Genomic DNA, 109,823 nt, shown 5'->3' on the forward strand with positions numbered 1-109,823 from the left:
ACAAATAAAAATATATATTAATATCTATAAGCCTCAGTATTTAAAACTGAATTATGTACTTACAGAGTAATTGTCTACCCCCATGTTGATACTGTATAGGAAAAAATGAAGTATTTAGGGAGAAATTCAGAAAATTCAGCAAGATTCCTGATGGAATTATTTATAGAGCAAACTGAAAGAGGCATCAGTGCAGTGCAAAAACGATGAGTCAGGAGAATATCCTTAAGCAGTGTAACTCAGAATAGCAGGTGGCAAGAATACTAACTAGATATGGAAGTAGCTACGAGAAAATACATTTGCGCACAAAAAGAACCAGTATTCTAATAGAAAGAGCTTCAGACTAATATCCGTTTTATCCTGAAAAAAACTGTATTCATTGACATTGGATAAAATACTTCCATATACAGAATATAGTAATTTCTTCCTTCAGCCTTCCCTAGTGAGTCAGATGCTGGTTTTCACAAGCGGTGTCCTACCTGCAGAGCTGTGCTCATAATGACCGTCGTTATCCACCTCGTTGGCTCCTGCCCGCACCTTTCTGACATTTCTTCCAGCGGCTTAATAGCTCTGCAGTGAGGTGCCACTTCTGAAAAGTTTGGGAAAAGAGAGACGACGGCTATTTCCTGCCACTTAACGAGGCGAGACGTTTGGAGCACCCGGACACATTAAAGAACTGGTTATAAACCAGCGGAGCGAGGGCAGGAGCGAGAGGCAGCCCGCAGCCTGGGCCTGGAGGCTCCCGCTCGCCTTTGTGGTGGCTGCTCCCAGTGCCAGCCTCACCCGGCCCCTTCCCCGAGCCGAAACCTGTCCTGGAGCAGGCTGGAAAGCCGCGGCGCCGCCGGGAGGCCGGGAAGGAGGGAGCCGGGCGGCGGGAAGGGAGCGGGAAGGGAGCGGGGCCCGCGCTCACCCTCAGCCCTCAGGAGGAGCCCGAGGCTCGAGGGAACGGACGGCGAGTCCAGCGGCTGCTCCTGGGCAAGAGCAGGCCGAGTTATTTTCTACAGAAGTTACATAAACACACGAGTTTCACAGGACAAAAATGTGAAAGCGAGAGACAGCACTGCTTTCAGTGAAAAATAAATGCTGAGTGTGCTGAAGCTTCTTTTTTAATCAAGTAAGAGGAAATAATACTTCCACCTGAAGAAGAGCTGGGATGTTGAACCATTAAAAGCACTGGTATCCAGCTATGCCCTTTACCCAGGCATGAGTTTAGCTTCTCATACTATCTTCTGAAACTGGTATTTTTACCAAAAATCAGATATTTTAGTAAAAGCTTTTTGTTTTTTAATCACTCTTTAGGGCTTTTTAAAATGGAAAAAACTAATCTAATTTATACATTTAAAAAAAAATCTATACATTTATAGAGCAAATTGTTTGGTTTGCATAGAAATAATTAGACATTTTAGAAATTTAAAAGTTACTCTTCTCCTTTTTCTTCCAGACAAGGCATGGATTCACATCTGATTTCTCTCTCCTGTTGGTCTAACGCACCCAAATTAGAGTAACCCCACTCTGCAAGGGTATGGAAATGTCATGTTACATTACATAGTAAATAAAATATTTCTAATAATGAATTTTTGAGTATTTGTGCAGTATAAATGTGAAAGTCAGCAAATTAAAGAAAAATAACAGATGTATTTGGTATCCTATCTACAGTGTTCCAGAGAGCAGTGACAGGACCCACAAACTGAAACTGTTCTGTAACACACTGGAACCATATGCTCTGACTGAATACATAAATCAGGGACTTAAGATCATCAGGAATCATTTTAAAGTACAATTATAAAATAATAGAGAAGTTTTATGATGAGGATGGGTGATCCTGCTGACATTTGTCAATATGAATTTTGAATTTATGCACACTGAATGAATTTGTTTCAGTACTGGAAAGGGGTAAAGAGTAAGGAGCTGCTTTGTTTTTAAGGGTTATACTTGATCTATAACACTACAGTGTATCTGAATTCATATCTTGGATTATGTTTAATATGTACATGAATTAATTGAATTACTGCTATTCAGATAGAGAAAAAATAGTAGCAGGGAATATAATGGAATAAAGAATGATTCCCAGAGTAAATATATTTAACAGGTGACTAGAGTTCAGTTTCTTTAGGTGTAATACTGTTAGAGATGGGCAGTACATAAAAGAAAGTGTAAATTATTACATAAAAAAATTGTAATTACAAAGAAATAGAAATACTGTATATAGGCTCCTGGGATACCAGCGGGTACCTTTTCTCCCTGATAGCCACTCACTGTGCATGAATCTGGACACCCCCAAACTCTGAATATCACTTGAGAAGCATCAAAGTGGTGGATAAGTGTGGGACAATGAGAAAAATCCAAATCTTAACAGAAAATGCTTCTTTTCGGTATTTTGATATAATATCTTCTTTGTTGTTGTTATACATTTACTTGTGTAAATTATGTGTCTTAATTACAGTTCAAATACTTATACCAGAAACTTAATATATTTCTGCTTATCGCTTACATTTGACAATAGCTGGTATTTGAAGTAAAGTCAAACTCTTTCTGAGACAGAAGGTTCTGAGTAGAATGGACCCTGGACTCTGCACTGTCTCCTGTGTGAGAGCTGCCCTGGCCTAATGCTTGTCTGGTACAAGTCTGATGCAATGGGACATGCTGAGCCCCTGGGACTCTGGCCAAGTGACACTTCTGGTAGAAATTTGTTCTGCAATACCATTTGAGTATTTCATGACTTGACTTTCTCTTTTTTTGAGCCTGGATGTCAGAACACTAATTAAATAGAGCTTGGGCTCAAAGAAAATAGATTTTTCTGAATTGAAAGAGCATTCAGAGCATTCTTCTCCACAGTAATTTCCTTTCCCAAAAGGGATTTTTGAGGGATCCTGTACTACCTGATGAGTTCAAGTTATTTTCCTACTTACTATTATCTCTGCTGTAACAGTTTATGGCATTTGGCTAGTCTTAGCTTTAAATCTCAGAAGCATTTCTCTCCCACATACATACATGGTGCATTTCACATACAGGTGAAGGTGCAGGAGAGAGAAAGAACAGGGCTGAGTCTGGCAGCATATCAAATATTTCCTGGAAGCAGAGTACAGAACCCCACTTAGGCAAGAATAGAAAGATTTTGTGACTAGAACTCCCCTATGATGAAGATAATGGCATAAGCATTTGAATGAATAACTAATTTATGACAAGGCAAAATCTATCATCAAATTAGTGTTTCTCTATGCTCTCCTGACCCATATGCTGTATGTTCTACATCAGCACCATTGTTTGATTTTGTGGGACTGTTACATAGGTATCTTCCCCTCTATGTATTTTTATATGAAAACTGATTGTCGATCTTCACACTCGTATCACCTATCCTGTTCTCTGATGACACAATTAAAAAAAAAAAATCAATATTTTCCTTTAAAGGAGAAAAAGGACTGAAAGTTCACTAAACAGATGGAAAATAACTTTTTTTTTCTTTTGCCATTTCAAGAGCACAAATAAAAATTGATGTCAGCAGTCCACGAGTTGAATGAAGTACAGTGACTCAGCATTTGACTTACACATAGGATTTTTTATTTTCTGTCATACAGAAATCAACTAGGAACCTTCAGTATGTAGGGAAGAAAGTATGGGGAAGAAAGGTTGTGGAACTATGCAACCATACAGATATTCTGGAAACAGAACACCATGTTGACAAGAAATCATTTCAAAGTAGGATTACTTAGGCCCCAGCTTGTTATCTAAGTCTGGAAAGCAAGCAGGTGGGAAACATGCAGGCATTCAGTTGGAGAGCTTAACACCCTTCCCTCCTCTCCACAGGAATGAGTGATCAAAATATTCTAGGACCATAAAGCCATGGACTACAGTTAGTGACTCAAACTTTTCTTCTTATGCATCCCATTATACATATAGTGGATTAATCTTGGTTAGTAGAACATAATCCAGAAAATAGAGATTGAAGGGTTTTTTTTCCTCTACAGATACAGGAGATTTTGTTACAGGCAGGAAGTTTGACTTAGAAGTGGGTCTTTTATTTGTGGATATTGCCTCATTGTGTGAAAGTCACAAAAAGTTTTTACACTGCCTACACTGGATCTGGTATGTACACAGGGTTTGTCCTATCTGTATTGATCTTAAGCACACTGATATAACTTTACTGGCAGGATGTCATGCCACACTTGAAAGAGAATTATTAAAATAAATAAGTGAAGAATGAAAATTTTTTCATTAAGCACAACTGTAAGAAAATTGAAAAAATTCCAACATAAGGATTGCAGAGGTGAGGATATTGTAGATTAAAATAAGTTGGTAAGATCAGTCTCAAAAGCGTTTTATACATTTAAGGTACATGAACCAAAATTTTTACTCCAGTAACTAGTCTTCCTGTCCAAACACTTAAATAAAGTGGCCTTTATAAATGTGCATCTGATAGCACTCACACTAAGTTCAGCAGGAGCTGAGAAAGAGTAGTCACTGTCACTCGAGTGCATAAGTACAAAGTATGATGGACCACCTGGGTAACTGGGCTGAATCCCAAATTTGTGCATGTGGACCTCTGTTCAGGTTCACCAGAATATGCACTCTAGTCCAGTTAACAGTCATCATCTTTAAGTATACAAACCCTATTTTGAGCATCAGTGTCCTTGTTAAACGAATCTAGTTACTTAGTTACAGTCAGCCTCTCCAGATATTGAAGTTTGAATTATTGAAGTATGCATATGAAGTATTGCACAGAAAAGTATGTATTCATACTTTACTGTGCAATAGAGAAAGGACTTTTGTTGCATCTAATGCAAAAAGATTCTTAGGACTTTGATTTCTCTAACTGGACAGTCTTCTGAGAAGTCATTTAAGGAGAACAGGAAAGCAATTTAATGGAATCCCATTATTAATTATTTCATACTTTAACTGCATCCAGATGGTTCATCAGGATTAGAACCTCATTAAGCTGAGTACCATATAAAAATACAAGTATGCACAGTGCCTGCCCCCAGTGTCAGCTCCATTACCCTCTCTGAAAAGAGAATGTCAAGTTGAAAGCCAATCTGCAGATGTGGCTGTGGGTTCACTTCTGTGTTTGCAGAACTGTGGCTTAATGGAGTGTACAGTGCAGATTGCAAAGAGAAGTATGAAAGGAAGGTCAAGTGCAAGAAATAAACAGGTGTATGTGCATGCCTACACTGTATAGCTTCTTCTGTTTTCAGTTACCAAATGTAAAAAACCAAAGAAATGACCAAACTCAGTGTTTTTCCCCAGTTGATATCCAGCTTTTAGATAAATCACTTTTCTCTGTTACAGGTTTAGTTTCCTTAAACACAAAGTAGTCAATAGGAAGAAGCTATGTTTTAAATTAGCTAAAGACATTTGAACTGTAATTTTTCCAAAGCTGAACATTAAAGCTTATTTTAAAAGAAAATTGCATATAGCTTTTGTTCAAGAGAGAAAGATGAAAATCAGTGTGGATTTTCTGCAAGAGATGAAAGCTTCTAATTATATTTGATTTCAGATCTGAAAGCCCATTTCCAGAGAATCATCTTTTGTAATAAGGCTGCAATACTTCTCATTTTATCTTTTGTCCTCAGTTCCTGTATAGTCCTGGCAAGAACGTCATCCATCAATGTACAAATGTTAAATCACCCCAGTCATGAAATATTAACAGAATGCATACAGTTATGACTCCTAAATTGAAGTCTTTCTAGCTGTAATTTGTCATACCTACAATTGTACAATGTTATTAGTAGAGTCAAACTAGGAAACTACGAAATAGATATATTTGAAAAATAGCATTTCTAGTACATGCATTAATATAGGTAAGTCCTGAACCTGATTCAGCTGAGGTCAACAAGAGGTTTTTTTGACATTAGTGAAAGCAAAATAATGGATTCCTAGATGTCTTGGTTCTGAGCAACCGATGAACAACATAAGAGCAGTTCTTAATTCCTTCATGCAAAGGTTTAGGTTTTCTGGAGCAAAGTAGAATGAGCATGCTACTTATTATTTTCCAGATGGCAATAATATATATTGAAATATATATAAAATAGTCTCCTACAGTGTGTACCTGTAAAACAGGTGTGTGATTTTTTTTTAACATATTCCCTGAAACAAGCTGATAGACAATGTTAGGGGAACACATCCCAGAAACAGTCTTTGTGAGGAACATGGGAAATTCTCTTGCCCTAGTTCTTCCAAAATAATAATGGAATTTGCCATCTCAAAAAATGGAGTATAATTTTGAAATAATTATGGAATAAGATTATTAAACACGTACAGTTCAGTCACATATCATCCAGAATTTAAAAACATTTCAAGCTAGCCGTATTTCTTGTACTCAATTATTAGTATTTTCCAATGACACCCGAAGTAGTTTTATTATAATGAGAATAGTTTAATCTCAAATATCTGTTTCCCATGAGCATTGTGTTTCTGCTTGCTGACTTTTTTATCATTTTATATGCTCTGGATGTTGAAGAGGCCCTAAGAACCTGATCTAACTTTGAAGTTACCCCTGCTTTTAGTAGGAGGTTGGACTACAGACCTTTAGAAGTCAGTTCAAGCCTGCATTTTCCTGTACTGCTGACTTTTCTGCAATTTTTCTTTGATTCCAGAAGCAGCTTTTCTAAGGGAAAAACATGATTTTTTGAAGTGTCCTTTCCATTACCCCTATACCACAAAAGCAGATGTCTGGGTTTTTTATGCACTTATCTGATCAGTTGTAGCAGTCCAGACTGCCTGCTGATCTCATTTCATGCTTACTTATCTCTTCTGATCTTCACTGTATGTCTCAGCCTCTGCATTTCTTTTGCTGCACTATATAAACATAGTATAATCTCATGCATTGAAAAAGCAAACCAAAATATATTATTAACTGATCTGCTTTTCTAACTGTTGTTTCTCTCTTAGTGGCTAGGCTCAGTTGCCTTCTTGCAGTTCTGTCAGGCTCTACCAAACTGCTGTTTGCTATTGCCTTTGACTATGTGGGCCAATCTCTCATTTTGAACATAGCCCTAGGAACACTTTCCTAATCAACCTCAAAACCAATACTTTATACTCATCTGCCCTGTGGGCTATGTTCAGTGAAGCTACTGGTGCAGTTTTCCTTAAATCCTCTCATCCTCATTTGACTCCTGCTTCCATCTTTTTATTTCCTTTGCTTCTCTAATTTTTTTTTAATAGATTATTTGGAAGAACTTCCCCCTTTCTCACTTTCTTATTTGGTTCTAAGTGTCTGGCCTTCCCTCTTCTGTCTGCAATTATGTCTGTTGCTGACTTACTCCACAAATACAATTTTAGCTATTATCTGTATGTAAAACCCTGCAAAGCTGCTTCTCCAGTCCAGACTAGACTCCAACTTTCCAAGTGAATAAAAAAGTAATTATGCCTACAGATATCGCTTTTGGAGGTCTAGTCTTTTCTAAAACTTAATACATTCATACATGTAGGACATCTTTCCTATTTATCACTTTCATAACATGTCATTCGAGATAGGCCAAATCAGGGTCATTATCTGAGACTGATTTCCTCTCCTTTAAATTTTCACTGATAGTCACCACTAAGTGTGGTCTTACTCTCTGTGGGATACAGATGTCTTTGCCCATTCAAAGAACCTCAGGTAAGCTGTCGCTTTCACCTGTTAACTGGTGTTCTCAAGCTTTGACAAAGCAATTTCACTGCTCTTATTCCAAATACTACTGCAAGGGTAGCATTCTGACTATGCCATCTTTTTAGTTTCCTCACTGACACCCTTTCACTGTTCCATCAGATGTATCTACCTTGTCTTTGCTTTAGAGGTCTTTCAGGACCTCATAATCACAATTCACTTGGAGTCCATGGCACCAGCTTTGATTATTTCTCTATGAAGTTTTCAAACAAACCTTTATCCATTCTCTCATATTTTGGAGAAGGGGCGAATACAGTGATAAAAATCACTGCCAGGAGGTATGAGAAGGACTCCAAAGAACTCAGGTGACTGATACTATTAAACAAATAGCTGCCTACACCTGGCTTAAAGCTTGAACATTCTTCTGAATGAGGTCAGGGTCGAACAGTTTTGGCAGCACACAAGGCTGGTCAGGAATATACATTCTTCCAGCTCCCTCGTTATCCAGCCTTCAGATCTCACCCTAAAGTTTCCCCTTCTCGTCATGCATACAGGAGAAAAAAATGACTATTTAAACTGATCATGTGTTGAAACCATTGCTAATCAGCTAGACAAATATTGACACTCTTATTTTACTTTTCCATTCATGTGCATTTTTTTTTTGTCTTTTGTCTTATCTTGGATTCTAACCACTCTGTGGGAAGTCTTTGTTTTTGCTCTTTGTTTGTACAATGTCTAGCCAGTGGGATGCTGGTCTGATTAAGCCTCACAGGCGCTCTAGTAACGCGAATTAAAAACAATACCACTTTCTATTCCTGCTACTTCTACAGACACTATTTGGCTGTGGGAAGCTGAATTCTATGGTAGCCTATGTACCAACTGAACAATACCATATCCTAATCAGCGGTCTGCTGCAAAACTGTTAAAGGAATTGCAACAACATCACTGGGGACTTGAAGGGAGAAGCTAATTTAATTTTCATACAACTGAAAAAGTAAATGCAAAGACAAAATCCACAATTATAAAACCCTATATGTGATTGCATTTCATACAATAAACCTGAAATTTTGTGTCAGTTTTCAGTGTCACTTTATCTATTCAGTAAGAAGTTAAAAATACGGGCAAAGTGAAAAATAGACAAAAGGATCCCTTCTTTCACTTTCTGTCACTTCTCCTTTCCATCACTTCATCTTGTTTAACATGTGAATGCCCACTATCAGAATATCATCAGGATTTTAAAGTTGATTAAAGTTTTTGGTAAACAACTTTACTTTAGTGCTTTACACAGACATTGAAAAACAATATTCCTTAGCCTTCTGTAAGAGCTTCTCTTGAGCTTCATCTTTTACTAGGGCCAGTACTATAGTTGTTTATTTTATCCAAAACATTAGCATCTATTGATGTACCTTGTAAATGCTGAAGGTGAAAATAGGTTTTCTTGATGTTCTGCACTTCTAAAGGTGGTTCTAACTCCCTCAATATGAAGACTGGGTTAAATACAAAGTATTACATTTATAATATTTTGAATTACAATATCGCAGATTATTTATGCTGCTGCTAAAAGAGCAGATTAAAGATTGTTATGATGAGACTGAAAATCTTCCTTCCATGAATTTAGAGTTCTCCACTGACATAAAGAGAAAGGAAGGTTTTCCTTTTTTCCCTTTACCTTGATATCAAAAAATAAAATAAAATTCTTCCTCCATTCATCTTTTTATTGACATTACTTTTGTAACAGAAATTCAACTAGATAAATTATTTTGCCTCAAAGATCTTTTTTCTGTCAAACCCGAAGTCATAACTTCTTTAATCATACACTAGGGCAAGTTTGTATTTCCACAGAACTGAGTTTCTGACTATGAACAAAAAGAAATGAAATTTGTCAAGAAAGTTAAGATGCACTGCTGGAATTGTGCAAAAGCTTGCAAAACCAACCATGTTATCAGTGGTTACAGTCAGCTTAAGTTGTGTACTTGTATAGTTTCAACCAAAATAGAATGTTAGTAGCCTTTTACTCCTATATGGCACCCACTTCTGAAGGCACTTCTGTTAATGACTAAGAGGAGGTAGAATACTTCTTTTTTAGATTTTAAGACGTGTGAAGGACAACCTCTACTGTTGTCTTAAGAGAGTCCAACCTGTGCAGGGAAAAAAAAAACCCTGTACGTTTCAGGAGTTCTGACTTGGTAAGAATTACAAAAAGTTTCTCACTCCTTACTCCCTTGTCAGTCAGAAAAGACAATAATCAGTCCTATCCACACCCAAAGAGATAAGAGCAGAAAAATGATCTGTATATCCTGTTTCACTCTGAGTCAAAGGTTATGGTGACATTTAGTCTCAATTTATAAAAGCTTCACTAGAGATAATAATGAAGATGCAAGAATCCTATTACCACTCCCAAAAATGTGGCATCTGTGAAAACACACAAAACCAAATTCCTGAGAATCTTGCTATACCTCAGCATGAGAACGTGCAAGTGTAATTAATTATGCCTGAAGGTAATTCTAGTTAACATCAGACTTGAGATGTAACACTGACCACAACTTCAGATTTAGATGTACTTTTAGAGACATCAGACCTGCTGTTTCTTAGAGCAGGAACAACATTCTACTAACTTTGAATTCATGCACTATGCCATTTAAAATATTTACTTAAATGTGTGTATTTACTTCCTGAAGAAGTAAATACTTCATGAAAGAAACAGTGGTCTTCATACTGCACAGACCGTCTGAAGTCTTATATTTGAAGAAAAAGTAATTAAAAAAAATTATTTGAAACGTCTAAAACAAAACAAACCAAAATATAAAAATCAAATCTGGAAGAAACAGATGAAACAAGCTGCTCATATTAATAAGGCCCAAGGCAGATTCAGATTGAAACATCTTCTTTGAATATATGTGTGTTTTTCTGTCATTTAAAGTAGTGTTGGCACACATTATCTTTTGACACAACCATTCTGAATCTTTATTGTTGTAAAATGAAGTCACCACATTGGGGAGGGGGGCGGGAAAGGAGAGGAATAGCTCTACTAATAGTGCATTCATCTTTAAATTTTTGATCAATGAGAACATTAAATGTCAAAAAAGAAGATTAAAGAGAGGGTGGAAACCCAGACCTTTCTTTCATGTCATCTAGTTTTTCTAACAATTCTAGAAAATACATGCTCAAAGTTCATTTTTAGAAAAGACATCCATTTAAGTCTTGAAAAATTACTGTACTTGTGATTAAATCTAGATGATAAGTTAACATATTTACCTCATTTTATCAGAAAGATTGCCTCAGTATCAAGAATTGCTTGTTCTTGACTGATGCAGTATTTCATTATGGTATGGAAACAACTCATCAAAAATAGATTTGGGGAACGGGTTGGAGTTCAGTTGCAAACAGCTGACACGTTAATGATGGGTTTCCAGTTCAAGAATTGTCCATTCCCCTTGAGGGGACGAACAGTCTTCAGAGGAAAAGCTTGCCACTGTAATGCTTGCTGAGGAATCGTCAAGTGGAGACATGAGTTCAGTCCACCTACTGAATGTGTCAACTTGTGAGGTACCCTGAGGATTCGAACCATCTCGTGCCAGAAACAGTGTCTGATTGATAAGACATTGTGCTAAGTTAAGGTCTTCAGGAACAGAGTTTTTGAAATCTATATTTGAGTCCTGCTCAGATAACAACTGCCTGAGTAGAGTCCAGTCCTGTTCTGCAAACTGTTGATCTTCAAAATCCATCTCTAGAACTGCTGTTTCTGAATCCATCCTCTGCTCAATTGCTTCTCCAACATCCATCTCATATATTGGAGAAAGGGTTTTTGAAGGCCGATGTTCATACATGCAGGTTTGTGCCATTGTGTCATAATCATCTATGTCTCCTGAAATAATTCACAATACTGTACAATGTAAAAATTGTAGATGATCCTCCCCTCAGGGCTGTGTAGAGCAAAATTTAATTCATTCAGGAAGGACAATCCAATCAGGTTAAAAAAGGGGGGATGGAGAGTTATACAAAATTGACAAAATTTGAGGCATTTATTTCCTATATAAAAAACAAAGTATGATTTATAAATTAAGTTAAAGAGCAATCACCACTGGTAATTAACAATAACCTCCATAATTAAGTTTCTGATACAGAAAATGACAATGTAAATATACACTTAATGCACATGAAATTTCTCATTTACTACATAAATTAAATTTAGACCAGGAGGTGCATAGAGGGAGTTAATAGAGAATGATTACTGAATGGTGACTTAAGCTATGTCAGCTTAGAAGAGAATTAAAACCAAAATTGTTTATCCACAGGCTTATTTCTACACTGCACATGCAAGGGCAGCTGCAGGCAAGGGCAAGCAAACTTAAAAAAAATAGTACAACTTTTAATGTCTTCTTGTTCTGTGGTGTGGCTGAACATAGATCATCATCAGTGTTTCATTACTCTTGAATACACAATAGTTGTAATCAACACTATTGTATATTTTTGATGGGATAAACAGACTGAATTATTGATATAAAGAAGACAAAACACAAAACTAGACAAGTATTCATCTAGCTACATGAAACAAGTTAGAACTTTTTTGTATATAAGCATCAGTTCTAAGTATAATATCTCTTCTAGGAAATAAGCTTTTACTGGTAAAATTTAGAATTTTAGACATCTCATTAGCTCTAAAGCAGAGTTCAAACCTACTCCCACTGGTGTATATGGCAAATATTCAGTTATATTCAGTGGGAGAATGATCCAAATTTGTATATAATATATAAATAAATAAATTACAACAATAATGCATATACCTGTTCAGGTAAACAGTTCAGTGCGCTTTAGTTAAGGTTATTACTTTAGTTATTGCACATCCCATTTAGACATACTGTATGTTGTCAAGCAGACAAAACAAATACTAAGATTCCATCAAAAGCTGATGCTGTCAATGCTAGATTGGATCAAAAATAACTGAAATACAGACAACTGCATCCAATCTGTCTTTTAGCATTACATAAATCTCTTGCAGTCAATTTCTCATTGAACAGCAGGGTATCGACAGATATTTCAAACAGACAAGCATTCTCTACCCAAGTGAAATACTTAAAAATATTTAAATATAGTTTCAGCCAAAATTACTTCAGTTCAGGATTCAATCCCAGACAAATTGCAAAGCTTTCCCTATTAATTTGGTTTTGAATGACTGAATGTTTCTATTTCTGTACATTACCTGGAAGTAAATCAGTATTAGCGCATTCAGTAGTTGCTGGTTGACTGTCTCTCACTTGACTTTCCTGAGTCAGCATCTGATTCTTACTGGCTTCTACAGGTTTTGCAGAGCTGCTCTTTTGCACATCAGAATTAGTTTCTCTCTGCTGAAGATCCAGATGACATGGTCTTTCTTGAGATTTTGCATCATTGTCTATGTACTTATTGCATTGGTGAAATTCACCAGCCACCTCATTTTTCATATTTACTTGCTGGTTTTCTCCTGGATGTGGACTACCTGCTGAATATACTTTCTCTGGGCAACTTTGTTCAGTCATTGAAGCACTTTGATTCTCTTTTCCTGGGATTTCAGTACCTTGAAGATGCAGGAGAGAACTTCCACTTTTATCCAACCTATTGTCTCTATCCTTGCGCTGTTTGCCATCCAGGAATCCATCTTCAGTTTCCAATGAGTATTTTGAATATAATGTCTTTCCATGGTGCTCTTGAGAAACACTGTCAAATACTTCTGAAGGAGTAAGAGAATCTATTGAGTGCTGACGTGAAGTGTGAGTTTCTACTTTATCATCAGCTCCCAATTCTTCACATTCATCTACTGAAAGTAAAACAGATCGTTTGAAATTTTTAGTTTTAGAAAACTCCTGACTTGCACTATCATTTTCTGCTGCATCCTCAAAAGCTAAATTATCAATTCCTTGGAACTGTTGAGTAGGAACATTTGATGGGGGAAATTTTTCTGCAACATTCTCTGCTTCAGATCTGTCATCTTCTGTTTCATCAGCAGAAGAAGAAACTTGGTCTGCTTCCTGAGTAAACTGTGCATTACCAAAAGTAGAACTTTTGCATTCTCTAGTAGTGGTCCGTGAACTCTCTTGATGGGACCAAATTTCAGGTCTTTTTCTTGGTATTTCATCGTCACTTGTTGAATTAACACGGAAGAGATCAGAACCCTCTTTTTTCATTTTCACCTCTATTCTTAGGCTGCTGTCATAAATTTTTAATTCCTCAGGTGTACTTGTGTCACTGCTGCTTCTTCCAAGAAAATCATGACATAACATAGTACTGCATTTAGAAATGCCTCTTTCATTGGATCCCTCATCGTCCTGAGAGCCTCCAGCATCATAATCTTCTGATCGTGGTTTTATATCATCAGAGGATGTCGTTGCACTGCCAGTATCTGATTCAGGGCTCTCTTTTGGATCTACAGCACTAGTAGTCCAGTGGTCCACAAAGGGAATCTCTGCATTTTCATGGTTTTCTGGCATTTCCATAGGTTCTATAAGTTCTGTGTAATTAGGTGAATATTTTTCTGTTATTTGTTCTGTGGAACATTCTGAAGCATCGTCTAAATCTGTTGTAACTGATTTATATTCAGTCAAGGCTGATGTATCATACAGTTCATCAACTGTAAGAAATCCTTCCACGTGGATCTGAGGAGATGATGTCTCATCCTCTTTATTGGTTACTTGGGAAAAGCTTGACAAAGTGTTTTCACCATAGTTAAGACCTGTTTCAGAGTTTATTTTATCACTCTGTTCATTACAGGCATTTGTTGCTTTTGAATTTTTCACCAGTTCTCCTAAAACAATAGCCTTTTGATTGGTTTCCTTGGAAAAGTCTGAATATCCATCATTGGAAGACTGTGCATGACAGTGAAATTCAGCTGTATTATCATTTTTCTCTGGATCTTCAGTCTTTCTAATTCCAGTCTGATCTCCACAGATTTGTCTTGTTTCCATGTCGTTTTGTAGAGAAACATTCAGTTTATAAATAGTTTCTTCTGCAATTTGAGGAGAAGAAGATTTGGATTGTATTTCGTATTGCACAGTTTCAGAAGAATCTGGTAATTTTTGTTTATTGGATTGACAAGACTCCAGCATTTTATTGTCACTGCCACTTTTTGTGGCAGGTTTTAAAGATTTATTTGCAGAATAGCATTCATTATTGTCATGAAGTTGACCTGCCACAGCATCAGCCGTGTTTTTCTCAAGTTTCTGTCCTGAACCTCTGTGCTCAGAGGTGTGCACATTCTTCTGGACAACAGGAGAATCACTCCTTGAATGCTTTTGGGCAGAGGACTGAGATTTTAATGCAGCTGTTTTCTGTTTTGGGTCTTTACTATTTGTAATCTCAGCATTTTTTGATGGAACCAGAGTCTTAGTTGCTATTTTTGAAGTGGCTTTTGTTACAGGTGTTTGTGATTGTTTAATACTCTTCTTCTTAGCTGAAGGATGTTTTTCTGGGAGTGTTGTCTGAACCAGGTGCTGTAACACATTTTTTTCTTCATTATGTTTTGGAGATGTTCCTGATTTCAGTGAATTTGGTGATTCCCCCTGAGGTCCTAACAAAGGGTAAAAAAGACTATAAAGGTTGTATGTGCCAGTCACAGTATATTCACCAATTTTATGTTATGTTCAGAAACAAGTTACTCAACTTTTAATGTAACTAAGGGATTTAAGGCTCTTAAAGAATTAAGATTTCAAATAACAAATAATAGAAAAAAATACCATCTTGGCACCTTTAAAGCAGTTCATAGAAAATACATACAGGAATCACTTCAGCCTGTAACTGAAATAGTCATCCCTGGAGTAGAAAGCAGCAGCTCTCTAATAATGCATACAAACACTGCACAGCAGCTTAGCACAGGAAGTGATGAGTACTGTGCTCAACTTATATTGTAGAGGAAATGAACAGAGGCAGAAAATAATTACATTAGTCATAATGTGATTAGAATTCCAGAGTTAATGTCCCTGCTCAGTCAGAAAATACTGCAAGATCTTTCATGACTACAAATTGACAGAACCTGTGTCTTCTATATCACAGTGCATTTAAGATAATATAACTTGAATATTTGAGCTCTGTCCTTAACACTTTGTGTCCTCCTAAAGCAGTGTTTCCTCTCTGTGTTCTACAGTGTAATTTCCTACCCCTGCTATCAGTAGCTGCTGAAATCGAGTATTTGTTTGGGGGGCCAGTATCAGTAGCGCTACTGCAAGGGGGAAGCAGGCAAACACCAAAATAGGGAGGCATAAAGCACTCTGCAGTCCAAATCTTTGAGGCTTATTACAAATGCTCAACCTACAGAATTTCTGTTGAGCTCAGTCATGGAATGCAGAAGTGCAGGGGATCAGCAAATGGAAGACTCTGCAATGCAGATTAAACAAGCAGAAGAAAACACCGACTGGCAGTGAAGACCGTCTTTCAGTATTTTGAAGCGGACACATTAATTTACATATTACAGTTTAGGATTGTCACCAAAAGTGAAATATAGAAAAATACCAGAATTCTCCAGAAGATTTTTCCAAATAGTTGTGCTAAAAACCAAACAAACCACAAAGCTTTGAATAATAGTGGCAGATCATTTAACTGCTGTATGAAACTTTACCTTGGTTCTTGGGAGAATTGGTAGGTGTGTTTTGAGTCTTTTGCTGTGCTGCAGAATTTGTACTCACGTTCCCTTTTTTCTTTAGAACAGCTTGTCCATTTTGCTCATTACACCCTTTTCCTGTTGTTTTTTTTGTCGGACTGCAACAAAATCATTACATCCATTACTTCCAGGCCTAGATATAGCAATGTTTAATTATATTTAAACAAGAAATGCATGTATTTTAATGTATTCACATATATATAAACATTGAAAATGCAACCTAAAAAGTAAACTTTTTGAAAATAAAAATTAAAAATATATATCTATATTTTAAATTTATATACAAACATATATATATATAATGACCTATTTCACAATTTCACTTCAGCTGTCTCCTGTCCAGTTTAATCTAAACTATTCCAGAAATAGTAAGTTTACAACACCTTGTGTGGTCATTAACTGTTCCAGTATGCAGAATTCTGAATGACCTATGACAATTTAAAAATTATTAGCATGCAACAGTCCAACACAAAAGCCAAACCAATTTTATCTTTACAGCAATGTTGGCAGTAGCTAACTCAAATTGTTTTGCAAGTAAAATCCTACAGAAAACCATTCTCAGAGTAAAAGGAACATCTAATGGTAAGTTTAATAGTTCACCTGAAACCGTATTTCCCAAACTCATACACTCATGCACACATGTATAAAGCAGTATATTGCTTTGTAACATACCTGCTCGTTGGGACATTAGCTTCAAGCTCAGTCTTTTTTTTTTTGGTGATGACTCCATTGGATACCTTCACAGATGCCTTTGTTTTTACTACTGTAAAGTATATTCAAAGTTAATTACAGGGGGAATTGCATTGCATGTACGTACTGAAAAAAAATCTCATATATGAAGATCAGTTATTGAGAAGACCATACATGCTAAAGTTGTAAAATTTTTACTGTTTTAGATGGCTATTAATTGACCATAAAGTCAGTTTACATTCATTTAAAGGGGAAGAATGTAACTCTTATCAATTCATAGCAGATTGTCTTAAAGCTTCCATGGCTGGTTTTCAGTATATGACCAGCCTAAGACCAATCAGAAGAGGACTTTAAAGAAAGAATTATAAAAAAATTACCAGTCTGTTTTTTCCCTTCCTCTACCGATTTATCCTCTTTAGGTTCCTCTGTCTGTTCACCTGCAGTCTGGATATCCATGATTGAATTTGCTGACTTGCTGGAAGTTGCTGCCACAGTCACCAAGGAGGGAGATTCCTTCCCTGTGGTTTTTTTCAATGGCTTTGTTTTGTTCTGCATGCTTGAGGTTACTGTCAGTACTTTAGGTCTGGCACCTGCAATTTTTCCTTCATGATTCTTTAGTCCTTTGCTGCTTCCTGAATTTTTTTGCCCACTTGCAGATGATGTCTTTTCTATATCTTGCTTGGTAAGCATGCTTTCAGCCTTCACATTTCCATTATTTTCTATTTTTGTCTTTATAACAGCTCTAGCCTTTGGCAAAGCAGCTTTTTCCCCAGGTTTGGAATCCTTCGTAATCTTGGAAACTAATTTTTTGCCATCTTTCCCCTTTACATCCTCATGCTTTGAAGTCTTATTAACAGTGTTTCTATTGGTGGATGCATGTCCAGATGCTCCTAATCCATCAGATTTCATTTTATCCTGATTAGTGGAAGAATCTCCCCAGCAATTTTTCTTGCTGTGTTCTGCCCAGGAAGTATTCCTTATACCAACAGATGCAGTAGTAATTTTATTTAGCTAGGAAAAAAAAATGGCATCAGAAAAAACCCCAAACAAAACATTTGTAACACTAAACTATCCATAATCTGTAATTTCAGAAACACATCTACTGTTAAAGTAGTACATGAATTTAAACCAACAATATTCAACATTGAAATAATTTTTTATATAGATATATTCATACACACACATATGTTAGCTCAGTTTGCTGGCTTTCGAGAATATTAAAGTACTGCTCTATGTCGAGGAGACAGAAATATCTGAGTTTCACTTTTACTTTGGACAAATTACTCTGTAATATTTATGTATTTATATTATTAGTGTCTGCTTAAGTAAGAAAATTTTGAGTTATATGTGCATATTTTCCAAAAAGGAGTAAAGACTATGCTTTCTTACAAACATAAAGCCAAAAATTATTTTACAACACATCATGTTTTTAACCATATCCACACAGAAATATCAATATTGATTCTCTCAGGTGAAGAAGAACTCAAACATGGAGAATTAAGTGCATAAAAGGGAATCTTTCTGATACCAGTGTCATTGCAATGTATGCAAGACTGTCAAATCATGTGAAACCCATGCTGGTTTTTTACCAATTAATAACATACTTTTGAGTGTGATTTTCAATAGAAGAGTTGTTGAGGGCACGAATAAATATTTTTCAGAGCAGGGAGTGTAACAGATTCAGTGTTGTGGTGGCTTGTAATAATAGCAGAGATTCATTAGCTCAGTAGCAAACCATTTGCTCTGGGAAACAGATGAGTTTCATTATGTAGCAAGAGAGGAATGTGAGGCTCAGAACACAAATTCCTGCCTTTTATTTAAGCTTATCTGTTTGAAAATGTCGCAGAACACAGTCTGAGTCCTAAGATGATTCCAGTAGTCAACATTACTGATTCTGCAGAAACAGTTTACAAGAAAATACAGATTTTTCAAAACCAAGTTCCATTAAGCAATAGGGAAAATAAGTCTAATTGAAAACAATGAAAATAGTTTTGTTCGCAATTATATGAATGTTTTAAATGTTAGGATATAAATGTTTACCTGAGAACTGGTGAACACAGGTTTTTTGCCAAGTCTTCGGTCATCACCCTTGTCAAATGCAGCTGTAAAAGGAACAAGCAGTTTCTTCACTGTTTGGCAGGAAAGAAGGGGAACAGAAATCAAGCCAGCCTACTCAGTTAACATCATGTGAAATCAGAAAGCACTTCTTTGGGTCCCAATTTACTCTAGAAAGGCTAATTTTGGTGACATGGCAAATGTTAAGTGGAAATACATGGTTTTATGTTTGGAACAAAAATTGTGGGATCTGTAATGATATCACATGGCCATAAGCAAGTTACTTAACTCTTCTGTTTCCCCATGTCCACAATAAGACTTTTGTTTATCAAACCTCAATTCATTTAAAGCTAGCAGTGCACTGAGACCTTTGAAAGTGTACAGAATTTCCAAAAGATGCCTTCAAATTTAGAGTACTAATGGCTTTTAAATGTATTGTTAATTATAAGGTATTTATTTCTAATATATAAAGCAAAGGTTAATTACATTAAAGTAAATTATATTAGTTTTCAAAATTGGCAAAGCCGAAATACCTAAATGTACACACTAAGGTCATAGTGCCTCTTTAGACAGCATGCAGCATAATGTCATGAGAATTATCCCTGTGATTGTCATGTGGAGTTTTCAGGCAGTGAATGCCTTTTTTTTTTATCTGATGTGCTCTGGGAGGAAAGCAGTTTTCAACAAAGCTTTTAAATCAATTTCACTTGTAGAATACAAAAGGGATATTTATAGACACTGTACAGACTCAGAATCAATTTGTTTCATTTATATCAGTATTCATATCTCATCTGGAAAAAAGGGTTTTGCAAAAAATATATAAAAAATTTAGGCATTCAGTGCCTCATGTTCTAAGGTACTATACATGGAAATATTTTTTGTATGTATAACACAAACATTCTGCTGAATTCTTACTAAAGATACTAAAAATAATTTTTATATAGGTTTCTAAAAATCACACAAAAGGTAGGCTGAAAATGGCACCCCAGGGATCTAATCCTTTTTCTAGCAGTGACTCTGCATATTAATACATACCAATATATTAAGACAAAATCCTTATAAACTTGTGCCTAAGAAAACATAAGACAGGTTGTAAATGAAAAAAACACAATATCGTCCCTCTTATTTTGGCATTTTTCCTCATCTATTATAGCCTTCTAAATCTATATAGGCTAAATTTCTAGGAGGAAAGCCTCCACCAGAAATCTTTAAGATGAAAGTTGATCTAAGTTATTCTAGACATATTTCACCTGAGGATTAAAATTTGTCTACCAATATTGTATACAATCGCTTTGCCTGTAATTAAAACCAGATAATTCATGCAAACATTTCAGTCTTTTCATATATAAAATGTATGCAACTTCAGTCAGAATTTAACCTAAAAGAAAACCAATTTTTAGCAAGATGGAGTTTGGAAAATTAGACACACCTAGATTTTAAAATATTTTTTTCTATTGAAAGCACTACTGTAAAGTAGCCAAAACATCATTCACAATAGACACGATCATCTTGGAAGTAAACCACCCCAAATCAGAACAACCCACCCTTTTTTCTAAAGCCAACTCCTCCACTTCTGAAGGATTTTATAATCAAGAAGAAATCCTATCCCTGTTTTACAGAGTAGTATGAGATATTATTTGACTACATCCCTAAATCATGCTTAGAAAGACTGTCACTGCATCTTTCAGTAATTGTAGAATAAAATTTTCATCCACCTCTAGGCATAAATATTTTTATAACAATTATATCCTTTCTACTAATGTCTTTAACGAAAAGGATATAAAAATATTCACATCTCCTTCGACTCAAAAGTGATTTGAATTCAGAGAAGTATTTAACATTCTTTTCTTTTACAACACTGTACTGTCAAAGCTAATATTACACCATAACCTGAACTCCATCATCAGTTCCACATCCTCAGAATACTCGTGTACTTCAAAACAAAGGAGCATTCAGAACAAAAACTCCTTTTTGTTGGAAGTGCTGTCTGTTAAAATGTTGAGAGCACACCATGCAGCTCCTTAGGGGCTCTCTGCAGCAGCACACACAAGATCACAATGCCAAGCAGCCGGGGAGCCTGGCTATCTGCATTTGCTCACGGTGCACAGGATGAGCATTATGCAAGAGACGAGCGATATTTATACAGCACGGAGAAAATGATAAAGGACCGAAACAGAATTCATGCAACGGATAATCTGCTTTGTGCAAATTTAATTCATCCACAGCTCTTATCTCCTTAAAAATGAGGCAGATCAGGTTTTTAATCCTACTGCAGTGTTTTCAGTAATTTAGAGAAGCTGTAAATAAGAACAGAATCCATCTACATGATGGTGGGAGTGGGGGTTTCTATCATATATACTCTTAAAAAGAAAAGCAAGGAGGACTCTTCACAGAAAATGACTTACTGATTCCTATGTTTGAAACTAGCTAAGCATGCCATCATGCTTCTATTCTAAAACACCACTTCAAAACACAAAGCAGCACATACTTTGCTTTAATTTGTATCAGGCTCCACAATTCCATCTGCATTGTGTACACTAAACAGATTGCTTAATAAGTCTAATGCCATTTGATGCCAGACATACCTGATTGTATTTTCTGTTGATGGTCTGGCCTCATCAGCTTCCAGCCTTCTGTGTGACGAACAGCATAAAAAGACTGAACCAGGAAGACCCAGAGCTTATCACGCAGCGCCTGGATCTTGCACGTAAAACCCTGTGTTCAAGTAACAAATCAGCAGCTGGCGAGGGGCATATTGTCATAGCAACCAGTCATTATTCCTTTCAGAATCTACTTACTCCCTAAGCTAGATCAATGATGTCATCACTTATATTTTATAACGGTCTAGTAGATGGAGATGCTGTTTTTGAAGGATTATTGCCCACCAAAGTGATTTTTTCTATAGTTTAAAACCTACAAATTACAGCACTAGTAAACACTACATTGCTCTTGTTGCTCTTTTTTCCATTTTATTTTTTTTTAAATGAACCCCATAATAGCTCTTCACTGTCAGCTGTGTCACAACAAGGTCAAATACTCCAGGGAAAAATAAAAATTTGATTAAATTTTCATTGCTTTGACAAAGTAAATCCATAACAGCACCAGATTGCAGTAATTAATGTTTCATTTTTTTTTAAATTCTTTGTCATACTGTTTATGAATTGTTCCCAAAATTAGTCAACCACAGCTTAAATGTCATTATTTAGATTGTGTGAATATACATGGTATGTTACACACATGGAGCCTGACACCTCCACCCAATCCAAAAACCACACACTGGATTAAGTGTCAGTCTTTTAAAGGACAGTTTTAAACAAAAGCAAATGTACCTATGACCTTCATAAAATGTGGGGGAAATATTTATGGAGGAAGAGAACAAGCTCTCTTCCCCTGTAAGTTTTAGGTAATGCAACATTTTGCTCAGTTTTTCTCTTATCACAAATTTAAAGTGATAGTAAAGATCAATAGGGCAGGGTTGCCCATAGGACTTACATTTTCAGTAATACACAGAACTTTTTTGGTTGCCATGATGGGGTTTCCCTTTAAAGTAAACAAATACCTATGTTTTTTGTACTTCCAAAAGGACCTTGGATTTATGCAGACGCTTTCCTGTATGACCCGAGTTGCATGACTGAGCCATCTGAGCTCACACCATATCATCTGATTTGAACCAGGACATGGAACTGTACCAGAAAGTTTTTCTACAAACACTGCACAATGAAGAACCTACCATCTCCTTCACATTTGCGGACTCCAACAACATATCCACTGCTACAAGAAGAAAGCAGCTATTTTCATTATTAATGCTTTTCTCAATTGCATTGAAAATTAGTTCTAGAAGGTCAGGTTTGCTGCTCATTGCCTGTGCCTGAAGAAACAACAAAAGGCAGTCATTTAAAACAAAAGGCGTGTACTTTGTATGCAAAAGCATTACTGAGCAGAGAGGATCTGCTATCAAGCTGTGCAGGGGGTATTCCAAAGCTGAGCATCTTCTTTTGTATCCATTCCACAACCCCACCCCTCTCCAGGCCTCTAGCAAATTATCCTGAGGCTTCACTCATTAACAGAAATTTTAGGGACAAGGACACTGTGATGAATTTACAGCCCCATGCAACCCGGGATCCAAAGGCAAATTGTTTTAAAATTTTCTTCTTAATTTTTTTCACTCCTCTGTACATATTAAAGAACATCTTTCATGGGGGAAATGAACTGGCTTGATGACCTGGTAAGTTCTCACCAGAACCTGCAGCATTGCCACAATTGTGCAACTCACAACACAGATCAGTAGAAGTTTGAGTACACTGCTCATACCCATAAGTTGGTAAACCTGTGCTGTTATTCCAGGGGCCTGAAAGCTTTTTCAAAGCTTGTATCTATGCTTTTTGCAACACAGAAACCATCCCACTAAATCAATTGGAACTTTTGCTTAACTGAAGCACATAACCCGAATGCAGTATTAGCCCTGTGTATCAAAGCAGTTACATGCTTTAAAACAAACGTGGAAAAACACAACCCCCAAAAAACTTAGCGCTGCCTGAGTTTCCATTTTAGTTTTCCACAGAAGTGACTTCAAAGCAAAAGTTGTGACTATTTTGGTAATTCAGCAACCTGAACTTTACGAAACGTGATACAATTCAATTTATTTGGAAGCATTTAAGAACTTGAGGGCAACTTTTACCTGCAACAAAACAGAGAAGCCTTCACTTTGTACTAGGTGCAGGAAGTTTGCAACAATAAAGGTTACACATTCCTCATGTAGCCGTGATGCCAAGGCCACAGCTGCCTCTGTCCATTTCACTCGGGGAAGGCTATTGATCAGCCGGTCACTCTCCATCAAACGGAAAGCAGCATTCTTGTGGTTCTTGCAACAGAAACAGAAATTAGCCTGTTGCCAGGCAATTACCTAAAGAATTGCTGATTGTAAAATAGCATCTGTTCAGTTACTGAGCTTTTACACAGGGATCCTATCATGTCATTATTTCCCTTATTTAAAAAAATTTTGGGGTTTATAATTCTTAATATTATACATGCCTTTGAAACTAAAGCAGAAAAAGAAATCTCTATTAGTTCTGTTTTGCCTGAAGTTAGGGAAGTTTTCAATAGCTTTTATTAAATTTTTTTGACTGCATCACTACATACTGCAGTCCTGAAGAAAATAAGGCAAATGTTAGCTGGAGAAGCTGAATAGAGAAAAAGATCATAGGTCATTGAAAGATGTAATAAACTCTTAAATAAAACTGCTAAGCTGAGGTTTTAGGTGAGTGTAGGTGGCCTAGCATTCAGGATACAGAGAAAACTTCTCTGTAATTATGAATCCTTTTGCTTTATGTAAAGAAGTCAGACAACAAATATTTGTCTTCCCAGATGGAGTTTTAACTGAACTTGCCCTCTTTGTTGTCTAAAGTTTCTCAAAGAAAAGTAACTGTTATGTTTCTAGTTACATTTCAAACATGCAAACAGATTTACTAATATTTATTATCCTGGGCTGTGTCTTTGGTTCTTTCATGCATTGCATCAGCACTGTACCTGAGGGCAACTTCTACTGGCTAACACATCACTTGAAAAGAACTTGGAATTTATGGTTATCCACATTAGAATAGCCTGAAAGCTCTATTCAATGTGACCTAGCAGGACACTGATAAATTATGCAGCAACACTTGAAAAAGCAACAATTCAGATAAATATTTGACACAAAAACCCCTACTGCAAATTCAGATCACAATCACATTTGTCCTATGTGAGTCAGAAAGCAGTGAGTACCTCCTTTGTGCATATTATAGTTAAAATATAAAATCTGACTAGCCATTGTTAAAATATATTTTAAAATTTATTTTACTCATCGCTGGGAAAACTCAGTTTGCTTCTCTGCAGGTAATGTAAATTAAAAATTACATATATGCTTAGGGTTTGATTTTTCTCCCACTGGACTCAATTACAAGCTTTTTGAATTGTCTTGAATTCAACCCCTGCTCACAAGGCAATAAGCATTCACTCCCATTAGACACTTTCAGTGAAATATAAAATGCCTTCATAGACTTCTAATTAAATCAGCATTTTGTAAAAGAGGTTCTAACTGAATTTTACCTCTCTTACTGTACTTTTTTCCTAACCATTTTAAAATGGAGTCCATTTTACTTATCTAAAAACCCAGTAATTTTCTTGCATGAAGTGGAGACATAAGGGATAGGCACACAAAAAGCACCTGGACAGTGCTTTAAATGGCACTTCCATTTTAATGTTTCTGAGTTCATCATTGTGGTTTCCCAGGGATTTTCCCATTAACAATCTCCTTTTCTTTGCATCTTTTTTTTTTCTCTAAAGGGCTGTCACATTAACTAGGTTTTACAATTCCAGCATCAGTAATGAAAGGATCAGCAGAGTTATACTGTTTAACTGGGTGTAAACTGTTAAAAGTTTTACAGCAGAAAACTCTAGCAGCAGAGTAAAAGAACTGTAAATCATACAGGAGCCCCTGCAAAATCAATGTCAGACCTTTTCTTCATCCCTCAAGCAGGCTTAAAGCATTTCTGCAGATTGTGAAAAACTCCCCTGGGAATTCCACAAGTTTTTAGAGTGGATATCTTAAATGCTGAAATGAATGCTCACCAGAACCATTCTCTGGGCACAAGAGGCTTATACTTTATTGTTTAATTTTGTAACTCTAGACACCTTCAAGACTTCAGTCCATAAAATACCAGTGAATCTTGCATCGACACACCAACATTAATTTTAAAAATTAAATTGGGAACTAAAACCCACTTTAGTCCAAATTGTGAAAACCTTCCAGAGAAGCTGGGTACACACCTGGGGCAGTACCAAGTACCACAGTGCCACAACTGTTCTACAAATGCTGGCAAGGTAGCGCATGTATTTCAACACAAACTAACCACTGCATCTTTATATACTAGAATAAGCAGAGGGGAAGGAAGGCCTTAACTTTTATTTTTCAACTTCCCAATAATGTTGCACAAGGGCCTAGAGAAGAACCTAGAACATGTGTCTACATGTGCTCATGGCTACAGTACACACCTGAGGGTAGTCTGGAGGTGGGTGGTGTTTTAACTGTGAGCAGCTGTAGCTCAGAATGAACTGATCTATACCTGGAAATGTCACTTAAAACTTCTCAAATTTTAGACAATGTATGATACACACTGCTATGTGTATATTCTAAGAACACATGCATTGTAGTGGAACTGTTCAGGTTTTATAACTGTAAATATTCTCAAGCTTCTCTTGATCACAGAATCACAGCTGAGCTGGAAGGTACCCTCACAGATCATCGAGTCCAACTCCTGGCCCTGCACAGGACACCCCAGGAGTCACCCCATGTGCTTAAAAGAATTGTCAAAACACTTCTTGAACTCTGTTAGGCTGGTGCTGTGACCATTGCCCTGGGGAGCCTGTTGAGTGCCCAACCACCCTCTGGGGGTAGAACTTTTACCTAATATCCAACCTAAAGGCACATAGGTCTGAAATCTGACATTTTTCAAGCTTTCATCTTAATACACAGTTGCAGCAGCCCCAAGAAGGCTCCACAGTCCTTTCAGCAAGGGGTAGTTCTTGGCCAGAACCATTCAAGAGTGCAACTCTTGAACCAGGGCTATGTTTGACAGTGTGCATGGCCACACTGGAGCTGTTTAGTTTGGGTAACACAGTAACACAGACATGGGGACAAGTACCTCAGAATGAGATATATGAGATGTCACATATTGAGTTGTCTAGAACCAAAATCATGCTGTGAATGTTACCTGAGCTAGTTAGATTACATTTTGTCTGTGACAACCCACATTACAGTTACATACATAGCCATGTTTGGCAGCAGCTCTAAAGATTTATTTTTATTTACAGGCTGAGTACTTGACCACATTTCTGTTAACAGGTCTAGTTCAAATCAGTGGCCTTAAATCAGCTCTAAGCATAGTTTTATACAGAAATACAATTAGAAAATACTTAAATTTAGGCAGGTCTAAATTGGAACAATGAGAGTAAGTACCATAAAAGATGAAAGCTGAGCTTTGGTGGGGACCAGTGTAGTACTGTTATCTGAGAAGTAAAATGTATGAATACTATACTGCTACTTTATTTTTGTAAAGTCAGCCTGCCTGTAAACAAATAGCTTGTGATCCCTGATAGACCACCTGAGATCTGAAAAAAAAAAAGAAGTCAATTTTTTCCAAATTAGAATACAGGTAAAGATGAAAAGGCAATCACAAATGATGTGTGCCATTATGTAACACAGAAATTGATACAGTGATTTCCTGTTCCTCACTATCCAGATACATTATCAGAGAATCCTAGGATGGCCTGGGTTGAAGGGGGCCTTACAAGTCCTCTAATCCCAGCCTCCCTGCTGTAGGCAGGGACACTTTCCAGAAGACCAGGTTTCTCAGAGCCCCATCCAATCTGGCCTTGAACACTTCCCTAATGTTGCACTATGATGTCACTGTTGTGTTTCATAAATGTATTTTCTATAATTATGGTGAACTTGGATGTGATGATTACTAGACTGTGTGTCATGAAGCGTAACAATGACATTTCACATCAAAATGGTTTTAAAAATTATTTTAATTGTAACTTTTGCATAGCATAAATGTACTACAGATTTAAGAATTTTAATCTGTATTTATTAGCTCTTAAATTACATTGCACAGCTAAATAAGGAAAAAAATCATATTGCTCTATTCTTATACAAAGCACACTACTTACCAAAGAGTTAATCAACATAACAAGACAATTGTTCTGAAGTTCAGTAGGTAAATTGGCAAAGCTTTTCTCTGAAAAACATCTTGCAAAATGTTTTCCTACCCATCTGTTGAAAAGAGAGCCATTCTTAAGTAAGGAAGATAAAAAATGTTCTATCTTCACTTGTTAGCACAAGTGATACCTCTAAAGTATTGAAAAAATGTTTAAAATGTAAACATTTCTTATGCCAAAATAATACCTATCTTGCAAAATGAAATAATTTCAACAGAAAGCAGATAAATTTAAAACAATTTTATTTTATTTTACTTACTTCATGCAAGCAGCATATAGGTTTTCCACTCCCAATGAATGAGCAATAGCCAGGCATTCTAGCACAGGTTGTTGTTTGCCAGGAACAGGCTAGAGTTGTGAGAAAATAATCACAATTATTGTACATTTTGATTTACAGAAACCATACAGAAGTACAAAATCTTCAGTTCAAAGATTCAGAAGTAATGTCAGCTGCCATGGTATTTAAGTTTGTTTGCCTTTATGCAGTCGTTTATTTCCACATGTCAGTAACACAGGATTCAGCCTCATGAGCTTAATGCATGAAAATGCTCAACTCTAATCAGATATTTGTTTTTAAGCCAATTTTAATTGAACAGACCTTTTCCTAAATATATGCCCATGAAACAAGATATACAAATACATAGCATTTCCACATGCCCACCAAGAACAGTTACATTTACAATAGCACATATTAAACTATACTCGGTATCATTTAATACATTAAATTAATCATGTGGAATACTGCTTTTCATCAGCTGGGGTTTCCAGTGTCTATAAACAGGTGGATGATATCACAGGCCTTACTCCCACCATCTATCCCAGATTCACACCTGAGAACAGGGACTGTTGACTGCAGCCAACACCTTGATCACGTAGCTCTTACATACACTTACATTGTCACTCTGATTTTGCACTAAGTAGTAGATTTGAAATTCTCAGGCTCTATAGCTCACAAAGCAGCATGAGAAGTGACGTACCTTTTGGAAAAAATTGCAGTAATCTCTTTTCAAAATGTAGATAGCCACTTCTTTTAGTCCATCCAGCCCATACATGTCTGCAATGCCCAACATGCGACTAAAGAGAAGGCAGTAGCGACAGAATCAAAAAATCCTTGTAATATATGCATTTTCCTTACAGGACAATTTACATGCTAACTTCACCTCTTGGTTCAGTCAGAACTTACTGCATAAAGACACATAACCAAGTGTGACACTTGCCAAGGAATAATCTTCAAAACAGAAACATATATTGACTTAATAATAATCTCCCAGCCACTGAGTTCAGCCTGTATAAAAACAAGCCTCAGTCACTAGCTGAGAAACTGCTCAGAAGACTCTCAGTTTATTTTAAGGATAGCAAATGAAAAATATATTTGTGCCAGTGGAGTTACTGAATTTTGTCATTTTTTTTTCCAAAAGATTACATAAAATGTTGTAGATGACATTCTTAAAAAGCAGAGTGAGCAAACTATTAATTATTTTACATAATAATCAATACTATAATTTTATTTTTTGTATCAATTCATTAGCTAAACATTGATATTGAGACATATTATGAATAATTCTATATTTTTTAGGAAACTGCAGCATTTTAATGTTTAGTGGCAGAGTCCATCACCTAATATATAAATGGTTTCAGAGAATAATTCACAAATTTCAGAATTTATTTCACTAATACAGGATTATGTATAAAACTGTGATTAAAAACTGTCCCAGAAGAAAATGCCAACATTTACATTGGTTCCTATATATCATCTTTAATGGATCTAAGACTAACTACTTAACCTTCTCATCATCTTGAGTGATTATTGAAAAATAAATAAAAAATACTAATTTTTATATAGTATCACACATTGTATGTATCATTCTGAAAACTAAAAGTAAGGTACAGGCAAATTGGAAATTGTTTTGGTATAAAACATCATCCTGTTTTTCACTCTCCCCATAAGAGTATTCCAAAACCAGCTGGCACACCTTTTCCAGTAGCTGTCAAATAAATAAGATTTCTTCAACAGCTTTATTTTTGGAGTTTTTCTTTTGACTTTTAACTGAGAAAATATACAACAAGCAAACAAGTACAAACTAAAATGAAAAATTAAAAAATTTTGACATATACCCAACATCAACTTCTTCTGGGAAGTCCAAAATAGCTCCATATATAAAATGCAAGATGACATTCATTTCTGCGTGGCTTATGCTGCAAAAAAGAAGAATGAAAAAATACAAATAAAGGCACATCCATAAAAAAATGCATCACATTTCTTAGCCAAAGGAAGTTGGTCAAAAAGCTGATACATCATCCAGTGGCTCTGTGAATGGAAGGCAAATGATCTGATACAATTAAAGCAATAAGATTTTGCAATGCAAAAGTATCTAAATGGACTACATTTGGGGTGAATTTAGCTACTCAATGGACTTGCTGAAACTTTCTAACACTTTAGAACCTTAAAAATAAGTAATAAGCAGAGTAATACTAATAACTACCATTTGCACTGATAATATTGGAAGAAGGATTTCATCATTGCCAAGCTCTTTACTAGAAATAAGTCAACTATTAAATAACTATATATTTTAAAAACATTTTATTATAATTACTCTATGATATATTTATGTTTTTGCAACACTAAAAATACATTTAGTAGTTTTCTTACAGTGCAAAGTAGAAACGCCACTCAGAATATTTAGAAAGTCTTTATTCAGATTAAGAAAGCTGGTCCTACACAGCAGTGTTTGCATCCTTTCACAGTCCCAGCATCTTAATGCAGAAAGGCACAGAGTGACCCAAGGATGGACATGATCTGAACATCACTTTATTGTACTTGTGCACATACATTTTTGTGTGCAGTCTTTGGGACCCACAAGTGCTCTGTGCATTAGTGTAAATGGAATATTCATGCAGAGCTAAGACCCTTTAAAACATTAGACATGTTTAAGCAATTGACATTGATGACTAAAAGCAAAAGGAAAAAAACCCAGCATTGCAGCATGCAGAGAAGCAAAATCAGCACAGCTGTCTCCCTGTATAGCAGTACACACAACAGCCATAAATTCAGCAAGAAGGAATTTCCCCACAGTCTTGACAGCTGTTACCTTAAGCAGAATTTTCATTATTTCAGAGTAAGCCATATGTACTTCATTTATAAGTATTGTGGAAGACACCACAGAAACCAGCACTAAGCAGAAAAGCAAACTGGAAAAGGTAAAATTATGCATACGACTCATAATAACAAATTATGAGACACTGGCATGAGAATAGTCTCGTATAAGGATTCAGTACTTCTCAGGAGAATGCACCTACTGAAAAATAAGGATGAAAATTTCTTAACCACAGAGAAATCAATTACAGTGAGAGAGAGAAGTGTAAACACCTGAGTAATTGGTGACCATCAGCCTCTCAAACACCATAAAAACTAAGGAATAAATTAAATTGCAAGTATATTGCTTTATAAGGATTTGGAAGTTAGAACCAAATCAACAGATAACCTTTCTGAGTTTGCAGCAGCATTATTACACTGACAGGAAACTAAAATGAACATTTAAGAAAGTATCACTTGGCCAAGAGATTTCATATTCACACAAAGCAGCTATACTTAGCAGCACTGTAAGGTACAGTTCTTTCTGAAGAAAACTGAGTCAGCCAACATCATGGCTGAAAAAAAAAGCTAACATGTACATGGATCAATACTCCTTTGATTTTAAAGGAAATTTAATGTATTTCAATAGAGTTTTCTGATACTGGAAAGAAATAACCTGGCAGTCCCCAGCTTATCTATGAAGCCTTAAGTATTCATCCTACAGTGACAGCTCCATTATTCTCACACAGAAAGCCATGGTGAACAAGCCCACCCAATAAAATTGCTTTAGTATATGCTGCTGGAATATCATAATTAAACACTATTTGGGAAATTTTATCTTTACATTGTAAATATACGTATTGTACAAATAAAATGAAAATTGGATTGTTAAGATACTCACAGTACTTTTCACGACATGTACAACAAGAAGTGAAAGAAAAGAATTCTCACGTAGATTGTGAATACTAAAACATACTCTACACAAAAAGATTAGTGCTCTTCTCCTGATTAAAAAGACTTTTCTGAATCATCTGACAATATTAACAAATACACTACACACAGTTTCATCCTGAAGTCAAAACAGTACTCAGGAAATGTATCAGGCTGGAGAAAAGTGTCAAGGCATATTAATCTTCAGTGCTCTGTACACAGCAGTTGTTACATATTTGCAGCGACTGTAAATTGCCTACCTTTGCTCCCACACGACTTGCAAAGACAACACTTACCCTTGAAGAGTGATGTGCTCTTGAGAGCTCTCAGCCCAGCTTCCACTCAGCATAGCAGCAAAGTAACTAGATCTGGCACATAAAATGGCCCTGAGAGAGAAAAAGTAAACATTATTCCACTACATACAAATATTCATGATGGGACTCTTTGATAGCATTGACTTAAATCTTTGCCCTTTATGCATTAAGGTGTCAACTGTGTACTGCATGCCTTTTCTCCCAGTATGCTTGGAATTTCAAAATATGCTACAGAAAAAAACAAACACTGCTTTATAAATTTTTCAGTTAAATCTTGGTTTTAGTATGACTTTGAGATTCACACAGAGGAAATCTATTACCACAAGCATCTTCCTTTTATATAAAATTTCACATTTATTTATCCTGTTTTATTAACCAAATAAGAGTAAATAAGAGAGTAATTAAATAAAGTAAGAAAATAGTTTATACAGCCCCCATTATAAATAATTTTATCCCAAACACCTTAAATTCTTCTTATATTACAAAATGTGTATTTATCAAAATGATAAGTATGTAATGTCTTGTATTCAGAATTTGCCAACCACCAAAAGTCAAACAAAAGTTGATATTAACATATGCTGGGACAATATGATGTGTTTTCACAACAAGAGCTATCAGTTACTTCTGTTTACACTTACTGCCCTTCTATATTTAAAAGGCATAACTGGCCATAACGGGGCTAATTCAATTTACTACTACTTCCATAAAAGACAATAAAGAAATTCCAGAGCTACATTCTTTAGCTCAGTTTCTCTACCAGTATTAGTCTTCGAAATATCAGGTAAGAAGACCTTGGCAACAGGACCCTTAAGGTGGAAGTGCAGTGGCAGAGATGAAGGCAAGATAGTGGATGAAAACTGGATCCACGCCAGTTATAGTGTTAGCTTTTATGTATCTTATCTGGCTTACTGCAGCCACAGATAATATTCTAATACACAGAATTTTTTCATGACACTTGCTAAGCTACCTATTATTTATAAAATTAGCTTATGTCATGTATTTCCTGCGGCAGAAAGAGCAAAATGTTATACGAGGCATGAGAATCCTTTCTGTTACATGTATTTTTTGTCCCTTAAAGTGTTTCCGAGCACTCTCATTTTGCGTAGGAAGAAGCATGTAGAATACTATTTATGGTCTCTTTTCTAGTCATTTTATATTCTGTATTCCCTCATCTCTCTTTCCTCCTCCTGCTTCAGAAGTCTCAACACTTTAAATTAGAAACTTCTCGCACATTCCTCCTGTGAGTCATCCAGCAAAAATAATAACAAAGCTTTTACTGAATATTTCCTATCTCAGTGAAATACATCCACATGTAAATGGATATTACATCCTAATTTGAAGTGTATGAAATTCTGGGTACACACACAACCCTTTTTTAAAAATAAGATACAATAACACAATATCACAGAGATATGGAACACACTTATCTGCACTTTTCAATCCGTTCCAAATACATTTTGGTAGTGCACAGTGATCAATCAACTTCAAGGGCAGAGTTAGATGGGTATTTCAAAGACTCATTTTAAATAAGACAGGTACTCAGCAGAATACGGACAAGTATGCAGTACTTAAATTTATATTTTATCAGCATATATTTATAAAATATATGGAGATACAAAACTATTTTGAAATAACTTTATCTGTGCTTTCCTACAGTGATGGCTAGTGCCAGTTTTATTACCAAAGAAATCTCACTTGCTTCATGCAGAGCTCTGTAAAGAATGCAACACTAGGAAGACATAAAGCAGCAACACTAAAGTCTATTGGAAGTTCACAGGACTTCATGAGAAAGTAAGGAATACTGACACAAGTGGTAGGAAACTCTGGGGGCCTAACCTGTCTCCTGTCTGAGAACTTACAAAAATAAAACCCTTTCAGTGAGTAAATCATTCTGCTGCTTTCACCACAATAATATTGAAAGTTCCACTGCCCTTATTAGCTCCTACTGTTCACATGACACAGTGCTAAAACGAGCTCAAGTCCTGTTTCAAAACATCCTTGTTTTCTCTATCATTTACTGCCGTATTTTTTGATGCTAGTTAAACTAGATACATAGCTCCAGGCAGTAAGTGGCCTAAATTAAAGAAGCTCTGCTGATAGAAGCTCTTTGTTGCACTATTTTTCTGCATTAAAGCATTTGTTTCTGAAACTTATGTATCTGAGAACATATAATGTAGACCAGAAGAAACATTCTTTACTACACTTCATTCTGAAAATGAGCATATATCCAAATACCCACACAATTATGAATACCTTCTATAAGGATGCTGTAATATCTGTAATAAACTGCCCCCCACACCCCCAGTTTTGTGTTGAGAAAGTACTAAAAGTAATGGAGGGTTTTTATAGTCCCTCTCAGTTACTTAATGTACTCAAAGGGAACAAAATACAGGCTGCCTGGTTTGCTATCTCAAATGCAAACAGACTTATATCAAAGGTACTAGGAATGGTACTGACACTTTAATTTGCTTTCCCAAGCCACAGGAGTACAATAAGCCAAAGTTCTTAAACAGTCTTGGACTTTTGATCTAGGAAAGGCTCCTGGCAATCTTTACATCTGCATAACTGAAGTAATGAAAGTAAAACCAGATTTTGTATGCACAGATTCTGAAGAAATAAAAATTATTACTCCAGAAATTTTCTGCCTATATGGAAATTTTATTCAGCATTAATAACTGAATAGTTTATTATTATATCTTTTGTTTTCTATACAGTGCACAGATTATTTTTTATTTTGTATTTCATATATATATAAAGTTGGGAAAAAAATCTACAAGTATTTCCATGAGTATATATTCAATATATGAGTTTACAATCTGAGTGGCAATCTTAGAAGTGCTAGAAGTGCAGTTGTTTTTCAAAATAGTTGCTGTTGATGATAAATTGTATTCATTAGTATCAAAGTACAGCCACTCTGCAGGTAAGAACTAAAAGCTGTAAGGGCTCACAGCTAGGGAACAGCACCAGCAATAACTTCTATGGATGCACAATAACAGCAGCATCTTATACCAGATGGTTATTGATGGAAAAACTTTGTACTGTAAATACTTATGTACCTGTGAGCTTGAAAATCTTTGCCTTCTACGCAAATATTAATATCTGGACAACAGCACTTCTTGTAGAGCATCAGTAAGTCTTCTCCTAACACAGACGCAGTTTCTACTTCGGAATTACCTGCATATAGGGAGAAAAAGCTGTTTTCACTCCATCAGCTGTACAAGAGACTACTGACAGTGCACAGACAAAATATTTGAAAAGAATCTGACATAATTAAATTTTTTATTATTGCATATTCAAGGTAGGATTTTCCTGGAAAAGTTTTTCAAACATTGCTTTTTACTTCTTATTTTGACTTATCAGAAACTTGACCAATGCTTCCTATTTGGTATCTACAGAAGAGGTACTACAGTTACTCTTTCATAAGATTAAGCATCCAGTTAATTTTTTGCACTCAAGAAGAGTAGCCCCTGAGGAAATTTGGGGTTATGCAGTTCCCACCAGAACAGATCTGCTGCTGGGGCCCTTGTCACTGACACAGCTGCAGCAGCCAGCACCTCTGGGGGAGATGCAGCTGAACATTTCCTTGTATTATTTCATTCAGAACTGTAGCATGGAAGATTCTGAAAGGCTCCAGAACCCTCATAAAACAACAGTGAAACCAGTGCAATTTGCTAGGAAAGGAAAACAAGGGAGATACTCTGCTGTGTGAAAGTCCCACATGGTGAAGAGTGGAACTTGCTGTATTCCAGGGCAAAGACAGGATGTGGTGATGCCCATGCCGGATGCCTGGCAATTCCAGATTTATTACACCACACACTGGCTGGGAATTGTGCCTGCCTAACTTCTGCAGCAATTCATTTCTTCAAAGCCTGAGACAATGAGGTGGGCAATAGAAAAGAATATCCATGACAGCTGTGCTGTAACAATAGTTTTAATTTTGCCTGCAGTTTTACTGCAGAAAGTATTTGAAACTGCAGAAGTATTTGAACAATTATTTAAAAGACAAAAAGAGAAAAAAAGTGTAATTCCAAACCTACCTGCTGTTGCTTTGTTGCTTTCTGCATCAATGATTGCTTCTGGAATTTCTTCCTCAATACCAGACAAACAAACAAGTTCTTTCTGCACAGCTCCACTTGGACTATTCTGATCAACTGGTGCTCTTTTGCTTTGTCCAAGACAATTGTTTTGAGCATTCTGAAGAGTAGTAGTGTTGCTTTCTTGTATTTTCCTCATAAACTGCTCCTCAATTTCTTTAAGATTTATATCAGATGAATATAGAATCCTAGAAGATGACACTAGTTTTTACTCAGGTAACTTTTTAATTGAAGAAAACAAGTAAATAATTACATTTTTTTTCATCTGACAAATCTCTTAACCAGAAAACAAAGAGTTGAACTCTCCAGTGCTTAAAAAACCCAACCTTTTAAAAAATCTATCGCTGGGAAACTTATTTCTGCAAATGCTTGAAAAGCATACACAAGCACCACAAAATATCAAAATCTTCTAACATCAAGGTTACAGTAAAAAAACCATAAAAACTGTAGAGAGATAAAAATGAATTGGAGAAATAAATTTTAATTTCAAAGTAATCACTTAAAGCACAAAAATTTGCAGTTGAGATTACCCAAGAACTTTCACTTTGCCCATCTAGTAATTCCAGCTTCCCACTTTCCCATCTGTTTCACCAGCTTATTTTTGGCTCAGGATCTGGAAAGGCTAACAAAGCCTGCTGTCTGTGACTGCGAAGATCTCACATTTCTAGAAAATATACTGCACTCCAGCACAGACAACATGTTTTCTCCTTGGTTTCATACCATCTAGATGAAATTCACAAAGTTTAACAGAAGACCTACAGTTCCTTTGGATGTAGCAGAAATACTCAGAGATCCGCTTTAGTCACTCATTCCATGGAAAACAGGCTTTTTTTTGTTAATACTCAGAGAACAGTAATTTGAGTGTGCTATTTTTGAACCCTGTACTCTGACAGGGCAGAAAAAAGAAATCCTCTTCCTTCTGAAGTCCTGTATTTAAAGGATTGAGATAGTAGAATTTTTTTTGGTCTATGTGATATAGGTCCTCACCAGGAGTTAGAATAACAAGAAATAAGAATGTAGGCAATGAGAATGTTAATATTTTATTAGATTTGGAAAGCAAATGGCAGGAAAGGATGTAACAGGAACATGATTTCACATGGAAAGAGTAACCCTTTTTACATGTGATTTTAAGGTTGCTGTGTAAGTATGTGCTCCCAGAACTCCTAACCTGTGAACTGACCATCTATTGCTTTTCATATTTAAAGTGCTTTCCATCCTACCATAATAATAGCGTGAGGGAAAGACAAGTAATAAAATGCCATATTTTCAAGAACAGGAGCAAAAGTTGCTAGATGGAGCAGGGAGACTTTGCAATTCTTTAGCAAATTCAAGACCACAACTTCCACACATTTTTCCCCATTCACTGTGCTTCACATTAGGTAACATCTGTCTTTTACAGCTCTGAGGCGGTAGGAATCAAGAATAGAAATTCAGAGTAGAAACCCAGTTGAGCTAGAGATTTTAAAATTTCACAGAAGTATCCTGAAATTTTGTCAAGTTTTTGTCCACTTTAGACCTTCCAAGAGGCGTCACTTAAAGTCACATAGACAATGCCAGTACTAGAAAAAAAACCCCAACTGTATAGATACATATAAATACAAAAATTTATTTTTATATATGTCTAGTTATATATAGCTATACATCTCTCTATATATATAGATCTATCTTTATATTTCTCAAATAATTTGCACTTTATCCCTACATCTTCACCAGATGTAAGCTAATACCACAATTGCAGAAGTACACTGGTCACATAGTGAATGTGAAAAATTGCAGGAAGTTCCCTAGGAAGGGTTTGTTGAAAAAAAAATAAAATTGCCATTGAACATGTTAGGCTAAATTTGCACTGGAATTTTTCTTATTCACCTTTCTGTTGCTACAGAGGTTTTGCTTATTTAACATGTAGACAGTACAAATTGACTTTGAGGGAGAAAGAAAATTAGCAGCAACAGATAGAGTGTTTTGGCATAAATTAATTATTTTAATGTTCTTACTTACTTTCTCCAATAACTGAAAAACATCCATAGGGACTCTCATAAGCTAGGCAATGAGACAATCTCTTGGGAACACTCAGGGGATTTTCAGATAATCTATATAAGAAACCTCAGGAATGCAATTAATTTTGTTATCACAAGGCTTCAGTCAATAAAAATGGCAACCTTACCACAACTAGGAACTCAGTAAATAAAAGAAATAAAGCAGCATTTTAAACCAGAACTAAGTAACTGGTTTCTGGATCTGAAGTTAATTCTATTTTAAGTAAATTTTTTCCTGTAGGAAGTCAAGAATCTTTGACTCTTTCAGTTAACATCTAAAATCCAGTCACATTCCTGGATTTATTACTTCCAATAATTCAGCAGGTTATCTTAATATTAGAGTTTTGTTTAATACAGTATGTAAATTTACTACTTTGAAAGATGTATCTCATGGTTGCATCTATCATTTTGCTTCACAGACAGCAAAATTATTTTGGCACATCTTTTAGAAATTTCCTTTTATCTCAGTAAATCACATTGGATGTTTCCAGAATGCAAGAAAACTCCAGAATCCAGAAAACTGAAAAATTCTACAGTTTTCTATAACCTGCCATAAAAAACTTTGCTTGGCAGCACTCTGTATTTTATAGGCTCATTTCTAAAGCAGAATGGCGTTTTCTAGACTCTCTCCTCCAGAATATTAAATGGTGCCTTTCTGCATAAATAAAAGCTAGGGAAATGTCACATCCTTGGACCTTGGAGCTCAGATGGTTCAGTGATAATGTAAAACCATCACTTCAAAGCAGCTGCTTTAAGAATCCAGGACCCCAGGACTGCAGAACTGTATTAGGAATACATTCCAAACCTCTTGAGCAGGCATCACTCAGTGTGCCCCAACCTAGTTTTGTTATCTAAAGAGCAGACAATTCCATAAAGTTAAAAATCTCTTTGTTAAGTCAGATAGAGTTGTATCATCACAAGGTGATCCCCAGAGCCTTCTCTTTTCCAGACTGAACAACTCCAATTCTCTCAACCTGTCTTCATGGGAGAGATATTCCAGCCCTCTGACCAGCTTTGTTGCCCCCTCTCTTGACTCATTCCAACTGGTGTTTCTTATGCTGGGGGCCCCAGAGCTGGATGAGCCCTCCAGGTGGAGTCTCAGGAGAGCAGACCAGAGGGACAGAGTCACCTCCATCCACCTGCTGACCACGCTGCTCCACATGCAGCCCAGGATGGGGCTGGCTTTCTGGCCTGTGGGTGCACATTGCTGCCTCATGCTGAGCGTCTGTCAACCAACCACAACTCTTTGGGTGTGACCATCCAGCCAATTCCTTACCCACTGAATGGTCCCTCTGTCAAATCCAAGCCTCTCAAGCTAAGAGACAAGAATGTCATAATAACCAGATTAACACCAAAGTATCTTCTACACGTGTGTGAAATACCATACTATACAGTTTTACTTAAACAGTAACCACAATTAAATGCCAAAATGAAACCCAAATCTATTTACTTCTATTAATGAAAATAAAACCAATATAGGAAGCCTCTGACCCAGTGTATGCCCACAATTTTAATGTACACACATCTAGCAAACCCAACTGCAGCAAAAACTCTCGTGTACTGCATTTAATCTTGTTAGACTTGCAAAAATATTTCAGCAATACACCTAAAGCAGCACATCTTCATTGTCTAAGTCAGGCATTTCATACACACAGCTTCAACCTACCCTAAGCACTTAAGATTCTTCCATTTCCCATTAGATTTGCTAAAGGACTGTGTGCTTGATTTTTGCAGTCAAGATGGCTGTTTTAACTTAATGGATTTCTTGAGATAAGTGTTTCAGTGAATTTCTTCTCACGAGATGCAACATCACCTCCTTTACTGCCTCACACAGGTGCTGATTAAAGTTTCTAATTTCTTCTGAAAGGTATGCATTTCAAAACAATAAACGGTCATGGGCCCAGTGAAAGGTTTCTGTTTCTCACAAACCAATTTTTTTTTTCTTCCTTCAAGCATAAATCCATTGCATTAACATATTATGTTTCCAAAGCATTACACTCCTCCTGAATATATTGTGACAGTTCAGCTCCTCAACTGCCTCTGAGAAACTGAGATTAGATACAAACATGGATCAAAAAAAATACAGTAAGAAAAAAGACAAACATTGTTCCTCTGTATGTGGAAAGGAGATAAGACTGCCATTGTTTGGCATGTGTTTAAAGACCATTTTCATCAAAATAAACAAGTCATCGTGGTGAAATCTTTCTTTCCCCAACAGGATGCAGCATAAAATGTAAGATACAAGCTTCTGTATCTCACTTATTTCCCTCCTTAGCAAAGTCTAATCCTTTTCAATGGCTAACCTAGCTCATATTCATAACCACAAAAAACTAACTTGTGCCATAATGACAACCTGAGACGAGAGAATATGGTTGTAAGAACAAATGTAGGAAAAAGTTAGAACACCTTAAAGCATTCAAGATGAGCAGATTTCTTAATCTATTAACCTGGTTCACAATAGTTTGTTTCCAACTTTCTCACTGTTACACTAGAAATAACTTTTAACAGAGGATTTTAAATTCCACAATTCAGGATTTATTGTTTCACAAAGTTTAGGACAGTTGCATTACATCTCCCATATTGCCACTGTTGTAGGGCAAGGTTTTAGTTGTTTTTAGTTAATTTTAGTTGTTTTGGAAGGGATTACTTTTTTCAGATATACTGCTGATTCCCTTAAGTCTTAATGCAGGGAAAAGAATAGTTGTGCCAAAAGATCCACCTGCAAGTGCCACAAAAAGCCCTTTCTGCAGTGGATTTGTTTTCAAGGTTCATGAATCAGTCATTTAGAGAAGATACTCCTTGTATGGTAGGCTGCACCACATCAACAGGCACGAGTGATAAGAGGGAAGGACCATATCAGAATAGTCTGTATAAAGCACAAAATTCCAAGAACATGTGAGGCAGGCTATTCTTCTGAAAAAGTGTTCTGCAACCATAACCCACTAGGGGGAATACACAAGCATAGATATTAACTATAGGATTGCTGAGGCATAAACAAAGGAATTCAATAAACGTATTCAGTAAACCTGAGCACAACTCAGGTTTGTTTCCTCCAAAACAGCCATTATCCAATGGGAACTATGACAATCAAGCAGTCAGGAAGAAAAAAACCTCAATTTATTTAAAGAAGTATTTTTTCACTACTTTGTAATACAGTGTTATCCAGTGGAACTCCAACTGGGAATTATATTTAAATATACACAAACATTCCATTTGGTGTAACTCATCTATGAAAACCTCACATGCAGGAGAATATCACACTGGAAATAGTGCTAAACCATCACCTTCTGTAGTGTCAGTATGATGCTGTGTTATTTTAACAGGTACCCCACCTTGTGGCTTGGGTTTTTTTCCCCTGCACACAGAAAAGGATCTGATAGACACAAGCAACACTGAGTTTGCAAGAGGTGTGGATAAGTGGCAGATGAAATGGGTACAATGCTATAGAGTATCTGTTGTATTCATAGCAGTTAGTATAGCTGAAGATTTTTTTTGTACAAAGGAAAGGTGTGCATACACAGACTCTACAGAAGGAAGTTATTGTCATTGTGCAGTCTAGAGTTTACCCTCTGAAAGATTCCTGCCTGTACTTAAGCGCGATGTAGCATCCTTGTCCCGCCTGATACACAATTCTACAGGCCTAACACGGTTGAAGGCTTGGCTGGTCTACTTTGAATCAACTGCTGGCAGTGCAAACTAACCCCTGTGGCAGTAAATGTCACAATGACAATCGTATTCCTCTGTATCTGATTGTATTTATTGCTTTTTAACTGGATCTCACTGTCATTAGGTCCTTCTCTGTCCTTCCCTGTATCAGACCCCTCTAATAGAAATATTAAGAGACAATATTTAGATTTTTATTGCTAAAGCAATGCTTTGTCCAACTGTAAGAGAAAATAAAAAGCAGTTTGCCTCTCAGCAGGCAAGACAGTAATGATCTAATGATCTGCGACAGACAGGCATCCTTCAGGGATGCCAAGTTTCTCTCCTTGAGGCACAGTGCAGAACCCTGCCTGGGCAGTCATCTCCAGCCATCAATGTACTGGCAACTGTTGACATTTTTCTCGTTTTGTCCCAAAGAATGACAGAAGGCTATTGGAGGGCAGAGTCAAAATTACATTAACCAGGCAAAAATGCAGGTGTGTAGTGTCTATGGTATGGATGCTGCGTGGCTGGTGACCAGAAACTTCTTGATGTCTTCAGATAATGCAACAGAGGGAAACAAAGCACTGCTCAGTTGCTCATCCACTTCATGCTGGACCTATGCAGAAAGATCAGCATGATGTTTACCGTGTCCTATCTCCTGCTCAAAAGAGGAGGCAAGAGCAGCTGCACAGCCTTCAGAACACAAGTGACACATAGCCCACTTCATGTCCCCTGATGAAGGGAGACAGAGGCCCAAAGGAAGTATGCCTCACTGAGATGCAGGCCAGATATAGCTCGTGAGAAAATGAAGTCCCCAAATCCCAATTGGAAAGATAATTTTTACTTGGGAAAATAAAATCAAAGCTGAATACAAACAGGAAAAGGAATGAGATTTTGTTACAGCTTTGATGAACTCTGCAATACTATTATTAGTATTCCACTTGTCCATATATACAAGAAACCAGAACTTTTGTAGAAGACATTAACCTTCTCTCAGAAGCTCAGCTGCAGCTACAGATCTGTTACAACTCATCATGGCAGTTCACATGCTCCAAGAACTAGGCTGGCTTCTGGTAAAACTAAAGCTCTAATTTAAGGCACTGTTTTGCACTTACAAAGACCTAATTAATTTGCATCTTAACAATAAGAAACCACTGAGGTTAAAAAGCCACTGATACTACTTGATCAACTGAACAATGGATTAGGCTCTTTTCAACCAATCCTTTCTTTGGTGCAAATGAGTTCACTGTTGTCAAACTTCAGTGCACTCTGTAAGCATTGATCTCTACAGAATGTGCTAGGTTAGAGGACTCCAAAGGTAAAATATCAAAAAGCACCAAAGACTAAGTTAAGAAAAGCAATTATTTTGCAAAGCACACTTCATATACAGCTTAGAACATATGAGGAAGTTCATCTGAAGATTCTTAACTCACTGTGAAAAGACACAGGGTTTACAATCAGTTGACCTGAGTTTAAAGGTGTTTTCAATCCCATGCTTTTTGGAGAATACGCAGGACTCCAGATATCATTCCTTGCCTTATAGCAAACCCAGACAAAATTGAAAGCAAGTATCAGTGACATATTAAGGGCTTACTATTAAGAATACAAACACCTGATATAACAGTACATAAATAATTATTCAGAATAATTATTTCAAAATCGATTTTTAAAAAAAATTGCATTATCATGCTTCTTCATGAAATTTTTCTGTAACACCACTTACATGAATGTGAAAGAAATTAATATCACAGTAACAATGGAATCAGAAAACAAACAAGACAAAACCCACTTTGTTTTGTTTCTACCACTTGTTTTGCTAATGCTCCTACCAGGCTGCGGCCTGGTAATCAACCTGCTTCACCACAAGGATTCTATGTTTCAGATATGACTCTGGGTTCAGAAAATTTCCTTTCATAATTAGGGTGTGTTTCAAGTACTAAACTTCATAACTGCAACACTATCCCATTACTGTTGGCAACAATCTCAGGAACCTGCAAGTACCTATATTTTCTAGGCACATCCTGAATTCATGTGAAATCCCAGAGTGATTTCTTTCTACCACTTTGTTCCTGGTGCATTCCTGTAAGTGCTGATCAGCTCTAACACCAACTCTTTTTCAGGGAAAGTAGGTGGCACCACCACAGCTTTGTTAGAGAAAAGCAGTTCTTTGAAAAAGGATTAGAGGAACTTACAAGAAGGAGGATTGCAAGGTCTGGTGGCAGCACCAGCCAACACCCTTCATGTAACTCATCTAAGGTTTGGAGCAAGACAGGAGAGATGTTGCATATGTGGCAATGGGAAAACAGCTGGCAATGCAAAAACATGCTGGCCCTTGCACCAGTCCCTGGGGAGTAGCCAGCCCACACAGCTCCCTCTGGGATCCCAGTTCGCATCAAAGCTATGCCGTGTTTGGCTTAGTCCACGGTTCACGAGGACTTGAGAGATGAGTTTCGAACTTAATGAATTTTCACCCAACTTGCTGAAGTTCTCCTAGACTCCTATATCCGTAACTTTTTAAAATATGAGCCGAGAGTGGGTTTTATTTGCTGGTTTCATCTGGGAATCTTGTTAAAAAGGGTTTTAGTAGGCACGGATGATCTCAAAGAATTTTTGCTGGTTTTTTCTCTTTTTCTATTATAAGTTCTTTACATATCACAAAAAAGCCCGCTAACGTGGAGAGTACAGCCATGTGCTATCAGCAGAAGGACAAAGGCAGAGGAACAGAAAGAAGTTACACAAAAGTGTTCTGCAAACTCAGCAGGAAGGCTGTGAGGGTTCTGAATAGGAAAAACTTTAAAACAGGTGCTGGCACTGGGAAAAAGAAGAGGCAAGACACAAAGGTGGTGGCGCGGCCGCACACTCACCGCAGGAATTCCCGGACCTCGGCGGGTTCCATGCTGTCCAGCCGCAGCTGCCCCCACGCCAGACCTTCGCACACCAGCGGCGCCCGCGCCAGCAGCACCGCCCGGTGCAGCCGCACCTCCTCGTCGCCTACTTGGAAGGTCACGTCCGAGTGGGTCCCCTCCGCCAGCAGCCTGCGGGACGGCACCGTTACCGCGAGTCCCCGCCCCGCCCGGGGCCGCCCCCGGCTCGGCCGCCGCCCCGCGCCCACCTGTCGAGGTCCTGCCGGAGCTGCTCGGCCAGCGCCTCCTTCAGCCGCTGCCGCTCCGCCGCCGCCGCGCCGGGGCCCTTCGGCGCCGCGCCGCAGCCGCAGCGCGCCATGTACCGGCCGCCACTCCGCCCCGCGCCCGGCACGGCGGCAGACGGGACTGGCAGCCGGTGCCTTGGCGGCGGGCCGCCGCCCTCACGGAGAGCACGGGGACGGCGCTCGGGACGCGGGCAGTTACCGGCCCCGGAGCGGAGCGACCCGGGACCCGCGCCCGCCGGGACGCGGCGGCTTCCCCGCGCCGCTTGCGGGGCGGGGCCAGCAGCCCCCTCCGCCAATGAGAGCCAGCAGCGCTGGCCTGGCCCCGCCCACCCGGGTACCCTGTCGGGGGTGGGGCATATGATGGGCGGGGCCTCCATGACGGGGCGGGGGCTCGGCCGGCGGAGTGCGGGTGCAGCCGGGAGGGCGCCCCCTGCCGTCCCGCTGCGGCCGTGCCCGGCGCGGCCCCGAGCACAGCGCCCTCGTGTGCGGGGCCCGGCGATCCGCGGCCGCCGCTGGCTGTGGGGCCGCGGGGCTGTGGGGCTGTGGGGCCGCGGGGCCGCGGGGCTGTGGGGCTGTGGGCTGTGGGGCCGCGGGGCTGTGGGGCTGTGGGGCCGCGGGGCTGTGGGGCTGTGGGGCCGCGGGGCTGTGGGGCTGTGGGGCCGCGGGGCTGTGGGCTGTGGGGCTGCGGGGCTGTGGGGCTGTGGGGCCGCGGGGCTGTGGGGCTGTGGGGCCGCGGGGCTGTGGCGCCGCAGGGAATGAAGCAGGGCGGGCCGCAGCTTCCAGCCAGCCGCGGTGCTCTGCAGGAAAATCCGTGCTCCCCAGCACTGGCTGTCTTGCCAAAGCAAAACTGCTGCACAGGTGATAGAAGCCTCTCTGTGCCACCTCCTGAGACAAGGGAGAGCCTTTCCAGCCTCATAGTGTAAGTAAGAGAAGCACATAACCATTTAAGTTGGTAAGTACAGAAAGTGTTCAGGGAAAAATGCTTGAAAGGCAGGTACCAGTGGTGCATGTAAGGAGGCAAGTTCAACACCAATGTCTTGGTCCTGAGGAGACTGTTCTGGGGTCTGGGGAAGGGGACGAGAGCAGGTGTCCAGCTGGGCAGACAGCACCGCTTGGTCCTGCCTTGCGAGGGTTACACTGAGCAGAGGCTGCACCAAGCACCCGAGTGGGACACGGTGGCTCAGAAGAGATGTCACACAAGGCAGTGTGTTGGGGCACTGGGGGTATCCCCAGACAGGGGATGTTATGGATGCTAAATGTGAGCAGAAAGCAAGGAGCACAGTGTCTGTGGAAATGCAGGCCGCATAACCTTCTCAATCTCTCCTGAGAAAGTGGTCTGGGAAATCATAAGGCGGAATTAAAACAATCCTCAGAGATAGAAGACAGCCTTGCAGGTGTTGTCTTGTTTTCTTGCAAGAGAGGGTCGAGGGGTGGTGTACCCCACTGACCAATGAAGGTAATGTGTTAATTTACTAACCAGTAAGAGTTTTACCTTTCTGTACTTTCACATATCGGTCTATAAAGATCTGAGGTAATAAACCACACTCTCCTGTTCAATTCACAAGAGGCTCTGCCGTGCTTCTTAGCCGTTCCTAATCTAGAGTGACAGGAATGTGTTGGGGCTCCCCTGTATCTCAGCTCTTGGTACTCTGGTGTGCACAGTTGGTTCAGGCTCACCTGGCCCTGATGCCTCCTCCAGTGGGCTCTTGTTGATTGCAGGGCACCACACTTGCTGTGCACAAGGTGGAGAGGGAGGCTTTGGAAACCTGATAGGCAGGTGACATCTATTCTGTGGTCTCGTATTTTTGCTTTTCCCTTTGTAGTTAGCATATGGTTTTATTCTCCCCTGCCATCACACACAAGTTAATTCTACCCTTTGTGTCCATAATCACTCTTCCTCTTATAAACACAGGAACTTGGCAGCAGTTCTTGGAGACAAGAACAGTAGCTGCTGATACGGGAAGGATAATGCCAACAATGAGGCATTATTTTCAAGAAATGACAACAATCATGGCATGAGTGTCCAGGCTGAACACCAGACCAGACGCTTCAGCTATTACCCAGTTCTTAGCTTCAGCATATCTCTCCATAAGAAGTCAGATAAAGTAAAGGGAGTCGTGTAAGTTGCATTTTATTAGACAGAAGTGGATTTAATACATGTAATATCTTAATTTTCCATTGTTCTTGTTTAGACATGTGGAGTGTACAGATTTCCCATTTTTTAGTCAAGAAAGAAAAACACATTGCACAAAGCAGCTGCATTCAACAATACAACAAGATACGGATCATTATTCACTTGAAGACTAGAAACATACCCAGAAAATTTTCAATCGTTCAGTATGCTAAAATATAGATAAAAAGAGTTAATTACTGTTTAATGGTAAAATACATTAAAAAAATTCAGGCAAATCTAGAATGAAAACTTGTGACTTTCTTCAGTATGGCACCACTCTATTGTTTCATTATAAATTTGTAAAAGGCACCACACATTAAAACTGTAAAGCAAGGGAGAAAACAAAACCAAGCAACTTTCCATGATTTTCTTTCTGTACAAATACATATGTATTTTAAGGCAGGTGTTTTTATGTGCAAAATACAAGTATACAGGTAAAACCAATGTTGGTATCATATATTCTCATACTCACTTCTTTTAGCTGTACGATTAGTGTACAAATGTACAGTACAATGAAAACACTTTTCTCTAACAGAGCTCAAAATAGAAGGCAGGCTGGAAATATGGCCCTGATAACAATTAGGTTTTAAATCCAAAGAGCTTTTATTTAGACCCCTTAAAACATGTACAAACAGTCATTCTCTTTTTCTTTTTGTCTCTTCCTTAAGAAAGGTCCATATCAACTTGTTCACTATGTCAGGTTGATCCTGCTGGAGCCAATGACTGGCTTCTGACAAAATAGTTAATCTGAAATGATTTTTAACATAAATCCTTGTAATTTCTGCCATCTCAACTTCCATAAACGCATCTCTTTCTCCCCATAACAGCAGGGTTGGCATGATGACTTCATGGTGCTGTAGAGGAAGGCAGCTTTAAAAATAAACCACATTTAGTTAGGTCTCATTTTAATAAAAAACCACCAAGACATATTTCATTCAACACAGCCTTTGCAATCAATGAAGTGAATCTCATTGTAAACTTTCTAGGTTCCATGATGTCTTGTACAATACAAAAAAACACTGTGACTCCAAGTTCTGTCAAAATGACCTATTTAAACTTTCAGTAATTTTTAATTTTTTCTCTTAATACAGTTATTTAAAATTAATATTTTATAAATATTACCTCAGAGACATTATTAAAGATGCAAGTAGCTAGAATGAAAGACATTTCAGTGTTAACCCATCAGAATTCCAGCACATTTCAACAATGCTAAAAAATTTGTTTGAATGGCCTACTTTTAGCCACATACAGACAGACTAGCTGTGACAACTCAAAACATTCTATCTGATCAGATACAAATCTTCATTATATTAATGTAAAAATAGGACTCTTTTAAACCAGTAATGTATAAAAAAGATTTCCTAAATAATATGTAAGTACTAGTTTTAAACTTAGGAGTTAGTTAGGAAAGCAAGACAAAGAAGGTGACATGCCTTAGTTTAAAGTAAGACAAAGAAACTGAGAGTTTGAAGACATTCTTCCTCTCTGCTTACATGTAAAGACAAGAAATGTTAATAAAAGATCACTTCAGATAATAATTTCATTTTGATTGATGAATCACAAAAATTCTTAAAAGGGCCTTGTTAACCAGTGCATTTAAATCTCATTTTGCAAACAGCCTGACCTGACCCACTGAACCACAGCTTATTCACAGTACCAATTTTAAAAAATGACAATCTGATGATGATTCAGTGCATTTACACTAACCTCTACCTTTTAATCCAGTATCCTGGATCTCTTCACTATTAACATGTGTGTTTTTTCACTTCTGTAGAGTTTATTGTTTTATGCCTTGCAAGATTTGTAGCCTCACTTAGGTAAACTCTATCAGGCTTTATACAGGCTTTTTTTTTCTACAGACTTTTTCGGTGACTTTTCATTGCCTATATTTCTGTTCAGTCTGGAATATGGGAAATTATAATTATGTCTGAAGTTTCTAGAAATCTCCTTTAATAACGATTAATGCACAGATTTCACATTTAGAAAGTTCCATTCATGAAATATTCATGTCTTTGAAAAACAGACTTCATACAGCATTGTTACACAGCTTTTCTGTAAACAGTGCAGTACTTTTTAACTGTTCTAAGAGAACTAATCCCATTTGCTAAACAAAAGGTGTAACAGAAGAAATTCAAGTTCCAGCTTCTTACCTCTCTCTTCTTAACCAAACATGATAGAAAAACTTTATGGATTTATTCTCAGAGTGTTTGTATTTAATATATAGTGAAGGGAATGACCACAGTGCTATTTATAAAAAGATGTGTTGGTGATGGATGGAAGTAGGTTATTTCAATCATCTCTTTGGAAATAACATTCCAGAAAAATCAGGCTCTGAAGAATGAAACTCCAAGTGGATAGTAATGAGTTGGAAACCTTTAACACATAGGTGACCAGTATCAGCCCACTGGGAGTTATGGTGAATACAAGTGATTAGCATCCAAGTGCTGCTTAATGACTTAGATGAGATAAAGGGAAAATTCCAACCCAGTTTTCATATTCAGTGATTCCCATTCCCTAAGGAACATCAGAACTGATGACAAGAACTGAATGACTGATCTTTTTGTTCCAGTCCAAAGCCTGCTGCATTGTGGCTGATAGCACCTAACTAAGATTCTCTGAATTCAGTGCAGGTGTACTTTCATTAGAAGAATAAAGCAAACAAGGCACAAACATACAAAACACACAGAGGAATTACCAGCTATGAAGATACTTTCTGACTTATAACTGATACTACACTTTCTTTTTGAAAGAAAGGCCTGAAACAATAGTTTAAGCACTCACAACTCTTGCATTTGTCCCATGTGACTCCCAGAGCAATTCAGCTCTCACAGGCACATCACTGCTGCTGTCAGAGGAGCATCTGGTTAATGTGCACACGCAGTGGAGCGAGGTGCTGTGGCCGATGGAACGAGCAGCGCTCGGGGCGCTCACGCCTCTGAGCTGCTCATCAGCCCTGCCCGGGGCTCCTGCAGAGCAGCTGCAGGGCTGGGGAGCCGCTGGGCAGCCAGGCAGCCCCGAGGCCCCTGGACACCCCAGCTGGTGTCATCGGCTGCTCCCTGCACAGCTTTAAATAAGCGTCCTGTTACCAGCACAGCCGTCTCATTTATTCCCCACGGTCAACCACGCTTGGGCTTAGCTTTCTGCTTTCTTGTTCCACTTCTGTCTCAGCCTGTACAAGACAGCACCCAGCTCAGGTCCCTGTTTTCCTCACAGCATTTTCCCTGATTGCTCTCCTGATGGTGACAGCATGGACAGCACAGAAAGAGCAATAAAAGTGGCGGTAAATTTGGACCACGGAAAATGAAAAATTAATCTACTTCAAACATCTACTGCCCGAGTTTAGGGAAAGAAGAGAATTGCCACTTTAAAGGATATTGGGAAGCTGGTCTTTTGTTAGAGAAGCATGCAGGACATTTATCACTGCTGAAGACTATAAAGGAAAAACAAATTCAGTGCCACTCTTGATACAATCCTTCAAGTAAGTGCTATAAGTAGAATACATGCAGAGTTAAGACCTTCTGGCCCTGGTTTTGGTAGATAAAAAGGGGGTATCAGTCTCTAAGGCCAAGCCATCTCCTTTCAGAAAAGTTAAAACCATCAGAAAACTGTTTGAGAGAATAAAATAAATATTAATCTTGAAAAAATATTTCCGATTATGATGCTGTCTCTGTTTTACTCTATGAAGTGAGTCTGCTAAGATCAATAAAGGAGCAGAAAAAACCCCAAACCCAAACCAAGTTAGGTTAGCTTTAGGTTCCCACCTTTCTGAAAAACAGAAATAGCCTAAACACAATTTGCCAGATAGAGTTTTGTAAAGTTACCAGTGGGGGTAATATTCTTGGATGCCATATCATCTAATTGTATTATATAATAATAATATCTCAATAGATATTATTATAATATGAATTGTAATGCAAAAAAGTAATTTATGTTAATTTTTAAAATATTATTTGGAGGTGGATTTTTGCGATTGCCATGGGGGCTGTGAATAAGGAAGGGTCTTTGCTTTACTAGATCTTGAAACAGAGATTTTCCTTACATGCACTCTGCTTGTTTTGCTGTTTCGTGTGGACATCTCACAGAACACACCTGGGGATTTTCCCCCGGTTCAGTAGCAGGAGAGGAGCCGCAGTAACACTTCTGGGCTCCAGGGGACTCCCTAGAATATTTTCTTTTGTTTGGGAATATTATACTGACCTGAAAATAGTTCTGTAATGGTTCATAGGTCCTGTTAATGCTCCAGGTTGTGAAAAGACATAGAGATAAGCTTCAATATCTTCTGCAGTTAATCGGCAGCCTTTCCTTCCAATTCCAGTGGCCTGGCTGGTAAATAAACTTTTCAGAACCTACAAAAGCAAGAAGAAAAAGCTATTATGTAAGATAGCTGGAAAATGTGATTTCCATCCTTCAACAGGACACATCTTTCTAAAATCTGTTTATGCATATTTATAAGTTTATTTATGTTCAAAGTACAATGAATGGTTCAAATGAGTTTTTAGAGAGCTATGTGTAAAGCATAAGGTCAACATCTCTAGCATAACTTATTCCAGAACAATCAAGTACAGAGAAATACCAATGTTACCAAGTTACTGCATCCTGACCTGCTACCTGTGACAGGCAAGGCAAGTGCAGGCACACGGGTTTTTTAGGGATTGACCCCAGCAGGTGACAGGGCAGGAGGGAGGATGATTCGTGCTGGTTGTACCCTGTGTGTGCAGCACGGGGAGCTCTGCACGGGGCTGTTGGTGTGTAGGAGGGTGTATCCTGCAGCTGCGCTGTCCTTTTCTATCTGCTCCTACTGTTATTTGAGGTTATACAAAGTGCTGGCCTTGGCTTCTCAGGCAGAATTAATCACCTGCTGAATTCAGTGCCCAGACTCCCACACTGCCTGCCCTGCAGCAGGCTCTGAGAGACAAGAGGATGTCCCACTGCACACAGGAACTTCAGACAAGTCAGCAGGAATTCCCAGGCACCAATGGTGTCCCACTGCTATGGGCACGAGTAAAAGCAGCCGGCTCTCTAGGTGGAGAAATGCACTGCAGTGATGGAGGTTAAAAGTACAACCCTCAGCACCTCCCAGAAATGCAGAAGTAACAGTTAATCTCAGAAACTTGACATTCTTGTATGCTAATTTATATAAAGCTTAAGAGGAAAAATCAGAAAACTCCATATTTTTTCCAGTAATTATAACTACATAAGAAGGGATCAATGTAGGTGGCAATTCTTCCATTACTCACAGTTAGACATAAACAAGAGCACTCATTTTGCTCACCTTGAAATCATTTAGTGTAAACATGAATTCAGGAAACCATGGCATTTGGAAAAAGAAGTAGTAACCAGATTTAATCAATTGTGATGGATGTCGTAGAATGTATTCTGAAACAAAAATGTCCATGAATTAAAAATGAAAACTGATGGCTCAAACAAAATTATTATTAATATTACTATTTTTTAAACTTAAAGAAATGTTTTAAAAATATTACATTAAAGTATGCTGTGTGAGAAAAGATGATTATTGTTTCAGGAGTAAATATATGATGTGGCCATTAAAAGATACTTCTTTTATAAATGTTAGTAGAAACAGCCAGCAAAACAAAAATTTGCCAAAGATTAGGTTAGGACAGCAACACTGGAGAGTTAATTGTGTGGTAGGTTTTCACTTAGAGATCTCTCTGTGTAGCTAGTCCAAAGCATTTTTTTCCAGATATGGAATAAAAGGCATAAAGAGGTATTTCTCTCATCAATGATGTGATGCACAGAAATCTGTGGATGTTAATCCACTGACATTCTAAAGATTGCATCACTCCTGTTCATAGAAGTATAGAATTTTTCTAACAGTGTCCTTTTGGCAATTTAAAGAACTGTAATCAAGGTTAAATCAATTCACTTTTTAAAGATTTTTGGAGTAATTTTTAAAGACATAGGAGCATATATAGCATAAGAATATATATATATATAGATAGATAGATATATAGATATAGATATAGATAAAGATATAGATATAGATAGAGATAGAGATATAGATAGAGATATAGATATAGATATAGATAGATATAAAACAAACCTGCATTGACTGTTTTTGGTTTTTTTTTTAATTGTAAATCTGTATTTCTAGTGAGTTTCAGGAGCCAACACTGACATTCAAATACCTATCTTCCTCAAAGCATGCACACAATGTGTGCAGGTACTAGGAAGTCTAGAACTTTTCCTTTACAGGTGTTTTTTTACTAAATTCAGGAGTGTAAAAATTGCATTCCCAACACAGGACATATCTCTGAAATATTAATTCTGACAGTGAATAAAAATGGGTTTTAAGCCAACATAGACTGAAGTTTTAGCTATCTTCTAAACTTTCATATCTTATACATTATAAGATATTATATTTTATATATATTTTTCCTTATGGACCATTATCAGCACTAATCACTTTTCTGTACTATTTATAAACTGTGTATTTTCTTTTAATCCACAGTAGAGTAAGTTTGATGTAGGGAGAAGCTACATCAAGCTACAGAACAGATTTTGTAGTTCAACAAATATGCAAACAAATACTATAATAAAAAGCAATTGTCTTCTCTACAGCCTCGCTCCTGCTCTCAGTGAGAACACTGCAAAAAGCTCCTGCTTGCTCGTGTGGTGAACAGACCTTTCCATAGGTGTGGATTAACCACCTGGCAAAATGTTCTTTAGTATCTTAGAAAGGTGCCCAAGAACACTGTGAGAACAACAAATGTGGATGGTGTGGCTGATCCACACTGTAAGGTCAGATTTACATTCAATTGAAATGAAAATTAAAGCTGTGCTGAATATTCTTAGCTATTTATGGGGAAATGGGGTGACTTTTTAAATGGGGATAGGGTAAGGCCAGCAACTGAAAAAATTAAAATTAATGAGGTAGGTCTTTCCTTTTCATTGCTGAATGTTGATATAATTACTATGAAACGTTTTGTAATTCTGGGTAGTAGACAAATCTATCACACAACAAATAGTGAAACAAGTCCTGTTTCAGCAAAGTACTGGTATATTCCTGAGCATCTAGTATGTAGCCTGGAAAGACTTCTTCCAATTAATATTGTACCAGACCATAAATTGTCACTTGTCACCTAAACAGGGATGTAATTCTAATGTCTGGCTCACATTCATACAAAGGCAGGCTTATGCAGATTATATAATACAGTGTGGCCTTTACCAAAGTGTAATATAATATACATCTCTTTTTGTGAATTTTTTCCTGATAAAGTGGAACAAAACAGATTCATGTGTATGAAAATTATGTTTGTGGACCCTCAAGGAATAAAAAAAAAATCTGTAACTTTTGTTGCAAGCATTCTCACCTCCTACAATAAATTTATTTCCAGAAGTCAAATACTTGATATCTTACTGCTTCATAAAATACAGTCCAGACTGTGAGAGCCATAGAGTACTGGCAGCTCATCTGCTGAGGGGGGCTGTTGGTTCTCAAAGCAAACACAATCATGACCAAAATGCAGATATTTTGGATTAACAAAGACTACTGTAAAACTTACCTGTAAATACAGAAGGATGAGGGAAATTAACCACAATCAGCTTAGTCACCATTTCAGGGTAACATATGGCCACTAACCAAGCGATCATTCCTCCCCAGTCATGGCCAATCAACACACACTTGTTGTATCCTACCACATGAACACAGATATATGCTTTTATTCCAAAGACATTAGTATCCACAGAAATTATCACATAACAGAAAATCATTACTGGGCTAAATATGTCTGGTGGTTCAGACATTTATTAATGTAACTTTAATACCGCACTGCTTTCATTACTAACGGTCAGAAAAAACAGGACATTGTTATAGTTTAAAAATTTACAAACACTTCAAAGTATTTAACTGGACTTCATTAAACCTTAACTATACCACCTCCATGTCACACTATAGTCAGTATGCAGATGGCTGCTCTATTCACATCTCAGCCAATGCAGGGTCAGATGGATGGTTCAGCCTGCAGTCATTATAACACACTTAACATGGGAGTTTGGAGTTTGAAACTGCAGACAAGAAGACTGAGCAGTCTCCTGAGCACCTCCAGAACAAAATTAATCCTAATGGATTTCTCTGAATATAAGGGGTTATCTAAGCACTCAGTGCCATCCTTTTGCAAAAACTGGACATCATACTTAATAGCCAGATATATATAGCAGGTGTAAGCACTCCCATTTATATACTTAGGAGGCCCATAGCTTTCCTCCATAGGCTGTTTTGTTGGCAATTTTTAAAGTTCTGGACATTCACATACTTGTTCTTTCATCAATGAAAACTGTATTTTAGCAGCAATAGGAGGGACATGGGCAGGACAGCGACCAAGTGTTTTGAAAGCTTAACCCTCCTTTAACCACTGCTGGAAAACAACAAACTATGGTGTCAGATACCATCACCCTCCTCATTGAGGACTGGAATGTTGAGCACACAGACTACAAATGAAACATATAAAAGCCAAGAAATTTAGATTTCTGACATAAATTTGGACACAGTTGTCAAAGAACCTTATAAACCTTCTTGGATAAAAATCTTTTGAGCACTTTTGATATAATCAAGTCCTTCAAAAGAATTTAGCTTGGGATTAGAACAAACAAAGATAACAAGGCTCTGAAGTGCTTTCTCCAAAAAAAATTTAAATCCCTCTGAAATTGAATTATGCTGAGAGCACTTCTGAAACATAACCATGGCATTACCATGGAGATTAACACAACCAGCAAAGGCTGGAAAATTTCAACACTGTGTGAGGACTGCCTGCCCAATCTTTTGCCAATACTCAAACATCACAAGCAAAGCAAATCATGAATTCAAATCTCAGAATCTGCATCACTGCTTTATTATTTCTTCATATGAAATGCAGTAAGTTATTTTACTATTGTTAGGGTATCCAGGGAATTAAAATGATTCAGAGAATTCAGAAATAAGCTAATCCCTTGCATTGCTCTTGGTATGGAAGGAAAATGCCTTTCACCAGGGGTTACAATTTATCACCCAAACAGGGACTCTTCAAACTGAACTGAAGGGGTGAATTTTGCACTTCAGCTCTTTACACTGTGTATTTGCCACAGAGAGCAGCATGTCCCTCGTTCTCCCTTCTGCTCTCACTGTTGTGCAAGACAGAGTGATTCAGCTCTTGAGAACTGACTGTTGTGCAGGAGTAGTATTTTTGGAGGGCTTATTTATTTTTCTTTCAATACAGCAGATGGACTCTCATCATCTCTGTAAAGCCCACAATATTTTTTATGCCTTGTGTGTGCAAGAAGAATGTCATCTGATATAAATTTCTTGGTCTGCAAGTGCTTTAAGACTCTAACTCAGAATATTATCCACTAAGTGCAAGTGGTTAGGAGGAAAGACTTCTTATGGAAAAAGACCATAGGTTTGTACAGCTGCATTTTACAGCACACAGGAATTTTCTTTTCAAAACTCATGAGAGAAAAATTATCTTTACATATTGCTTATTTTCATTTATAATTGTAAAAAAAAAAATAATTAGTATCCTTAGATTTATATCTATACACCTCTGTAATGCATATATATAAAAAAAATCAAATAGTGCTAGATATTTATGTGGTTTTTTTTTTCCTAGAAAATCAAGTAATTTATGAGTCAAGTAGGTTTTCTTCTATAACGCACCTAGAGATTCCAAAATATCCTTTATGTCTGCTATCAGGCAATCTAACTTGTAATTTTCTTTGTGAGGAGGAGCATCTGTTTCTCCATAACCTCTCAAATCCAGGGCCACCACTCGATATTCACTTTTAAATTCCCGCAATTGATGGCGCCAAGAATACCTAACAAAAGGGAAAAAAAGTTGGAGTTATAAGGTCAAGCAGTATGATACCAAAAATGCACTCAATGCCTTTGCACCCAAATATTTGAGGGTAAACTTGCATGGCTTTGTTTGCGATGAGATTCTTTTTCCTTTCTGTGCTGTGCTGATGGTCCTTTCTGGCTGCAGTAGTTTTTGCTCATTTCTTGAATTCCCCAATAACGAAGTGCAGCTGCCAGAAAGGCGGCATGGCCAGAGCCAGGGTTTTTTCAACAATTCCTGGAGTCTGGCATAGTCCCTTTGCTACAAAGGAAGCAGGCATAAACCAGAGCACATTGAGGGCTATTCTGTTTTATCCTTGGAGCCATAGTAGCATCAAAAAAGTAAGGTCTGAAAAGCTTTCTCTTCTCCATGGCAGCCATGTTTTGCATTTTTCTTCTATTCAGAAAAAGAATGTCAGATAATTCATACACTAAATAAACCAAAGAAAGAAATCCAGTTAATAACAAAGGATCTTGATGAAGTCTATAGAATTTATCCTGTGTACACTTTCACCTGTGTCTCTGTACCAGAACTGTTGCAGAGCAAGCTCTCTCAATGTGTTGGTACTAGACAAAGTATTTCATCCTTGTATTTCCATGGAAAAGAGTGATAACATTATATACATCAAAAGGCATACAAAGGCAAGAACTCAGGCAAAGGCCTGGGCTACATCACACTCTGTATGTAGTGACTAGATGTGTCTTATGAAGGAAAAATATAACATTTGGATCATCGATGGTTGTAAGAGTGATGCACAGAATTCCACCTTAATCCAAACAGTGTCTGTATCAGATCATGGGCTCTTCCACTTTACCTTTGCCTCCAGCCTATTAGGGACTTTAAACTTAAATAATGTTATAGGAACACTGAGTGATACAAATTTGTATTCATAGAAACAAGACAGTCAGAACATTTTCATTTCAGTGCTATCTAATGCTAAGACAAGGTTTAGCTGAGATCCCCAGGAATGAATTTTTTAAAGGCGTTATATAATGACTTGGAAGCTGAATTTGCCATGGTAACTGTAGCAGCTATTCTATATACTTCAGTAAGAAGAAAGAACCAGGCCCATAAATAAATAAATCTACTATTTTTGTTTTCAGAAAATGTCTACAAGCTATTCTCATCCTCTGTTTTCACAACAGTCCATCAGTCTCCAAATGTCTGACCTATCAAATGGGTAGGTTTTATATTCAAAGCAACCCTTTCATCCCATATGATATATAACTACTGGACAGCTGTTTTGCAGGCAGAATTTGGAAATGTGAATGCTCCATGTTCCTAAGGTTGAAGCTATTTTGAGACTTTCTGATCACATTCTTTCTAAAAGGCAAGTAGTATAAAATGTAGCAGCTCACACACTTTGAAGTACTCAGCTACCTCAACACATTATGTACAATTTCAAGTATTTTATTACTGACCTTCCACAATGTATTGATTTTCAAGTTCTTATGCATCTAAACCACTCATAGGCTCTGGTGCATTACATTCTTTAGTGATCTGTCACCTTCAGACATTCTCTATCACCCTTAGTGGTCAGTATTGTCTGGTTATATTTGTCCTATTTATAACCTTGAGACATTTGAAGGCAGAGGATTTGTTAAAATTAAGAACTGTAATTGTGGATAATATCCTTTCTGTTTTCCTAGACAAACAATATAAATTTGATGCTGCTTTACATCTCTCTTAAATTGTGGTTAATTTATCATGTGCTCTCAGAACAATCACTATTCTTGAATGAAAAAGTATTCACTGAGTGAACAACCTAACAGAAATATTGGTAATATGACTGGTTTACAGACTATTAGCATGTAGTATTCTTTTTAAAAACGGTGATAGAACCTATGCTATTGGTGGTCCCAGTGACCTACATAGCAGGTTTTTTATTCATCCCTTTTGAATGGCCAGACAATACAATCTAGCAGCTGCCACTTAGAGCACGACTCACTATTCTAAACTGTAAGAGTTACTTTCTGCCTTTTAAAAATAATATACCTGATCTAAGTAGAATATGTATATAAAATGCTAATTTGTCCATTACTATTCCCCCATAGGGAAAATCAGCTGTAGTCTCATTGCCTGTGTTAGAATATGCTTTATGCAAGATATGCATAATGTTTTTACAGAATATGCACTGGCCCATCTAACTGTCCTTTCAATCAAAGTTTACAGCTTTAATAATTTTAGATAGCAATTTATTACTAGAACAATGTCCTTCTTTGAAAATTTAACTTAACATTACGTGACTCTGTCCCATCACCCTCAAGGGCATTATTACCTAGGAGAAATTGCTGAGGGAAGAGAACTGACCTCTCTTCTGCTTGGGTCAGTTTAGCACGGTATGACCTGAGTACAGATTGAAAGATCACAGTTCCAGCTGTGGTCTGTAGCCCCCCCAGCTGAGTTCAGAAAGAAAAAGGATAATTTACCTTGCTGAATTACTGGGATTAGTACTTTCCTTATTCCCTTACTGCTTTTTCCATGCAAGTTCTGTAAGCCATGCTTCACTAGTTAAATCTGACAATGACAGCCCGAGCAATTTGGTTAAATCATTGGACACATGACTGGTTTTCATTGTTATAAACAAACATTTAGGATTGGGTTTGATTCATCATTCATCTTGTGATGAACTAATAATAGAACTTTTTTCCCTGAGTAGCATTCTGAAATTAGGCTGCACAATAGTCTATAGAACTCATAGTTCTTCCCCTCCTCCAGTAAAAAATTAATGTATAGTATTTTTAATAAATGGAGAAATCTAGATTGCACTTAACAGATAATGGATCCTTATTTTAACACTCTCTGCTATAATTCATAAGTTTAGCCATATAGTACAAATACTATCCAAACAGGAAATTTGTTTAAAATTAGCAGTTCCTTCACAAAGTTTGCAGGAAAGGGTACATACCTGAGAAAAAATGGATTGACAGTACAAAAAAGATAGTTGGTTCGTGTTAGACTGAAGGAATTTTTTTACAGATGCTGTAGTTAAAATCATGTTTCAATGGTTCATTTCCTACTGAAACTTCATGCTATTAGTATTCAGAAACACATATAAACCATCACAGTGGGGATATTTAAGGGATGTTCATCCTTAGGTATCTTATGCAGCCTCTTTTATAATAGAAAAAGGTGAAGGAAGTTTTACCAGAATTCTGGAAAGCCATGAAGCAGCAACATGAGTGGTTTTCCCCTTTCTCCAGCAGCCACATAGTGGAATCGTAACCCTGAATCCTAAAATAAGAGGAAAATAAGTGTGTTTATTGCTGCATAGAACTGCTGTTTTGGGATTTGAGAATGATGATGGTTTCAGACCATATTCTAAGAAATAATATAATGCACCTAAAAAGAAAACAAATTATCAGTTTTGAAGCTGAAGCCTTCTGTACTTCTGAGATCAGGTATCTGCTACACCCTGGCAATTCTGTGTATCCCACACCCTGCGCACCCACCACAGCTTCTTTCAGGAAGGACCATCTCCAGTACCTGCCAGGCTGTGTGCCTGTGTGCCAGCCCAGCTCTGAGCACACATCCTGACAGAGACTGCCTTTTTCAACACTGACTATTTTATTGAAATCTGAATGGATTTATAGGATATATGTGTTTGGAAAGTAATGCATTATCCTGCTGATATCTAACAGCAAGAGCTTCTTATTTCCTGAAATGAGTGATCAGCTGTCATATTGACAGCAAGTCGATTTGCCTCCAAATGCTCTTCTATTACTGTCATACCCCTCTCACTTCCCCAGCAGCCTGTTCATTTACTGCTTTGTGCTACAGGCAAAAAAGAACATGTCATATGAGTGAAAAAGCCCACACATGCCTCCTAATGATGTTAGCAAAAGAAAACAAGCAAATCATGACAAACTGAGGCTCACTAATTTATAATAGTACTGCCTGGCACAAAACCATCGGCACAGAACCCTGGGAACAGAGATCTTCGTGCTCATTTTATGAAAAATAGCACTTGACAAAACTTGCTGTGCATTCTCTGCTCACCTACAATTGCAAAAGAAACCTAGCTAATACAACCTCATTTACAGCGTTCGGTAAAGGAGCAAATCACAGGTAGAGACCTGAGACAAGTACAGAAATTGACCGGTGGCTTAAACTGTACAACATGAGGGACAGCAATTAGCTTCTTGCTCTACGATCTCCCTGTGACAGCGATGCACGAAACGAGCTCCCGGTGCAACCGGGCAATCCGTAAAGAGCAGAGAGAGCAGAGGCGGTGCAGGGAGCGGAGAGCTGCGGCAGACCCGGGGCCGGCGAACCCCTCACCGCCCAGCCAGGGCTCCGCAGCCGGGCCAGCCGGACACCGCGTCCTCCCGGCCTGAGGCCCCGCAGCCGGGCCGGGCACGGCACCGCTCCCGGGGCAGGGCAGGCAGGCGCTGCATGCGCGCAGCTCTGCGAGCCCGCACGGCACGGAGCGCAGGAATGCCATGCACAGCGCACCCCACAGAGCAGGGAGGGCAGGAATGCCCTGCACAGCGCACCCCACAGAGCAGGGAGGGCAGGAATGCCATGCACAGCGCACCCCACAGAGCAGGGAGGGCAGGAATGCCATGCACAGCGCACCCCACAGAGCAGGGAGGGCAGGAATGCCATGCACAGCGCACCCCACAGAGCAGGGAGGGCAGGAATGCCACGCACAGCGCACGGCGGGCTGGCACGGCTGCCATGCACGGCTTGGGGGTGGGTGCCTGCGCGCCCAGCGGGGCCCGCTCCCCCCGCCCGCGCCCTCACCTTGATGCGGACGTAGCAGTGGGTGCCCAGGGAGGGGTCGTTGAGGCAGGCGGGGGGGTTCTCCCGCACCACCCAGCGGAAGGTCTCACCCGGCCGCCGGCCGATGCTCCAGAGCAGCCGCAGCCCGGCGATGCAGGCGCACACCCCGCAGTAGCTGTAAACCAGCGCCCAGAAGAGCAGCGCCCGGGCGGCCACCATCACCCGGCGGGCGGGCGGAGGGCACGCAGAGCCGGGTCTCGCCATCGGGCCCCGCCGCCGCCGTTCCCGCCGGCCGGGAGGGGCTCGGAGCGCCGCCGCCGCCAGGAGCCGCCCGAGTGGAGGCACCGGGAGCGGCGGCGGCGCGCCCGCCCCGCGGCCCTCGCCCTGCGCCGCCGCCGGGCACAGCGCCGGGCACAGCGCCGGGCACAGCGCCGGGCACAGCGCCGGCCTCCCGCACGTCCCGGGCTCGCCGGACCCCGGGCGGTGCCTCGGGGGCGGCGGCGCTGCGGCCGGGATTGAGCCCGCCCGCGCAGGGCTCGGCCAAGGAGGGCTCCGCTCCCCTGATACTTGGCGGTGAAAGGGGGAGAAGCCGTCCCTGGGGCGGCGGGGCGCGGCTGTGTCACCTGCGCGCTCCGGCAGAGCCGCCAGACACATCGGAACGCGCTGGGAATGTCACTGGGGGCAGCGCGGCCGCCCCCGCCGTGCCTGCCCCAGACCCCGCAGCGATCGCGCTGCACCCCCCGAGCGCGCCCTTGAGCGCCCTTTCCTTACTGCCGAGCCAGAAGTGGATAACTGCAGGCACGGGGCTGTGTGCTCTCACCGTAGTGTTTTCATGACTGCATTCTTTCACTGCCGCTTCACTATTACCCACTTAAAGGTGATTTATAAACGTATTTACAATTTTAGTTATTATATGCTATTACTAGTGAATATTTCTTAAAAAGATAAAACGCCTAAACTTAACTTAGTCTTTATCGACATCTCAACCCCTGAGGGCTGATGGAGGCTGAACAATTCCCTGCCTGCCCATTAGTAAATCGCTACAAGCACACACCGAGTAGTCACTGTGTGATAGAGGGCCACAGATGCCAGGGTCAGAAGAAAGTCTTGTCTGTCTCCTAGTAACCTACTGATATGTAGAGTAAAGGGTAATTTAAAGCCAGAATGGCTCACATAATCCAAAATTGTAAGTACAAGAGTAACTATATGAAGCAATTAATCTTACAGGTTGTAAAATTGCATTGTAAGAAATTACAGTTTATTAGCTCTAGAAGATAACAAAATGTGGACATGGTATTTGCTGACTACAAGAAAAGTATAATTCAGCCTGTATGTCAAATCCTGATCTCGCTCACTGCATGGCTTGCTCACCTTTACTCCTAGCTCCTTTGCTTCTCAGACTAGAGGATACAGGCAGGTTCAAGACTTTTGGAGGCCACGTGAGAATCACAGCTCATATGTAGGCCTACGTGCAGCTTCTTGCCATTTGAAGAGAGCAGGGCTGCCAAATTTTATGAATTTAATGAAAAACAAAATTTGTTCTTGGTCTGAATCTGTAGGATTAGAACTTAACTTCCAAGAAATATTTTTGCTCTGTCCAGCAGTACAAGTAGAAGCTGGCACAAAGACACCATCCATCTGTTAACTTTAAGATGTGTAATTCAATGAGATAGTTTTAAAAAAAATTGGGTAAGCATGTATACAGACAGAATATATATTATTTTTCACTATGCATGGAACACAGCTTGTAGATGACTTTTGTCTGTAACATACCAAATGCTTTCTCCTACTTGTTCTAAATTCAGACTTACAAATATAGACACTGATGCTGGATCCCAGGCCCACTGAAGTCAATGACAGAATTAATGCTGGTTTCAACAAGGTCAAAATTCTTCCTTTTTTAGAAAAAATCAAATAAAATGAACTAAAGCAGCAGAAAGGAATGTTATAAAGAATGGCCTGTTACTGCATTTTATGAATTTAGAAGTTTAAACAAGTTACAATCCTAATATGAATTTATTTTCTGTTACTAAAGATGACATTTTAAGTAGCTGTAAAAAGCTGCCAGGCTTCCTGTTATCAATAACACAAATGAAATACCAGCAACCTACATCAGCTGCCAATGCTGGATACACTGCTCATGAGCCCTGCTCCTTGTCTGAGCACAAGCCTTACAAACGTAAGGTCAGGAGCTTTATTGGTCTGCTGGGGAAAAAGGTGCAGGGCTGTTTAAGGCTCCCTCATTCTCCTGGGCAAGAAGAGAAGGAATATCAGATGCAGATGATTCAGTTCAGACACCGACCTCTGCAGACTCCAGTAGGATTACATGAATCATGCCTACCGAGCCTGAGCTTTCCCTTCGTGCTCAGATTACTCACACCGCCAACCCTAGGATTAGCATACAGCTAATTTCTTATGCATCAGACTTTGTGCTAATGACCTTTCTTGTAGGGAAGAAGCCTTTGCAACTTCTCAGTATTAGCCTAAGCAGCAGCAGAATTTTCCCTGAAGTGCACCTCAGTAAACCAGTGACCCAGTTAGATAAATTCAGAAGTTTGTCAGGAGCAAAACAGCCAAAGCTGTTGTTTATATCATGGTAGCCATCAAATTTCTTAATAAACCAGTAATCAGAATTAATTACTGGAAAACATGCCCTAAGGAAAATTGGAAAACATGTTTGAGATCCTGAAACTGACCACAAGATTTCACTTGCCTTCAAAGAAAGATTGATGAAAGATTTAGTCACAGCAATCATAAAATTCCCATAGGCATCTAGAATATAAGAAGGAATAAAGTGGAACCATGATGTGCCTCATTATACAAAGGTATTTGGCCAAGATATGAAGTAGTTCTTGTACAAAGAAAGAAGCAGAGCACATTTTTTCACACAAATAGAACCAAGTTTGTTTTTATTTTATACATCACTAACTACCTCAATGGTTATGTCAAACTTCTAAACTATACAAACCTTTTGGCTGTGGAGTCCAGCTATGCCATCTTCAGGTAGTGGATATGAATCTGGTATCAGAGCTGGGAAGAAGGTAATGCTGGTGACCTAGCAGCTCTGAGCAGGGTTTGCACAATGAAATTGTTGCACACCCTAATGCAGGATTTCTGAGCACCTTCACCTGCAGCCTTAGCTGTCTTGTTTTCCAAGGAAGCCGTAGAATTCCTCTATTATTTAGAAACACTTTGTACTCTAGGACCACACTGTCCACATGTGCGTGGCAAACTTGTTTGTACAAGCCAAATACCTTCCACACATTTTCCAGGATTTTGCAGAAGAAAGCTTAGAATCTTCTACATGTCATATAAATAAGAAAAATTAAGAGTCCCGACAATTATTTTTCTGTCTTCTTTGTATTTTGATTTTTTCATCTTCTGCTCTAATTTATTGTTCTAATGGGTGCTAAGCCAAACCAACCCCAGCACAGATGGTCTTACGTGCTTTGACAGTGTGCTTTGCCCTCCATAAGGTGCCATCTGCCTGTTTATCTTTTGTCATCTCAACTAAACCTGGTTCTCTGAGAGACAAAAGAGGACAACTTTGCACATCACTGATTCTGCCTCTGCCTCCAGCCTGACCAGCTCATAGCTGATAGTAAGAAATTTACCATAATCCATTTATTAGTGACAGAGGAACTTCTTCAAGCTAATAACCATCTTACCTGTCGTTTATATGCAGATAAAATCTACTAGCATAGACACAAGTATGCAAGTGACTCAATAAAGCAGCTGTTTTCCCAAATGATAAAGGTAAACAAATGGTGTAATAGAACATAATACACCTTTTAACTGTTAAGTAACTAACAGTTTATTTAAGCAGCTTGTTTCTTGCAGGGGGCACCTACCCAAGTGGTATCTCTGCATCTCTGAGTATATTCATAGCTTTGTGCAAACAGTCCTTAGAGGCTTGTTACATGTGGAGGACATCTCCCTTACCTCTGGATTCAGCCTTCTGTCTTGAGACAGGAGCTGATTATCCTCTCCAAGTGACTTGGAGGTTGCAAATAAAACGTTTATCAGATCAGCACTAGGAGCACTGACATTGTGACTTTTAGCCAGCATGACAGTAGAATCATGGAAGCTGGAATTAGTTTTTGAAGGGACAAAAGCACCAGTTCATACCAGCAATGCCATATAGCTGTATCCAATGGATGAAATGCTCAGAAGGAATTCTTGCTCTTTCCTCTATCACCTCCTATTTCCAAAGCAAAAGCTCTTGAGCTTGCATTAATCCAGAGAGAAAGTATATCAAAGTGACAGCAAGGTAGAGAGTCCTGGATGTGAGCTGCAGTATTTTACTGCAGAACAAATAGCTCTTAACAATGTATAAACTACAAATGAAGGTAGGTAATTTTTGATGTGGATATGAAAGATATCCTAACAGCACCACTTTACATTAACACCCATCTTTCATCCCAAATCCATGTCCTAGCCAAGTCCTCAAATCTCCCAAACAGCGTACACTTGCCCATGCCTCCAGGCCAGGACATCCCTAGACATTTCAAGATTGCTGGCCCAGTCTGAGTGCTTGTTGTACACACTCCTTGTGCTATTGAATGAAATAATACCATTCCAGCAACGGCAGAATTTGAAGATCCACAATTACTTTATTGAATAATAAAGTAATAAATAATAGATATCCAATAAATATTTGAACTAGCATTAACTCATCAGCCTGCTACCTGAAAGACCAGGTTACCATTTTTGGGCATGCTTTAAGCTGGCATTTTTGACTTTAGAAGCAATCTATTGTCTTTCTCTGAAAATTCAGTTATTTATGGAAAGTTTTGTTCACTTATCTTACTTAATTTAATTGTCTGTGGCAGAACCTCACCGCAACTGGCAGTGTTACCTTCACTTTTCATCCAGAAACTTGACAAATCAAAGTTCTCCATAGGGAGAGAGTTTTGAGTGGGAGGCTCAATGAGATCAGTAGTCTCCAAAGTGGAGTATGGGAAGAAAATATCAAATACAATTTTATAAATTACAAAATAAAATAATACATAAGCAGAGTTAAAAACAGAAATAGAAAATATTATAATGTAATATAAAAATATACTAGTACAGTGGAATATTGTATATAATTTATAAATTAATAAATACACATGGTCCATGCTTAAAATATTTAAATGATGGGGTATATGACAAAAAGGGCTTGAAGACTACTGAAATAGATTGTCTGAAGGGGGTCCTCTTCCCCCAGCATTTCTGTAATACACATTGTGTTTTGGTATTAATTCTATAAACCAATGTTTTATTAGTCCCACATAAATTTCCCACAGCGGTATATCATGAACAAGAATGTGTGGTCTTTACATTCTGGTTTCTACCTCAGACAATTTTTTGACATTAATAATATCTTGCATCAATTAGAAAATCTTTCAAACTGGAGCCAATTTTCCATAATTTCTTCCTGAGAAGAACAGAACTATGTGGCAAACATGTTTGCACCCTTAGCTAAATGCTATGTTCACATAAAATACATTAAACACATCTGGGCCTTAAAAGACATGCAAGTACATAAGATTTGCTGCTGAAATAATAGAGTTAATGGAAGATTTTTGTGATTACAAGTAATGTTACACACCCCTCAGACAGCATCACTTTTAGAGAGATCTTTTTGTCAGAGCCCAGATTTTGTGCAGGTGTGTCACAGTAAAGAGATTTTTTTTAATACCATATATACACAACATATGAAACTGCAATCAAATGAACAACTCCATTCCACTGGGTAGCTGACTAGATGACATGTTAAAAACAAGCAGTAAAAAGAAATAAATCTTGTGACACTTCAGCTATTAATGAACAAGCTTTTAATACAAAACATTTTATAGAAGACCTTTAAAGTGGTCTGGACATATAGGATCCTAACTGGTACAAAACTATGCTGCTCATAGCAGTTTGAAGTTAAATTCTATATAGACTACTGCTTTCACTCAAGATATTCTTCAAAAGATGCCATAATATCTCTCTGCAGATTCACATCAATTATCCAAGCCGTCTGCAAGAAAGCAAACAAGTGTCTTTTCAGAGCAGTCAGACATTAATGAATACTATGCAGGTCAAATGCTTAATGATCTAGGAGAAAACTATAAAGCATCTTCTCAAAAAATGCATGTCTTCTCTTTTATGACAAGTTTGAGTGTGCATGCTGTTGCCCTCAGAAAAAAGCTGAAGGATGAAAGCTTCAGTTGAAGTTATCTGAATCCAGCACAGTCTCACACTGGTACTTCCATTCCATTGTACAACACTATGAATTTTTAATTTTTTTTAATCTAAAAAAGGTAGCAATTAAAAAGAATTAATTACTGTCACCAATAAAACTAGTTAGTTTTAAAAGGCTCAGGCCTAGAATTTCATACCAGAACAGTATGACTAGCACTTTTGTTGATATGGAATACATTAAGGAGGATGGACAGCTTGCAACACTCAAGGTTTTAAATTATTTAGAGGGCAGGGACTCCTCTTCAGAATTTTATGTTACTACACAATTATTCTAAGTTTATGGGAGTACTGACACCAAGCAGATAGCTTTTCATATGATGTCACTTGAAGATGCACTTTGAGTTTCTTATTGCATTTTGCATTTTCTGGACTACCTCTTCAGGTAGTATAGTTCTGTTGTTTTCAATCATTCAGATCCTTTGAAATAAGAACCTGACACAATATCTGTTTATTCTCTAGTAAAGCTGAAAAAAATACATCACGTGGCAAGAGTCAGAAACTTACTGCTTCCTTCCTCCTGCGTTCTTGTTCCATTTTTCTAGCCAAGTTACGGTCTTGGTCAAGAATACGTTGTTGAGCTTCAGGCACTTTACTCTTCTGTATTTCTTTTTCAAGCTCACAGTGTGTCTCTGCCATGGCATCCAATCCTGTGCTTTCATGGCCCCTTTAAAGACAGGAGAAGAAATCACTATAGGATAAAAGTTCTTTATTTTTCTTCATAACAACCTGATCGATTTCTGCAAATAATTTAAATCAGTGTCTAGCACTTAAAGTGTGGTTCTCACTGTTTTCCTTCACAAGAGTTATGTGTGCACAATTGTTGGATTGTAGTAGGTCCATGTTTCCTGTGTCCCATTTCTGACCTGTATGCATGTGGGATTTATAGATTTGCTACACAAAATTTACATGTGCTTGCCTTGAAATTATTTTATCTTACTTTCTTGGCCTGTGATGTTTTTGTTTTACCTTCTTCCTCTTCACTTACTTATTTGAGGTAGATTTCACTGATTTCTGAACCAGGAGTATACTCTTAAGTCTCTTAAACGCTCTGATGATTAAAATAAAACAGTCCAAACAATTGACTTATCCTAATACAACCAGCAATGGGCAAGTGCAGGAGAATTTAGGAACCAGCTCAGTTTTATCTTTCACAGGGTGAAGCAGGCAAGGAAAAAACTGCAGACTGCTGGGGAGGGTAATACTGCAAACAGAGTTTCCAAAAGGTGGCAAACGAACTCCAGGATATTACTGTAATGCAGTAACTAGTAGGTAGTCACTTATCTCACTCAGTGTGACCATAGACCTCAGGGCACTGCCTGAAACAGGAGCTGCAAACAACTAGGGAAGAATACTACAGGAGGGGCTTATTGAAGGTGCTTTTCTACAGCAGTGTAAAGAATTCTGCTGTGTGAAGTGGTGCACACAGGAACCCCTGTATAGGGCTATGTTAACACCATGCTCTCAAAGACTACACTATCCTGTATCCTCTTAGGAGAGCACTAAGATGAGGACATTCCTAACTACAGGTACAGGAAAATAAAATAAGTGTGAACTCTGGTCATGAGTACTCCAGGGGACCAAAACCCCTCATCTCAATACACAAACAAAAACCAAATGCCCCTCCATAAAAAAAAACAAACCCAAACACCAAGCAAACCAACAAAAAAAAAATCCAGAAGCAAACTAACAGCAACAACAAGAAGAAATTTTTGAGAAGTTTCTGTGACTACTAAAATAATATTGATTTACAGAGAAAAAGCTGTTTTGTGCATTTTGGATGTGCAGTTTAGCTTAGTGTGGTACATCTCCCCAGTTTCACCTGACATGTGGCAATTACCTAATCCAAAACCCTTGTTCCTGAATAACTAAGCCCCCAAGCACCATACAGGTAAAAACCAGAATAATACTTACACAGAAGTGGTTACAAACTTTTTGTTTTCTTGCGGAAGATTTTGCAGCTCCTTCTCAGCTTGCAGAAGAGAGCTTTTTGACTCCTGCACTTGCCCACTCCTCTTTAATACTGCATCTCTGAACTGATTGAAGCTCTCAGCAGATGCTTTTATTGGAGCTGGAAGCTTCATTGTTTTACATAGGCTTACCCAGGAATCTACAGTCTTCAATTCTGTCTCCTAAAGTTATTAGAAAAAGGAAAACAAAAGAGGAAAAAATACTCTGCAACTACTTTACCTGCTTAGTTCTTACATTAACACAGTGTTGTTTGACTGGCCCTGTTGGGAATATCTACACCAAAATATCCTTCCTTTGGCAGGATATTAGTGCAAATACAGCACTCTGAGCAGATTTTGATGTGCTTTCTCATCAACTTTGAGAGTCTTTGGCAATATACCAACAACTGTTAGCATTTGTAACTATTCTGATTGTTCAAGTCAACCTCTCCACTTTTTCATTTCAGAGAGCATGAATTCACAAGGCTGAGTTCACACAAGGTCCATTGACAAGGTTTTAATACAGAGAACATCCATCTAATTTCTGTATGTAATCCTTACATAGCAATAGTTTTATATTAGGCTTGTGGGTTTTGTTTGTTCCCCTGTGGCATTTTCTTCACAGCATAGACCAGAATAAAACCAGCATTCTTAAGAAATCCTGCTTCTAGCAAAAGCATTTGCCTATGAAGGAAATGCATATTTTTGGAATTGAATTCATCGTGCTACTTAATAGCTTTCTGAAAGCTAAGTGCCTAAAGAAAAGTCCTAGAAACATTTTAGTTCAGCAGATGATGTAGAAAACTTTGTAAGTCCAGGGGCTGACATGATCTATTATTAGTAATTTTTATTTAATGTTTTCTATATATTCTATATATTAGTTGATTACAATAGAAGAATTTAATAGATAAGAAAATGTCTCTGTCCTTCCAATTACTATAACTTACTGGATTTTGCTCAACTGTCATAAATACTTCTAGTCATTAAAAGCACTTTGTTTTATTTCAGAACAGGTTTTCCAATAGCACCAAGACTATATTCCACACTACTCTTGTTACTGGATCAGTAAGGGAAAGCACACTAATAACTTGGAAATCAGAACTAAATCAAGGAACACTAGTTCCTTGTTTAAATATTAAAACTACATGAAACAAGTCATATTTTAATATGGCAACATGGGCACATTATATATATATGTATGTGTGTGTGTGTGTGTATGTATCTTACATACTTAAACTTCTGCAATGAAGGGAGTCCACGGATTTGTATGGTTTTAGCACTAAAAATGAGATAAATCTGTGCAGATTATAACAAAGACCTATTGTACACTAAATACTCTAATCATAAAAGAACAGATATTTAGAGAAGATCCTAGGTCAGGGAGTTATCCAATCTGGTAAATAAATTCAGCCTCCTCTCAAACAGAATTTGAGCACCACTTACCTTTCTTGGAAGAAGTTCAGATATTGGCTCTAGTATATTTTTATCATTAGATTTATCATTGAGTGTACAATGACCTGATGGAAGAATAAAAAAGCCTTTTTAATCATGTTGGTTTTGTAGACTATTCTTTCTCAAATTTAAATGATAAAACTTCAGTCATTCAAGGAATTGACTTAAAAGCTTACGTTGCAGTTTATTATTTGGTTCAGAATGACAAATTCTCCCAAATATTTCCTAAGCTTAAGTTGAACAGGACCACTTTTGGGAAGGAAAAAGTATAGTTAGCTCAACTATAGAGGAGCAATTAACTCCAGGTTAATTCTAGGAGCAGTCACAGCAGAATGCTCAAAAGGTTCAGTCAGGAAGCTTCAACACAGCACTTTGCCACTTATTCACTTGCTCCTCTTCCCACCCAGCCCTCTTTCCTTTTGATTCCAAAATTATGAGTTCCTGACTGATTATGCAAACTTATTTCACCTAAAGCTCTCAGCCCTGTTTACTTCTTTTAAAAGCAGATAGGTCTGCCATCAAGGGCTAGTACTCGCATTTCCAGTAGCCTACAGACATACAAATACTCCATGCTGTTACTTCTTTATTATTTTAGGGGAAAAAATAAACCAAAACTATTTTCAAAGCAGAGATAAACAATGCATTTTCTCTCATTCAGCAACAATCCTGTACTGTAGTTTGAGATGTTTCAGTATTTAAGTAATGCTTAATAGAAAATTTCAGGTAAAATGTCAGGTTTTTTTTTTATGCAAAGGATAAGTTTTGAACGCTTGAATACAGAATTCTGGATTCAAAGTATCAGACCCTCAGACATTAAACCTCAGTCATTAAAGGGGTTTTCAGAGAGATCTCACAGTCCCAAAACTTCCTAAGTGAAAATCCCTAGCTAAGGCCATATACCAGTTCCAGCTGGTCTAAGCTGCAAGTCTAAGCAAAAGTGGGGAGTAGATGTATGGCTTGGTGTGATAAGACCCTAAAATTAATAGAAATTCATGGAGAATTAAATCTCCATGTTTAGAATTGCTTTGATACACTGCAACTACTTAGCATGATTCCTTGCCAAAAGTAAGAGTTCATCAGTGAACAGGCTCTGCCCTTTAATTTCCTCAAGTTTTCAGAAGCTTCTTCCCTCCCTGCAGAGATGTTCTAGAGGGCCAAGAGTAAAGGAGAAACCAAAACAATCATGTCAGGTAATTCTGTACACACAGAACATGGATGTTCAGTCAGCCCTTCAGTTTAGTCATAGAAATATGTATGATGTATAGAATGCAGCTTTCAGAGAGACAGTGTTCTTGTAATAATTGCAAGTTTATTCCATAGTGAAAGTCTCTTTGACATTGATTTGCTGTCAGATCCTTGTCACCAAGAGCCAAAGATAACTCAAAATACATATGAAGTGCCCTGGGAAAAGAGCTCCATGAAGTTTCAGGAGAAGACATTTCAAAGGCCAGTGAAGTTCAACAGATTGAAGCATCAGTTCTCAGACTTCATGAAGACTGGTTTACATATCCCTAGTACTACATTCAGAAACCTAAATCTTAAATCAAAAAGTAATTTCCTTTATATATATATCTTTATATATATTTTAACACAGAACAAGAACCAAACATCCGTTTAATTTTACTTTTGTTTTGTTTGTGGGTTGTTTTTTTTTAAGTAGCAAATAAAAAAGAAAGAATAAGGGAAAACTTCATACCCACCATTATCCTGCAAACTGATTGATATACAAGTGTTCAGCATGATATTTCTTTAAACCAGTTTCATATGCAGTTTCATATGCATTTTTAACTTTGCACCCCTGATAATAGTTACAGTTTTTATTATGACATTACATACTTTGTTCTTGACATATGGATATTAAATCAGCAGTTCTCACACTGGTCTTGTTTTGAAGTTGATTTGATTTGTCTAGATGCCTTGTTTGCTCAGCTTGTTTAGTCCAGTCCACACCGTCAACTTGGAAAATGGTGTTGGACACCTAGAAGAGAAGCTAGACTTCAAAATATATTCTTCATATTACTCGTGTTTAGCATATGAGGGTTCTTATTATACAACATCAGGATTAAAGGTTTAGAAGCTTAGAGCAGTAAATTCATGCAGCTCTAGCTTCTGTAAACACCAGGGAAGAAATAGATTTCATTCATATTATGGTAACCAAAACGAGTTCATACATCAAGACTTCAGATTTAGAATATGCATGGCTCAGCAATCCCAAGTGATGGAGTGGGTAGAGCATAAGAAACTGATACAAGATCTTTAACTCTTAGCATTGTACAGCAGAATGAAGTTGTCATAAATGCAGTTGCTGCACTCTAGCTTGTGGATCAGGGTAAAGGGTAACTGATCTTCAGTGCAGTGGTATTTTTCTCTCTGTGCAAAATTAGTCTGTGTAGTAAACCCTTGAACTAAGGACAGTGCTGCACAAACCTGAGTAATAATTTGCATTACCTGCTACCTTGGACAGTGGACACCAATAGGAAAGGGTAAGCTGCTTTTCATCCTTACTTGCAGGACACATTCTTGTGCTCACAGATTCAAGAGGCATTTTCTATCCATTGCCAAAAAGCCTGATTAAAGCAACTAAATTTTCAACCACATTCAGAAAGATTATTTATCATCATAGGATGGAAGTGCTCATGCTGCAGTAACATCCACAACTTCCTTTGCTCCACACAGGCCCTTTTAACCAGGATACTCTCCCAAGAAGTCAACAGTGATTAAATATTTTACAGCCTCATCTAGACCCTGAAAGCCCCAGTTTCCATAGCTTTAGGAAAACATAGGAAAAGCAACACTTTCCCAGTATAGCCTCTACATCCTCAGTATTGCTGTGTTTGTGAAACTGATATTTCTACAAAACCAAAACACCTATTATAATCTGCCTCTTTTGTAAAGCTGTTGGTTCACAGGGTGGACTTTTAACCAAGTGTGCAAGGGTTACTTAAATTCAAGTTATAGCCCTGAAAAGAAATAAGCTTTATAGTACACTATAAATGTGATCAGCCAAACTTTCCTTTGTGTTGCAGCCAATAGGCAATGAAGTAAATACCCTGTTAAAGGATAAGAATCACTTCATTATTGGGGTTTTAGAAAACTTTTGTTGTAAACCTTAAATGACTTTCATTATCACATCAAATTCAAGTCTGAAGTATTATATTACATGTTATTTAACGGGTAAGAACATGCTTTACAGATGCTGTTTGAAATTAATTCACTGGGGAGAAGCATGTATTCACCTCTGGAAGAACATTTCTGGAGTGGGTGACAGAAGACTGATTTGTCTTTGGAGTGCTCTGAGGAGTTTGCTGGTCTGGAGCATCATGCAGAGCAGGTACAGCTGAGATTTTATCTAAGAAAGAAGTAGGGTATGATTTTTCCTCTACCATGCAAAATGCAGTCCTACATCTCAGAATTAGGTCACCGTTTAGATCTGTGGAGTAACTCAGTATAGAGATACGTATTCTAGCCACATGATTCCAGAGAGTTATTTTTAATTAGTTTTTAATTGACTTCTCAGTTAATCAGCTACCAGTTCATGCTGTCTTTTACCAAAATCTCAGAAGTGTCTGATGTTATTAGGCTTTTTGAAGTGAGGGAGGGAAAATAATAGCTGCTTGGATCAAGTCCCTAAGCAGCTTCATGTATCTGATGAGTCTAGACAGCAGCAGTCAGTTCAGAGGACCTGTGGCACCAAGCCTTACATTCAGCTAATAGGCATTTCAGACATGAACTTGGGTAGTGGGCATGGGTTTAAGCACCTAATCTTGCCTTAAGGTGTCCAACACTTCCTGTAACTCCAAGTTCACTAAGGTATCTTTTTCCATCTCATTGGAAGGACCCATGAACACCTGTTTTTAATACTATGCCCCACCACAAGCATCCCACTAATCTGAAACCCCTAGCCAATCCTCAGTGCTTTAATTTACACTATGCTCTTTGGTAATCCATACCCTGCAAGAATTTTTCAGTTATCCACTTGCTAACCTCCAAAATTCCAAGGTAAGCTTGTTGGGCAACACAAGCATCCTGATAACCCTTCTTTCCTCAGCAGTTGAATGTAGCCATAAAGGTATTACCTGAGAGAGTCTGAGCATTTTGTTCTGATGGATTAAGGCACTGAAGCCGTTGCAGTACATTGGGAGGTTGCTGCTGCAGTTCAGATGATCCATGATTTTGCAGACTGCTAGTAAGATAGGAGGGCTGTGCTTGCAGAACAGCATTGCAGGATGTCTTCTGTAAACAAAGTGGTATTCTCTATAAAGAGACTGCAGTAGTTAATACAGCCAAATTTCTTTAATAGCTATTTGATCCTCTTTTTCCACCACTACCTATTTCCACTGTTTATTGGATTCAGTACCCCTTGTATTGTGATACTGATCCATCATTTTCTAAGTGTTTTGATGACAAAAAGCCATGAGGTAAAGTGCATTCACTGCCTCGGTCTGACAGGTACAGAAAACCCCTGAGAACAAAATGTAATGTGAAGATCAAGTGTGATGTTTGTTGCTACTCAGAAGGTCAGTAAGGGGCTGTTACAACTGACCAAGATGAAGCTCATTTCCTGGATCCTGTTTTCTCAAGTTTATTGCTGTCATTCTGTCACTGCAGAGGCTGCAGAGCTCTTAAGCAAAAAGGTGTTGCATAACTCCTTCCCTGAATCTTTGCTTATGAAGATGCAGAAGGAGCAGCTGAATAATAAATTTGCAGCCTAGTTTCCTGTACTTTAAGGGTAAGTCAGTCTATTGCAAGAAGAATGAAGGCTTGGCTGTGATTTTGCTTTGAAATTCAAGGTCTCTGTCTCTGGTAGCTTCAAGGGAAATTGTTAAAGGCAGCTAACCTTGACAAGAAATAACACCCACTGCATAATACAGGAATAGAGCAATTCCATGTAAGAGGCGTTAAGAAATATTTCTAGATAAAACTGCTCTTGGTTCTTATAATACCATAACAATAAGCAACATTAAAGTACCCTGAAAATAAGTGGTATATTGTACAATTCATTTATTTTCAGGCGTAGAACTAAGTTTACTAATAGATGAAAAAACATTTAAGTGGGGCTTGCACTGTTTATCAGGTTCTATACTCAGAGATCGATTTGGAGAGTATTTCCCTTTTTTGGGGGTGGGTGGGGCACATGGAACATTCTGACCCTCATCAAACACAATCACCACAATGATTATAAAAGGTGAAAGTCGCAGAAGATCTCCCAGTATATCTGTTCCTATACAGATGCATAAAGTACTTTAAACAAACAGTTCATGGGTCATCTTCATATCAATCAGTCCTACAGAACAAATAGCATTCAAGTTATATTCATTATTTTCTGATAAAGTTGCATAATTTCTATTACCATTGTATGTTAAAAATAATTTTGTTAAAGTTATTTGTGTAATAACTTCATTATTTGTTTAGGGTAAAATTATTATATCCATTCCAGCCAGGTTTACCTTAGACTTTTCCATAGAAGCTGGACAGTTCTGCCTGGCTCCAGTCTGTTTTGAACAGGTTTCTGTAACTGTAAATGCAGTGAGGTGAGCAGAAAAAGGGGGATAGAAAAAACCCCTAAATCAGTCATTTACGTATATTTCATTATTTGCACCATAACAAGGTGTGAGTTGCAGTTGTACCCTGAATCAAACCTCACAATGAAGGGAACATTCTTATCTTGCATACTTTGACTTGACCGTGATGTGTTTAGATAACTTCTCCCAGATATAAAAAGAGACCACAAAGATTTCTGCAGGACCAAGGTCTTCATTACCATTGATTCACTGTGTTTGCTCCCCCCACACTGCTGGGGGCTGAGCATTCATCTCACCTTGTACCTCATATGGAGATCTGCACTGTAGACCTCCATCTTGACAGATCTATTCTGTCCTAGAAAACTAAAGAGTTCTGTGTCCAGAGAAACATCATTCAGTGTTCTGATGCTGTAATAACCTTTAAACAAGCTTGAAACAGTTTAAGCACCAGGGCTGATTTTGGCTCTACAGGTTAATGCTGTAGGCACTTTTGTTGCTCAGGTCACCCTTCCTGCTGCAGACCAGAAGATGAAAGCAAAGTGAATCACACTTTCACAAAAAGGGATCAAAGCTACAAGATTAAACTACAGCCCAATAGGCAAGTGTCCAGGTTAGATACAAAAACCTTTTGCTACCTTATTTTGGTGCCTAAAGATTTTCACTGGTAAGTTGAAGGGATGTAGTGGTGTTTGGTTACCTGTAGTGGTTTTGTGTTACCTGAAATCTCAGTATAAAGGCATTCATTTCATTGCATAGCATTAGAATTGAGCCTTCAAAGTGGAGCAAACCAAAGATAACTGTAATTCTTAATAAGCATGTGGAAGAGTAGATGCTGAGAAGATATTTTGCCCACACAAACACAAAAATAAGCTTTCAAACCTGATTCAGAGTCACTGCTATCTGAGGAGCTAGAATCACTGCTGGTGCTGGTGCTGGAATCTGAGGAGCTGCTGCTGCTGTCACTCAGTCTGCTTGGCCCAGTACTTGACTCAGCATTGTTTTCAACTGCAGGAGAAAAAGAAAGAATTCAGAACAACCTGAAATGGAGCAGTCTTTGTAAACAAGAATATGATCAACCTTGTTAGGTCTACTCTCCCATGTAAGAGAGCATTCTATTTCAGTTCCTTGTCTGCTATCCATTTTGCAGTGGACTTGAAAACAAAGGCCACCCTAGAGAGGAGAGAAGTGGGATTTACCAGCAGCAAGCTAGTTGAATGAATGAAATATCCAAGGAGAAGCCATAATAACACGATTTACAACTCTGAATTAGATTCAAACTGTACAGACTTAGGACACAATTCAAAAAATTTTCCCCATAAGCTTTCCTGCAGTTAAGAGCCCGTTTCTGTGCATGTTGCTGCTGCCAGACTTGCCTGCAGAGTTTTTTATCTACAGCCAGCTTTCCTTTCCCATGCCATGTGCACTCCCAAACTACCATTTTTTGCCACCTCCCCACCATCTGACTATTTTGCATCTGCAGGGTTGATTTAGCTAAGCTCATAATGATTTTGCAGTCGAACCTTTTACAAAGTTTTTGCTCTGTGGAAGCTTCGAAAATAAGTTATATAGATACCTGTTTCCCTGGACACAAATCCAGATTTAGCTCTTATAAACAAGCCAGGTACCAGATGTAAAGATTTCTTAGCCAGCTTCTTCCCTCTCCTCACAACATATAGTTCATAGTTGATTTCAGCAGCTTCTTTAAGCTTTTCTTTGTAGAATATTTTCAATCCATTATGTAAACCAGATAGGAAGACTTGACTGAGCTAATGCTGGATACAACTGTCCCTGCGTCTTTCAGGGCTGTTTCCCTCATTTCAGCTGATTTTACATAGGAGCTATATAGATATCCAGTGGAGGGCAATAATAGCACTCACAATTTTAATGAGGAACAGCTTGACTTATAATAGCAGCATCAGCTGCATTGATCCATTTTCATCCCCATATGAGAACCATCAGTGAGTGTACAGCTCAAGTATGCACTGAATTTCTGGCTTTGATCTTGAAATGCATTATGGCCTGAAAAACGGAATTATTCTCCTAGGACACTTCCTTAAGTCTAAGATAACACAGCACACCTGTCACCGACACACAAGTTTTGTTAGCATGACAGCATTAGTGACACTGCCACATAACAAGTATTATTAGAACTGGTTATTCTTGAGTTCCTTAACCACAGAAAATTAATTTCAAATGAATAGACTGTGTGACCCTCTACGCTCCCCGCCATGTTTTCATATATTAGCATGTGTCCCTTAATTTCTCAAACTGTTACCATCTTTACCTGTAATAAAGTACTAGGTGCAGGAATAAAGAAGCTGTTTTAGACAAGAGAAGTAACGGACCAAATTTGCTGCAAATTTGGTCCAGCTCATTCAGCATAGAAAGAATCTTGAGACTAGAAGTGGGAAGTTTAAGAGCCCAACTGTTCTGAGGAGAAAGTCTCCAGATATGTAACAGGACTAAAGCCCAAGGGAAGAATTCCGCTTTAAGCTATTTCCATTGCAAATGAGTAAAAGTAAGAGCCACATTACTCTTGAAGCTCTCCTTCTTTGGGTTTAGTTGACCATTGACATCCAGCAGTCTCTTCTCTAGTTCTTGTTTCCTCTCAAAATTAAATTCTTCTTTTGACTTTGTTGTTTTTTTAGCTGCATGTGAAACAGAAGTTAACATGAAAGCAAACCAGAAAGCAAATCTAATGGGCTTTTAAAAACATTTATGCTACATACCCTGTTTTCTTTGTTTCTTCCTCAAACAGGTTGCTACATATTTCTCTAGTTCTCTGAGTGTTGAAGCATTTAAAGTTTCAAAATCTATTTCTATCTCATCAGGGTTAGAGTTCCTCAGTGCAGGTTCTCTTGACTGTATTATATCGACTACTTTCCCAAGCTTATCTCCAGGGAGCTTATTTATGTCCAAACTCAACTGTCGTTTTTCATCATAATTCATAGGTTTGGCACCATCTTCATCTTCTGACTTATGTGCCAACAAGACCTGCTGCATGGTTTTCTTTGATTGACTGCAGGAAAAAAGTATACTGCAGTAACAGCAGTTTAAAATAATTTGACACCCACACAAGTTCCCCACACTTACATGTTTAAAGACAGCTTTTTCTTAGATTTCTTCATGTATTTCAGATTTTTCTTCTTTTGAATCAAGCTTTTTATTTCAGCTTTTTCCTTGTTCTTTCTTTTCTCACTTTTAGCCTTCCCTTTTTTCTTTTCTGGTCTAGATAAGCATGCTTTGGTCAAAAGCCACAACTGCTGGTGAAGAGCTTTAAGCTATCAAAAAAACAAAAAAAACCAAAATGCTGATAATCTTGGGCAATGTAGGAGGAACAATAAACTGGTCCTAAATATCACAGGAAATTGGGGGTAGCTGAGTGGATATTAATAGGATGTCTGCTTTCCAAACATTTTACTATATTGTATCTTAGTCACAGATTATGCATCTAAAAGATGTAGGACTGTTTATTTTATGCAGACATTTCTAACAGCATGTACCTTTTATGTATTCTTGACATAATGCTAAACACCCCTCCTCCCCAAAAAAAAATCATCACTAGAGATTTCCAGTGGCCTCTCTAATTTCAGGAATTTGGAATGCACATGGATGCCTTATTAGGTTATATTTCTACAGCATTGCTGAATTAGGCGAGTGGGACTGGGCTCATGCATCTTATTTTGCAATATAAAGTGGCTAGTTGGGACATACTAAGAATATCAGAGAATAGATTAACAAAATTTTGTTTAAACCTCAGGAATTGGAAGATGGTCAGATGATGTGATTAGAGATCAGACATACTGAAATACCTCACTACTGTAAAGGTTGGCTTGTACACTTACATTCATCCGTCTTCCTACATTCATAAATTGATGATGCTAATCTGACAAGGACCAGAAACTGTCCCTCATTTGACTAACAGAACAAATGCTAATTTCCCCCAAAGTTTATAGATACAGTGACAAAAGGTTAAAAAGTTATGTTCAAGCAGAAGCAACACCCAATCCCATTCCTAATATGAAATATGGTTTTGCTTCACTGGTTAGTAGGAGATACCTTTTCTCTCTCATACTGAGCTTGCTGAAGAAGAAATTAATCACTTGCTTTTGTGTGGCTCAAAAGAGTCTGAGGGTAAGAACAATGCTTTTTGACCATGTGAAAAAAATGGCCTTGTAGAAACAACATGCCAGTGAGCTACATGTGGAGTACCTGGAGGGTCTCATACCACAGGAACACAGTATTATTTTCTAACAAGTCTGAGAGTCCTCTGAAAAAGTGGCAGGCAAGAGTAGTAGAACAATTGCTCACTTTGTATTTTTTGAGGCACTATTTGCTCAACATTTGGCAGTGCTTCCAGAAGGGAATAAAATTCTGTATTAAAAATACAAGTTACTAGAATCTTTTAAAAACTGATTTTTGTTGCTAAGCCTTGGAATATACCACTGAAAGCGGCATTACCAGAGATATCTTAAGTCACACTCATTAAATACTAATTCTTACTTGCTCCTGAAGCTTTTTGAGGTGCACTTCTCTTTCCTCTTCAGAGTCTTCAGATGATTTTTCTTCTGAGGAGTTATCATTACTGCTTTCACTGGAATAAGCTTCTTTCATTTCTCTCACAGGCTGTGGCAGATGATCACTTGCAACAGGGTCATCAGGAATTTTAGCAAAGTGCATTTCAAAAACATCCTGAAGAGTTAGGTTTGGAAACAGCATATTTTTCAGATTTCTTAAAGTGTTATGCATATACTACTTGTAGAACTGCACAGCAACACAGTTCAGTAATATTAGCAGATTCTACATCAGGGCATGGGTTGAACTATTCTTTTTCAAGTCTGACTTAAAAGGTAACTCACCTGAAGTTTTCTTGCCATAGCAACTATTTCATGGTCTGAAGAATTACGTTTATAGAAGCTCATGAACATTAATCTAACATCTGTAGCAAATTCTTGTATATCATTATATTCAAAGTTATCCATTTTCTTCTAGAGGAAAAGAAAATTAAGGCACTCTTAGTAGACAACATCACCATGAACTGGCAGAAAGCAGGGAGGAACAAGAATTTTAACATGCATATTCAGATTCAGCTGTATCAAGACAAATATTATAAAAAACATGATGGAAATACCTGCATCTCATTTCAACACTGTCTCTTTAACAAAATGAGAGGTTTTTTCCCTCCCCTCTTTTAAACAATTTAATTGTAACTGCTCAAAGGACTTTGTAGTACTAGTTATAGCACTTGGTCAAGACAGTGTTTGGATGGTTTTATTTGGTTCTGAGTTCAGCATCTGTTTTTGATTCCATGCATGCTATTTACACAAAGCTTATTCCATAATAGCTGGAATCAAACTAATGGACTAGAAATTGGGAAATAAACCTTTGTATTGTACAACTCAGCTTTCAAGATAATTCACTAAGCTATTAAAATGGAACATTCTCCCAAAAGGTGAAGCTTAACTGGGCTAAATATTTTACCCCATACAAATTCACTGTTCACAGAGTGTTGTCCACATATCTTCATCCAGAATGGTTGCTTTCCACTAAAAAGGTGAAATGTGTCATGTAAACCTCCGGTGTTCTATGGCACTTGACCAAGAATATTGAGATTGAGGGAAAAGGAGAAGTTGACAGAAGTGCATTTTCTTTTATGGGGCGTTAACAACAGCACTGTGTGTACGGACAGATATTTAGTATCTGGCATGCTTGGAAAGGCTTCATGGAGATCATAATCCCCTCACTACTTATATTAGTTTTTTCAGCAGTTAGGTAGATTAGCCACTATGTGTCACAACAAGACTCATAAGACTTTCTTTCAGTGACTTTGTTAAGTTTGAGAAACAGAAATGTGTCTGACTATTTCTTAGGCCCATAATGTCTTTCATAGGAGAAGCAGCTTTCATGACACCTTTTAACTAATACATTTAAAGCCTTGTAATTACACAAATAGTCTAATTTCCCCAGAAACATACTTACTTTAATGGTTCCTAGGTCTGTAGGACATTTGGAATTGGCTTGGTTCACACCAGTGGAGAATGCCACATCTACAGGTTTTATGAAAGGCCATGCATATGCTGCATGTTTCTTTGAAAACATTTCTTTAAGTATTGCATTACAATGTTTTAGTTGTTCTGACAACTGAATCTTTTTAGTAATTCCAGGTAGCTGTTCAGAATCTGAAAAGGGTTTCTTCAGAAGCTTATTTGATACCATACATTCATTTTCACTTGTACATGCTTTAACAGCTTTTCTTTCATTAAACATTGCAGAAGATTCACCATTTGCTGCGACTATTGAAGTAGTAGGAGTTGTAGTGTCAGCCTTCCTTTTCACACCTTTTTTTGCCTAAGAAAAGAAAAAATGTACATGTATCTGGAACAGTAAGAGAATGGTCAGTTTTAGATTATCCTTTTGTGTGTGTGTAGTCCAAAAAAAGTGTCAGAACTTTTATAGCTATTGAAGTCAGCACAGAATGCAGAAATTTCACAAACTTAGACTAAAAACCTACAATGTATTACAAGATCAGCACACCAAGCTTCATCTTAGATGTAACGGAAAGAAGTAGATGTTCTGCAGGTCAGGCTGTGGTCAGATATTAGCCACTTGTGAAGATTCCAGGAAACTGGCAGGTTATGAAATTACCTGCAAGTCGACAGCCACAGGAATGGGGAAAACCGCTGCAATTCATTTTAGGCCTGGTTCAGGGTTTTATGTACAGGGTTTATATTTGTTTTTCTTTAACTTGTGTAGTATTTGGTTTGGAAGCCATATAACAAGGGCTTTGTCATCAGTGTTCAGACTCTACATGAGTGAAATGTAAATATACACTATAGAATAGCCTGGCAAAAGTCCCTATTCCTCATTGGAAGAGAAAAAAATAAATCAATACAGGAGTGTTTTTCAGATATTCACATACAACTCAGATGGAAGAAACAAGAATTTGCTTTTGTGAGCTACAAACACCTTCCAAGCTAGTTACACAGTGCTTAAGCAAACATGTTAATTTTTGAAGAATCAAGCATTTGATTTACATAAAAACCATGAAAAATTATTAAATAGAACTTAGAGCTTTATTTTAGTACTAAAACCATTATCCTCAAGTTGAAGCCAGCAAAAGTGTATATATTAATACACTTCAAGAATGATCATCTTAATTTTATTTCTTTGAGAACAAAAGCAAGATTTTAAAACCACATTTATAACAAAATATGTGCCAAGCAATCATCCCAAGAATTAGTACTCACCCAGTTATTTAGTTAGAGACATAGAAGACTTAATAGAGATCTCTTACTAGCTTCCATTGTAACAAAAGTTTCAAAAACATACAGCAGTAAACACGTCCCCTAAGGTTTTGCCATCAGTGCTGAAGGAACAATTTCAGTATCTTTCTTTCTCAAAGTCATTTGAGGAAACTTACTTTTGTTATAGAGGCTGCAGCTGGCATTAAAGCAGTCAGCTGAGCTGCAGACAAAGGAGCCAGTGCAACCTGCTGTCGCTCTTGAGTCATCACTGGAGGCTGCTCACTGCTTTCAGCTTGTTGCTGCTCATCTGTGCTTTGTTCATTTGAAGTCCCAGGATTGGGCTGCCATGTTTCTGGTTATTTTAACACAGGGCAATTCAGAAGTTAAGTCTTAAATGTTGCAGTTAATTTATTTCACAGTCAAATTGATCAGTTGTCAACATAACCACTCTTCCATATAGGAATGCCATAAATAAATGCAAACTAGAGGGTTTGTTACTTCCAGCAACATTGCTATCCTCCTCTACTCACACCATTAGTGCTTCAGTTAGCATATCATGCCAAGTTACACATTATTTAGTTTCAAGAAAGTGTGGATTAACTTCAGACCAAAGATTAAAGAGGCATCATACTACACTCAGTATATTGTAAAAATGTTTTTGCCAACAGAAGTGTTAAGTTGTTTTCTACAAACACAAAGACCAAGCAGCAGAGTGCAGACTACATCATGTAGGTTCATGTTTCATAAGAATAGTTAATACCTGCATATACTGCTTAGCAATATTGAACATCTTCACTACTGAGATCTGAGAACAGTTTAGACCAATGTCTTTCTGTGTTTGGTTAGGCTGATTATTCATGTCTTTTTTAGCTGTTACTCTGTTTAATTCCCATAGATGTTCACACCTATTAGTTTACATAACACAATGCTGAGTAGCATGACAGTCTCTGAATTGGAAGACAGTTTCTAAAAAGAAAACCACCCAAACCTTTAAATTTAAAAAAAAAAACCAACAAACCACCTTCTAAAGCCTTATAGCAGTATTGTTATTTGTCTGATTGTTCTAGAAAGAGTGGAGAATGCCCAAACTGTTCCAGGGTTGAGTTGTGACAAAGAGGATTTCCCGTTTTCAGTTTTGCTTACTTAATATTTTACAAATTCAACAGATAATACAGGTCTTACCTTCTGTCTTCTTTCCTTTTCTCTTTCCTTTATTGGAACTCACTAGTTTTTCTTCTGGTGGCATTTGGGATATTTTCTGCATAAACACTTTTTCTAGTTCTTTGGCCATAAACACAATGTCATCACCTGGCTGAAAAATATGGTCAGCACCATTCAGTAAAGGAGAGGCTGCAGTAATGGGAGTGATTTCATAAAACAGCTAGGCTAGAGAGTCCTGCCACAACAGAAATCATTGCCATCCCTGCTCCTGCAACTCACTTTAAAGCAAATTACTTCACCATTTAAATACTCTCTCACTGTGCTATTGAACAATCCTCCTGTACTTGTGCATACTCCTACAGCAATGGCCAAAGGTGCAAATCTGCAACTCTCTCATTTGCCTTTGTGTTCTGAAGAGGCTGTTGAAGCTCAAAGATACTAAGACATAGCCAATACACATCCAAGCACAGGGAGATGCTCACACTACATTAGATTGAAGTGGTTGAAGGAACAGAGTGTGGCTCAGGGTTGCTAGCCTTGGACTTGTACAGCAGCGACATAGTACTTGCTGTTCATGAGCTCTGCAGCAAAACCCCAGAGATTTTGGATGTGAAGTCCTTGTGCAGAAAAAACCATGCACTCAGTTGTTGGAACAGCAAGCAAGACTTCACTTATGTGTCCTCAGTCAATCCTAGCTAAAAAACCTCCCCAGCATTTCAGAGAAAATACTTTAAAAAAATAATGAAAAAGTTAACTAACTTACTGTGTGTCCTAATAACCACATGCTTGTTTTAGACTTGTTAGCATCATTCAGTAAAACCAGTTACTGGTAAGAGTTGTTGTTTTACATACCTTGTTGTACATGTAGCAGTTCCAGAACATAGTTTTAAAGTCTTCAATACATTCTGCAGCTCTTGTGTAGTAATTGTGTTCCAGACGCTTTTTGATGGTGCCTAAATCCATAGGTTTTTTTATGATAGTGTAATAATCCTGTGGTATTGAAAGAATAAGTCACCAAACATACCTTAATATTAGGACATGAAGATTTTTACACATTTAGTTATGAAAGCTAAATTGCAAGAGAGAACTGCATTCTATTAGTAGCAGTATTTTATTTGAAGGAAAACCTTCCTCTATAGTCATAAGTGAAGTCACACCAAAAATGTAGGTGTTCAGGAAATTTTCACCTTCTATTTTGTCCTGTTCTTCCATGTAACATATCATTCAAAGTCCCAAAGAATATTAATTTCTATAGGCTCCAGAGAATATTAATTTCTATAGGCTCCAGAGAATATTAATTTCTATAGGCTCTACTGGTAGTAGTACCTATTATAAGTATATGCACTTCTCATTTGTTATCTCAAAGCTATTTACACAAAGCAGCACTCCAGTTTACAGAACAGAGGAAAAAGAAGCCAAACTTCAACAAAGTCTCTGTCACTAACAAAAAGAAGCTGCCAAGTTTTCATAATTGCCATCCAAATACTTTATCCCTGGCTATATTGGCTCTCCTCTTAGGGTTGGCCTAGTGAAGAAGTGGCAATATGACTGAAGGGCAGCTGGAATGGGAACTGTCATGATTATTTTAGTAGCATAGCTAAAACTTTGTGAGTGAGAGACCATGAGGCTGATGGTGCATTTAAGAAATTGGAATGGAAATACCCCCACAAAGTTCACATATATATTGTAACATACACATGGTAATTGTACAAACTACTGCCTCTAGAGCATTCCGAAGCTATCCTAATAATCTGTTTTGGTGAAATAGAAAAGCTAATTACATCAGAGTGCAGGCTATTTATCACAACAAAAATGCAATTAATAATAATAAAAAAATCAGTTTATAATCAGGTTATTGTCCATTCTGCATCTTCTAAAATTTGAAGGAGAAATGCAAAGGGGGAGAATACTTTTATTGTCCTTGCCATGGAGCGAGATCTTTGCTTGTTACTGTGCAATGGCTGAACTAATAGATACTCTGAGAAGTCAAGAGGCTGCCTTAGAAATCCAGAGAGGCAGAACTGGCCTGAAGTCAGCTGCAAATATTGCCACAACTCTGATGGAATGCCCCTTAATATTAACCTTAACTGACAGCTACTTCCAAGATGGAGAAAGGGTAAGGAAAGACACAGAGAGCTAGTCACTTTGACTGTACTTTTGTACAAACTGGCCAAATGAGTTCTTCACAGCAAACAGCCACAGATAAAGGCTTTTGTCTGCTCTAAACAAAACCAGGGAGTTCGTAGAATTAGTCTTGAAAATTTGTGAGAAATAAATATCAATGCTTAAGCTGTTGGAAGGGGGGAAAAAAAATAATCCAAGGGAACATATATTGGTTTTATTTAAAATCTTCCCACTTATCTACCAAGAGCAACATCTTCCAGATAATCTGAAATGCCATTGTACCAATCACCTATGTTTTCATTTGACTGAAAACATCCAACTGGAGTTTAAAAATACCTGGAAGAAAACTATGTGTCACAAGACATTATAGGCATGTGCTTTGTTACAATTAAGTTGTAACATAAATAGCATGCACATACCAGAACAGAAAACAAATTTAAGCATCATATTTCCTATTTCATGGAAGGATGTTCTTCCACTATGGTATGATGAGAACCATAGCTTTTTTATTTCCCTATTTTTTCAGGGACATTTATTTCCTCTAGAAACTTCAGAGCAAAATGATTCGAAATGGACAAATACTATAGGTGTAATGACTTCTCTGCAACAAAATGATTCCAGATTTGCCTGATTACTCCAGGGTCAATCAGATCTGATTTTCCATCAAAGTATTTGACATTAAGGCAGTCTAATATTAAAAAAATAATACTCAAGGGCAAAAGAAAATAATCATCATATGCAGTGTTAATAAGTATGTCTAAACCAGAAGACAAATCTGAACACCAATATACAGAAGCTCTAGCAGGCCTGTTTAAGCATTATTATTATCCCTTAGAAATACTGATTTACTAGATTCAGATCAGAAAAATGAGCAAATATATAGCATTTCTCTAGAAAGAAAACACATTTCTTGTAGACTTGGATTAATGACAGCAGTTCAATAGCAAAAATAGTCTTCCATAAACTGTTGCATTTGAAGAAAACCTGTTTAAAATTAAATTTAAAATTAAATTCAATTTACATATTAATACTCCAGTTCAAAAATCGTTCTTACAGGCAGATTCAGTGCTACTGCATCTACAGGTTGGTGAAATGGCCAGGAAAAGTTGTGTCTCCACATGGCTCTCATGACCACCCTCTGTAAGTACTGAAGTTGGTTTGTTTGACATCCACAACCTTTGTTATTTATGTATTCTGGTGGAGGAGGGTTAATAATAATGGGCTGGTGCTGGCTTTGAACAGACATCTTCAGCGAGGTTGTATATCCACTTGTTCAAAGATCATTACGCATTTAACCTGAAGAAAACAAAACAGAAGTATTCAGCGAAGATATCTAGGATTTAATGCTGTTTACATGTTCACTTCTGTTTGTAGAATATCAATACTGTAACTAAAGGCATACCTTTGTGTTCTAAGCAAGACACTGCTTTTAAAGTGCCTATCTGGACATACTGTACCCCTAGAGTCTAGGGATGCATACTATAGCTTTCTCCTAAAAAAAAAAAATGATAGCCTGCTTTTCATAACAGAATGATGTATTTCATGAGGTGTGAAAAAGGTCATAATAAGGTAGACAGCTACTGTAATTAGCACACTGCTACAACAGTACATAGGGCCCACTCTTACAACAGTAGCCTCTCAGCAAATATTGCTGATCTCACATCTTTTATTGTCATTTATTTATTTCAGCATTCAAAGCATACCTCTTCTGAGCTCCTGAAGCCTACACCTTAGCTAGTAAGAGTGAATACTATTTGCACCACCACATGTTACTAGCTAAATGCTAAGCCTTTCACCAAAATATCTATCTTAGAAGGGAAAGATCCAGACACATACAGGATCTGCCTCTCCTATAACTGGCCAGCACTAGAAGAAAAGTTCTGAGGTAGTTTTAAGTACCTCACAACCCAGCCAAGCCCATCATACACTATTTTCAACTATGAGGATACACTCATTTTTTCCTGCTTTTTTCTGCCAAAAAACCCACACTAGATGATATCAAGTGCAAGCTGTTCACCTTTCCCATCCGAAACTCAGAGGATAAAATGGAAGGCAGGAGCAAAAGAGTACAGTTTGAACTTAGCAAAAAATCTTGCAGCAGCAAGCATGTAAATACCAACATTTAACTTAAATAAGAACATAATGTAACATCTAATCTCTTAAACACTTTATAAACTAGTACTTAGAGTTGAGAATAAAAGCTCAAACTTGGCATCAAGAGTGCCAAGAAAACCAAGACACTGAAGTTTTGTGTGCACACCAGTGTCTTAGGCCTAGAAGCTTTGAAAACCTTAATCTAAGCTGTGAAAGCTAACTTCCATGCTAACAAGAGAGCTAAGACTGCATCTTCTAAAGACAGACACAAATCTGTGTTTTGGTCAATCCCTCCTTTACTACCTCCCCCTCCACCTTCCTGCTTGTGAGTCACAGAAGACTCTTCTCCATTTAAAATAAAACTTATGTTTGCATACTGAAGCAAAACTGTGATCAGATTCCAGCCAGTTAAGTTTTTTGATATTTTTCAAACCACCCCTTCCCAGCCCCGTGTGTCCCTGGGCTGCTGGTCAAGGTCTCAAAGGCCAAGTAGTCTTAAAAAGAGAAGCCTTAAGTGCTTCCTTAAGACCCAGTTTGAAGTTTTTAGCTAAGCTGATAGAAATGGGTTTTTAGTTTAAGAGTAAAAAACAAATAGCTTACATAAATTACATTGTTAGGGAAGTCAAGGCTTTTGGCAAAATATCACATCTTGTGCCAATCAAATTTGTTTCCTTTCCTTGGTAAGAAGAGATTATTTGCTATCAGTGAGTGCTCTCTAAAAGCATGCAGAAAAGATATCTTTCTTGTTTTGGCTCATTATTACAGCTACCAGCATAAAACCTGTACACATCACATACTGGTTAAGAATAGCAGCATAGAGAAATATTAGCATACCACATACAGAACAAAGGCAGATGGTGTACCAGATTATACACACTAAGAACATTTGATTATTCAAAGCCTTTTTCACCGATTTTGTTTAGGTGATTACCAATAATCACGTTGAAGACTCATAAATAATATTAGAACCTCCCTTAGGTAATTATATTAAGGCTCCACAGAACAGAGCACAACCTTCTTAATGCAAGTAGCACCACCTCTTCTTTCAAAAGGACAACCATCTCCATAAAGACACCCATAAAACAGCATTCTGTATGCTTCAAACCTCTCTTGGGATACATCAAACAAACCTTAGTTCTAAACACAATCCATACAAATATTAGGTGTTGAGAAAACACTGACTTACAGCTATTACTGTAACCAACACCAACCACTCCTGGGCAATTCAAAACTGAACTTCCACCCTCAAAGCAGGTCAGTCATCTTTTTTACCTTAGTTTTGGGCAAAGCCACAACTCACTTCCTCCCCTTCCCAAGAGATGAAGGAAAAAGAGAGCTTTAGAAGACAGACAAAGTAGTCTTTATACCTACTCACACCCTCATCTTATTCTCCAGCAATAACTGTCAAACACCTGCAACCTATCAATAGTTTTCATTGGGAAGTTATCAGCATAAAATAGGAACAGCTGCTAAAGGCTAAAGCACACCAGACGGTTATTGGTGCCAGACCTGCTCTCTCGGTAGCCAATAAGATAGGGTAGAGGGATGCAAGAAGGGGAGTGGATATACTTAGATGAATTTTGGTTTGATTTCCTACCTGAACTTCTAAGTCTTAAAATTAACATGAGGGGAATCCTTATGTTTTATCAATTATCTTTGGTCACACTAGGTTATGGTATAAGAAGAGTACATAAATAGTATATCTGGTTAGGAGTGGTACAGTATTCATATTTTCTTCACCCCACAGATTCATTAGTTAAATTAAAACACAAATCTATTTACTAAATGCACAGTAGTATAAAAATGAGGACCAGGTTGTTTCATAATAAATTTTATTTGCTGTCATTAAAACCACAAATACTTGGAATTTAGCCAGCTTATTTTGAATTTTGGCTATTGACTAAGCAGTTGTTTCTCTCAGAACACCTAAAAAGCTTTATCCCCAGCATGCTTTAGTATAAGACAGGTCTGCAAAATCAGATTTAAATTTAATTTGTGTTTCCATTCACATTTATGCTCCAGCTTGGGATCAAAACCTGCTTGGATTCTCATAATGAAAGTAATTATGATGCTTTTTTTATTTCCCTTTTTTTTTTTCACCAAGATATCCTGGAAATTTTGAGACTGTGGCACCACCCTCACAAACACATGAAACACAAACAAAATTGAAACCTTGTGATTGAAGACTCTGATTTATTTTAATTTATAATAGTTGAATTGTATTTCCCAAAAGTATTCCCTTTCAGCATGTTAAAATTAGTGAGAGCATTTAAAGCACTACTTCAGGTGGTGAATGCTGCATGACAGGTCCCCTAACTATGCAGGTAACGAATGCTTAGAGAACCACTGGAAACAGAGTAACAGCACCTGAAGCTCCGCACAAATTAAATGTGATTACAGGAGTCAGCTTGGCATCACAGTAAGACACAGAAATTTAAGTTAATGAGTACTGTTTTAATACAACAAATTGAGCCAAATATGGCTCTTGAAAAGCTCCCTAAGTTTGGAATAACCCTACTAACTTCAACAGATTTGCCTTAGGTTTTCATCAGTGTAAATGATAGCAAAGTGTCATTTCCTTATGCTGTTTAACTTACTGTATCATTTTCCTACATATTTATAACCTTTGTTCATCTGTGACTCTATGGCAGAGTACCCATGAAAGTTGTACAGGCATGTACAGGAAATGATAGTGAAAAAAATGCATCCATCCCAGAAAGTTACACTGTACCTGCTTGCTTTCTCACCCATTAGATTTTTCTCACACCCAGAGAAATCTCACACTTGGTTCACTTAGCCTTCAGCTAGTGTCCAGCCAAGGGGATATTGCAGAATGATGCCTGACTGGGGACATATTACATCATCACCTGATGCAGCTGGCAACTATCTATTTCTCTCTCTGAAAATTAATTTCTAAACTCTTACATTACAACTGAGCCAATTATTTCTGACATTCAGCTGGTGAGATGTTCCCGGCACCCCTGCTGGGGCTCTCCTGGCCTTCACCAGCCTGTGAATAAACAGCCTCTTCTTCCTTGCTCTTCCTTCTGACACTTTAGCTTCTCACTCAATAAAAAAACATGTCTCTTTGCTCCTGCTTGGCCTCATTGTTCATTGGATTGCTAAGAGGTATCTCCTTGTTCCTTGGATCTTCTAAGTATTTTCTTTTCCCATAGTTTCTTATTAATTAACTCCTCAAAATAATTTCACTGTGGTCTGGCCTTCATTTTTGATGACCAGCTTGTTTCTGTGCTTTGAGAGATCATTACTGGATGTGGATGTGGGGGCTGCTCTGCTTTGAAAGGGAGGTATCCTGAGAAAACTTCCATTCCTCTGTAAACTAAGCAGGAAAAGAAGCCCTCAGGTACCAGGCTTCTCTGTATAGAACTTTATTGTATTATTCTGCAAAGTTCAAGAATATGTCAGTTCTTTGTCCCATCCCATGACCTTTGGCCATCTTACAAAGAGAATGGTAAAAAAATTTCAAACTCCTCTGATGTGGAAAAGGGAACTCTTTTTATTGTGTGTAAAATTAGCAGGATGAAATTCTCAGCATGTTTTCACAACCAAAGATTTAAATAGCTTGCCAAGGGAAAATGACTGGCTTGTTCAGTATATTTTTGTACTCCCCAGGATGTTGATACTCAATATCAGCACTAAATTTGTGGTTATTAGAACTAACTAGGGTGCAAAGAATGGGAAAAAAACCCAGTTTACTAAGTCTGATTTTCACCTTTTTCTTTTCCCTCATTTGATGGCCTTTATATATATTTCAGGAAATAAGCTGTTCTTTTCTACGAAGTCCTCTAATGTTTTCTTAAAGCAACGGTAGATGATAAAATCCTATGTGTTCAGCCATAAATTAGGGATCTAATTTCTGTTTTGCACTTATGGTGTGGCCATAACTGTGCTGCTGTCATATGATTGAATCCAAAGAATGTGAGTGGCCCTTTCATGTGTATCAAAGTTTGGGTTCCTCCCATGCTGTCAAGCTCTTCTTGTGCTCTATGAGAAACTGAGGGTGGAAAAGATGCATCCACAGCCTTGTATGCTCACTGAATTGAATTTGTTGAAGTAATGTTCTCAGAGTTGAGTCCCTGAGAAAACAATATTTTTCTGAGCATTATTTGAGTTTTTAAATTCTCTTCAATGGTGGCTTTGTGCAAGCTGAGGTGGCCCAATATTACAGCCAGCTAAGGTAATGTACATGTTATTAATTACTGTGCCTCAGCTGAAACCTAAGAACTTTTTGAACAGCTTTAACACAGTTGCAAACTATTATGTGTTCATACCCTTCATGGTCCAAGCTAACCCAAAGCAGATCTGACTAAAATTAATTTCAGCAGTCATTTCCATGAATAAAATTGTCTCAAAGTTATGCTTGAAATGCAAAATTTGAGGTGATGATTGTGTAGTTACATCCCCAAGCTGTGTACCTGATTTCTCTGTGAGAGATTGTACCCTTGCAGCAGAATTGCATAAATGCGTACTTTCATGAGCTCTTATACTTTCAAATCCCAAATCATTCACCAGGTACCAATTGGAGATCTCTAAGAAAATACTTCTTCATGTTTCCTGTTGCACTGTTGCAGTTTTTTGCCAGTAGATGTCAGCTCAGAACTGGTGAAAGTTTATTCTGCTTGTTTCAAGGTAATCAGAATCAGTGGTTCTGTGACTTTGGGCTTAACTGTTAATATCAGATTGCACGTTCAGAACATCAGAAAGCATGATGTCACTATTCAGATATTGAATGTATGACCAGTGTGACATTTGCACACTTGGTGGCATTTGTAAAGAGTGAATTCAGACTGAATTCACTGTGATGGAAAAAAATAAAGCCAGGTAGTCAGTTATTAAACTTTAAGGAAAAATTTTTTAAGACTGGACTCTGATTCCAAGTTAACTCTGACTCTAGATTATGCCAAGAAGCCGGGGAAAGGAACCACCATGTTGCAGAGGGTGGTAGTAATTTGTGGCAACCTCTATGCTGCCAGAAACAAAATTACTGGAGCATTATGAAGAGTTTCTGCCCTAGTAAACTCGTTAACCCTGTGAGACAACGTGAGGGAAGGATACGCTTGCTGTTGGGATTTTTCTTCCCCTTTCCTTTGAACTGTAGGACAAGTTTGCATATGGTTGTAATTTGTATATGTTGCTAGAACAGCATTTGAGAGGCAAACCTTTGACCACTGCTCTTTACAGTAACATGGCACTGTACATACAAGCACCTGCTGGAACAGGAGGAGCTGTACTTCTCTACAGTGTGCAGACAGGTGCTGTAGCACTGGCTTTGCTTGCTTTATGGCATCTGCTCTGCAGGCAGACAGAAAGACTGATTACATGTTCTTGGGACATGGTCATTCTTCAGGGCATTCTGTGTTTTGTGAGCAAGCATGGGACAGTCAGTCTTACCTTCAGAAATTTCTGCTTCAGGGATAGAAGCATTCTATTAGTGTATTCCCATACTTTCCATACTCCTGGAGCTATTCCTCCTGAGGACTGTGGAGGTGTACCCCAGAGATCTGAATGCCTCAGCAACAGAGCTGAGTTGGTCTGTGGTACGGGAAAGCTTGCTGTGCCTTGTGAGGTAGTGACTTTAGCCCACTGTTATATCCTGATGGAAGTGTTTCTGAGTCTTGCCTGCTCAAATCCATGCTTTAGAAGTGGGTTGGCTGCTCACACTTGCAGGTGAGTTGTTTATGCTGTGGAGTTGGTATTTAGTGAAATCATTGGCATTTTCTCCTTGAAATGCAGAAGGTATAGGGCATGGAGGATAAACAAGGAGACAGACAGGTGTGTGAATGCTGCAGTTACTGTGTACTACTGTGAAGGGACCCCAGCTTTGGGATCATTGAATTATGCAATGGTTGGGTTGGAAGGGATCTTAAAGATTATATGGTTCCAACCCCTGTGTCATGGGCAGGAACAACTCCTAATAGAGCAGGTTGCTCAAAGCCCCATTCTATCTGGCCCTGAACACTGCTAGGGTTGAGCCATCCACAGTTTCTCTGGTCAACCTGTTCCAGTGCCTCACCACCCTCACAGTAAAGAATTTCCTCCTAACATCTAAACTAAATCTCCCCTCTATTAGTTAAAATACCATCCCCCCCCGTCCTGTCACGTTATTTGGGATGGGCTGAAGCCATGATGTTGCTTACATTTGGGAGAACCAATAGTTTTTTTCCTGCATTCAAGGCCATCCCTGACACAGTGCAGCTGTGTAGCCTTGGATAGAACTGGAAAGAGAGCAATGTGAGAAAGGGCTGTGAGGAACATCATCAGGGTCTCCCTCTTTCAGCTCAGGTCTGTGCCCTTGCCTGAGCTATGTGGTACTTGTACACATTCCTGGACATATCCTTGCTAGTCCTGATCGCTAGCTGGCTTCCTGGCTTTACCTGGGAAGCTGGTCACCACCAACTTCTCTGACAATCACTGGACTATCAGCTGACCCTGGTTACTGTTGGCTGCCCTGCTCTACTCACCTTGCCTGGGGACTTTGGGATGGGGACCTTGCTGGTGAGGCCACTGTCACCACTGTCTTTGTGTTTACTCAGCCTGGTGGAGCAGCCAGCTCCTGCTGCTCCCTGACACTAACCTGCTGCTACCAGGCAGCTATCACAGGCTGATTTATCTTCAGTAGATTACAAATCAGAATTTAAAAATACATGTATAAATTAAAATTACAATTAAAACTTGTCTTGGCAGTTCAGTTCTCTGTTTTAGGACCATGGAGTCTGTTAAGTGATTAATGATGTGTCTACTCAAAATTCATGAAGATAAGAATTGATAAATTATTTTCAGAGATTAGGCTTTTGAGCTTGTAAATGTCTTATAGATGGCATATCTGCTGCCACTTGATCCTCTAAAAAGAGAAAATGTATACATTAATGCATAGAAAACATTATTCCTAATTTTTACGGACTGCATCCTAAGTCAATGCACAGTTGTGGATGTCAATACAATAAATTCAGAAAAGTTGAGTTGCACAGTTCCAGTGTCTTTAGTAGATTTACTAGCATATAAAACTCATTTCTAGTGACCTTGCTCCTTACCATGTGTCATTGTTTTATTTTTTTGGAGGCAAGGAGGTTCCTCACTATTGCCTTTGCTCAACAAATGGAACTTTTTTAACATCAAATGGCCAGGGATAGTAGAACTGGCTGTAAATGTTGGACAGTGGCAAGAGGTGATTTTGTTGAATTGCATGAAGATTGATGCAGGTGACAAAAATCCATTTGGGTACCAGTGTTCTTAGGGCCCTCAATTAGACTGAGTTAAAAAACCTTGCAGTGTAGACCCAGAGATATTTCTATATGGTGTGCTTTCAGGAGCCTACTTGTTTAGAGGGCTGATATGGGCAACCAGAAAGTCCCATTGTTCCTGGGGCTGGCTCAAGATGGGTGGGGAATTAAGATATAGCCTGCATACCTACTTCCAAGTGGCATAGGAAGTAAATTTCTGAGGGGAGCCATAAGGCTTGAACACTTTCAATAAAATTTTAATTAGATTTAACTATACAACCACCAGTTAATTTGTCACAGGCTTTATGGGTTTATGGATTTAGGGAGATTTTTAGGTGTTAAGTGACCATTTGTTTTACAGGCTTAATATGGCTTTAAGTTTTAGATGATTGTGACATTTTGCAAATTTTTTAAAGCTTAGTAATTCATTCCTTGGTTCTTCCTGGGTGTAGAACCTATACAGCAATGTATTTTAATAACAAACCAAATCATTAAGTATTCAATTAAAGCCAACCATTTTAAGCCTACTAGGTACTTGTTCACATACAGAGAAAAAAACTCAAGTGAAATTTGATTTGAAAAGATATGTACCTTTATGTGCTTAAAAAACTTAAAATAGCTACAGCGAAATTATGTGAGCCCCTAATAATTAGAGTAATGAACGTCAGTTACATTGGTAATAGATACCTGAAGAACTCTGCATTCCCAGACTTAAGCAGTTACAACTGCTTGTGAAGTGGCTGGAAGCTGAGCATATGGGTGCTGGTGCCTCAGAGCAGTGGTACTGGTGTTGAAGCTGGTAGAAAAGCCACTATGAAACTGTGTGTGCAAGCTCTCGTCCCCACATTGGTGACTGATTTCACAAGCACGAGGTCCTGCTCCTAAGCCTCTATCCTTCTGCAAGGAACTTGTCCTCCTATTTCTGCCTGTGCATTATGCATCCACTTCTGTGGAAAACTCATCCAAGGCCTGCTTGACTTTTCTCCATTGCTAAACACTCCCTGCTCTGTGCATGTCAGCAGCGGCTCTTGCTATTAGCGTCCACAGGCACATAATGTTAAGGACAGTTTAACAATATAAGAACTTGGCCATCCTCTATTACCAGTGCTGGTTCTAACTTTGTTTCAGGCCAGAGAACTCCTGGAGAGTACAACAGTTGCTCAAATATTATAATGGAAAAAAGAACTAATATTTGAGGCCAGTGGGAATATTCCAGCTCTCTGTGCCAAGGAGCCTGTGAAGGGAGCAGTGGATCAGCAAATGGAGAGGCTTAGTAAGTGACCAGCCCAGTCCTGGGGAGTTTGCCCAGTCCAGAAATCTGATAGCCTGTCACTGCTCTTGTTCTAATAGGTGATGCTGACCAGCATTATTTATTAGGGAGAAGGAAGGATAACACAATGCTGCACTGGGATGCACATGCTTGCTATTAGAATGGCTTCTCCTCCTTCATCCTCTTAGCTATGCTCTACAAGTAAATGAGGAAAGATAAACAGTGTGGATTTGCAGCTCTGTTCTTGCAGTATTAACAGTCCTTGTGGGAAATGTTCATCACTGTATCAATGTGGTGATAGGTGACTTTTCCAGGGGTTGAGGTGTTGTGATGATTAAGGCTACAGTCTGTAGAAAGGGAATGGGGACCTCACATGGGCAGAGTTGAGAGAGAGGTCCTTGCTACATCCCAACTCTTGCAGCTAGGACTGGACTGTCCCAGCTTCTGCATGTGGCCACTGCCTGAAGCCGAACAATTCCTACAGGGGCTTTGAACTTTGAAGGTGGCAAAGGAGAACAGAGTGCTCAGGTTAAGAATGCATCCTGGGACCCAGCTTCAAGGGCTGAAATGTCTTTGGGTGGAATGGGCAGGGGAGTGTATGGAGAGAGATGTTTGTGGGCGTGAGAGGTGCCTAGATTCAGAACTCTGGTACTCAGTGAGAACAAATAATGAGACAGAAGAGGGTATTGGCAGAACCTTTCTTTTAACTGATGCAAAATGGAGAGTTTTTTCAATAATGTAAAAATATTTAAATAATTATGTGGAGGATTTACCCCTCCAGAATGAAACTCTACTATGCATATTTTGTTTTCTTCATGGGAGGGTCAAAGTATGTTAAAATAATCTTTAAAAAAAATGTTGAGGCTTTTTGGGGGGGAGAAAAAGCTGAGGGCAAGTTGTAGATGGGAAAATTGTTTTTTTGAGATAAATGGCTGGCTGGAGTCTGTTTTAGCTTAAACTAGGGCAATACAGCTTGTGTAAGACTGACAGCAGAGCCTGTTTATCTAACTTTTGTTTATTATTATCTAGCTTTCTGAATTTCTAAACCTCTGTTTCAACATATTTAGAATTCCCATTTCATTTTTGCAGGACACTGTATTTTGCATGATGCCTTTGACTATATTGCATGTGCAGGGGTTACAGAAAAGGCATTATATGTACATTAGTGATGTACCTTTATATTTATCTATATGCCAAGATTAATCCAAGATGCAGTAATGTTTTGCCCAGAGCAATTGTACCAAGGAACCTTAACCCTGATCTTAAGAGACTTACTCTCTGTTCCTGTGACAGTTTGTTTATTCTTCACTTCAGGGCCTCTTCTGAGCTAAAACAGCCATTAAGAGCAAATTGTTCTGGACAGCTTTTCAGCCTCCAAGTAACAAAAACTGCAACTTATTTTCATTTCTTCCTATACCTTTTCCAGGTGGTTCTTAAAAACATAAATCCACTGTGGTATCCATCCAGAACTGGAATGTTCTAAATGCAGAGATATTACTCGACTCATTAACAGTGTGACCTTTCAGCATTCCCTATTCAGCAGGGGACAAATCCCACTGTACTTTGTGTACATATTATTGTGAATACAATATGTGCAATGTCTATATTGGAGGAAAAAGGCATCCAGGTACTTTGTATGTTTTCAGCTGTTTCTGTAAGTTCTTGTGCTGTGTGAGTGCCTGATGAAATTGCAGCTGTATCATAAAAGAATGTTATATGTTAAGATTTTAGTCCTAAAATAGATCTAAACTTCTGTAATTCTGTGGAAGGTGTAAGTGCTCTGTATTCGTTTGAGTATTTGATTAATCCAATTAATCAATTCAATTATTAAAATTAATAATCTCAAAAAATGAATGAAATTATATGGTTATATTAAGCAGAAAATAGTTACTTCTTACTTAATTATAAACAATTATATTATCTGTGAAAGGGTAGAAGAAAAGAAATGAAAAGGATTGTTTGCCTGTAGTACAGTGGAGATATCAAGGGAAAACTGGAGCTTTTGTTAAAGTTAATAAGAGCTGGATCAAACCTAGGATTTCTCACAGCTCTCATGAGGCACCACGGGTCTTGATTTCATGAGTCAAGAATTAAAAATGAATAATTATGAACTATATTTTTTTCTTCACTAAAGAAGAAATAACTCCCAAGTAGATTTAACATGGTAAAACTTGCTTTATGAAGCCTTTTTTAATTAACCAGATACCTTACATTATTTCAGGTCCTGCTGTTCTGCTTCTTCTTATAGGAGGACTACTGAACTGAAAACAAAGGTCAGTTTAGTAATATAGAACTTATTTTAGAATTACACCTAAAATAAAAAGTTAATCAGAAATAAAAGTATCATTTTCTATCAAGTTAAAATCTTAGGCTGGCATTGCAAATAGGTTTATAGTAGAATAATAAATTAATTATTGCCCTTTTAAAACATATTTTGTTGAATTGCAGTTGCAACATAATTGTTGGAAAATTGTTGGAAAGGAGGTAGAATTTTTTTGTTTGTTTTCATTTTCACAGATATTTTTCTGTGGCTGCCAGAGAACAGAGACAGCAGTTACTTCTGTAGTATGGCAGATACTCTTCATTTCTGTTTGCATAATTTTAACATAACTGAGACATTTCACTGTTTAGAATGAAAAAAAAAAAATATATGTACAGTTCCATATGTATAATGGTTATGTGATTATAGATTTTTTTAATATAAGTATTTTTATTGCTAACAGTAATTGAGGTTTTTATCTTGTCCTTTCTTTCACTTTATTAGAAGTTATGATCTGGTAAAATATGAACAAGTGAAAAATCTGATTTACTGTTTCATATTGCAGCTCATTAATTTTAAAGCTGCATAATTGTACAGTAATACTTTTGAATAAATTTATTTATAGATAGTTGAATAGATAGATTGAGGAGCTGAAGTGGAGTCTTACAGGATACTTAAAATATTCTATGAACACTTTGTACTACACGCATTAATGGTAAATTTTGAGAAGTGTGAAGTGTTGATGGATGCGATGAACAGAGGTGGGGTTGAGCTTCATTACAGCTGCAGCAGTTTGTAAATATGAGGCTTGTGACAGTTTGTTCTTGCAGAATAAGCCCCTGCTTGTTGGCAATGCTACCAAACAAATGAAACACTGAGAGGAATCTCAGACTAGTTTCCCTGTGCAAATTCTGTTTGTGTTCAGGTATCATTGTCCTGTAGTGAGGATCTGAGGATGAAAGTACAATTTACCACCTGAAGCAATCTTGTCTTGCCTGTATGATCTTACTCAGAACATGTAAATTTCTCAGGTGGTGCTCAGTTAGCTGTAGCTTTCTGCAAAATTATGTAGGAACATAAATAATTCTGATAGTTCATGAAATATGAATAAAGGCCTATTCAATACTTGCCTTTCTTTGGAAGCTCTTGCGAAACCTAAATTGAATTGTGTTGCTGAAGTTCTTTTGAATAAATATTCTGTAAAATTTTTAACATACCATTTACTTTTTCATTAATTTGAAATAACTTTCAATTCTTTCAGTGTTCCTTCCTGAAAAAATTTTGGCAAATGCCAGTTCTCATTTGTACAAGGTTTCCAACAAGGGCTACTGGACATGTCCTAAAATTATTAACCTCAGTGCTGGAAACATTTCACTTTTCTGCACTGCTACTTCTTGTTAATACAGAGAGAAACTGTCTTCTGTTATTGCTGGGCAAAATGTTTTGCCTCTAAGTAAAATTATAGAGATGTTATTTGTGTTTTTGACATCTATGAATACAGAAAGCCCAGTGCTGCTGCTTGCAAGGCATCCTCAATTCCCCGTGTGCACTCACGCAAGGGACTTTCCCTGCATCTCATCATTGTGCACTGTGAATGTAACAGGAACATAAAAGACAGAGTATCTGTCACAGATGTTCCTAAGATTCCTGCTGCTACAATGCCTTTCCCCATTACCAAATTACACCAGGCTACATCAAGATTAATTTGGTCGAAAGAAATGATAAAAATGCAGAAAAGTTTTCAAATTGAGAGGGGTGAAAAATTTCAAATAAGATAGTTATATACCTTAGATAAATAAGATGTGCCATAACTCATCTGGTTTTAAAAAGCAATAGCAAATGTTGCTAAGTTAGAGAAGGAATGACTGTTCACTTTATCTTACAAAACATAGTGAATAAGATAGTCATGAAACTGAAATGTTTTGCCTGCAAAATTGAAGGGAAATTTTTTTTCATGCAATGCATATTGTCCCTGGGAAATCATTATTTCAGTGTATCTAGAGTTTATTTGGATTTAGGAAAAGAGTTGGCCATGAATAAAACCAAACAAAACTAAACCCCATCCTTACTCAGATTTGACATAATGTTAAGTAAAGAATTAAGTATTTTAGAGGAGAGATAAACACACTACTGACTTATGGGGTCCAGAAGAATCTTTACCTGAGGTAGGTGTGACTACCTCTTGCAAAACACCTTGATGTTTTATGAGGCAGCTGTGGCCAAGGGCAAAGCTCTGCACCAGTTGACCAATGGGCCTGATTCAGCACAACACTGCACAATGATGGCAGTAATTTCCCATGATGTAGAACGAGGTCCTCGCGGTGCCCTGACACCTGTTAGCTTTAAGGGGAATCTGTGTGTGTTTCCTAGGTGCAAGAAAAGTTCAGCTCAACATCCTATGAGTTAGGGTTACAAACTGCTACTTCAGTGTTGGGGCCATCAATGTAGTTTGAGTTGGTCAGGTACCCCTGGTACTGCTGGTGAGGAGCCGGAGCTCCCACTGCTCCTGCCAGGAATCCTGTGTCCCTTTGCAGGGGCAGGGCACTGCCAGGCACCCCTCTGGCTGCTTAGGGCTAGGGAAAGGAACTATTGGGCCATCTTCTACTGATCTCCAGCATGGAGACTCCAGGTGTGCTTTTCTTTCCTGATTTGCTCCCCTGTCTGTCAGGTGCCAGACACAGTTGATGCTGTTGCACACACTTTGGCGTCTTTTTGCTGGGAAAAAAATGCTGATTGGCACCCTAATGAAAATCTAACTGAATCTAATTGAAGTACATATGATGACAGACACTGCAAACAATTAATTTTCATGTGTAAAGGAAATTCATCAGCTCCAGTGTGCCCCTGGTTTACATGAAAGACACACTGTTAAGAGTTTTATCTGATAATTAAGAACTGGCATGAAGATCAACTGTTATTTTATTTTATACAAATATGAAGCAGCTAGTTTGAATGAGACTATCTGAAACTGAAACCTTAGAAGTGCTTTCCAATAAATGAGGTATTCAGCATTCTAACATTTACTGCTGTAACATGATGAATCATAAGTTACACTTCACTGTGAAAACTGGATGCACTTAAACATAAACTCTCCTCAATATACATGAGCTGCCTGACATGGATGTTTTCTCATTCTCTTTTTAGCAGCAAATTCCATACACTCTAAGTGAAAATTCTCATTTTTTCTCATTTCTGTTCTGTGTCTGAATTCAAATCTCTCTCTTATAATGCTGGGTTTTTACTTGCTTTACTTGCTTTATCACTGGCATTTACAATAGTTCTGTGGTGATTTGGAATCTAAATACTAAAGATATCCTTTCTCTAAAGTAATGGCAAAATTATAAGAAAACCTGAGCATGATACTACTAAATTAGGCCTCTTTTACCCTCTTTGCACTTCTCTGTCCCAAGGGCTGAAGTTGGCTGAGCCACAACTAGTTCAGTTGAGAAGCTTATTTACAGTCTTATGCAAGGAGTTTTCATTCTGCATATGTTACAAAGAGCAGCTTTGGACAGCTAGGAAGATCCTAGAACATTACTCTGCCATCTGTAAGTGATTATTGGAAGTTACATTCCTGGTTGAAGGATCTCTCCAATACCCCCTCCTCCTCTTCTCCCAGATCTCTGCTGGGGAAAAAAACCCCCAACAAACCATTCTCTGTATGCTTGAAGAAACTGGTTCTGGATCTCTTATAGTAGGTACATCGATAATCCTTATGGTAGAAGTCCAGTCTTGCTTCTATGTACCAACAATGGCTTAGCTACATGGCAGTTACTCTGATAACAGAAATAAAAAAATCTGACTTTTGGAAGAGCATATTGTCTGGTGAATCTATGTCTAAATGCTAGAAGTCACAGTGTCTTTAATCTGCAGTGGCCTGATTCAAGCACAATGTGTGAATTTTCCCAATATGCAGAGCTATCAGAACCTTGGCTGAATTATGTAGTATCCCACAAGGAACAAAAGGCAGCACCCTACAACATAGTATGTATTTTTTCTTTGAATATTCTGGCCTGAGTCTCATCTTTGTTTGAGTCTTGGTCTTTGGCTAGTGTTTGTTTGCTAGTACCACTAGGAGATCTGAATTCATGCAAACTAAAATAGTGAGGGGTTCCAACTTGTATCTCTCCAGGCAGATGATCTCATCATAGTTCTTGGCAGCAAAACTTACACACTTGAGCAATTTCATTAACTCCAAGGGGAAAAACTTATTAATGGATTGGTACATACATCAGTAGTGGCAGAACTGGGGCTTCATGAAGATATGCATTATGGATAAAGTTCCCTAAAAACTTCACTGGCACAGATGAGTAAGATGATCCCCTATATCAGAGCACCACAATAATCCATGTGCTGTTCTGGCATGAAGAAGGTAATACTGAAAGTAGAAAAGTAAAACCATCTTGTAAAAGTTGGGATTTTTGTTTTGTTTTTTTTTGTTTTGTTTTTATTTTTTAAAAAAATCTGTGTCTGTAATTAGATATTATAATGAAAATGCTTTGTAAAATGTCTCAAATCAGCTGTCAAGCTAATGTAAGCTCTTTTTTCAGACCCACAAATAAGATTAAATTTATATTTGTTTTTTTTTAATTAAATTGAAAAGAAAAATATTTAAGTTTACTCTGACCAGATTTGGTGTATGCAGAAAATATGTAGTAGATAAGTGTGAAAGACTTGCAGACAATTTGTATGGGTAATTGCTTCTCTTTTTGTACATGCTAACTTTAAAATCAAAATAAAGCACATTTCTACCGTATATAGTTGATCAAAATATTGCAAATAATTGTAAATAATTTTGAAACAATAATAATTTTCAGAATAATGTTTATTCTTTTGACCATGTTCCAATGACTGTGAAAAAGCAGAAAAAGGGGCATACTAGTAAAAAAGATTGCTCACATTAACATAGCTAATTTAACAGTGGGCTTATATAACACTTTTCTTTCTGGTGTGTGATATGTCCCACGTGCAGTATCTGTATTTGTTGGCAGATGGAAAATGGGAGCAGAGGGAAGTGTTCCTCATTTAAACAGATCTGCTTTCCTTTTTTTTAATAATAACCAAGATATAAGCTATCCTTTTAGTGTGCTTGGCTATATGTACTTTGCTGCTTAAAATGGCCCTGAGTGTATTAATAGTATAGCATAGGATTCAAATATTATCATTTGTGGTGGGTGTGGGAGTGAAGGCCTCGTAGTTGAGTTTGGGAATATATATCATGGGAAATCTCTTATGAAATAACTGTTACTTCACTCAGTGTGGTCCATTCCAAATGCTAACCATTTACTTGTCAGATATTTTTCATGAGCCTTGCAGATAAGATAGCTCTGTGGGGATTTAGCTGTGTTCAGAAAACTAAGCTCTCACTAGAGATGGGGAAACCACCCCACCTTTCTTTCAATTTGGTATAGAATATTAACGAGGGGAGTGTTAGTCTCTGGAGCTTCATCCCACCCTTCAACACATCAGATTCATATTAGCAATATTTATTATCTAGAAGGGTGACTCACTATCAGCTGTTTTCATTTTTGCTTATAGTACCCTGGAGCAAAATGTAAGCAACAATTTACATTTTCATTTCTGTATTTTATTGCATTGGAGCTGGTCACAATACCATGGTAACAGTTGCTTTGCAGTTTCACTTTTGACAGCATTTGATTCCTTGCCATAGTGGATGTGGTTAAAAGGCTTGCTTGTGGTAAGGACTGGTAAACCTGCAATTCTGAATATTTAAGTGCTATGATTTTGTTGAAAGAATTTTAAAGGAAACATTTGTCTTTATTTAAATAAAGACAAATATTTACAAACTAAGTAAATAGAAATATTCAGTACATTATTTTGCTTTAGGACTTGCTTCATACAAAATGTGTATGTATACTATATTCAACAGCATGTGAAATGAATGTGTAAAGACAATTTTACAACTTCTACAGCTGTTCACCACATGTGGGGCTGCATGGGGAAAACAAATATGAGCTATAAATGGTCCCCAGATTATGCCCCTCTGAGAGATGTATACGATTACAGTAAAAAATGTACATTTAGTGTTGTTAATAAAATGCTAATAGTCACCACGGTCTAAGTTTTGAGTAGTACAACAAGCCTGCATTTCAAAAACTGCACATAGAACAAGAAAATGCAACTAAACTGCTGAATAGGTTCGTTTGGACTCCTTTTTTACCCACAGAAATTCAACAAATACACAAAATCAACATGGGCCTTAGTATTACTACTTATGATAGGATTTACTCTCAAACATTAATTGCATGTCTTGTAAATAGAAAAGACAGCAGCCCAGTAAGATCTTTTATCTGTCTTTTGCTAATTTGACCTAACAGATGCTAACTGCTTCTCTGCTGGATCAATGGTTTTGTTTGTTGGCGTTTCACTTTTTAAGATAAAAAGTAAAAGAAATACATTGTATCTGAAAAAAGTTTTGGTTAAAAAAAAGTTTTCTCAACCTATGGAAAATTAGGCTGTTTTATAATTAATGTATGTGGGATTTATTATGCAGCTGTTAAGAAATTACCTTCGTAATCCCTTCTGCTCTTAGGAGAATTTGGTTACTTTTACGTTTCTAATATCGAACCTTTTTAACCAAGGCATTCAGTGGTTTTCTCTTCAGGGATCTGAACTCCACCCCATACAATGAAATAGAACTATGGTTGAATATTTTTACCTTGAAGAAGTAAAACCATTTACGAAATAAAGGTCAGCACAAGACAGTATCTCCCCATGTGTATTTTATGTCACCCATACAAGTATGGATATGTAAGGTTCCAATTCTAATGGAAGAGTCACTCGTGTTTTGTTTGAGAGAAGAAAGAGGACTGGGGAGGAGGATTCTACAATCCCTTCATGGACAGTCAGTGAAGTTCTCCCTAGCAAATGGCCAGTACAAATTCTGGACACGACAAGGAGTCAAAATAGGAATGAAGAAGGGCTGAGCAGTACATGAAAGCTATTTCTCTGCATTGGCATGGATTTTGACACTTAGAGGCAAAGATCTGAAAATGTTTTGTGAACTTGCATTCCCTTCCAATGTGAACATCTTAGAATAGTATCAGATGTATATATTTAGCAGGTAGTAAGTGCTAATGCTGTCAGTGCTCTTCAGTATCTTACCTGTTTCTCTTGTCCATGTCTGTCCCTGAAGAGAAATTAGAGTAAAATTGTATCCTTTGAGGTATTTGGGATAGGCCTCCTTCAGCATGTTGGATTGGACTAGGAGCAGGCTTTGGGAATTAATCTCCTGGTCATTCCCACATGTGGGGCTTTGGTTTTCAAGGTGGTTTACAGTGTCAGAGTACACAGATGGGATTACCTCCTGAGTAAAATGAAACTGGGACCCGGGACCTAACACAGTCCAGCAGATGATGGCCATACAGTCCACACTGGAAATGGTTGGAAATAACATCCAATAACCTGTGTCTAGTGTAGATACCAGACTCTTAACATACGTGATTTTGTTCTGTAGATCCCTTCCTATTGTACCTGGCTAGTTGTTAATGGAGAGATACCCACAGCCTGATCATTAAGAAATTTTGCTTTAAAAAAAAAAAAATACTATGGGAATCTGCTCTTGTATCCCCTATTCCTTCTGGAATTAATTACTATTCATTAACAAAGAGGTTGGTCTATTTCATGGGAGAAACAGGATGAGACAGATGGAGGCCAGCCAGTGTTCTTCAGCATGAGGCCTTTCTCACCCTCATAATGATAGTTTCATGGTTTGCATATCAGGAACAGTTTCCAATGTAGTTAACTATTCTGTTTCTGATGCCTCTTGATATCTAAACATTTTGACATCTAAATATCTAGATATCTAAGTAATCTGAAAAAATGTGTTCTTTATCTGTGAGATAACAAAAAACTCTGGTAGATCTGGATAGATTTTTCTATCTCTATGTGTGTACTTGTATAGATCAGTATATTTTCTATGTTAGGCAAAGCTTTCCTTCCATGTTCTAAAAAGAGCAGATTGCACAGAAATGGTTTGAAAGTTTTTTTCCATTTTTTCTTCCCCTCTCAACCCCCCCAGAAACAATTGACTCAAACAAATGAAGTATCAAGAAGAAAATGCAAGTATGTAATATTTCTTTCTTCAGACTTTTGGTCTCTTTCACCCTATAGAAGTTGAAAACTCTTAGGTACCTCTTGGCTAGTTCATAAAAACATGAGGTTTTCATTAAAAGTTTTGAAACCCCCTGCAGATCTGTATTGCTATGGTGGCCACCTACCATGCCAGCCTGTAAAGACCTTAAAAAAACAAAAATTAAGTGCAAATAAAACTTCCAGTCCTTAAGAGAAAATTAATCCTTCAGGCAACAGCAAAATTTGAAAGGCCTGAATAGTAAATTTACTGTATGTGTGTATTTATGATCTCTGCTAAAGGCATAACTTGCCTTTGATTGTTTCTTTTTGTCTGTGGTCTTCAACAGCACTGAGTGTGCAGTTTTGTTGCCTGTCTGCTAAACACAGATGGTTCAACAGATGCATAAGGTGGCAAGTGTAAGCAACCTGGTTTGTGCAGAAAGTTCTTGGCCACGAGATGTAGCAGGGCCTGGACTGTCCCGCTTTTAAGCAATTTCCACCTGATAACACTGGGGACATTGGCTCTGATGTACTTAGTTTGCTGATGTTCTTCAGCTCATTATCACTTCATATTTGACATTGCCAGTTCTGTGGAAGTAATAATCCAGAAATACGTAAAATTCTTTTTAAGTTGTGCAAGGGAGGGAATGGTGGTGGCTTACAAGAAGCAGCAGTGACAATTACTAGTGCTTATATTTGGGCCCATAGAGACAATTATTAATGAAACTACAGCGAGCTGAATGTACTCTAGACTGCTTATGATCCAGTATTTCATATTTTTTGTCTTCAGGTATGTGCTGTGATTAGGGGTCTTGGTCAGCTGCTTTTGAGTTATTTGTGTTGATTTTTATGTTGAAAAATTGTCTTTCTCCACAAGCCCTATTCTCACAATCAAGAGACACAAGTAGTGGAAAGACCAATCTTTTCCCTCAAGGTTTGGCAAAGGAGCAGCTGGAAGATTGGGTTGTTTTTTCCTCCTCTGTCTCATTACTCAAGATCTCTCCTGATCTTTTGTGCATATTTGAAGAGAAAAGAAACTTGCATTTGGCTTTTTTAATGTGTAAATGGAAACAAAGACTGGATTTTGATAGCAATTCAAACACATCTGCTCTAAATAATTGATACTTCATGAATCAGTGTATGACATGAAAGCCTTCCAGCAGAAAATTATGTGTCAGATTAAAGTGTAAATGCTTCATATATTATATTTATGCACTTGCCTTACATCCCTAACCAGACTCAATGAAGGACAGTTAAGACTGATAGGTCACATTCCTTAGGTGTTATTGTAATTCCAAGGACAATGAAATAACGTGGGAAAACCAAACAAATATCCAACTTAAGGCGTTATGTCAAGTAGTAGGCATCAGTCAGTAGTAGTCTAAAGCAAAATAAGGAATGTCAGGTACTGCAGATCACTTGGACGGATAAAAATCAGATCAAATATTTGCAAAAATGCTCTAATTCTCATATACACAAAGACAAAAGAATGTGTTCTCTGAAAGATTTAAT

General features: G+C 38.0%; 3 protein-coding genes across 3 annotated transcripts; all 3 read right to left on the reverse strand.

The window, feature by feature from the left end:
- Positions 1-7,117: 7,117 nt before the first annotated feature.
- Positions 7,118-45,196, reverse strand: BTBD8 (BTB domain containing 8). The gene is made up of 18 exons (XM_058842865.1): positions 44,909-45,196; positions 44,661-44,831; positions 36,059-36,303; positions 35,078-35,195; positions 32,004-32,093; positions 29,820-29,900; positions 28,682-28,778; positions 27,964-28,052; positions 27,657-27,759; positions 23,629-23,811; positions 22,681-22,818; positions 21,536-21,665; positions 18,936-18,997; positions 17,273-17,906; positions 16,878-16,968; positions 16,164-16,303; positions 12,780-15,119; positions 7,118-11,444 (listed from the first exon to the last, which is right to left on the reverse strand). The coding sequence occupies exons 1-18, from the start codon at positions 45,016-45,018 to the stop codon at positions 10,975-10,977; spliced, it is 5,292 nt and encodes a 1,763-aa protein (XP_058698848.1). The 5' UTR covers positions 45,019-45,196; the 3' UTR covers positions 7,118-10,974.
- Positions 45,197-47,060: 1,864 nt separating this feature from the next.
- EPHX4 (epoxide hydrolase 4) lies at positions 47,061-62,230 on the reverse strand. The gene is made up of 7 exons (XM_058842900.1): positions 61,694-62,230; positions 60,096-60,181; positions 56,770-56,927; positions 54,644-54,772; positions 52,390-52,493; positions 51,315-51,463; positions 47,061-47,987 (listed from the first exon to the last, which is right to left on the reverse strand). The coding sequence occupies exons 1-7, from the start codon at positions 61,934-61,936 to the stop codon at positions 47,753-47,755; spliced, it is 1,104 nt and encodes a 367-aa protein (XP_058698883.1). The 5' UTR covers positions 61,937-62,230; the 3' UTR covers positions 47,061-47,752.
- Positions 62,231-67,610: 5,380 nt separating this feature from the next.
- Positions 67,611-88,598, reverse strand: BRDT (bromodomain testis associated). The gene is made up of 19 exons (XM_058842872.1): positions 88,407-88,598; positions 86,081-86,218; positions 85,250-85,379; positions 84,244-84,419; positions 82,803-83,171; positions 81,683-81,811; positions 81,327-81,515; positions 79,917-80,104; positions 79,553-79,842; positions 79,358-79,471; positions 77,703-77,828; positions 76,749-76,810; positions 75,378-75,555; positions 74,538-74,650; positions 73,138-73,279; positions 71,293-71,366; positions 69,833-70,032; positions 68,408-68,567; positions 67,611-67,679 (listed from the first exon to the last, which is right to left on the reverse strand). Exons 1-19 carry the CDS (start codon positions 88,596-88,598, stop codon positions 67,611-67,613), a joined length of 3,039 nt encoding a protein of 1,012 aa, XP_058698855.1.
- Positions 88,599-109,823: the final 21,225 nt, after the last annotated feature.

The sequence above is a fragment of the Poecile atricapillus genome, chromosome 7, assembly GCF_030490865.1.
Source record: "Poecile atricapillus isolate bPoeAtr1 chromosome 7, bPoeAtr1.hap1, whole genome shotgun sequence".
Lineage (NCBI taxonomy): Eukaryota > Metazoa > Chordata > Aves > Passeriformes > Paridae > Poecile > Poecile atricapillus.

What these genes read in the sequence shown, in the direction of transcription:
- BTBD8 (XM_058842865.1), bottom strand. Translation starts at nt 45,018, where the DNA reads ATGGCGCGCTGCGGCTGCGGCGCGGCGCCGAAGGGCCCCGGCGCGGCG. An exon ending in CCGCAAATGTGAAGGAGATG is followed by an intron (nt 21,666 to 22,680) that starts GTAGGTTCTTCA and finishes ACTTGAACACAG; the next exon opens with GGTTTTACGTGCAAGATCCA. An exon ending in CTGTGTTCACCAGTTCTCAG is followed by an intron (nt 17,907 to 18,935) that starts GTAAACATTTAT and finishes TTTTTTTCCTAG; the next exon opens with CTAAATAAAATTACTACTGC.
- EPHX4 (XM_058842900.1), bottom strand. Translation starts at nt 61,936, where the DNA reads ATGGCGAGACCCGGCTCTGCGTGCCCTCCGCCCGCCCGCCGGGTGATG. An exon ending in ACTGCTACGTCCGCATCAAG is followed by an intron (nt 60,182 to 61,693) that starts GTGAGGGCGCGG and finishes CTCTTATTTTAG; the next exon opens with GATTCAGGGTTACGATTCCA. An exon ending in CATTACAGAACTATTTTCAG is followed by an intron (nt 47,988 to 51,314) that starts GTCAGTATAATA and finishes TTATTTTTAAAG; the next exon opens with CTGCCTTCCTCTACAGCACC.
- BRDT (XM_058842872.1), bottom strand. Translation starts at nt 88,598, where the DNA reads ATGTCTGTTCAAAGCCAGCACCAGCCCATTATTATTAACCCTCCTCCA. An exon ending in TAGCAGTGACTCTGAATCAG is followed by an intron (nt 76,811 to 77,702) that starts GTTTGAAAGCTT and finishes TTACAGTTACAG; the next exon opens with AAACCTGTTCAAAACAGACT. An exon ending in AACGCAGGAGGAAGGAAGCA is followed by an intron (nt 67,680 to 68,407) that starts GTAAGTTTCTGA and finishes GCTTTCTTGCAG; the next exon opens with ACGGCTTGGATAATTGATGT.